This window comes from Engystomops pustulosus, chromosome 5, assembly GCF_040894005.1.
Source record: "Engystomops pustulosus chromosome 5, aEngPut4.maternal, whole genome shotgun sequence".
Lineage (NCBI taxonomy): Eukaryota > Metazoa > Chordata > Amphibia > Anura > Leptodactylidae > Engystomops > Engystomops pustulosus.
Window position 1 is genome coordinate 200,950,713 of NC_092415.1, and position 144,179 is coordinate 201,094,891.

The 144,179-nt window shown below is 43.7% G+C and overlaps 3 protein-coding genes across 8 annotated transcripts in view; 2 read left to right on the plus strand and 1 right to left on the minus strand.

The window, feature by feature from the left end:
• Positions 1-22,805: 22,805 nt before the first annotated feature.
• Positions 22,806-108,629, plus strand: SLC25A13 (solute carrier family 25 member 13). Of its 3 annotated transcripts, none has more exons than XM_072154358.1 (18): positions 22,806-22,935; positions 48,304-48,357; positions 48,452-48,594; positions 57,085-57,200; positions 64,762-64,901; positions 67,404-67,550; positions 69,583-69,721; positions 71,485-71,578; positions 71,832-71,916; positions 80,210-80,297; positions 80,700-80,858; positions 85,141-85,193; positions 86,500-86,580; positions 93,997-94,137; positions 96,719-96,857; positions 105,958-106,116; positions 106,555-106,645; positions 106,956-108,629. In XM_072154358.1, exons 1-18 carry the CDS (start codon positions 22,924-22,926, stop codon positions 107,128-107,130), a joined length of 2,016 nt encoding a protein of 671 aa, XP_072010459.1. In that variant the 5' UTR covers positions 22,806-22,923; the 3' UTR covers positions 107,131-108,629. The 3 variants fall into 3 exon arrangements, with proteins under 3 accessions (XP_072010459.1, XP_072010457.1, XP_072010458.1); XM_072154356.1 differs by lacking the exon at positions 22,806-22,935 and adding an exon at positions 44,185-44,298; XM_072154357.1 differs by lacking the exon at positions 22,806-22,935 and adding an exon at positions 44,185-44,298 and having other exon boundaries at positions 80,216-80,297.
• LOC140133776 (uncharacterized) lies at positions 34,577-37,702 on the plus strand. Of its 2 annotated transcripts, XM_072154355.1 has the most exons (3): positions 34,577-36,626; positions 36,893-37,008; positions 37,087-37,702. In XM_072154355.1, exons 1-2 carry the CDS (start codon positions 34,603-34,605, stop codon positions 36,978-36,980), a joined length of 2,112 nt encoding a protein of 703 aa, XP_072010456.1. In that variant the 5' UTR covers positions 34,577-34,602; the 3' UTR covers positions 36,981-37,008; positions 37,087-37,702. The 2 variants fall into 2 exon arrangements, with proteins under 2 accessions (XP_072010456.1, XP_072010455.1); XM_072154354.1 differs by having other exon boundaries at positions 36,893-37,702.
• Positions 108,630-115,788: 7,159 nt separating the features above from the next.
• The window catches only part of DYNC1I1 (dynein cytoplasmic 1 intermediate chain 1), a 221,096-nt gene continuing 192,705 nt past the window's right edge, over positions 115,789-144,179 (minus strand). For all 3 annotated transcript variants that reach the window (XM_072154362.1, XM_072154360.1, XM_072154361.1), the window contains one exon: positions 115,789-116,142. In XM_072154362.1, the coding sequence (XP_072010463.1) occupies positions 116,035-116,142 (108 nt within the window). In that variant the 3' untranslated portion in view covers positions 115,789-116,034. The remainder of the gene's footprint in view (positions 116,143-144,179) is intronic.

Genomic DNA, 144,179 nt, shown 5'->3' on the forward strand with positions numbered 1-144,179 from the left:
AAAAACAGTCAAATCAGGTATTTTGGGGAAGTTTCGCAACTTGTTATGTCGATTCTACACTGAGAAATGGTCACATGACACTCAGGTTTCACACAATTAGTAAAAAGTCACTAATTTAGCTACAGGCGGGTGGATCGGGAGAGTGACAACAGAGAGTAATGACGGGTCATGACCGTATGTCCTGTCCCTACAACTGGAAATGTCAGCGGGTGTACACTGTGCACTGTACTGACAAAATATGACAAAAATGTCCTAAAGGTGATGTCTGCAGGAGGTGATAATCATATAATATTCTATATACTTTATGGTTCTGGGCTAAAACACTGAAACTGTAGATTCTGTACTTGTGCCCCCGTGTACAATACCAGGTACAGTAAGTTATACCCTCAGCCTGAGAGAATCCCATATAACATGACATAGTGTCTGATATACAGTGCCTCCGTATACAGTGTCCCAATCAGAACCTGACCATATATCATATACTGTGTGATCCCCGTCCTTGTATCTAGTCCTGGAGTGTGTGCATGTCCTGATAACACTGTATATTAGGCAACAGAATATTCCCGTTATATATAGATTCAACCATAGAGTGTCCTTATATACAGTGTCCCAATCAGTAATTGATCATGTATATAGCTGAATATTAACTGCCTCCATATATTCTGTTGAACCAAACCGCTGTATATAGTCCCCAAGTGTGTGCATGTCCCCATAATACTGAATATTAGGTACCCGGGCCTCAAATGTCCATAGATATAATAATACCCAGGCCAGATTGCTCCCTCTACACAGATTACACCAGAGTGCCCACATATACACTGTCCTTATAGACGATGTCCTTATATACAGTGTCTTTCTATACAGTGCCCTTATATATAGTGCCAACATATTTATTGTCCTTATACACAGTGTTATCATATACAGTGTCCTTATACACAGTGTCCTCATATACAGTGTCCTTTTATATGATGTCCTTATATACAGTGCCCTTCTATACAGTGCCCTCATATTTATTGTCCTTATACACAGTGTTCTCATATAGTGTCCTTATATATGTTGTCCTTATATACAGTGCCCTTATATATAGTGCCAACATATTTATTGCCCTTATACACAGTGTTATCATATACAGTGTCCTTATATACAGTGTCCTCATATACAGTGTCCTTCTATACAGTGCCCTTATATATAGTGCCCTCATATTTATCGTCCTTATACACAGTGTTCTCATATACAATGTCCTTTTATATGATGTCCTTATATACAGTGCCCTTCTATACAGTTCCCTCATATTTATTGTCCTTATACACAGTGTTCTCATATAATGTCCTTATATACAGTGTCCTTTTATAGAGTGCCTTATATATAGTGTCCTCATATACAGTGTCTTTATAGACAATGTCCTTATATACAGTGTCCTTCTATACAGTGCCCTTATATATAGTGCCAACATATTTATTGCCCTTATACACAGTGTTCATATACAGTGTCCTTCTATACAGTGCCCTTCTATATAGTGTCCTTATATTTAGTGCCCTTATACACAGTGTTCTAATATACAATGCCCCTTATATACAGTGTCCTTATACAATATCCTAATATACAGTGCTGAAATAGTACAGAAGCTTCTACTAGGCCCAAGCTCTAGCCCAAGAATAGGTACCAGAGGACACCAAACCTTGGAGCATATCTGGGTCCTTTTCCTAAGTCAATTAAGAGCAGAGCCCCAAATATACAGTATTTCAACTATTTAAATCCCCATATATAGTGTCCCAGAGTATGGTGCGTTATACAGTGTCCATGCAAAGGTATATGGTACAAGATTCTGCTTCCTGTACAATGTCCTGCTTCCTGTACGTACCCCTATAGACTGTGCCGCTGCCCCGTATACAAGGTTTCCTAGTCACATATAAAGTGGCCTCATTCATTATCCTCTAATAGACAGAAAACCAAATGAAACGGGTCCTCATAAAGATCAACATAGAGCACAAACCTCTGAGAGCCCCAATGCTACGGAGCCCCCCAATACTCAGCGGCCCCCCCTTGTACCCATGCGTCCAGTAGGTAGTGACTCAGGAGCCGCTCCCTGCTCATTCCCTTCCCAGTTACTATTGATACTTTGATACAACTTTCTTACTGGTGAAGACCCCCGCCCCCCATTGTACGGGCCCATCAGACCTGATTAGTCGAACACTTTTCCCCTCCAATAAACAAGTGTCTCAGATACATAACAAAGCTTATTCTCTATGTGTCAGCCCAAGGGAGCGAAATAATGAAAAATATATAGAAAACACTCGCTGCGGAGCTTTTTATTATGATTGATTCTTACAAAATATCAGACAGTAATGGTGCTCTAAAAGGGAATCTGCGCTCCCCCGGGGCTCATTGTGTTACATGCCTTCAGTGTACACAAATAATTATGCACTCAGGGAACAGGTAAGAAATACGAGCAGGTCTCTAATTAGGCCGCGACCGATACTCGTTATTGCCGCAGACTTCATCAGGGGATCGGAGTAATTTATTAACTTCTGCTCGGATCTCACTGTCTGTAAATACAGACTGTTCTTCGTTAACTACAATTACCGGCCTCAATTAATATTCCTATAATAGATTATGTTTGTGAGGTTTCTAGCCACTGGACAGAAGATAAAATAGTAACACTACTTGACTCCGATTCTATCCCCTGATCGATGATAAGCACTTCCAACAAATGGAAGACCTCGGAGAGAGTTTAATACAGAATGGACCTGCAATTGAAGGCTTAAAGGGTTTGTCCATCGAAACCAACCATTACGGATCTACCTAACAAGATAGATCCGATGGTAGGTTCCCACTATCGAGTTCATCCCCGTAATGTATGGAGGAGTTTAGCCAAAACTAAGATAAACGTATCTTATATTTATGCAAATTATTGGCCGCGGCAAATCCATGCAGAAGACGCCGCATCCGATCCCGCCTATCAGCTCGTCCCCGACGCACTTCTATCTTCTTTGCTTCACAAGAATTTCATCCTGCCTACCAGCCTACCGCCGCTCATGCTGATCGTGCAGAACTGTGGCTTCTCAACAGGAATGCCAAAAAGAAGATAGAAGCACGACGGGGACGAGCTCATGGGCGGGTCCAGACACGGCTAGAGGGGCGTGGAGTAGCCTTTACTCAACAGCACGGCTACTCCATGTCCTGGTAGCCGCAGTCAAACATTTGCATAAATATAAAATAACATTTTTCTTAGGATTGACTAAACTCTTACATTAGCCACGTACAGTATAGGGATGAGCTCAACAGTAGGAAACTTACCATCGGATCTACCTTGTTAGGTAGATCCCTGATGGTAGGTTTCCTTTAAATAAAGCAAGAGAGGTGTTTAAAAAGAACAAATTTTCTTTACTCACCCCTCTTCGGGACTCTGGTACAGAATGGCGCCATTTGACACCCACTGGTATCTGTATAAAACTGCGCACCCGTTACAGCAACAGTTGGGTAAGTGTTCTAAATTGCCCTGACAGGATCCCTTTAAAGGGAGATTGTCAGATGATTTATGCCTAAAACATTACTTCCAAAAAATCTGGCAATTTCAGTGGTGTGGGTTGAACATCTAATGTGTCCATGACCACTTGATTCTACCCCATCCTTCGAAGGAGCCAATAATGCATGTATGAGGGAGATGGGAGAGATGTCTGTCCAATGTGTATGGGAGACTTCAGACTCCAGACACAAACTTTACATTACAGAGAACATCAACTTTGAGGTGGTGAAGGCTCCAAGGGAAACCCAATGGTCTGAGTCTTGCCTAACACCTCCGCCATTGGCTTTAATAGATGACGTAAGTGTTTGTGGACTTCACAGGTATCAGCATTGAAATCTCCGGACAAGGGAACTAACGTTGGCTGCCTGGTTCCCTCTCTGTCTTATCCATTATCAGTGCACTTCAGAGCAGTTTGCTAGGTATACAGACTATAGATGATGTATATCCCCTGCCCAAATCAGATTTCAGTGACAAGGGCTGGAGACACCAATCAAGACCAAGGTCAGGGTCCATGTGAAAGACCATGGACCATGGAGACCATGAGGTGACCATTAAGGCACTTACCACCTAATTTACCTACTTTCTTGAATTCCTTGAGACAGAACTATTCTTATTTTATAACATTGTTATAGAATTTTTTAAGACTAACATTGTAAACACCAGAGGTTCCGGCCTCTTAGTAGATCCGAACACAATCTTCGCCATGTTAGACAAGGGCGGACATGGCTGAGATTTCATCTATAGTGTCGCCCAGTTTTCTTCACCAATGAGTTCTGCTGATCCTTTGTTATTCCCTCTCTAGATATGAGTATTAGCCAAGCGGTTGGTACCAGTTGGGGGTGTGTCACAAGACAGTTTAACACTAATTGGACAGAATCAGACTGTGTAAGAACACACCCTCAACTGGTAACACCCACTTGGCAATTTAATGAAATAATAATATGGTTGTAAAGGTAAAACAAAATTGTTATTTATAGGTAGTTTCAGACTGGGAATCCTTGGGACAATCAAAATTAACAAAATTAATTTGGGGTCCACATTTCATCATCAATGGTGACCAGTAATAAGCTAGAGTATGGGTCCACTGGAGGATCCTCTAGGGGGGGACAGTCCAACACTGTTAAAAGGGGTTCTTTGTCCCTTTTAACTACTTATGACCTATGTGTTGAATAGATCAGTGCTAGTCGATTAATGGGGGGGTGTGTCGAAATTAGTAGGGAAATGGCCTCTTAAAAATGGCCTCTGAAAAACCCAATGTAAAGGGGAAATACAAATAATTGGTGATGAGCGAACCCCAACCACATTGCCAAACTTTGCGAGTCTTAGTAACCGAACTCTTACTTTAGCCAAAAGTTTGGGTTTGGTGTTTTTCTCACCGCACCCGCCAGAAACACCAGGTAGTGGAACCGTCTGCAGGAGTTATCTCCTGGCAGGGCGTGACGTCATCAGGGAGTGGCAGCATTTAAATGTAAAAGGGTAACAGCCGCCATTGTTGCCAGCACCGATCACGGGTGTTACCAGTAGGGGTGAGCGTTCAGGTTTGGCCAAACTCAAACCTTTATGGATCTGCTCATCCCTACAAATAACGACTAGTATAGACATTCCAGAAAAGGTGACATGTTCTCTTTTATAAATAAAAAGTTAATTGTTGAGATTGGATTTTTGGAAAAATATAATTGCAACAAACTGAATAATAAAACAAAAATTAAACTGAATATGTGTAAAAAAATTATATAATTGTGATATTATAGTGTAACTATGGATGTACCGGTAGGTTGGATTGACTTGGGGATTACCCTCTATAATTACTTCAGGGGAATAATATGTTCTGTTTTGATGCCACAGGCCTCTGGTTTTGTACAATAAAACTTTTTTTCCTCTGTTTTTTAATTTAATGTACAGGTTCCTCCCATCACCAGTCAGCAGGGCAATGACATTGTGTAAAACGGCTCTAATAAACTTCTCACCCACTTCATTACAATTAATTAAAGATGTATAAGTCTGTTAACCAGCAATAAAAATGTCATACAGTTCATTAATTGTTATCCCTTAAAAGTCGACCCGAGGACTCGCACGGCGAGATTTACTGTTTACACGTTCACTCTCCAATCACTCTGTGCAACACAGCAAAGAGAGGATTCTAGCTTCATTTTACAAAAATTATTTAAATTTGAATGCATTAATCATCATGCAATTGTAAAAAAATAACAATTTTTTGGTTGATATAATCAAAATTAGGATTTTATGCTTTGCCTTTATAATAAAACAATGTTTATAAGGAAAATAAGTCTTAAGAGGAAATCTTGTTGAACATTGTAACATAAAAAAGTCAATAAGCATTAACTACTATATAACTACTATAATACTGCCCCCTATGTACAAGAATATAACTACTATAATACTGCCCCCTATGTACAGGAATATAACTACTATAATACTGCCCCCTATGTACAAGAATATAACTACTATAATACTGCCCCCTATGTACAAGAATATAACTACTATAATACTGCCCCCTATGTACAAGAATATAACTACTATAATACTGCCCTCTATGTACAAGAATATAACTACTATAATACTGCCCCCTATGTACAAGAATATAACTACTATAATACTGCCCCTATGTACAGGAATATAACTACTATAATTCTGCCCCCTATGTACAAGAATATAACTACTATAATACTGCCCCTATGTACAGGAATATAACTACTATAATACTGCCCCCTATGTACAGGAATATAACTACTATAATACTGCCCCCTATGTACAGGAATATAACTACTATAATACTGCCCCTATGTACAAGAATATAACTACTATAATACTGCCCCCTATGTACAGGAATATAACTACTATAATACTGCCCCCTATGTACAAGAATATAACTACTATAATACTGCCCCCTATGTACAAGAATATAACTACTATAATACTGCCCCCTATGTACAAGAATATAACTACTATAATACTGCCCTCTATGTACAAGAATATAACTACTATAATACTGCCCCCTATGTACAAGAATATAACTACTATAATACTGCCCCTATGTACAGGAATATAACTACTATAATACTGCCCCCTATGTACAAGAATATAACTACTATAATACTGCCCCTATGTACAGGAATATAACTACTATAATACTGCCCCCTATGTACAGGAATATAACTACTATAATACTGCCCCCTATGTACAGGAATATAACTACTATAATACTGCCCCTATGTACAAGAATATAACTACTATAATACTGCCCCTATGTACAGGAATATAACTACTATAATACTGCCCCCTATGTACAAGAATATAACTACTATAATACTGCCCCCTATGTACAAGAATATAACTACTATAATACTGCCCCCTATATACAGGAATATAACTACTATAATACTGCCCCCGATCTACAAGAATATAACTACTATAATACTGCCCCCTATGTACAAGAATATGACTACTATAATACTGCCCCCTATGTACAAGAATATAACTACTATAATACTGCCCCTTATGTACAAGAATATAACTACTATAATACTGCCCCCGATCTACAAGAATATAACTACTATAATACTGCCCCTATGTACAGGAATATAACTACTATAATACTGCCCCCTATGTACAGGAATATAACTACTATAATACTGCCCCCTATGTACAAGAATATAACTACTATAATACTGCCCCCTATGTACAAGAATATAACTACTATAATACTGCCCCCTGTGTACAAGAATATAACTACTATAATACTGCCCCCTGTGTACAAGAATATAACTACTATAATACTGCCCCCGATCTACAAGAATATAACTACTATAATACTGCCCCCTATGTACAAGAATATGACTACTATAATACTGCCCCCTATGTACAAGAATATAACTACTATAATACTGCCCCCTATGTACAAGAATATAACTACTATAATACTGCCCCCTATGTACAGGAATATAACTACTATAATACTGCCCCCTATGTACAAGAATATAACTACTATAATACTGCCCCCTATGTACAAGAATATAACTACTATAATACTGCCCCCTATGTACAAGAATATAACTACTATAATACTGCCCCCTATGTACAAGAATATAGGTACTATAATACTGCCCCCTATGTACAAGAATATAACTACTACAATACTGCCCCCTATGTACAGGAATATAACTACTATAATACTGCCCCCTATGTACAAGAATATAACTACTATAATACTGCCCCCTATGTACAAGAATATAACTACTATAATACTGCCCCCTATGTACAAGAATATAACTACTATAATACTGCCCCCTATGTACAGGAATATAACTACTATAATACTGCCCCCTATGTACAAGAATATAACTACTATAATACTGCCCCCTATGTACAAGAATATAACTACTATAATACTGCCCCCTATGTACAAGAATATAACTACTATAATACTGCTCCCTATGTACAAGAATATAACTACTATAATACTGCCCCCTATGTACAGGAATATAACTACTATAATACTGCCCCCTATGTACAAGAATATAACTACTATAATACTGCCCCCTATGTATAGGAATATAACTACTATAATACTACTCCCTATGTACAAGAATATAACTACTATAATACTGCCCCCTATGTATAAGAATATAACTACTATAATACTGCCCCCTATGTTCAAGAATATACCTACTATAATACTGCCCCCTATGTACAAGAATATAACTACTATAATACTGCCCCCTATGTACAAGAATATAACTACTATAATACTGCCCCCTATGTACAAGAATATAACTACTATAATACTGCCCCCTATGTACAAGAATATAACTACTATAATACTGTCCCCTATGTACAAGAATATAACTACTATAATACTGCCCCCTATGTACAAGAATATAACTACTATAATACTGCCCCCTATGTACAGGAATATAACTACTATAATACTGCTCCCTATGTACAGGAATATAACTACTATAATACTGCCCCCTATGTACAAGAATATAACTACTATAATACTGCCCCCTATGTACAGGAATATAACTACTATAATACTGCCCCCTATGTACAAGAATATAACTACTATAATACTTCCCCCTATGTACAAGAATATAACTACTATAATACTGCCCCCTATGTACAGGAATATAACTACTATAATACAGCCCCCTATGTACAAGAATATAACTACTATAATACTGCCTCCTATGTACAAGAATATAACTACTATAATACTGCCCCCTATGTACAAGAATATAACTACTTTAATACTGCCCCCTATGTACAAGAATATAACTATTATAATACTGCCCCCTATGTACAGGAATATAACTATGTAGAACATATGAAGACATAACTAATAAAGTTAAACACAGAATACTCTTCAGACGACATCTTCTCCTATATAGAATAAATGTACTTCAGTGCCGGTATAGACACAGGTGACAATTATCTCTGCTGTTTACAAACCCTATCATTAAGACGCCTTCAAATACACCAAGAGCCACAGTGCCACCTACAGGCACCGAGATGTAACAACACTACAAGAAATAAAACGTTTACAAGTTTGTGTCTCCTACTAATAGAGATATTCCGATGTCACATCTATGGATGAGGGTCCTCTAGTCTTGGGGGGTAAACAGTGACCACCAATACTGTGATGTTGTACAGTTCAATAGGGATTGCGTACCATATAATGTATCTACAGGTGATTGCACTGAGCTCAATGCCTCCTCTACTGATGTATATGGAGTAGATGGGAGTACAGCACCTGCAGGACACCATTGGACTCCTTAAGCCTATGAGATAAAGATGAATTTTTTCCTTCTCTCTCCGCTCGGCAGACACTGTGACCTGTGAGCTGATTGGGTCTTCTCATGTTAGACATGTTTACCTGGTTCTAAAGCCTCGGGGAGTTTAATATTTGAAAGAACCTCTTAGCAATAGATTTATCCTTTAATTCCTTCGGAAAATCTATAAAAGGTATGTCTGAAATCTTTTAAGCCCATGATAACCTAAAGCCACGGCACTTAATCTTCAAAAAAAAATAAAAAATATGTCGGAGCTGAAGACAAGGCTCTTGAGATCTCAGTAAATCAGCGTTGGGTACATCCAGTGTGATGTCAGATCAATGGCCGCCTCTCTACGAGTGCATGCCTCGGCAGCGAATACCACAATGTCTTGATTGCATTCTTCCCTCAACCCCCGGCTGCTCGGCTTGTCCGGTTCTGTTTTCTAAACAGATGGGTGCAAAAAAACCCCATAGATTGTTACCAGGCGACACCGGAAAAACACAGCGAGGTGTCTCCATGGCCGCTCTACGAGAGCAAGACTTCAATCAGAGACATTTTTTCTACTTCACTTCATTTAACTAGTGTTCAGCTGCCCTTGAGCGCATACCGACGCTCGGAAACGTGATCGCAACGCTGTGTGCCCAGACCTGGATGTGGAGAGGTCTTCTCTACAATGTAACCGAGACATTAACTCATGCACATTATTATTATTACCTATTTATAGAGTAACATTCACTCCATGGAGCTGTAGGATCATCTACATTACATTCAGATGAGAACAAATGCAAGTACAAAATACAAAAACCTACAGAGACCTGGAAGAAATGGCGGGAAGACCCTGCCCACGAGGGCCCACCACCGATATGGGAGGGTAGATGGAGACACTAGGTGAGGGAGATGAGCAGTGGGGTTATTGTGTGTTGTGGATTCTGAACAGGTGGGTTTTCAGGTTACATTTGGAGGTTTGAAAGGTGGGAGACAGTCTGACATATTTTTGGTAGAGAATTCCAGAGTATGGGGGAAGCACGAGAGAAGTCCTGGAGATGGTTGTGAGAAGAGCAGATAGTAATAGAGTCATGCCGAAAGTCTTGTGAGGATTAGGATTAGAGATTGCGCGTGGGAAGTACCTATATACGGCCCAGGGTCGCAGTAAGAAAAGAAAAAGATGCCATACTTACCTCTCTAATACTACAGCACTTACTCAGAGCAAAGAGAAGGGGCTTGGAGATGTTCAATATCAAGACCTGAGAGCTAAGCAATTAGTTCTCAAATGAACTATATTCTGGAATATAATTCCATTTTTCACAGTCCTGCTGCTACTAATAACATACACAAAGTTATGATTACACATCTCTCCAGGGACAACACCTAACACTTTCTGCAGTCTGTATGATATATTACGTTATATACATGATTCTAGCCTGTCATTGTAAATTCTCCTGTCCTAACCTCTCTGACTATCTGCTGACTATTATGTTAGGACCATAAATCAATGTCTTCCGACTATCCATGACTAAGCTATTACTGACACAGAATACTTGGTGGCAGTCCTTAACCCATTGTTTTGTTCTAGAGCAAACAACTCAACATCCCTTATCCTCCAATCCTTAGTTTACACCAATTCTCAAATCTGCAGAAACCTAGTGGCTCCACATTGTAAACAGTAAACCCAAGAAGAACATCATCTTCAAGAAGTTTCCACTGATATGGAAATCCCCTAAAGTGTCGGAACGGGACTAAGGAAAACAAAAACCCACATACTTACCCTGCTTTAGCTCCTTGCATAGCTCAGATACTTCCAGTTATGGGCCCGATGCTTGACTGGAAGTTCCAGGGTCAGGGGACCCACTATATCCAATGAGGGGACATCACTTCCGTTTTCCAGGGGACTTCACTACCTGTTTTGTCCAATAGGAGCTGTATGGAGGTAAGTATGGGATCTTTTTTTCTTTCTCCGACCCTGGGCCATTTGGAAAATCCCTTTAAAGTGATTTTCCACCTCAAAGCAATATTTGACTATACAATAGGCATGAATAGTCAACCTACCAGGTGCTCTCCATTCTTGTCTGGATGTATATGTTGTTCAGATCCTACATAGTAGGTTTGGTAAAGTTGCCTGAAAGTCACAGCCACACCCTCTCCATTGATTGGAAGGGGGCGTGTCTCAGACCTACTTCCTTGAAGAACTTAGCAGCCATAATTGTAGAGTCACAATAATAATAAATAAAAAAATAATAGAGGGACCTGAATTAGCGAGTGGAAGAGAGGCTCTTGTAACGGGTGTCCCCACGATACTCTCTGTGGCGGTGTGTCTGCCCCATCCCTGGACATACCTCTCCTGGCTCTACTCCGGTTTCAGTTTTCAGTCCCGGCCAGCGTCCTCCCCATTGGCGCTGGTCACTTCTGCGTTTTCTATATAACCCGGCGGCTCCCTTCTCTCCCTGCCGGATCTTCAAGTCTTCCCATTGGAGTGAAAGCCTCCTGTGTCTATCCCGAGGTCCCGTTCCTGCGTGTATCCCGAGGACCGTGTCTGGAGGTTCGTAGTATCCTGTGGTCCATGTCCGGTGGTCCGTATCCTGTGGACGGTGTCCTGTGGTCCTTATCCGGAGGTCCGTGTCCGGAGGTCCTTTTCCGTACTACTGTGTTCCTGCGGTGCCGTCCAGGGTTCCAGCCCACCGGTGTCTTCAGTCCGTTCCAGCGTTACCAGTGTTCCTCTACGTTCCTGCTGTCATCTCAGGCTGTGACTGTTTCCAGCATTTATTACCTTGGCTGCCAGCGCAGGTCTCATACCAACCCCTGCGGTGGTCCATAGGGTCCACAGACTCATCCCAAAGAGACTCTGACAGTTCTACCCTCACGAACTGTGACAGCACTTAATGTATAGTCAAATTTTCTTTTCTGGGTAGAAGGTCACTTTAAATAAAAACCTTTGAAAATAAGGCAGATACATCAAGTAAATGACATACTATGGAGCTGCAGTCAGTGGCTATACACCCCCATCCCACAATTAGACTTTAATAGGATTGTGATCACCCCCACATACATTGTTTGCAACAAAAAAAGTACCAGGCAGACACAATGTATGTATTTCTAAGAAAGAACACAATAAAACCTAAAAAAAATCAAATAAATAGTATAGCACAGGGGGTGGGATACTTTCAATAGGTAGGTATGTGTTTGTAAATTCTACATAATGCTTAGTAATTGACATTTCACTGTGAGCCGTTTATGGCTGCATCTATAAAGCACGTCTATTATTCCATCCAGCAATAAGCGTGTGTTATGATGCTGTCAGAGTGATTGACAGCCGAAAAAAAAATGTACACAGCCGCCTATGGGTCGCTGGCCAATTTATCAGCTTCCATTTTTCCCCCGGATAACAAATCTTGTAGAAATGATTTGCTTGTTGGCTGTGAAAAAGACAAATGCAACAAACAGGTGATACCGCTACTTATGTAAGAATAATATTCCCGCGTATTATTAAATACTCGGCTCGGATACACCAGGCGTGAACACCACTCTAATTATTACACACGATTATTAGAAATATAACCGTATATTTGGCTCCGGTGGAAGAAATTTTCCTAGTTTCTTGAGCTTCCTACTGAGACCTTAAATACAATATAAAGAAGGGAAACTCGGGATGTATACAGAGAAAACTATGTTGCAAAATATTAAGTAAACCGTGAAATTTCTAGTTCCTGGCTTCACATTTGCGCCTTATACTTCCTTCCCTCAAACACATAGGGCCACAGTAAAAAAAAAAGTGCTCACAACGAATAGTGGCACAAATTCTGTGCTTTATGGCTGGCCTTAAAGTGGACCTGTAATAGGGACACTGGACAGCCCTGCCTGCTTGTCTCTGCGTATCCTAGGCGGTACAGGACAACCGCAAAGAAGCTCCCTCCCTGAGCCAAAGTGTGGACACGTAAGAAGACAGACAAACAAATATCACAAAGTAGAGGTCGAAAAATCCAGATCACAACTGAGTACAGAATCGTATATACAGATTTATATACACTTTCATCTGACACATAGAAAGAGAGATGAGGAAGATCAGAGATGATGAGATCCATGAGATGCCTATTGCACACAATGACACAGTTAGCTCTCCTACATCTCTGCTACTCCACAACACACTAGATCTGCTGTGCCTCCAGAGATAAAGAACTTATCTGTCTGTAGTTTGTAGTTCTCCTCAGGCTGCTGCTGCCAGCTGAAAATTCCTGCTGACCGTCCTGGTCTGCAGGGGGCAGGGCTAGAGAGCAGAAATCCACACAGAAATCCAAGAGGGTGTCCCCGACCCCAAGTCAGAAGTCACAGGGTCGTGTCTAGGGGAAACTGAAATTGTGTACACCAGGACTGATAGAGACAGGTTGGACTTGTATATCTGTGAAATGCTGTATTTTTGTTAATAACCGTAAATAAGAGAATGTGTTATTTTGTAATCCTGAGTATATTTAAGAAACTTGTCTTCGCGGAAATACCCCTTTATTTACTGTAATAGGTTCTAGCACGTATATGTGATGCCATATTTGCTCAGATTAACGCTCTCTGTGACATCGTCAGGGGTCGATTGGTTGCCGTGACGTATGGAATTCTCTACAGTAAACACAGTCCTTGATATAGGTTTCAAATTATGCTGCCTGGATAGGACCTCAGGACCCCTACACTTATTACATGAAAATTGGCCATCCAATGAGTACCGATTCTTCGACTCTTCTCAGACGGCTGATCTCGGCTCTCTCCACAGATTACAGATGCACAGATATGGAGCAAATTGTGAATGTGTATCAAAGAGTTGCTAGAGGAGTCCGAATGCAAAGTGGACCTTTGGTCAATGAAAAAGGATGTGATTTGAGTGATTCCCGTGGGTAGTAAACAGAAGCCCGAATAAGCCACAATGATTAAAATTAATTTCAGAATTTGATAAGGGGTCCACCAACTGTCACATAGGCCACACCTCCAATGCACTAGAAGGCTAATTTACATAAATATACATCTTTAAAAAAAAAATTTCAGATCCCTGCAGAATAGTTGTGATCCGATTAGCTTATCTAATGCTTGATATACATGTAGGAAGATGGGAGACACCTTTAAAGTTCTAACCTCCAAGAATATTATATTTACTTGTATTATATTCTCTTAATAAATATTTGAAAACGGGTGTACAAACCGACAAACAGGCCACAGGATAATTTACATAAATATATAATTTCTAAAAAAAATGGGCATACCAACTGACACAAAGGCCACGCCTCTAATGCAATAGAAGGATAATTTACATAAATATATAATTTCTAAAAAAAAATGGGCATACCAACTGACACAAAGGCCACGCCTCTAATGCACTAGAAGGATAATTTACATAAATATATAATTTCTAAAACAAAACGGGTGTACCAACTGACACACAGGCCGCGCCTCTAATGCACTAGAAGGATAATTTACATAAATATATAATTTCTAAAAAAAAATGGGTATACCAACTGACACACAGGCCACACCTCTAATGCACTAAAAGGATAATTTACATAAATATATAATTTAAAAAAAAATGGGTATACCAACTGACACACAGGCCACACCTCTAATGCCCTAGAAGGATAATTTACATAAATATATAATTTCTAAAAAAATGGCTATACCAACTGACACACAGGCAACGCCTCTAATGCACTAGAAGGATAATTTACATAAATATATAATTTCTAAAAAAAATGGGTATACCAACTGACACACAGGCCACACCTCTAATGCACTAAAAGGATAATTTACATAAATATATAATTTAAAAAAAAAATGAGTATACCAACTGACACACAGGCCACACCTCTAATGCACTAAAAGGATCATTTACATAAATATATAATTTCTAAAAAAAATGGGTATACCAACTGACACACAGGCCACACCTCTAATGCACTAGAAGGATAATTTACATAAATATACAATTTAAAAAAAAATGGGTATACCAACTGACACACAGGCCACGCCTCTAATGCATTAAAAGGATAATTTACATAAATATATAATTTCTAAAAAAAAAATGGGTATACCAACTGACACACAGGCCACGCCTCTAATGCACTAGAAGGCTAATTTACATAAATATACAATTTCTAAAACAAAATGGGTGTACCAACTGACACACAGGCCACGCCTCTAATGCTCTACAAGGATAATTTACATAAATATATAATTAAAAAAAAAATGGGTATACCAACTGACACACAGGCCACGCCTCTAATGCATTAAAAGGATAATTTACATAAATATATAATTTCTAAAAAAAAATGGGTATACCAACTGACACACAGGCCACGCCTCTAATGCACTAGAAGGCTAATTTACATAAATATACAATTTCTAAAACAAAATGGGTGTACCAACTGACACACAGGCCACGCCTCTAATGCTCTACAAGGATAATTTACATAATTCTACTGTAAAAAAAATGAACAGATCCCGGTAGAATGGTTGTGGTATGTCTGGAAAACCTATCCAATGTTTGATACACACGAAGGGTAATTTGAGGGTTGGGAGACTCCTTTACAGTCTCTCAACTTGAAGATTTTTTTTTAAATTATTTATTTTTTTCCGATTTTATGTCTTTTATACCTTAGGCCCTGTCCATATGCAGACCACAAATTGACAGCTGCAGAGAAGTGAACAAAAAAAATAAAAAATAGCTATCACTCCCTTTAACACCCCGGTGATTAATCATCTGCAACGACTTTTTTTTTTAACAGAATAAACAATTCTGTTACACATGGACAGTGATTATATTTCTGTCAGGGTATAAAAAGGTAGCGAGCGGCTTACTCATGCATGTGGTACACAGGAATCATTTCCACCCATGAAGAAACATAATACCCTTCATAGGAAACTCAGCTTCTCTATAATCCGTATCCACAGGGGTCCGTAGAGGGAGGTATACTCATGTCTTCCACCCTCAGAAATTACTATGCAGCTGTCATGACCACATGCATCGCTTTCTGTCACCGGATTTAAATGTGACACACAAAAAAAAAAGCTTCTTCTCAACTCTTCCTTTTCAGTATTTTTTCCTTCTTTTTTTTTTTTGGGGTGCCAAGCTGCCTCACAGCGAGACAAGTAAAGATGAGGGGGGGGCAATGTCATCCCGCTGTTTAATATCAAGTTGAGACTTGATTTAAAAAAATATCTCTATGAAATTTTTATTGTATTGCCGTGTAGGAGATATCTTCTTGGTATATTACCCATGCACGATAGATTTGGGTCCAATCGATGTGAACGACACCATGAGCTGGCACCGTTACTAGAGATTGGATATCACTTGTTTAAGGGGTTCTGCATGGTTGGATTTGCTGGCAGTAACACTCGTGATTGGTGCCAAAATTGTGTTCGTTACTAGCGGGAGTCAAATTGGAACTTGAACAGGTCCACACATCACTCAGATGGAAGATAATGGCGGAACACAGGTGTGAACTGGGCTTTTTATTAGCCGATTGTAATTACGAAGGTGTTACTTGCGGGGGCAGAGCAATTCAGGTTCCAAACCCTGAACATGAACAAATCTTTGAGGTTCAAGTTTGGCCAAATCTGAATGAGTCCGCTTGCCCCTAGACAGGAGACAATAGCAGAGGTGAGAACACAGGAGTGAACTGCGCCTTATAATAGCCGAGTGCCATTAGCACAAGCCAAAGGACTGCAGGAATTATAATGGTTGGGTCCCAGTAAACTGGACTGTGAAAAGAATTTATGATTCTGAAAAGAAGAAGCATTCTTACCACTAGAGACGAGCGAATTTACTCCTTGGTTTGTAGATTCTGAACAAATCTCTTATTTTACAGACATTGGGGCTTATTTACAAAGGGTCCCGCGGCCGCATTTTCGTCGGGTTTCCCGACTTTTCCGGGATTTTGTCGCACGTGATCAGATTGTGTCGCAATCACGCCGGCTTTCACACGACACAAATCAGGGGGTGGGCCGACAGATTCGGACTAAGCGCGGGATTTAACATTTAAATTTGTGTTGCAAGCCAAGTACTTACATGCACCGGGAAGAAGAAGGTGAACTCCGGCGGACCTGATCGTTGAAGAGACACATTCAGGAAATCGGGCGCACGATCTTCATGAATCGTGGCAGATGTGCATTCCGGTGGACATTCCGGATCGAGGATCGCGCAGGACCAGGTAAATAAATGTGCCCCAATGAATCAGAATGTTTTCTGCTTGAATTCAGACAAATCTTCCAAGATGTCGGGTTATCCAAGAGCGTTGGGATGGTGGAAGAAGCGATGGAAAATGATAGAAATCAGAAAAAATTAACAAAATTTTCGTGAAAAATCTGTGTTTAAAAGGACCAAGTGGATACACCAATTTCAAGGACAACTGAAGCAACATTGGTTCAACCTGAATAGAATCGGAACTGAACTTAATCTTTTAAAAAATTGGTGAAGCTTCCGTGAAGTTTGGATGATTCACTCATCTCCACCACTCAGATAAGGGGTGGTTTGTCTGTCGGACTGAAAGTGATACGATTGTGCACATAAACGTTTGGGTTCTGTACGCAAACATGAACAAGTTCAGCCAAACCTCAGCCAAGAGGTGCGAACACGGTGAACTGCGCCTTATAATAGCCAAGTATAATTGGCACAAGCCAAAGGACTTTATCCTACGGTACTGGCGATTTCTGTCTAGTTCATGCAGGAATCATAGCAGTTGGGTCCCCGTAGATTGAACTTTGAAGAAGAGTTTTGATTCTCAGAACCATTCTTACCGGTAGAGATGAGCGAGTCTATTCTTTGGTTCGTAGATCCGGAATAAGTCTGTCATTTTTCAGACACCGAAAAGAATCCGGATATTTTGTTTTCCTTTGGAGGAAATATCGGTAAGTCACTGCTGCCAGAGAGTGGCTGGAGATAGAGCTAGACCGGTGCTGCCTGCAGGCCAAGCGAGCTGGTAAGCACCAGCAGCAGAGGCGATTGCACCCCAAACAACCAGGCCGGCAGCGGCCCCATGGACCGAGGCAGCAATGGAGAGAAGTGCAGAAACTAGAGCCTCATTCGTGTAACCCTGCCTAATAGATGACTAACTTGGGGGGGGGGGACCCTGCCTATTTCATGGATTACAAACTAAAGTGGGATCCTCCCTATTACATGGATCACTGACTGAGGGGGACACTGCCTGTTAAATGGATGACTAAGAAGGAAACCCTGCCTATTACATGGATTACAGGCCCATGTGGCTTATGGGTGATATTTCAGGATGAACCTAAAATGCACTTTCCCCTTTACAGGCAGTTGAATATTACCTAACCCTATAGTGGAAAAACAGCATCTGGGAATTTTTAGGCACTTGCGGGGAAAGCAGTGAAATAAAAAATAAAGTAATACATTTTTCCTTACCTCTCTTCCAGTTTATCATTGGCTGATAAGTTGCCATAGCAAAGATGTTGCCAGAATCAATCTTACTAAATAGCACTGTTAGGATCAGTGGATCCTCTGGACCACTGCGGGAGATGTAACTAGCCAACACCCGGAACCGGAGCCTAGCGGCACCTGGTTTTCACCAGTGCCCGCCGCAAAGCGGGTTGGACTTGCTGCGGCAGGATAGCACTAGGTCGTTCCCAGGTGTGACTAGCCCACGGTGGCAGCCGAGGTCGAGGTACCTTAGCGGATGACAAACTCGTAGTCGGGTCCAGGCACAGGGTCAGGGCAGGCGGCAGAGATGCAACGTCAGGTTCAAGTCCGGGGTCAGCAACAGGAGATCCAGGCAGGTGGGAATGGGAATACAGGCACACAGCAACATGGAGGAACACAGGTAACACTGCAACACAGGACTCAGGAACGGGAACACACAGGAATACACTGGAACGCAGGAATACGCAGGAATACAGGAATACGCAGGAACACAGGAATACTCGCTAGGAAGCTTTCTCTAAGGCTAAGAGGCACAAAGATCCGGCAGGGAATGATGGGAAACAAAGGGTTATATACAAGACAGGAAATGACCAATACTAATCACCTGTGCGCTGGCCCTTTAAATGTTGAGACAGTGCCACGCGCGCGCCCTAGGGAGCGGGGCCGCGCGCGAGACCTAGTCCGGACGGGAGCGGGAGCCAGGAGAGGTGAGTGCACAGGAGCGGGACCGGGGCAGCGGAGAGAGGCAAGGGTGCACCCGCGATCCGTGGTAAGGATCGCGGGGGTGCCCGTGACAGTACCCCACCCCTTCGGCCTCCCCCTCTTCTTCTTGGTCCCAAGAAACCTCTGGAGGAGAGTCCGATCAAAAATATTCTCTTCAGGCTCCCAGGATCTCTCCTCAGGCCCGAACCCCTTCCAATCTACAAGGAAGAACCGCTTACCCCTTACGAACTTCATGTCCAGAACCTCCTTGACTTCATATACATCTGGAGAATCAGCCTCAGGAGCCGGAGGAGGGGATTGCTGGGTGAAGCGGTTCAAGACGACTGGCTTCAGGAGGGATACATGAAAGGAGTTCGGGATGCGCATAGATGGAGGAAGGCGGAGCTTGTATGCCACTTGATTAATGCGCTTGATTACCTCAAAGGGGCCAAGGAACCGGGGCCCAAGTTTATAGCTGGGTATCTTAAGCCGGACGTATCTGGAGGATAGCCATACTTTGTCACCAGGAGAGAAGACAGGAGGAGCTCGACGTCTTTTATCAGCCTGGGTCTTGGTACGGTCTGTAGCTCGTAGAAGGGACTGGCGAGTCTGGTCCCAAACAGCCTTGAGATCCTGCACCAGATCCTCCACCGCAGGGACAACAGAGGGAGTAGACAGCGGGAGAGGTGGGCGAGGAATACGTCCATAGACCACAAAGAACAGAGCCGAACCAGTAGATCCCGAGTCCAGTGAATTGTAAGAGAACTCAGCCCAAGGTAGAAGGTCAGTCCAATTGTCTTGACGGGCTGAGACGAAGTGGCGCAAGTAGCAGCCCAAAGTCTGGTTCACCCTCTCTACTTGACCATTCGACTGAGGGTGGTAAGCAGAAGAAAAGTCAAGGATGACCTGCAGTTGGTTACATAAAGAACGCCAGAATTTTGACACAAACTGGACTCCTCGATCGGAAACAATGTGAAGCGGAAGGCCATGCAGACGGAAGATATGTTTGAAGAACAAACTGCCGAGCTGTGGTGAAGACGGAAGACCTGGAAGGGGAACAAAATGGGACATTTTGGAAAACCGGTCCGTCACCACCCAGATGACAGTATTGGCCGAGGAGACAGGCAGATCAGTAACAAAGTCCATTGCCACGTGAGACCACGGGCGACTGGGTATCGGCAACGGGAGTAACAGTCCAGCCAGTTTGAGACGAGAGGCTTTATTGCGGGCACAGGAGGAGCAGGATCCCACAAACTCCCGAACATCTTTGACCAGGTCTGGCCACCAGTAATAGCGGGAGATGAGGGCCAAGGAGCGTTGCACCCCAGGGTGCCCAGCCAGATGAGAAGAATGTCCCCAAGACAGAATCCTCTTCCTGAGAGCAGGTCTGACATACGTCTTGCCAGGAGGCAGCTGCCGAAGGTCCACCGGAGCTGCAACAACAAGCTGATCAGGAGAAATTATGTGCCGAGGAACTGGTTCATCTCCAACAACATCTGAAGAACGGGACAAAGCATCAGCCTTGACATTCTTGTCTGCCGGACGAAAATGAATCAGCAAGTCAAAGCGGGAGAAGAACAAAGACCACCTAGCTTGCCTGGGATTCAGGCGCTGGGCTGTCTGGAGGTACAGAAGATTCTTGTGGTCAGTGTACACACAAACAGGATGGAGAGCTCCCTCCAGAAGATACCACCATTCTTCAAGAGCAAGTTTGATGGCTAATAGTTCTCTGTCTCCAATGGAATAATTTCTCTCAGCTGGGGAAAAAGTCTTGGAAAAGAAACCGCAAGTCAAAGTTCGGCCCTTGGGCCCTTTCTGAGTGAGCACCGCTCCAGCTCCTATGAAGGATGCGTCCACCTCCAGAAGAAAGGGTTTGTCCGTATCTGGCCTAGAGAGTACGGGAGCCGAGGAAAAGGCAGACTTTAACTTGGAGAAGGCCATTTCAGCAGCTGGAGACCAGGCACGTGGATTGGCACCCTTCTTGCTGAGCGCCACGATGGGGGACACCAGAGTGGAGAAATGGGGAATAAACTGACGGTAATAGTTCGCAAACCCCAGGAACCTCTGTATGGCTCGGAGACCCTCTGGACGTGGCCACTGAAGAACTGCAGACAGCTTCGCGGGGTCCATCTGGAGGCCTCTGTCGGAAATTATGTAACCGAGGAAAGGAAGGCAGTGCTGGTGAAACAGGCATTTTTCTAACTTGGCATAGAGGTGATTGGCACGAAGTCGACCTAGAACTTGTCGTACGTGTGCCTGGTGGGACTCAAGGTCTGGAGAGTACACCAAGATGTCATCGAGGTAGACCACGACACATGTATAAAGAAGGTCCCGAAAAATGTCGTTCACAAACTCCTGAAAGACAGCAGGGGCATTACACAGTCCAAAGGGCATTACTAGATACTCAAAGTGCCCGTCACGGGTGTTAAACGCCGTCTTCCACTCATCACCTTTGCGGATCCGGATGAGATTGTAAGCACCACGGAGGTCCAGCTTGGAGAACATCACACTCTGCCCCGGACCCTGTATACATCACACACACAGCCCCGGACCCTGTATATATATATATATATATATATATATATATATATATATATCACACACACACACACCGCCCCAGACCCTGTATATATCACACACGCACCGCCCCGGACCCTGTATATATCACACGCACCGCCCCAGACCCTGTATATATCACACACGCACCGCCCCGGACCCTGGATATATCACACACACCGCCCAGGACCCTGTATATATCACACGCACCTCCCCCGGACCCTGTATATATCACACACACTCCGCCCCGGACCCTGTATATATCACACGCACCTCCCCGGACCCTGTATATATCACACACACTCCGCCCCGGACCCTGTATATATCACACGCACCTCCCCGGACCCTGTATATATCACACGCACCGCCCCAGACCCTGTATCTATCACACGCACCGCCCCGGACCCTGTATATATCACACGCACCGCCCCGGACCCTGTATATATCACACGCACCGCCCCAGACCCTGTATCTATCACACGCACCGCCCCGGACCCTGTATATATCACACGCATCGCCCCCGGACCCTGTATATATCACACGCACCGCCCCGGACCCTGTATATATCACACTCCACCCCGGACCCTGTATATATCACACACAAAGCCCCGGACCCTGTATATATCGCACTCCACCCCGGACCCTGTATATATCACACTCCGCTCCGGTTCCTGTATACATCACACTCCGCCCCGGACCCTGTATATATCACACTCCGCCCCGGACCCTGTATACATCATTCCCTCAGGTCACTACACTTTCTCCTCACACGCGTCTCCTCTAAACACCGCTGCGAAGGACGCCAGGCCACGTGACAGCACACAGCGGGCGGGAAGCTCAGGAGAGCCAATCAGCTGGCGCGATTGGGCCTGTGTGGGCGGGGTCGCGGTGACGTGACGGGGAAGCGTCTGATGGGAAGTGTGTGAGTGTTGCACAGCATGGCCGCCAAGGTATGTGCCCGGCGCCGGGAGCGGGGACACACACACCGGGGGAGGCTGAGGGAGGGGAGGACGGGCAGGAGGAGCAGGGGCAGCGGCCGCCAGGAAGACGCACCGTGTGACCTGTGACAGGGCCTGTGCGGCTGCGTTATACTGGTGACCTAGGGCCTGTCCTTGTGTGTGAGATTACAGCTGGAGCCAGGCCGGGGGTACTCCCATCAGGAGGAGCTGATGGTGGTGGTAGTAATTCCCTGCTATAATGCACTACATGGGTGACTGCTGTCCAGCATGGGGGTACTCCCATCAGGAGGGGCTGAGGATGGTGGTGGTAGTAGTCCTGAAGTAATACCCTGCTATAATGCACTACATGGGTGACTGCTGTCCAGCATGGGGGTACTCCCTTTACATGCAGGTGACAGGGGGTACTCCCATCAGGAGGAGCTGAGTGACGATGGTGGTAGTAGTAGTCTTGGAGTAATACCCTGCTATAATGCACTACATGGATGAGGGGGCCCCCCCTCTACATGCAGGAGGCAGGCGGTACTCCTATCATTGGCAGCTGAGGATAATGGTGGTAGTAGTCATGGGAATCATATCCTGTAATATGGCCATTGTGCTGTATATCTAGATGAATACTGTCCTGCAGGTGACTGATGGTCCTCCCATCAGGAGGAGCAGGTGATGGTGGTGCTGGTAGTCCTGGAGTAATGTCCTATTAGCTACTGTGCAGTATGTACACGATGAGCAGTTGTGCAGTACAACATAGGTGCTTTGGGTGGCAGCCCAGGGCCCAAGTCTTCTAGGGCGGGGGGGGGGGGGGGGGCATGGACACCCAAACCACCCACCCTGTACACAAGGTCCTCCAAAGGTCCTGAAACAGCAGGAAGCAGACAGAAGGGACTCATCCTCCATTCACCAAGAAGCTGCTTCTAGTACCAGATGTAGGAAGTGATTCCAGACTTGTAGGGGCCATAATAGTCATACAGTCCAGGGCCCAGGGTGGTCTTGCTCCGCCCTGTGAGTGACTACTACCTTTCACACAAGACGAAACTCCCATTATCTGCAGGAAACAAGGCGATACTACTCCCTGCTCCTGGGACAGGTGTCACTCCCATCAGAGCAATACGAGGAGAGAGTAGTCCTTTACTAATACTGTCCTGTACACAGGGGGGACTCTTCCTTTTGTAGAGACAGTTTACTCCTATCAGTCTACTCCTATTAGACTTGTCCTCTCGTCTTCTTTCAGTACTGGTAAAACTTCCATCAAGAGCAACTGAAGAGGATAGTGGTAGTAGTCCTGGAAAAATATCCTGCTGAGAGTTTTATTGTATGTAGGGAAGTAATTGGGACAAGTAGGGGAATGAAGGGGCAGTAGTTCTTTCACGTGCCCAAATTGTGTTTAGTAGTCATTCTTACACCTTAGAGCTTCCAGTTATTTCTCCCAATATAAGCTGGTCAGGATGCTGGAGGTTGTAGTCCATTTAGTTTCCACTATCATGCACTTTATAGCAATCGTGATGATGGTGTATGTTAATCCACAGGCTGCCGTTCTCTGTATTTCAAATACTCGGGGCGCCCTGCGTCTCATCCATGGGCCGATGGTGCTCCTATTGGTAGCAGCTAAGGATTTCGATGATGGTAGCCTCTAACAACCTGCTGGAAGCTTGTATACTATGGCCCTGCTGTACAGGCGGTGCTGCAATTGTCACTACTATTAAAAAGTTACAAAAAGTTGATATAGAAGTCTACTCAGCTCATCCAATCCAATGCGGAGAAGAGGGATGTCACCGCATCCGTACGGATGAACTGAATGAGTATCCTACCGCACTTTAATATGTAACAAGAAGTTCCTTTATTAGGTCATATTAAAAACGATGTACATCCAGTGCAGTGTGGACCTCTAATTGTCAGCAGCTCAGGAGGAGGATGATGGTGATGGTGCTCATGGCAGTTATGATGATCAGTAAACATTTCTGAGCTATTCTTCCTCTTTAGCAGTCTCTTAGAAGGTGTGTGAGTACACCCCCCCCCCCTTTCCCATTTAAAGGAAATCTACCACCAGGATGAAGGGTTGTAAACCCAGATCACTGCAGGTTCAGCTCTTCTTTAAGTTTACTATGCCTGTATTTTTAAGAAGAAAAGGCTTTAAATGTTATGCAAATGACACCGAGGGGCTCCGGGCTCCATTAACACTTATGTAGCCTAAAGCCCCTCGGGCACATTTGCATAATTTTAAAAGCCTTTTTTTTTTAAACTATGACATAAGAAGCTAAAAGTAGTTCTGATCCTGCCAGGGGGAGCACACACCAGTATGTCAGTGTGCTTGGTTTAAAACCCTTCATCCTGGTGGTATGTGTCATTTAAACCCAGTCGGACCCTACCAATCACATTACTATCCCCTATCATGTGATATCGGTGGCCTGTCGGCAGAAGAGACAGTCGCTGTCTGATCACTCTCCTATTTTTTCAATGGCGGCCAAGTCTGCAGTTACGTCTCTGTTTTGTACACTATGTCATGAGAATAGGCTCCCAACTAGAACAGTGAAAAATGTGCTACATTTCCATATAACGGAGGGGAGACCTATAGAGACGCTACATATGGCAGTGCACGGAGTATAGATGGTGTTCATAGTCCCATGGATACAGATCTGATTGTCAGGTGTGTATATAGTAGTATATTGTCCTCCAGAGGAGCGACTGCTACTTATCTATAGGTCAAGTGTCTCGTGACCCCCGGCCGGGGTGTAACTGGTGTCTTGTGACTTTGACGTTGAGCAGATCCTCTGCCGCTTCCCTCGGTCTATGGGACGATTATGTGATATCAGAATATGTCTATGGAGCTGGGGGCTCTGCTCTATGTCCAGGGCACAATTACCCCGGAGCGGTAATTGATTGTGGGGTAATGTCATTTGCCCGTCTGGGTTTTTGCTTGGTTGTTTGTTGTTTCTAGCAGGTTACCTGAGCGTTTAGCGGCTGATGCTGATTGGATGTGACCCGGCGCGGTGTAGACGGGTCTATTCATTTACCGCCTGTAATCAGATGAGGTCTCCTGGACGCAGAGGTCACATGTATTTCCTGTACGGCGGGGGAAATGCTTAAATGGGTTTAATCGGAAGCTAAAGAGTAACAAGTGGAAATCAAGTTACTCCAGTTCTGGGAATGTGAGAGTTACCGTCGTAAGTTACCAACGAGGGAATATGTGATACATTGTAACAGACAGACGTGTAACATGATTTACATACAAAGTCTCAGCTGTTTTGATGGAAAGTTGTAACTTAAAGGGCACCTACCACCACAAATCTACCTATAAAGGTAGATTGGGTGGTAGGTGGATTAATGGGACGTGAGGATAGCCCTTTTAAGGGCTAATCCTCACGTCCCTGCACTTTTTTAATAACTTTAATTTGGTATTTATTCAAATTTACTTATGCGGCTACCGGGGCGTGGAGTAGCCGCATATGAGATTACACGAGGCGGCTACTCCACGCCCCGGTAGCCATTTTACCACTCCTACTCACCCATCTTCGGCGCGCAGCTCCGTGTAGCTGCGCGCCCTCGTCCGGCGATTCTGCCGTCTGCGCATGCGCAGAAGAGCAGGCCCGCGCCTGTTTCGGAGTTGTGACCGCGCAGGCGCGGGCCTGCTCTTCTGCGCATGCGCAGACGGCAGGATCACCGGACGAGGGCGCGCAGCTACGCGGAGCTGCGCGCCGAAGATGGGTGAGTAGGAGGGGTAAAATGGCTACCGGGGCGTGGAGTAGCCGCCTCGTGTAATCTCATATGCGGCTACTCCACGCCCCGGTAGCCGCATAAGTAAATTTGAATAAATACCAAATTAAAGTTATTAAAAAAGTGCAGGGACGTGAGGATTAGCCCTTAAAAGGGCTATCCTCACGTCCCATTAATCCACCTACCACCCAATCTACCTTTATAGGTAGATTTGTGGTGGTAGGTGCCCTTTAAAGGGAACCTGTCATCAGATTTTTACTCCACTAAACTCCCGGCCCCTTGAGTAGGGGATGTAAAGTCCTTTCTAGAATTCCATCATTTATGTGAATTCTAACTCGTTTTAACATATATATATATATATATATATATATATATATATATCTCCCTTAAAGCTATATGCAAACGAGCTGAGAAGAGTCTTGAGATTTGGCTTTGAGGGAGGTCACCTTAGATGCCCCTAATCTTGGTTATATAGCACCATGCTGCTGGTGTCATATTAAAGATAAAAATCTCATCTTCCAGATGCCATCAGGCTTGTGGCTCTGCTAGAACTAGAGACGCAGGCTGTTAAAGCCATAGATTGGATGTGATGCAGATCCATCTCCAAAACCTGTTTCTTGAACTGCCTGGTTAACTGTAGCTCACAGAACCAGAAATCGGATGTGATCTGAAAGAGGAGATTCTTTCATATGACACCAGCAACATGTTTCTAGGCGGTATAGAAAGATAATGGCATATGAAGTGATACTCACTCTATAGCCTCTAAAAGTGGTTCATCTCAGGTAAAATATGACTCTTCTCCGCTCATTGTCACATGACTTTGGAGATTTTTTAAAAAAAAAAAAAATAAAAAAAACACTTCTTTTATTGTGATGCAGAACGTCACAGCTGGCTTAGGGGTAGCCTCTATCCTTTTAATACTCCTCTAACAGTTACCCCTTACGTATAGGTGATGTGTCTGACATCCGGGAGATCCTAAGGAAGGTGTTTCCTCTGTAAATTTGCATGGGTGCCTACTGCATCATTCATCATTCTGGGAGTACAGCAGCCCCTTAGTCCTATAAGAGTCATGGACATGTATGTGCACTAGGCTCCTATGACGTGGGAAACTAGGGGTCCAATTTGGTGTGACCCCTTGCAGTCAGAGAATTAACCACTATCAACCTTATTCTTACTGACGCTTCTGTATTTTATTCTTGTGCCAAATTCGCCTACATAAATATGAATTGGTCCGTATTATGGCCTTAAATAATGTCCCAATGTGATTTCGGTGGCTGGGGGTACAGCTGGTCATACGCTGCATGTGTGATAGAGGCTTGGAGGGGGTCATTGAAGTAAATGCTATATATGTATGCGCTTGGTCTGTCCTTGTTAGTGGATAGAGCATTGATATTATATATAATATCCTGCACTTCCCCCGGTAGTCCGCTCACTGCTGATTGTCCTCATTTCATACTGCATTATATCTATAAAGCTTTTGTTGTTGCTTTCCCACATGATGCATCTATCGATATCTTTCCTAAACTGTGTTCCTATTATATACCCTCGGTCACGCATTATCCAGTCATTCAGCAGGGGTAAGGAGCGTATCAGCCCTGACATTGGGATGAAGGTATAGATCTATGTCACACACTTGTAGAAGTCACTATGGGGCCCATGTAGCATAAGTCCGGCTTTGTCAGTCTCTTTTTTTGAGACTTTTCTTGGCTTTTCTGTTGCTCAGATGTATTTTAGCAGTTTTTTTTTTTTTTTTTAAATTGATACATGTGGCGTTTGGTCTTTTTAGGTAATTTGTGACTATTTCAAACAAAAGTCACAAAAAAGTCTCCAAAACTCACACGTTCCTCAGCTAATTTCTACGCCTGCTCAGGGGCAGCCAAAGATCTGCGCCAAAATTTGTGACTTTTTAAACTTATAAACTCTGGCAGGGTCTGATACAACTGGAAGTGTTGGTAAAGGTCAGAGGTCGGCTCACAGTATACACAGAGTTGTCTTGGGGGCAATCGCCTGACTATGCGGTAGGAATTGCCGTCCAGCAATTTTACATGGCAGCCCCTTAGTTGAATCAGCAACCAATACAATAACTTTTTGAAGGTTGTGGTTGAAGCTTCTCTGCTAAAAGAGCTCAATGTTTAGGGCAAGAAGTTTCTTTTTGAGCTCTATGTTCTTATGGAAGGTTATTCTTCACGTGACCCAAGTATTTGTTATCCCGCATACACAGGATTGGGGGTGGTGATTGAAATTGAGTAAGTGATTTGGCCTAAGATTTAATCCTGTGGGTTGATAAGGGATAACATGGTTCTGTTCCCCCCAAATCCCGGTCTGTGAGTAGAGTATGTACCCAAATGCTCCGTTCAGTGTCCATGGGAGAGTGTGGGCTTAGTCTGTCCTCCATTTGTTTAGGGGAATAGGACCCTTGTTCTCTAGATTTGTGGGGGTCTCAGCAGTCAGACACCTATTGATCGGGGTGTTATACCCATGGTGCGCATGAACAGGACCTCTTTCATGCCAGTCCCCTTTCTGGCTAATAGATAAAAGTCCTCTAACGGAACGCCCTCAACTCTTAAAGGGGTTATCCCAAGATTTACACAGTATATGAGATGACCTACTAGTCACTGGGGGGGTCAGAGTTTCAGTTCAAAAAGGGGTCACATTCCCCCCTGATATGAGCGTGTGCTACCTCTTCATTCTTCTCCCAGTACTGTAGATCATGAATGAAGAAGCCGGGTGCGTAATCAATTCATAAGGGGAGCAGGACTCCAGGACCCCCAAGTGTGTTTGGCGTGCAGTCGCACCCCATCTATCACCGTGCCTTCTAAATGTGGGGACAACATTGGCTCTTGAGAAAAGGAAGAGGTACCATCGGCATCAGGCAAAATACTAAAAAAAATTGAAATTTATTATAGAAAAAACATGTTTAAAAGTGATCACACGGGGAAGTAACATGGGTAACGCGTTTCACACCTAACCTATTCATACCTTATTCATACCTTATTCATTGGATCTTTAGACCATCCCTTTAACTCACAATCTATTTGAAGTCTACTTGTAGTAGAAGTTTTGATTGGGCGGTGGGGGATCCAGATGCTGAGACCCCCCCCCCCCAATTTGCAGTAAGGAAGGGTCATTGGTGCTGTTCTGAGTGCCGTGCCCTTCTGGCAGCGATGGTCTTTGCTGGATTACTTCTTGCCCCTTATCAAAACTTCTCAACTTTTTGAAAGCTCCTGCGCCGTATTGTTGTGTCTGTTTGGTGTTTTTGTGCTGCTATTAGTCTCTGTGAGGTGCAGCTGTTTGATGTCCTGTCTGTACGGTCCTGTTATCTCTACTCGTGTTTGATTGTGTAACGTTGCACGTGGCCGCTGACCGGCCGTGTACACGATCACACGCCACCGGCATGCTAGGGCTTTTATTTTTGTTACCTGCTCGTAATCGTGTTTGCTCAGGAACACAGGCACGTGGCCAAGATTAGGAAATGATTTCAAGGTGCAGAGAGCAGCAGAGCCGAGGTTATGTAGGGTCTAATGAGGGCTCGTTTCTGTGCCGAACGTCAAATATGTATTTTGTGCATTTTTTTTTTTTTTCTTCTTTATAACCATCGTTAATACAAAATCCATAAAACGAAAGGGCGGGGAGCAAACGGAGAGGCGCCAGCTATAGGGCAGTGTTTATAATGGCAGCGGGGTTTCTGCATTTCTGAGTCTTTAAATCCCTTTTTTTTGTTAAAGTCCAACCACCCGCCCCCAATCCCTGGGCAAATAAGATGACTATGAGGGATCCTGCTGTAATAAGTGTTCAATATCGTTGTAGCGCCACCTGTGGAGACACATATAATTGCACAACGCCCCATTGAACTTCATGGACTCTGTAGGACCCAACATTTCTATATCCTCTGGGTTTAAGGGGCTATCTTGGAAGGAAAGATACTTATACCGGACCTGCTGCCTCCCAGCCATCATTTTGTCCACCTCTTTATCCGCGTTATTGCAGGCCAGTGGTTTGGTTGCTTCCATACAATATGTAAGCCACTATATCTCTGCTTATGCATGGGTGTACCAGGGGACGCGGCTGATTTTGGCTGTCCAAAGGCCATCCCCCTGCTGTCATCTGGAGGAGTGTGTGGTACCCAGCTCAGAAGTATCAATTCGGATTACTGCAAATCTCATCCAGAATAAAGGCGCATCCTCCTTCCTGAAAATCCCTTATTTTAATTATTTGGCCATATTGTAAATAATAATAATTCTTATATAGCGCACACAGATTCTGCAGCGCTGCACAGATCTTGTCACATCAGTCCCTGTCCCCATGGGGCTCACAATCTAATCCACCTACCAGTATGTTTTGGAGTGTGGGAGGAAACTGGAGGACCCGGAGGAAGCCCATGTAAACACGGAGAGAACATACAAACGCTTTGCAGTTGTTAAACTGTGCAATAAAGTTCCTAAAACAAAGTATTTTAGTGAAGTAGACCTAAGGTAAGTCAATAGTATAAGAATGGTAGGCATTCTACCTGACACTCCAGCTGATCACCTGAAAGGAGGCGGCTCTATTCATTAAAGGGGCCGTCCCACCAAACTTAGAAACCAGCGGTCAGACAAAGATGAGCTGAAACCTTGCCTTGTACAACAACATAGAAGTGAGTGGATTGGCCATCGTGCACGTCCGTCAGTGCTCCAGTACCTGTCGCTTCTTTCTCCCAATCTTTTAGTGGTCTCGGTCGTCCTTCAATCTCGAAACGTATCCCCCCCTAAACCTATTAGTTGTCCATGGTTTAAAATTTGAACCCTTATCCATAGGCCTTACAGGCATTTCTGGAAATTTGGGCCAAAGCAATTTTTGACAACTTCTTGACGTTTACAAATAAAACCGAAATTACAGCATAAAGAATTTTACCAAACCGTATATTTTCTGTAAACAGACACTTGCCCCATTTTCAAAATTGCATTAAAGTTTTATAGACCTAGGCACCTTCATACAATTTTGATTCGAAGTGTAAAATATTTAAAAAAATGTATAAAATTTGACCTTATGGCTAAAAATGGTGCTCCAAACAGAAAATATTTAGTTTCACATCTCCTTAATGTAATAGATGAACTTGTGTAGAGTTCACAGATAGCTCATAGACATATGTTCACATGAATATCATCATATCCCTTAAACTGATATACCGTATATACTCGAGTATAAGCCAACCCAAGGCCCCTAATTTTACCACCAAAAACTGGGAAAACCTATTGACTCGAGTATAAGCAGAGGGTGGGAAATGCATTGGTCACAGACCCCCCCCCCCCCCAGTATATAGCCAACCAGCCCCCTATAGTATACAGCACTGCCCCCAGTAGTATACAGCGAGCCCAGCATTAAAAAAAAAAAAACTTATATACTCACCCTCCGGTGGCCCCGATGCGTAGCGCTTCTCCCCCGATGTCCGCACGGCTAGTCTTCTTGCTTCCGCGCCCGTCTTCTGCAGGGCGCCGCCATTGTTCTCTCCCGGCTGCTGACGTCATGTTAGGCGCCGCCCGGGAGAAAAACAATGGCGGCGCCCGACAGAAGACGAGCCACGCGGGCATCGGGGGAGAAGCGCTACGCATCGGGGCCACCGGAAGGGTGAGTATATAAGTTTTTTTTTTAAGTCATTTTTACTTTCGTATTGACTAGTGTATAAGCCAAGGGGACGTTTTTCAGCACATTTTTTGTGCTGAAAAACTCGGCTTATACACGAGTATATACGGTAACTAAATATCTGCTTTTCAACTAGACATTTTAAAGAGAACCCGTCATGCAAAATAACCCCCCTAAACTAAATATATTTTCCAATACGTCCCCCATGACGGCCCACTTGGAGGATGCCCCTTGACCTCTGTAGGGACAGGAAGCAGAGAGGTTAAAAGCCTCCCACCCGCATCCTCCCGCCAGTGTCTTCCTGTCCCTACAGGGGATAGGTCAGAGAGGCTCCTCTCCTCCTAAGGGGGGGGGGGGACGCATGTTCTCTTTTTAGAGAAAAAACTTACCGGGGTTACGCCGGCCTATTGCAGGTCGTAGTTCCCCTCCGGATCGGGTCCGCGGCCGGGTCTTCCCTCCCTGGTCCCTCGATGATCCGGACAGCGGCCTCTCCAGCAGCCGAATGGGGCCTACGCGAGGCCGCGCGGAAAGCTCCGTTCCCAAGAGTTCTTTGCGGCCGATGACGACTTCCGGCCGCGACCGGAAGTGACGTCAGACGCGCCTCGGAGCGAACGAGCGCAGCAGAGCCACCAGCTAGGGGGATGGGCTCCCCGTTAAGGTATAAAAATGGAGCTCTATCAGAGAAATGGTGTCTGTTTGGAGCATATAGCGTTTGGTGGCCTGGCCGTCCCAGACATCTTTTTGACATGGCTGATGAGGCAGACTTGGGCCTACTCCACCCTCCTGGTTACGTAAGTGGTGCTGTATGGCATGTTCTAGTAGTGTATCATATTAGAACTCCAAGTTAGTTACTCCTTACCTTTCTCCCTTAGGATAAGGATCAAGGGACTAAGGGGAAAGGAAAAGAGGACAGATCTGAAAAATCTGAAAAAGCTAGCAAACCTGCTAAGAGCAGAAGTACTGCTAAGAAATGCAATATGTGTTTTCGCACTATGCCCGAGGCTTACCAGAAGCCCATTTGTAAAACCTGTATAGAAGAGTTTATGCGAGAGGAAAAAACTTCATTTATGGATGAACTAAAATCGTTTATTGAGGAGAAAGTAGTGGCTTCAGTGGCTTCGGCAACACAGAAGGAACCCCCTCCAAAAAAACCAAGATTAGCGGACATCTCCTCCTCTGAGGAGGAAAATTATGATTCTGAAGTCCCTTCCTACTCCTTGGGGGACACAGAAGAAATCGATTCCCAGGATGTAGGTCAAAAGACTGACCCACGTCATCTCTTTCAGTTGGATGAGTTAGATAATCTACTGAAGGCCATTCGCGAAACTCTAGACATCGAAGAGGAAGTCCCCTGCACATCTAGAGAGGACGAATTGTTTGGAGGACTGAGAGCCAAAAAACAACGCGTTTTCCCAGTTAACGATACCCTTTTGGGGTTAATTACAGAAGAATGGAAGGACCCAGAGAAGAAGATCACAACTTCCAAGGGGTTTAGACGACGTCTAGTCTTTGATCAGGAAGTCTCCAAAGTTTGGGACTCTGTTCCTAAAATGGATGTGCAGGTGACAAAGGTTGTCAAGAAAACAGACTTGCCGTTTGAAGACTCGGCGCAACTCAAAGACCCTATGGACCGAAAGGCAGATGCCCTTCTTAAAAAGGCCTGGGAAACATCCATGACAAGCCTAAAGTCAAATCTATCGGCTACCTCAGTTGCCAGAACCCTCTTCTTCTGGTTAAACCAATTGGAATCCCACATCAAAGAAGGCACCCCTAGAGCTTCTCTGTTAGGAAGTATTCCTCTTCTTAAATCTGCCACTGCCTTTCTAGCTGATGCTTCAGCTGAAGGCGTCCGTTTTGCGGCCAAAGAAGGGGCTCTAACAAATGCCACAAGGAGAGCCTTGTGGTTAAAACAATGGGGCGGTGACATTCGTTCTAAAACGAAGCTATGCAGCATCCCGTTTACTGGAGATTTCGTCTTCGGTCCAGAGTTGGACGCCATATTAGAAAGAGCCTCTGATAAGAAGAAGGGGTTTCCGGAGAACAAAGCACCTTCCAAGAAACCTTCATTTCGTCCCTTCAGGAACACCAAGGAGACCTTTCGGGGCAAAGGTAAACAGGGTCGCTGGAGTTACCCTAAAGGCGGCAGAGGTCGGGGGTTTCTATTCTCAAATTCCCCTGACAACTCCGGAGGGAAGAGACAATGACGCCAGAGTGGGGGGGCGTCTTCTAGGGTTTGTCAACCAATGGTCTTGTATTACCTCAAACCCTTGGGTCCTGAATATTATCAACTCGGGATACAGGATAGAATTCACTACCCCCCCACCATCAAGATTTATGCCTCCCTTATTATCTACCTCTTCCTCTACCCATTCTCTCATCTGGCAGGAAGTCTCATCTCTCATTCTCGCAGGAGTGATCTCCCGGGTCCCTCAAGATCAAGAAAAGACGGGCTTCTATTCTCCCCTCTTCCTGGTCAAAAAACCAAACGGGTCAAACCGGATGATAATAAACTTAAAGGCCTTGAACAAGTTCATCACTTACAGACGTTTCCACATGGAATCGGTAAGATCTGCGACCCAAATCATTTACACAGGTTACTGCATGTGCACAATAGATCTGCAAGACGCCTATTATCACGTCCCAATTCACCCATCATCTCAAAAATTCTTAAGATTTTCTGTCCTCTCTCCAGAGGGTTCTGTCCTACACTTTCAGTTTCGGGCTCTCCCCTTTTGGGATTTCATCAGCTCCAAGAGTGTTTACAAAGATCATGGTGGAGGTGGTTGCTTTTCTGAGACTTCAGCGAGTATCTATCGTCCCTTATTTAGACGACCTGCTGATTGTGGGAAAAGACAGTCCAGATCTCATTATAGCAAGAGATCTTACGATACACAAGCTTTCAGAGTTGGGATGGTTAATAAACACCCCAAAGTCAGATCTTTCTCCCTCCACCCTCAAGAAATTCCTTGGTGTAATGTTAGATTCCACTCATCTGATGTCCTTTCTTCCTCAGGGAAAAGCGGAAGATCTGAGACAACACGTTCGCTCCTTCAGAATGAAGATTTCTATATCAATCCGAGGAGCCATGAAGATCTTGGGACTCCTTACAGCCTGTCTCCCATCAGTGGCCTGGAGTCAAAATCATTCTCGCATCCTACAGAATTGGATTCTGAGCAGTTGGGATCGAAGACCCTCAGGTTTGGACAAGAAGGTCATCATCCCATCCTCAGTAAAAAGAAGTTTACAGTGGTGGTTACAGAGGAAGAACCTGGAGAACGGGGTCCACTGGCATTGTCTTCTGCGTCTCACAATTGCAACCGACGCAAGCAGTGTGGGCTGGGGAGCGGTCTTCCCTTCCCATTACGCCCAAGGTCTATGGACGCCTTCCCAATCCCGGAAGCCATCAAACTATCGAGAGCTACGGGCCATCTGGGAAGCCCTAAGGCAAAATACACCTCTCCTGAAAAACAACCATGTACACATTTTATCAGACAACACCACAGCGGTGTCTTACTTAAGAAGACAGGGGGGGACAAGATCGACGACTCTTTCCACCTTAACACATACGATCTTCTCCTGGGCAGAGGAGAACGTGCTCTCCCTCTCCGCAACTCACCTGAGAGGAGTTCTAAACAAAGAGGCAGACTACCTCAGCAGGGAACAGATTTCTCCCAACGAATGGAGCATCAATCCAGAGGTCTTCATCCATTTGACAAGTCTGTGGGGAATTCCTCAAATCGATCTCTTCGCCACAAAGAAGAATACGGTATGCCATCGATACTACACTCTGGAGGCAGGAGCACCGAAGGATCGACTGGATGCTTTCAGCCACCGATGGGTCGAACCTCTTTCCTATGCCTTTCCCCCTATTCCCTTAGTGGCAAGGGTCCTCAGAAAAATCCTTACGGACCAGGCAAGGGTGATACTGATCTGTCCAAATTGGCCAAAGAAGAACTGGTATCCTCTGTTGACATCCCTGACCCAGCAGCAACCAGTGATACTACCCTCACGGAGAGACCTGTTACACCAGGGACCGATTCTACATCCCGACCCGGGACGGCTTCAGCTAACAGCTTGGATCCTGAGTCCGAATTCCTGACATCGCGGGGACTTTCAATGGCTGTAGTAACAACTCTTAAGGCAAGTAGGAAGAAGGTTACGTTCGCAATTTATCATAAAATTTGGAAAAAATTTGTAACATTTTGTGGAGATAATCCTCCATCTCAATCTAACCCCAATATCTTACAGATTTTGGACTTTCTACAGAAAGGCCTGGAACAGGGCCTTTCTACTAGCACCTTAAAGGTCCAGGTCTCGGCCCTTGGCGCCTTCTGCGATCGTCCACTGGCGGAGCACAGGTGGGTCAAAAGGTTTATCCTAGCCTCCTCCAGAATCAGACCCCAGATTCTCAGGAGAGTTCCTACATGGGACCTAAAACTGGTTCTAGACGCACTTTCCAGACCACCATTTGAACCTCTGGATAGCGCCAACATAAAGAACTTAACGTTAAAAACTACCCTTCTTGTTGCTGTCACTACAGCTAGAAGATTGGGTGAAATTCAGGCTATTTCAATCAAAGAGCCTTATATGCGAGTTCTGTCTGATCGTATAATTCTTACTTTAGATCCAGGCTTCATTCCCAAGGTGACATCCAGATTTCACAGAGCTCAAGAAATCACACTACCATCTTTTTGCGAAAATCCCTCCACTAGTAGGGAAGCTTCGTGGCACCTTCTAGACGTAAGAAGAATTGTACTAGCTTATATAAAAGCTACGGAGTCCTGGCGTTTAGACAATAACTTGTTTATTCAATTCCAGGGAAAAAACAAAGGGAGAAAGGCCTCAAAGACATCAATAGCAAGATGGCTAAAGTTAGCTATCTCCACCTGTTATACGCAACAAGGGAAGGAGACCCCAACGGACCTAAAAGCCCATTCCACCAGGGCTATGTCCACTTCCTGGGCTGAAAAAAGAGGTGCATCATTAGAGCAGATTTGCAAGGCCGCTACCTGGGCCTCATCATCCACCTTCATAAAACACTACAGACTGGATTTGCCTTGTTCTCAAGATCTTTCCTTTGGCAGGAAAGTTCTACAAGCTGTCATCCCACCCTAAAAATTTCTACTTATCTGGTAGATCTCCAAGTGGGCCGTCATGGGGGACGTATTGGAAATATAGAATTAGACTCACCGGTAATTCACTTTCCATCTAGTCCTCCATGACGGCCTATATATATTCCCTCCCTGACTTATTCTGTATGTATGTGAATGTTTAACATACAAAATAAAATTTTGTTGTACCTTCCACCGGTGTAGTTATTTGGTAGACACTGGCGGGAGGATGCGGGTGGGAGGCTTTTAACCTCTCTGCTTCCTGTCCCTACAGAGGTCAAGGGGCATCCTCCAAGTGGGCCGTCATGGAGGACTAGATGGAAAGTGAATTACCGGTGAGTCTAATTCTATATTTCATAAACTACCATTAGAGAGCATTGCCTCTATCCCTTCATTGTCCCTCTACAGGCCTGTAAACCTAAGCAATGAGGTCCTAAAGCTGTATGCAAATGACCTGTGAAATGTCCAATGAAGCATTAGCATATTCAAGCTGTCCACTCTATTCATGAGTGGGAGGCACAGCCACACCCCCAGTGCTTGACTGACAGCCTGTATAATGATGTGAGGCTGTATAATGATGTGCTTCCTGGTGCTGGTGGCCACGCCCCCTGCAGCCTGTGTGTGTATAGGAGAGATACATCAGCTCCATGCAGCCATGTTACAGCAGAACATGTCAGATTCATGTGTAGCTGATGTCTGTGTCTCTCACCTGTATATTAGGAGGATGCAGCATGTCAGCAGATGCAGCACACACACTAACCATGCTTTACTATACATTACACACAGACATGAGCAGGGGGAGGAGAGGGGAGGGGTAACAGGGGTGACATCACTGCCTCTGACCATGTGACCAGCCTCATTTACATGATAAAGAATAGATGATTTTACAATGAATAATGTATGAAATAACTAGATAAAGGCTGGGATGGATCCTTGTGAGCTGCTCCAACAGGTAGTGGTGACAGGACTAGTGGCAGAGACCTGATGACAGGTGTCCTTTAAGACCGTCACAGCCTGCAAAATATAGCAATAAAACAGATTTAAGTAAAGGCACCCCTAAACTGATATATTTTTTGAAAGTAGACAACCCGGCTAATGCATTTTGTCTTAACGGTTGACAGTTCGTACCACCATCATGCAACTTTGTGAAAACATCAAAGCAGAGATTTACACACAAATAGGGATTTAAAAAGTGAGCAGAGTTATATATATATACCACAACATCAACAAGAATGCTAAAACAAAAAGCATGCAATATTTGGTTGCAATACACAAAATATAGAATGCACAAAGGTTCCTGTTCTGTCAAAATCATTTTTTTTCCAGAAATCACCGCCTACCATGTATACAAAAATAACTTTAATCCATACACACTACCACCTTCATGCAACTTTGCAGCAAACATTAATAAAAATGCAAAAAATTACATAAATTCTAAATTTCCACTAAAATCAGTACAAATCCAGAATACTTGTATAAAGAAAATATACTTTCATAAAGAAAGTAAGATGTGAGGAGTTCATACATTCCCCACGTGTGTATACAGTATCCCCCAAAATATGCAACAAAAGCAACGTTTAATCTGCATTGGGCACCAAACAATGTTTGCTGAAAATTGCACGGAGCTTCGCACAGATATATTATTGTGTGCCCCCAGATACAAAAGAAAAAAATATAACTACCGTATATACTCGAGTATAAGCCGACCCAAGTATAAGCCGAGGCCCCTAATTTTACCACAAAAACCTGGTAAAACCTATATTTTTTTTACTCGAGTATAAGCCAAGTTTGGGTTTTCAGCACATTTTTTTTTTTGTGCTGAAAAACTAGGCTTATACTCGAGTATATATGGTATAAACAAGCTAATGATATAACAAAAGTCACTTTTAGATGTGCGCCATTTTATTTGTGCAATAGCGAAATCCATCGTGGCTAATAAGAATTAGTGTAAGAACTATGGAGGAGGATGTGGAATAAAAAAAAAAATAGAAAAATTCTGGAACTTGTTTTTTTTCATGTTGCTTCTAATTTTTTGGACATGTTCGGGGTCACAGTATTAATATGTAGCCTCATTAGGTGAAGGGGATCAAATGTTCATCATTTTGCTCAATTTACGTTAAATATGAGCAAAATGCTTGATATGAGAATCGGAGAGCAAGTGCGTTCTTAGATTGTTCTGGGTAGAACAGAGAGATAACACCCTGAACATTAGGAGATTTTGTCCCTTATCAAAATTTAGCAACATATAAAATCAATATTTACATTATCTCTCCGTGCTTGTGTGGGTTTCCTCCCACACTCCAAAACATACTGGGAGGATGATTAGATAGTGAGCCCCATGGGGACAGGGACTGATCTGGCAAACTCTGTGCAGCGCTGCAGAATCTGTAGGCGCTATATAAATGGAATAATTATTATCATCTTTGGGGTGCAAGCTGCTCCTGTATGCAGCATCTCCAAATTCTCCCTGCTAGCTAGAAATCTGGAAATGGGGGGGGGGGGGGTACACTTCAGAGGGCTATTACTTCGGATCCCTGGCACTTTATTCATAAAAATCGCACCCAAAATTCTCATTTTACATGTGAATATCTCTGGTTCCCTGACACCTAGAAACACAATTTTACATTGTATTACTTCTTCTTTTTTTTTTTTTTTTTTTTCCCTGAAAGAGGACGTTTCTAGGTGCCACAGATCCAAAGTTATAGCCCCTCTGAAGTGAGGCCGTATGAGATAAACCCTTTTCCCTGCCAAGGACGTAACAGTGTATTCTCGTCTAAATCGACACAGCAGGATATGCCATGAATACATGATTGACGGATATTCCACCTTGAAAATGAAGGCCTGATAACCCCCCCCTTTACCACAACCGGGCCTAATGGGGGAGTTAGCTACTCATGTGCCCCCTACTGTTCATTCAAGTCTATGGGATTGCCAACAATAGCTGAGTATATATCGTAGGCACCTATGTATTAAAGTTTCGATTCTAGCTTTGAAAAGACATTCAGTAGAGTCTTGTTTTGCGTCTACCCTGCAGGAGAGGATTTCTGGGGGCTCTAGGCACCCCAGTTTTTGTCAGTTGAATGAGACCTATCCTATGGATTGACCATTGATGTATTAGGACTGTAGGGTTAACGTTTCCATTCTGTTGTATCTTGGCGTATGGCTCCTACATAAGCTGTGACTTTGATACGTCCCGCTCCTGTAGCTTGGCACTTCATCTTCTTCACATTCTCATCATCTTGAGCTTTTTCCATACTCAATGTCTCAGTAGGGAGATTATCTCTCCTACTTCAGCAGGGGGAAAAAAAACCCCACCGTCTTAAGACAGATTGTCGCATCTTTCTTGTAAACTGCTTCTTAAAATACATTCTGCATCTTGATCCTTTTCCCCCGATTTGCTGCTGAAAAGCAATTTTACTCCCAGTTTTCTGTGCATTAGCTTTATGAAGAATCAACCACTTAGGCCCCCACCTGCCGGCCCACCGGCGCCTCTGGATATTGCATTGATCCAGATTTAAGGCTTCTTTCGAGCTTTCCAATTCCCTTGAATTTCGAGTGTTTAGTGTCAAGCTCCGTCTCCCGTACCCCCAAGGAGTCTCTCAATGGCTTGGTAATTGAAACCCTTTATGTCCGGGGGTAAGTGGCTTCCGAAAACGGATTACGGTGCCAACTTTTCCAATATTTCATCACCCGGTGGTTTCTCTCTTACAGATTATTCCGTCGTTGCCCTGGCCGCCTCATTGACTTCCTATTTTAAGTATTTAAGTCGTGAAGAGGCATCGGGCCGGATCACATACACATAATTTTTTGTTTGTTTTTCCTGCCCGTAAAATGACTGCAATTTTAGAATAACATTTTGAGGTCATTCTCTAAAAAACAAACTTTTCTGTCATTTCTTCAGCTAACATTTTGAATATAGTTTGTCTAAGCCGGGCTGAAATCTGCACAGAAACTAAGGAATTATATTGGGAATTTTTTGCATTCCTGGATAGTTCTAGGTGGTGGAGGGCTCGATGCAAGTATAAAAGAAGGCACCGGGTCGGAGTGGTGAATGGCATCTTCCCTGGGAGTTTTGGGTAGTGGAGAATTTAAAGGAGTTGTATATTTGTTGGATGAGCTGCCCAGCCCGGTCCAGGATCATCAATCTTGGAAGGCTCCGTGCTCTGTCTAGTGGTCACACACTGCAAAATGTAGACTTGGAACACTAAAGAGAAGCCATGAGTAGACCATCATGGAAAATCCCTTTAACCCTGATGGTTTGAGCATATGAGAGGGTTACATGCCTAGTTTCTTGGGTGACCTATGACTCGAAAGCTGAATGCTCACCCCTATATTGGTCTTTGGTAGTAGAGGTTTGCTCATAGGGCACCATTTATTCCATGTTTATGTACATTGAATATAAGGGGTTCACATAGATTACAATAAAGGTAACCTACTATTACGGATCTACCTATTAAAGGGAACCTACCACCACGATTCTACCTATAAAGGTAGAACTGGTGGTAGGTGGATGTAAGGGATGTGAGGATAGCCCTTTTTAGAGCTAATCCTCACGTCCCCGCTAACTTTTGGTAAACTTTATTCCCCTAATATGTAAATTTTGTTATGCGGCTACTGTGGTGTGGAGTAGCCGGGCACGAGGCTACACGGCGCGGCTACTCCACGCCCCAGTAGCCACGTTACTCCTCCTACCCTGTTGTGTGCGGCAAGCCGGAGCTGTGCGACCTCGGAGCTGTGGCTGCTCAGCCGTGGGCCTGCGTTCTGCGCATGTGCAGAACGCCAACATGTCGGACGAGGGACGGAGCTGCGAGCCGCACTCAACAGGGTAGGAGGAGTAACGTGGCTACTGGGGCGTGGAGTAGATGCACCGTGTAGCCTTGTGCCCGGCTACTCCACGCCCCAGTAGCCGCATAACAAAATTTACATATTAGGGGAATAAAGTTTACCAAAAGTTAGTGGGGACGTGAGGATTAGCTCTAAAAAGGGCTCTCCTCACATCCCTTACATCCACCTACCACCCGTTCTACCTTTATAGGTAGAATCATGGTGGTAGGTTCCTTTTAAGGTAGATCCGATGAAAAGTTCCTATGATGTATTGTAGTATAGCCGTTTTTAGGGCTCATTCTTTCGTGGTCCAGAACTTTTATAAATTTTAATTCCATATGCAAATTTCCTTAAGAGGCTACTGGGACGTGGAGTCGCTGGAGCTGAGGCTACTCTGCGGCCCAGTAGCCTCTTTCGTTCTGCCTACCAATGCATCTTCAGCGCGCAGCTACGAGGAGATTCTGTGCATGCGCAGAACCCAGCTAAGCAGACGAGTGTTACGAGGAGCTGCGCGCTGAAGATGCATTGGTAGGCGGAACACAAGAGGCTACTGGGGCGTGGAGTAGCCGTGCCGTGTAGCCTCAGCTCCGCCTACTCCACGCCCCAGTAGCCTCCTTAGGAAATTTGCATATTGGGGGAATTCAGTTTTATAAAAGTTCTGGACCACGAAAGAATGAGCCCTAAAAAGGGCAATACTACTCTACATTAGAGGAACCTGCCACCGGATCTATCTCAATAGGTAGATCCATGGTGACTTGGTTTTTATACTTGCATCTTAAAGGAAACCTGAGGCTGGAGGGAAGACCTTTTGGCTTGAGGGATCACAACATATATGTGAAGGTAGATGCAGAAACCTGGTGAAGGAGCGGTACATGAAAGTTATTACTTATTGTAGACTATCCTAAACAGATGGGTTTTCAGGTTAAGTTCGGAAGGTGGAGGGACAATCCTGACTCATTTTGGTAGAGCATTCCAGAGTACGTGGGAAGCACGGGAGAAGTATTTGGCTCGAGTTGAATATGTACTTTCATTCTAAACAGAAGTGTTGAGTGGTCGCCTTAAAGTCCACTTGGATTGAAACCTTCTCTTCTAGGGTTCACTTACTTTATACAGCTACTATTCTGTGTTGCTGCCTCACTGCAGATATGAGCCCATAAAATGTTCTTTTATGTACAATTCTTAGACGTTGCTGTACAGTTAGGTTTTATTTTAGGTTTTACTGAGCTTATTGTTTGTTCAGTTAATGTAAAAGTGTGACGGGCAGTGAGTGTGATGTGGTTGTCATCTGTAATGTGATAAGGTTGTTTGCCCAGATTTCACTGTAACGCTCTGTTCACACTAGGTGTTTGTATCTGTAGTAGTATTTTAGGTTAAAGTTACCTTTTAAAAGGAACCTGTTATAACAGTTTATAGTTCTCTATGGGAGCCTAAGTGACCCCTTACTTCTAGCTAAAAAATTGTTTCCCCCCCCCACCCCCATAAAATCAACTTTATTACCTGTCATACAGCCAAATATAGAGCGAGTCATATGGGGTGTGTCTCGCTCAGCCGTGTCCTATTCTCACCATTTAGCGCTTCATGTCATGTGACCAGGGTGATGTAATCTAAGGTCCTTTACCCTCCTTACATTTGCAAAACCTACCCCATGTATGTATCTGATCACATGAAATCACAGCAGCCTCCATGGGCTTCTAATACTCCCCATCCACCATGGAGGCTGCTGTGATTTCATGTGAACAGATACATACATTAAAGGGGTTCTCCCATGAACTAAAGCTAGGCCCTATCCACGGACCCCCCTTGTCGCTCCTCAGACTAATGGAGCAGAACAGTCATGCGCGTCTGTCTGCTCCATTAGTCTGACAGAGCGACAAAGGGTCCCCTCATGTTTGCGATCTGTGAGGGGGTCTCTGCACTGATCAGTAACTTTACCCTCTAATTTACAGGGCTTGAGTGACATCACCCTGGTCACATGATATAAAGTCCTGAATGTTGCATGGGAGGAGCCGCTGGACTTGGCTGTCCAGGACACGCCTCCTCCAGGACACGCCTCCTCCAGGACACGCCTCCTCCGTTGGATCTGGCTCTTTGCCAAGTAAGATAACAAAGTTGTTTTTATGTGGATGTGAAGGATGCAATTTTTAGCTAAAAGAAGAAGGTCATTTAGTTAATGGGAACCTGTCACTAGCTGTATTTCTGAAAAATCTGATGAAAGGTTCCCTTAAATGGTAACTTTTACCCAAAATACTACTGCAGATACAAAAACCTTGTGTGAACAGAGCCTAATTTTGTTGCCGAATTTAGGGCACAGTTTCCCTTTTGATACCATGTGCAAGAAGACGCAAATAGGATACAGATCCTATTCGCAAATCGCTCCCAAAAAATCAACCTTAAAGGGAACCCGGCACCAGCTTTTAGACAACTAAAGTAGCAGCCCCTCAGGTAGGGGATGGAATGTTCCTCTTTATGTCAAATCTCATCCATTTACCTAGAAATTTTTTTTATCCAAAGTCCTCAAGGACAGTCGTTACCTTTTTACTATGCTGCTACTATGCCCCCCCCCAACTTTATGACCTTTTGGCGTCACGGTCATGTGAAAGGGAAGTGAACTCATTGACTTACCTGTTATAGAGGTCAAGTTTACAATCCTCCTCCGCTATCTATAGGGTTCACAGCAGGTTTCAGTGTCATTCTTCTTTGAAAGCCCATAAACTGCTGATCTATATCCAGTGTCTTGGAGGACTTTAAACCTATTTTGACATACAAGATTATTTGTAGGGGTTACATAGTCAAAAATGTGGTCATGTATATTTGGTAAATTTTGGCAAGACCCTTTTTTTCTTCTCCTTCACCAACAGATCAGTGTTATCTATATAGAGGTCATTGTACAGGGAGGAGGAGGAGATAAGCTGTGACATCATCTATTGTCAGTAGTGATGTAATGATGGGTCAGTGTTATCTATATAGAGGTCATTGTACAGGGAGGGGGAGGAGATAAGCTGTGACATCATCTATTGTCAGTAGTGATGTAATGATGGGTCAGTGTTATCTATATAGAGGTCATTGTACAGGGAGGAGGAGGAGATAAGCTGTGACATCATCTATTGTCAGTAGTGATGTAATGATGGGTCAGTGTTATCTATATAGAGGTCATTGTACAGGGAGGAGGAGGAGATAAGCTGTGACATCATCTATTGTCAGTAGTGATGTAATGATGGGTCAGTGTTATCTATATAGAGGTCATTGTACAGGGAGGGGGGATAAGCTGTGACATCATCTATTGTCAGTAGTGATGTAATGATGGGTCAGTGTTATCTATATAGAGGTCATTGTACAGGGAGGAGATAAGCTGTGACATCATCTATTGTCAGTAGTGATGTAATGATGGGTCAGTGTTATCTATATAGAGGTCATTGTACAGGGAGGAGGAGGAGATAAGCTGTGACATCATCTATTGTCAGTAGTGATGTAATGATGGGTCAGTGTTATCTATATAGAGGTCATTGTACAGGGAAGGGGAGGAGATAAGCTGTGACATCATCTATTGTCAGTAGTGATGTAATGATGGGTCAGTGTTATCTATATAGAGGTCATTGTACAGGGAGGAGGAGGAGATAAGCTGTGACATCATCTATTGTCAGTAGTGATGTAATGATGGGTCAGTGTTATCTATATAGAGGACATTGTACGGGAGGGGGAGGAGATAAGCTGTGACATCATCTATTGTCAGTAGTGATGTAATGATGGGTCAGTGTTATCTATATAGAGGTCATTGTACAGGGAGAGGGAGGAGATAAGCTGTGACATCATCTATTGTCAGTAGTGATGTAATGATGGGACAGTGTTATCTATATAGAGGTCATTGTACAGGGAGAGGGAGGAGATAAGCTGTGACACCATCTATTGTCAGTAGTGATGTAATGACGGGTCAGTGTTATCTAGTGATCTCTGTTTAGCCTCCTGCATTCCATCCTGTTTTTCTTATATCGGATATTTATCGGAATATTTTGTTATGCGCCTTTTCCTTCCTCGGCGGCTCGTTGCGGCGGCGTTTTACACGTACACTTAAAGTAATTTCTGAAAAGTATGTCAAAAAATAAATGTTTTTGCATAGGAATGCAGGATAATATCACTTTGAGTGATTTTGATTTTCAAGGCTGCTTGAAACTATTTTCCGGCGGGGCTGTGAGGCTCGGGCGCACGTCGGCTCCTCAGGATGGATTTTCTGCACGTTTTTTTTTTTCCCTTCGCCAGCGCCGCTGCCGCTCTCGTCAATTGTTAACATCTCAAACTGAATGATTGCAGTCGAAGGGAATTTGTGTAAGATATCTCTAATCATAGAGGAGAGCATTAAAACTCTTGTTTCCACTCAATAGTTGTAAATATAATTGACATGTTACCGCGCCGGCTCCTTAAGAGCTCATTAACCGGTCATTTGCTTCACGTCTTCGCCTGTTCTTTTCTTGCCGCTAACATTTCAGATAGACTTTGCAAAAGAGCAAATAAAATTATTTCTGCTCCGAACTGTCTGACATTCTCCGGGAGTTTTTGTTATTTTTACAAGTTGCATTTTTTTTTTTTTTTGTTGTTGTTTTACTTTAAGGTTGTAAAATTGTTGTTGCATTTGTTTGTTTCGTTATAGGGTATCGCCTCCGCTGTGTATTAGGTGGTCACTTATACATTTCAATAAATTAATTTTGTTATACTCCAGAGCTGCACTCACTATTCTGCTAGGGGGAGGATTACTGGAAAAATAACATACTGCAGAGCTGTACTTAATATTCTGCTGTAATAATACAGGATGTAACTATGTACGTACATGACATTTCTTATCCTGTACTGATATTCAGTGACTCCCCCAGAATAGTGAGTGAAGCTCTGGGGTATAATACAGGATGTAACTCAGGATCAGTACAGGATAAGAAATGTCATGTATGTACACAGTGACTGCACCAGCAGCAGAATAGTGAGTGCAGCTCTGGAGTATAATACAGGATGTAACTCAGGATCAGTACAGGATAAGTAATGTCATGTATGTACACAGTGACTGCACCAGCAGCAGAATAGTGAGTGCAGCTCTGGGGTATAATACAGGATGTAACTCAGGATCAGTACAGGATAAGTAATGTCATGTATGTACACAGTGACTGCACCAGCAGCAGAATAGTGAGTGCAGCTCTGGGGTATAATACAGGATGTAACTCAGGATCAGTACAGGATAAGTAATGTCATGTATGTACACAGTGACTGCACCAGCAGCAGAATAGTGAGTGCAGCTCTGGGGTATAATACAGGATGTAACTCAGGATCAGTACAGGATAAGTAATGTCATGTATGTACACAGTGACTGCACCAGCAGAATAGTGAGTGCAGCTCTGGGGTATAATACAGGATGTAACTCAGGATCAGTACAGGATAAGTAATGCCATGTATGTACACAGTGACTCCACCAGCAGCAGAATAGTGAGTGCAGCTCTGGAGTATAATACAGGATGTAACTCAGGATCAGTACAGGATAAGTAATGTCATGTATGTACACAGTGACTGCACCAGCAGCAGAATAGTGAGTGCAGCTCTGGGGTATAATACAGGATGTAACTCAGGATCAGTACAGGATAAGTAATGTCATGTATGTACACAGTGACTGCACCAGCAGCAGAATAGTGAGTGCAGCTCTGGAGTATAATAGAGGATGTAACTCAGGATCAGTACAGGATAAGTAATGTCATGTATGTACACAGTGACTGCACCAGCAGCAGAATAGTGAGTGCAGCTCTGGGGTATAATACAGGATGTAACTCAGGATCAGTACAGGATAAGTAATGTCATGTATGTACACAGTGACTGCACCAGCAGCAGAATAGTGAGTGCAGCTCTGGGGTATAATACAGGATGTAACTCAGGATCAGTACAGGATAAGTAATGTCATGTATGTACACAGTGACTGCACCAGCAGAATAGTGAGTGCGCCTTACAAAACTAAAAGGGGTGACCTATCCCAGTCTTATACAATCCCTTTAATGGTCTGTATATAGCCTGCAGCTCATGGACTACTTTCCATAAATCCTCATAGATAACAATGAACTCTTCCTGTTCCCAGGTAGCATTGACCAAGAGAGCCGATCCAGCGGAGCTCAAATCTATTTTTGTCAAGGTAAGGAATATTTCCCATACTCCAACACCTAGACAATAGAAACCCGACTAAATAAGTGTCTTGTGTATAATAATCTCATTTGTGTCTCTCGCAGTATGCCAGCGTGGAGAAGGATGGAGAGCACTTTATGTCCCCCGTTGACTTTGTCAGACGTTACCTGAACTTCACAGGTGATGGAGAACCAAACCCCAAAACTGTGCAGCTCCTGGCGGGCGTGGTGGATCAGACCAAAGATGGGTGAGTCCTTGAATTTCTCAGTTTTAAATCCATTGTTTCCTATTTTTTGTGTATGACTTTTAAACAAATGTGTGTCCATGGTAACGGACAACAAACAAATCCTTTGTAGTCTGATCTCCTCTGATCCTGGTCCCCAGAATGTTTACATATTGTGTCCTGTTCCGGAGCAGCACCTATGCATTGGGCAGCACAGTGACTGATACCACATCTGGGTTTTGGACCTTCCCTTGGTGCATTAGTGCTTCCTTCTGCATGCACAGAGTCTCTCATCCTCCTTCCTAATCTGGTTAACAAACTCAAATCTCTTGTTCAACAGAGGCCCAGTAAGGAGAAGTCTTCTAGTACTTAGAGGGGTTTTCCTGCAAAGCAAAGTTAAGCCCTATCCACAGGATGGGGCCTAACTTGCTGATCAGTGGGTGTCTCATTGCTGAGACTCCCGCAGATCTCGAAAACGACGGTCTGATCGACCCCTCGTCGCTCTGTCAGACTTTATGGTGCAAACCGCCGTGCATAACCGTTCTACTCAATTAATCTCTCTGGAGCTGAAGGAGGTCGGTGAGCGCTGCGCTCGGCAATTTCAGTCAGCTCCATAGAGATTAATGGAGCAGCACCGTAATGCTCCACCTTCTACTCCATTAGTCTGAGGTGCAGCGAGGTGTCCGACGAACCCCTCGTTTAAAGTCTATAAGTAAGGAGGGGGAACTGTGCGTAATGTGTAGTTCTCCACCCAACTGTAGATACAGGCGTTTTTTCTTCTTCGAGTCCAATGCGATCCCTCATCACCTTGTACTGGCGCTGTACTGGTATATTGTTTTATTCAGACAAGCTTTTTTTCACGCGATGCACCAACGGTAGAGCTTGTCCTACCTTGATGCGAGTCATAGAAAAATAATGCCCATTGAAGTGCAGAATTTTATCAATTCCCTTCCGTACCAGACCCGGATGCACTACAGACCCCATTGGAAATCGTGTCTCTGACTGATGCATGGATCCGACCTCCCGTACTGCAGTCGCCAGGAAAGGTTTCTCCCGCGTGACCCTTTTCGTCCAATTTTTACATTTCATATTCACAGAAATTGTCTCGGAACGCGTGACTCTCGACAGTATACATTATTTCTTTCGCCTCCCCTCCTGGTGTAAAGAAGAAAAAAAAATTGCAGGAAGGGGGTCGGCGATGATGGAAGGAGTAGGAGGCAGCACGTGAAGATTTCCTGATGTAGACGCGCCTCAGAATATGGTTCCCGGGCTCCGGGTGTCAGCGCCGTTAATTGTTCGCTGACACATAATTCCCTTGTTGCCGGGCAACCCTGCACTTTGAACCCTCGGCGGATGCACTAAAAGACGACATGATACAATACAGAGACGCGTAGAACCTTCTCTGAGAGGCATCACGAGTCGCCGTGTCGCATCTTCCTGGCCCCACGTATCGACTATTGTGCAACTTACAATTATTTGTCATTCGGGCAAAATATTGCGTTTTTCCGGACAATATTTCTGAAAATAATAATATAGCGAGAGGAAATGACATTCTCCGTCACATTGGCTGCAAGACCTGAAGACGTAACACTACCATTTACAAGCGCGAACGGCGTCTACGGTTTTTTTATTTTGGTTACCCCGCAGTTAATGTAAGAGATTCTCTAAGAATCGCAACAATGTCTTTGGACAAGCGCTTTCCTTATCCACGTGGGCGTGTACGCTCCCTGAAATACGGACCGAGTGCAGGCCGGATTCTCGGAGCGACCTAAGACGTGGGACTCCCAGCTTTATAGTTATCTATGATGCTACAAGTCCCTGCGACCGCATGAGATAACTGCATCATCGCATATTGATGTTTCCAGTATAATGCAGGTATCTCATGGGGTTGCAGGGACTTGTATCATCATAAATAATAGGGCTGAGCCCTCTTTATACATGTTGGGGGCCATTATGCAGAAAGCCCCCAACACCGATTACGGGTGTTAACCATTTAACTGCCGCTGGCAAAGGCGTGACCCCCACCATCTTTGATGGACGCTATCGGGGAGAAATAATCTGTTCCCATGAAAGCCTGGAGGCTTTATAAGCTTCCAGGTTTGTCATTCGGCAAGACCGAATAGATAGATCCTAAGCATATTCTCCATATACTGCAATACAGTAGTATTGCAGTGTATGATGGGAGCAATCAGACCCCCTAGGGCAGTGATGGTGAACCTTTTAGTAGCCGAGTGCCCAAACTGCAACCCCAAACCCCCCCTTATTTATCGTGAGGTGTCAACCAAAAGTTAAAGCAGTAACTTACTGCTCCCTGTTCTTCAACAACTTTCGATCATATTGGCCTCCTGAGGACAAGATGGAACATTTGCATCCTTGTAGCTTCTTTCCAGTTTCCCTCTGTACTCAGAGAATTGTGCGGCCAGCAGGAGGTCCTCCAAAAGTAATTTGTTCCTGTCTACTTATTCTCCCTCTTCCTACATTGCCAAATAGCAAAGTAAGTATCACTTTAATATATCACTGAAATCAGCATCTCTTAAGTTGCTTGGAACTGCAGGAAGCTTCTATGAGTCCTGTCTGGTGTGCTGGGGCTATGGCCCGGGTGCCCACAGAAAGGGCTCTGAGTGTCGGCTCTGGCACCCGTGCCATAGGTTCGCCACCACTGCCCTAGGGTTCAAGTACCACGGGGGGCCTTTTAAAATTGTTTAAAAAAACCCCTAAAAATTAAAATTCCTTCTTTCCCTAGAACTGATATAAAAATACACAAAATCATGAACATGTTCGGTATCGGCACTTCCCAAAAGTCCTAATCTTTCAAAATATGAAAACTGTCATCCCCTCCATTAAAGAAAATGGTGCCCAAATGTCCAAAACGCAATGTCACTTTGCAACTCGCAGAAAATTTTTCTAAAAAGTGGTGTACAGTTCCCAAAATGGTAGCAGTCTAGATATCCTGCCCCCTCCCTCCCCCCATAAAAAATTTTTTTCACCCCACACAGTACAATTAAGTGGGAAAAAAAAAGTTATTTGTGTCAAAGCGATTTTTTTTTTTTTTTTTTTTTTTTTTTTTTTTCCCAAATTTAGTTTTAAATTTTTAAACATGTATTAAAACATTATAAAACCTTCTTTTGTAAATTTGGTAAATCGGTGATCGTACTGGGCAAAAAAAAAAAATAAGGGGGACGTGTCTTTTGGTGCGCGCGAGGAAATGTGTGTCCACAAGAAAATTACACAAGTGCCTTTTTTTTTTTTTTTTTTTTTTTTCACCCTACATTTTCCTCGAATTTTGGAATATTTTTCCAGCTTCCAGTACACGTCAGGGAAAATTGATTCCTCACTAAGAAGTACAATTTATTATATAAAAAAAACAAGCCCTCGTATAGCTCCTTACATGAAAAATTAAAGTTTAAAGATGGGGAATGAAGAAATGGAAACACAAAAAACGAGAAGTTAAGTTTTAGAGCCTGCCGGCGGCGTGTCAATTCAGATGCCCATATCTTCAGTTCTGTTGCACCTAGAAACAGGCTTCTGGTGTCATATGAAAGATAATAAATCTTGTGGTATTGTGGTTACAAAGCTACAGAACCGAGGTAGATGGTTAAAGACAAAGGTGGGATTTGCATGTGAAGCTGACATTCCAAACTGTGAATTTACCAGCCCATAAATCTGGCTCTGTAGATCACAGAACCACAAGCCTGATGCCGTTTGAAAGAAAAATATTTAATCTAATACCAATACTAATCTACTCTAGATTTTGCATTAAAAAAAAAAAAAAAAGAAATTCCGGAAATGACATTTCATACCCTACCTGAGGGCTGTGCTGGTTTAGTATTGGGTAAATGTAGGTGATAGATTCTCTTTATCAAAATCTTTGAAAACCCTTTTATTTTCATCCAATTGTGGAAGTGAGAACGAAGTGTTAGAAGCTGAATGGTTACAGCGCCATTCACTGTAGTGGTCAGGGCTGGTTACTGCCGCTCTGCGTCCATACGTTTGAATAGGATCTGAGCTGCATTTGCGTGACTCGGCCACTGCACAGTGTATGGCGCTGGCTAATATATTCAGTTTTGCTGGTTCTGTGGATGCTGGTAACCAGCTGATGCCGGGGGTCTGACCCACATTGACCCAGTATGGATGACCTTTGCTAAGAGCCTCTTCAGCTCCCTTCCTTTTAGAAACTTGAGATAATCAAGATATAAGGTTTAATTCAGATTTGCTTTAGTTATTTTCTTCAGTTATTTTGAGCCAAAACGAGGAGAGACTGAAAACACAGAATAGGGTGAAGTCTTTCCGGTGGCTACACAGAGATGAGGCATTATGGGAAGGCGTGCTCTGGGTCCTGTCCCTCTGGGTCCTGTCCCGCTATAATTGAAGGAAATAACTGAAGACCTAACACAGATGTGAACTGGCCCCTACGCAAGCTTTTCATTATTCTTCTATGTCCCCCTCTCCCCACTGCTCTGTCTGCAATAGGACGAAGAGCTGTTGGGTCTCGGTCATTGACTAAAAAAGCCCCTAAAAATGGAGACAGAGGAGATCAGAGGGTGAGATGGGGAAACAGATGATAGCGAGTGTCTACTTCCCTTTCCATCCATCCTCCAGATCTGTACAGGGGGGGTTTCTGGACGCCACCAACCAAACACCAAGAACCTATTCTATGGATACACTGGCAATATTTTTGGCCCTGTTCAATTTGTTTCAGACAATCAAGTTGGGGGTCGAGAAACTTTGTCCAAGAACTGGCAACCTTCACCTGCAATCAGCCTGAACTCAGCCATGTAAATCCAAAATCTGCTACCCTATCGTGCACACTGAGGCGGCTATAACATTGTACTGGCATAAATAGACTGATACATCCTAGATCTAAGGGGCCGGCCCCCATCTGAGTTCAGGTTCCCGGGTTTTACAGTTTCAGTTCAAAAACGGACAACGAACTGATTTTATTATTTTTTTTTTCCCATGTTGTTTTCAATAGACTTGCAATTGTATCCGTTTTTTTTCCCTCTTCGTTACACCGTCGCTGTCCGTTGTTGGAACGTATAGTTGGAATAACAAAACAAAAAACAGATGGCTATAAAATAATGAAAAACGAAAAGTGACGCTAAGGCCTCATGCACACAAACGTATGGAAATGGTTGTATATATGTGTATAGTATACGGGCCCATTCATTACAATGTGCAATAGGGCCATCAATTTTAAGCTAAGTACCGTTCCGTGAGCGAGACATGAAAAATTTTAGAGCATTTCCTATTTTCTCATGGATTTCCATTCCGTATGCAGCATAGAATTCTATGGGAACGTATATATCAACATCTGCAAAGAGTTTGTATGTTCTCTCCGTGTTTGCTTGGGTTTCCTCTGGGTCCTCCGGTTTCCTCCCACACTCCAAAACATAGTGTTGGGTTGTTTGGATTGTGAGCCCCATGGGGACAGGGACTGATTTGTCATGCTTTGTGCAGCGCTGCGTAATCTGTGTGCGCTATATAAATAACAGAATTATTATTAATGTTACATATGTGCTGCAAATGCTTGTGTACCATATGCTGCTGTATATACGGACAGTGTCCAGGGAGGCCAGAACCAGTGCATACTGTCAGCTTGCTAATAGTCGCCCATCATTTGCCAGCCCAGTGTAATTTATATGGATACGTTGCCATACGTGCTCATACGGGTGAAAACCGTGCTGTATATACAGAACTGGAAAACCATACAGTGGTGTGAATGAGGCCTTACTGAAAGCAAAGTATCCTTTTTTTTTTTTTTTTTTTGACACTGACACTATTAATGACATTATTGCTATTAATGTATCCATTCAAACCGGAAACTGAAAAACGGAACCCAAAATGCAGATGGAACGCATTGACGTTTTGGTTTCGGGCCAGTTCCCGAGTCTTATTGACTCCAATAGCCGATATTAACTTGAGCTTTTAATCCGATCACTAAAGAAGGGACAAGGAAGATCCGCCGCAGCAGCTGCATTTAAATTAACCCAATTTCTTGGAGTTAATTAAACCGGCTATTTTCACCTTATTGTATTTCAGGCTCTCTTAAACGGGCCTTGCCTCGCCGATAAAATCGCGGGAGATTTACTCCCTAATAACGGTGACGTCTTCACTTACCCAAAATGATGACCCCCGTGCGACAAAGTAACCCGCCATCAATTTTACACAGTCAATTACACGCAGTCCTTTATGTCTATAGGAGCCTGAGTAATGCCAGGCACACAGGCCGCGTTCCCAGCCCCCGATGGCGGCGCCGAGGGCTGTTTCCCTGGCAACGTCTTCTCTTTTCAGGATTAGCCCCCCCCCCCCATCCCTCCCAATGATTGCACATCATTAGGTGTCATTAAATAAAATTTAAATATGAACTTCAACATACGACCTACAATGGATTCTTTTCATGTGCTGGGGGGGCGAAAAAACAGGTGTCCCAGCGGGCGCCGGGCCCGAATACATCAGAACTTTCTCCAGATAATGGGCCAACCTACGTGGAACACCTTATCCAACACCGTCCATCCCGAGTTTAAACTAGGACTCAAATTGAAAATATTTTCACCAAATTTTTGAATTTTTTTTTTGGGTATTTGTAGTTTTCAGTATTTTTTTTTTGCTGTTCTTTTGTCCTTTTGTTTTGCCACGTGGGGGGGATTAGGATGGATTTATTCATTGGGTTTAATCCTCCGGCTCTTCACGAGTCAATGAAATTGCTCCTTTTTGTATCGGTGGCCCCTTATTTCTTTTTGTAATCTCCTCGTTAACCTTTTGAGACGTCTCCAAGTGCGCGAGAGGTTTTCAGACAAAAGACCCGGCTGCGGCTTTCATTGCATTAACTTGTATAGAGCCGATGCATTAACCTGCAGCTGCCAATCAGAGCAGCGCAATTATACATCGCTATTTTACTTTTATTTATGAAAAGTGAAGAAATTTCTTAGTTTTTTTTTTTTTTAAATTTACTTTTTTTTACTTTTTGTTGTCCCCTAAATCCCTTCCTCATAGAATCCCTTCCCTTCCTTGGTTGAACATGATAGATAAATGTATCTTTTTTTCAACCGTATAAACTATGTAACAAGTTTGAAATGACACTATGTAAATTTCTAGGTTTTCACTAACTGTTTCATCGACCTGATGCAAAATCTGTAGTCGCTGCCAGAAATTAGGACATTCATTTTCAAAATGTCTTGAGTACAATATTGAGTTTGAGCAGTGTATACTTTGTAAGGTCATAATGCCAGATCTCCAAAAGTAGAGCTAATGGGGAAAATTGGGTGTAGATTCCAGAATCGGGACCCTCAAACTACTTAACTGTTTTAACATTGAATGCACCAAAATGAGTGTTCCCCAGTTTAATGAATGGAGCAACATTATGTGTAGTGGCCAGTGCAAGGAACTGCAGCCAAATATTACGCAAAGATCTACTATACCTTCCTTCTGTGTAATGGATGAACTGAGTCACCGCAGCAACTTTGTCTTGACAAAGGAAATTAGACCAGCAGCAGAATAGTGAGTGCAGCTCTGGGGTATAATACAGGATGTAACTCAGGGTCAGTACAGGATAAGTAATGTCATGTATGTACACAGTGACTGCACCAGCAGCAGAATAGTGAGTGCAGCTCTGGTGTATAATACAGGATGTAACTCAGGATCAGTACAGGATAAGTAATGTCATGTATGTACACAGTGACTGCACCAGCAGCAGAATAGTGAGTGCAGCTCTGGAGTATAATACAGGATGTAACTCAGGATCAGTACAGGATAAGTAATGTCATGTATGTACACAGTGACTGCACCAGCAGCAGAATAGTGAGTGCAGCTGTGGGGTATAATACAGGATGTAACTCAGGATCAGTACAGGATAAGTAATGTCATGTATGTACACAGTGACTGCACCAGCAGCAGAATAGTGAGTGCAGCTCTGGGGTATAATACAGGATGTAACTTAGGATCAGTACAGGATAAGTAATGTCATGTATGTACACAGTGACTGCACCTGCAGCAGAATAGTGAGTGCAGCTCTGGGAGTATAATACAGGATGTAACTCAGGATCAGTACAGGATAAGTAATGTCATGTATGTACACAGTGACTGCACCAGCAGCAGAATAGTGAGTACAGCTCTGGAGTATAATACAGGATGTAACTCAGGATCAGTACAGGATAAGTAATGTCATGTATGTACACAGTGACTGCACCAGTAGCAGAATAGTGAGTGCAGCTCTGGGGTATAATAGAGGATGTAACTCAGGATCAGTACAGGATAAGTAATGTCATGTATGTACACAGTGACTGCACCAGTAGCAGAATAGTGAGTGCAGCTCTGGGGTATAATAGAGGATGTAACTCAGGATCAGTACAGGATAAGTAATGTCATGTATGTACACAGTGACTGCACCAGCAGCAGAATAGTGAGTGGCTTGGGTTGTGTATATAGATTACCTTTTTAGGCTTAAGAGGCCGACACTAATTTATTTTGCTGACGTCTGCTCTATTTTAACTTTTTTTTTTTTTTTTTTTTTTACAGGTTAATTTCATTCCAAGAGTTTGTGGCATTTGAGTCCGTCCTCTGTGCTCCAGACGCTTTGTTCATGGTGGCCTTTCAGCTCTTTGATAAAACGGGGAAAGGAGAAGTGACTTTTGGTAAATTCTTTTTTTTTTTTACATTAAATTTCTACTTTCATTACATATATTTGTTAAATTTTTCAGTGTTGCTGATTTGAAAGCAAAAATTAGCTAAACCCCCTTTTCTCCACTCCTTAATTGTTCTTGAGTCTTGGTTTCTAATATGCTAATTAGGTTCATGGTCAGGTGGGCAGTCAGGGATCACTGATCCAGCCCACCTGACTGAGAGCCAAAATAGGAAATATTGGATAGTAACAATCAGCACTGATTGCATGAGAATGGTAGGGGCTAGTGAAAGAATAGTGCTGACAAATAGCTGGACAATGGTGACTATGCTTAATTTTAGCGCTACCTCAGATTTCTGAAATATCCATAAACGCATTCATATAACCTATTTTATGGGGGATTAACAAACGCACCCCAGATTAAGTCATCTGCTGCAACTGTTTGCTCACTTGCTCTTGCCCATAAAGCTCTTCTGCATCCGTTTTCTCGCTCGCTCTCACCCATAAAGCTCTGCTGCATCCTTTTTTTCTCTCTCGCTCTCGCCCATAAAGCTCTTCTATATCCATTCGCTTGCTCGCTCTCGCCCATAAAGCTCTGCTGCATCCTTTTTCTTGCTCGCTCTTGCCCATAAAGCTCTTCTGCATCCGTTTTCTCGCTCGCTCTCGCCCATAAAGCTCTGCTGCATCCTTTTTTCGCTCTCGCCCATAAAGCTCTTCTGTATCCATTCGCTAACTCGCTCTCGCCCATAAAGCTCTGCTGCATCCTTTTTCTCTCTCGCTCTCGCCCATAAAGCTCTTCTGTATCCATTCGATAACTCGCTCTCGCCCATAAAGCTCTTCTGTATCCATTTGCTAACTCGCTCTCGCCCATAAAGCTCTGCTGCATCCGTTTTCTCTCTCGCTCTCGCCCATAAAGCTCTGCTGCATCCGTTTTCTCTCTCGCTCTCGCCCATATAGCTCTGCTGCATCCGTTTTCTCGCTCGCTCTCGCCCATAAAGCTCTTCTGTATCCATTCGCTAACTCGCTCTCGCCCATAAAGCTCTGCTGCATCCGTTCGCTCACTCTCACACATTCAGCTCTGCTTCATACCCAGTCCCAGTTGCAACTCAGGCCCCATCTCCTGGCAGTATAAAAGGCTCCCTGCTTCAATGCAAGGTCCATGTGGTCCGTGACCTCACTCTAGGTCCTGTAGTAACGCTCTTGTCAGAATGGTGAGGAGAGCAGTGCAGAGGCCTCACCTGATCTGTAGGAAGGTCGGACAACGGCGGATCCTCTAGACCAGTGATGGCAAACCTTTTAGAGGCCGAGTGCCCAAACTACAACAAAGACCCGCTTATTTATCGCAAAGTGCCAACACAGAAATTTAATTTGTGATTTATACTCCCTTCTCTGTCACAGTTTTCATTGATACCAGCACCCTGAGGCACCAATAAAGCCGAAAATAGCCCCAGGTAGAACTGTCACTTAAAATACCTCTGTGCACAGCAAGTCCTGGGCTGTCTGGGACTGCAGGAAGATACCGGGAGTCATCTCTGGTGATGGCCTGAGTGCCCACAGAAAGGGCTCTGAGTGCCACCTCTGGCACCAGTGCCATAGGTTAGCCATCACTGCTCTAGACCGTCAGAATATCAGATCCAGCCTTCACCATTGTGATCGCCTTTATTTACATCCACCTATGAAATGTGTCTTGTGCTCCTTTCCAAACTTTAGCCGAGGCAGTAAACTTATTCGGTGGATTTGATCGAAGACGTAGGAATTTTTTATTATTTTTTTTCCCTCCGTGTGAAACATTTACCTGACACGTCCGCCTACAAAACTGAAACAAGTTAAAAAGTTAAATCAAATAAAAGACTGAAGGAAATCTGCATGTGAAAGACCCGAGCGCTCACCGTGTCAGCGTTACACCAGCAGCAGCCGCATAAAAGGAGCCTTCATGTCACAATCTTCTGCTACGTTAATAGGACGCAGACGGCAAACTGCCTGACAAGCCGCCATTTATACCGCGCACTATTTGTTATGCCTTTATTGTACACGTTACTATGGGAACCGTCATTTTAATCTGCATTTTAAGGAGAATTCCTGCTCACATGGTAAAGCTCCTCATATCTGCTCTGCTGCGGGGCCACAATGTTTTGTTAGTCATTTCGAAATAGAATTGAAAATGTACATTTTGTGTTGTCTGAATGGTGTCTGAGTAGCGTCCCCAGGCTGTAATCACATTATATAGTGATAACGTGAGTCCTCCAGCGATCACCTGTGATCTACACTCACTGGCCACTTTATTAGGTCCACCATGCTAGTAACGGGTTGGACCCCCTTTTGCCTTCAGAACTGCCTCAATTCTTCGTGGCATAGATACAACAAGGTGCTGGAAGCTCCTCAGAGATTTTGCTCCATATTGACATGATGGCATCACACAGTTGCCGCAGATTTGTCGGCTGCACATCCATGATGCGAATCTCCCGTTCCACCAAATCCCAAAGATGCTCTATTGGATTGAGATCTGGTGACTGTGGAGGCCATTTGTGTCCAGTGACCTCATTGTCATGTTCAAGAAACCAGTCTGAGATGATTCCAGCTTTATGACATGGCGCATTATCCTGCTGAAAGTAGCCATCAGATGTTACAGGGTACATTGTGCTCATAAAGGGATGGACATGGTCAGCAACAATACTCAGGTAGGCTGTGGCGTTGTACCAAGGGGCCCAAAGACACCATGACACCACCACCACCAGGCTGAGCCGCTGATACAAGGCAGGATGGATCCATGACACCACCACCACCAGCCTGAGCCGCTGATACAAGGCAGGATGGATCCATGCTTTCATGTTGTTGACGCCAAATTCTGACCCTACCATCCGAATGTCGCAGCAGAAATCGAGACTCATCAGACCAGGCAACGTTTTTCCAATCTTCTACTGTCCAATTTCGATGAGCTTGTGCAAATTGTAGCCTCAGTTTCCTGTTCTTAGCTGAAAGGAGTGGCACCGGGTGTGGTCTTCTGCTGCTGTAGCCCATCTGCCTCAAAGTTGGACGTACTGTGCGTTCAGAGATGCTCTTCTGCCTACCTTGGTTGTAACGGGTGGCGATTTGAGTCACTGTTGCCTTTCTATCAGCTTGAACCAGTCTGCCCATTCTCCTCTGACCTCTGGCATCAACAAGGCATTTCCGCCCACAGAACTGCCGCTCACTGGATGTTTTTTCTTTTTCGGACCATTCTCTGTAAACCCTAGAGATGGTTGTGCGTGAAAATCCCAGTAGATTAGCAGTTTCTGAAATACTCAGACCAGCCCTTCTGGCACCAACAACCATGCCACGTTCAAAGGCCACAAATCACCTTTCTTCCCCATACTGATGCTCGGGAGAACTGCAGGAGATTGTCTTGACCACGTCTACATGCCTAAATGCACTGAGTTGCCGCCATGTGATTGGCTGATTAGAAATTAAGTGTTAACGAGCAGTTGGACAGGTGGACCTAATAAAGTGGCCGGTGAGTGTATATTGGCGTTTTCATTTCCCTGCAGTGCCACCCCTGGGGAAATGAGGCATTACACGTTGTTCATTCACATTTGTGGACATTCCCTTAATTGTTATACACCATCTATTGTCAGTAGACAAATATAACAAGACTATAAATTACTTGAAGAAAGCTGCTGTTTTGGGACATGCAATAAAGAGGAACTCACGTTTTTTCACTTTACAATTGGAGTGCTGCCTTTTTTCTATTTGGAAGACTATAAATTAGTGATGTCACAGCTTATCTCCTCCTCCTCCCTGTACAATGACCTCTATATAGATAACACTGACCCATCATTACATCACTACTGACAATAGATGATGTCACAGCTTATCTCCTCCCCCTCCCTGTACAATGACCTCTATATAGATAACACTGACCCATCATTACATCACTACTGACAATAGATGATGTCACAGCTTATCTACTCCCCCTCCCTGTACAATGACCTCTATATAGATAACACTGACCCATCATTACATCACTACTGACAATAGATGATGTCACAGCTTATCTCCTCCTCCTCCCTGTACAATGACCTCTATATAGATAACACTGACCCATCATTACATCACTACTGACAATAGATGATGTCACAGCTTATCTCCTCCCCCTCCCTGTACAATGACCTCTATATAGATAACACTGACCCATCATTACATCACTACTGATAATAGATGATGTCACAGCTTATCTCCTCCCCCTCCCTGTACAATGACCTCTATATAGATAACACTGACCCATCATTACATCACTACTGATAATAGATGATGTCACAGCTTATCTCCTCCTCCCTGTACTATGACCTCTATATAGATAACACTGACCCATCATTACTGACAAATGATGTCTGTGCTGCTGATGTTTCCCCTTAAAGGGGACCTACCACCACGATTCTACCTATCTCCGCCTACCAGGTAATCTGCGCACCCTCGTCCGAGTACCCGGCGTTCTGCGCATGCGCAGGGTATTCGCACGAGGAGCTGCGCGCCGAAGATTACATCTCCGCCTACCATGTAATCTTCGGCGCGCAGCTCCTCGTGCGAATACCCTGCGCATGCGCAGAACGCCGGGTACTCGGACGAGGGCGCGCAGATTACCTGGTAGGCGGAGGAACGAGGCTACTGGGGCGTGGAGTAGCCGCTTAATAAAATTAACATATAAAGACATTAAAGTTTACAAAAGGATAGTGGGGACGTGAGGATTATCCCAAAAAGAGCTATCCTTACGTCCCATTTATCCACCTACCACCTCATCTACCTTTATAGGTAGAATCGTGGTGGTAGGTTCCCTTTAAACTGTGAACAGCACATCAGGTTTACATATATTAAAAAAAAAATTTGAATTTTTTTTTTAATATATTTTTTTATAAGTTTGGAAGTACTTGCCTGGGGAGGGGTTAGACATGAGTAATTTTTCTCTTTTATGGCTCCGGCTGTACTTTCGCTGAGAACAGCTTCTGCGTATAATTCCCTCCAGTCAGTGTCAGCGCCGGGAGAACGACGCTAGGGCAATTTCCTTTGCAGTATACAAAAGTGATCTTCCCACACAAAATTCAATAAAAAAAAAACCCCTCTGCAATTGTGCCTTAAGTACAGCGCTCATGTAAATAAGATCCGCTAATTGTCCTCCGCGCCTTCCCAATAGGATTTTATGTTACTAAAAAGGAACAATCTGGCGGTGCGCTCGTGTACGGGGATGACATGCCAGGTACATTAGTGTATGCACAGTGTATATACCGTGATGTATACATCAGTATATAGGCACAATCTCCACTACAAATCTGCTGCATCTGAACATGGACTAGATAACTAGCCTTAGATCTGTGCAAAATCTGTGATCAAACCAGTGGTCCCCAACATTTTTTGTATCCGGGGACCATCTGAACCCAATTTTTTTTTTTTTTTTTTTTTTTTCAGGGTCTGGTAACCCCCTTACCATGATACATAAATGGTAAATACATTGGTCATCCCGCAAATACCTCCTATCTAACCCCAACCCATATAATGTGCCGTTTCCAGCAGCCCCCCGGTCTCTAAAATGCCCCCTTTCTTGCATCTGCCCCCTTTTCTGTAGCCCCTCCTGATAGCGCTGCATGTTCTGTTGTCTGTCTTTATAAGAAGAGGCTGCAGAAAAGGGAACACTATAACTCCCCTTTTTCTATAGACACAAACACACACACACACACACACACACACACACACACCTATGATGTCCCCTTGTCTTTGGCCTTTTCACTATGAGGAACAAATTATAAATGCTGTACATGAGTGTAAGCCAAGGCACAAAATTTTGCTACGAAAAAAATCTGGGAAAACTTATTATCTCGAGTCTAGTAGTGGGAAATGCAGCTGCTACCCTTTTTAATAAAATGTCCAGCAGCAGCTTCCCCTCACTAATGAAATATCCAGCAGCAGCAGGACCACTACTTATTAATATCCAGCAGCAGCTTCCCCTCACTAATGAAATATCCAGCAGCAGCAGGACCACTCCTTATTAATATCCAGCAGCAGCTTCCCCTCACTAATGAAATATCCAGCAGCAGCAGCAGGACCACTCCTTATTAATATCCAGCAGCAGCTTCCCCTCACTAATGAAATGTCCAGCACCAGTAGCAACCTCCCCTCATTAATGAAATATCCAGCAGAAGCTTCCCCTCACTAATGAAATGTCCAGCAGCAGCCGCAGCCTCCCCTCGCTAGTAACGAAAAGTCCAGCGGCAGAAGCAGCCTCCCCTCGCTAGTAACGAAGTGTCCAGCGGCAGAAGCAGCCTCCCCCCGCTAGTAACGAAGTGTCCAGCCGCGGCCTCCCCTCGCTAGTAACGAAGTGTCCAGCCGCGGCCTCCCCTCGCTAGTAACGAAGTGTCCAGCCGCGGCCTCCCCTCGCTAGTAACGAAGTGTCCAGCCGCGGCCTCCCCTCGCTAGTAACGTAGTGTCCAGCCGCGGCCTCCCCTCGCTAGTAACGTAGTGTCCAGCCGCGGCCTCCCCTCGCTAGTAACGAAGTGTCCAGCCGCGGCCTCCCCTCGCTAGTAACGAAGTGTCCAGCCGCGGCCTCCCCTCGCTAGTAACGAAGTGTCCAGCCGCGGCCTCCCCTCGCTAGTAACGAAGTGTCCAGCCGCGGCCTCCCCTCGCTAGTAACGAAGTGTCCAGCCGCGGCCTCCCCTCGCTAGTAACGAAGTGTCCAGCCGCGGCCTCCCCTCGCTAGTAACGAAGTGTCCAGCCGCGGCCTCCCCTCGCTAGTAACGAAGTGTCCAGCCGCGGCCTCCCCTCGCTAGTAACGAAGTGTCCAGCCGCGGCCTCCCCTCGCTAGTAACGAAGTGTCCAGCCGCGGCCTCCCCTCGCTCTCAGAAGTCAGACTCCCTCATCATAAACTTATTCTCTACCCTTTGGATAGGGGATAAATGCAAAGCGCAGACAAAAATCAAACTGATTCTGACCATATTTTGGCGAGTGTAGCTCTTCATTCAGGAGCTTCCTCTTATGGCAAATATCGGGGGATATAAGGACCAGTCACCTTGTTCTTAAAGGAAATCTACCACCAAAATCCATCATGATACACCAGGGACACTTGCTCATACATCCAAGCCGTAACTTCTTATATTTGTTATCCATGTCCTCTTACTTTCTAAAATTAACTGTGAAAATTGTCTGAGGCATAAGGGCTCTAGGTCGCATTACCAGAGCCTCTCCATGTGGTAGCTTCACATGCTGTTACATCGTCTCCCACTGCAATCTCAGCTCTTACTCTCTCCCTCTGCCTGCTGCTATCTCTCATGGTGGGAGGGCGGAAGTGCTGCTGCTTCACAGTGTAACAGCCCGTGAAGCTACAGCACAGAGGGACCCTGGTAACACCCCAAGAGCCATACTTGCTCATTAACATAACTATAAAAGTTGATTTTAGAAGGGAGGAGGCCATGGATAATAAATATAAGACTGCCACAGTGGTTGGGGGACCATTGCTCTATAGCATGCCATGGCATAATCCACCTACTTTTGTCCATCCCTCACCCCTCAGCTCCAGCATTTTTATTTTTCGTCCTTCCCTTCTCTCTCCATAGAGGATGTAAAGCAGGTATTCGGCCAGACCACCATCCACCAGCGGATACCCTTCAACTGGAACTGTGAATTCATTCAGCTGCACTTTGGAAAGGACCGGAAGAGGCTTCTGCCCTATGCTGAATTCACCCAGTTTTTGCTGGTGAGTACTGGAGATGGACTCATTTCTATTTTATTCTATTCTATGGGAAATTATGGACGTAGCCGAGCGCTGTGCTCAGCAATCTCTGGAACTCTTAGTCAGTGAATGGATTGTTTGTGAGGACAGGATCCCCTCTAGATCGGTGGGGATCCCAGAAGTCTGACCCTCAATGTTCAGCCCTGTCCTGTAAATAGGGGTTAAGTTCCAAATGAGTTATTCCATGGCAGGAAACATCTGGGAACTGCTGCCACTCGCTGTGCTCAGCTGCTCGGTGCCGCATGCTTTAATTTTGCACTTTTTGGATAAGTATAAGTTGGATCTGTCCTCGAGCAGCCTGGCACATAATCAGTCAGAAACTGGCATCAAAGTGGTGTATTCCCATCTCCGCTATTTATGACCTATCCGCATATCCGTATACTATATCCGTATACTATATCCGTATAGTGTATCCGTATAGTGTATCCGTATAGTGTATCCGTATACTATTCCATAGGTCATTTGTAGCTACGCAGCTGGGAAAACCCCTTTAATAAATTGGGCGCATCTCGCTCCACTGCAAGCCCTGAAGAATTCTCTCCATAGAATTGTTACAAAATTACAAAATAATTGTTACAAAATCACTTTGTTTGTCATTTTAGATCAGAGATCTCTGTACTTTGTATATTATATGTATCACTTCTTAAAGGGGCGGTAACCAGGTCCTTAGTTATAATTTATTGCTCGTACTAGAGAGTTGTCTTATCTTTTTTGGCTCCCCTCCGTTTTACAACTTCCTTGTAGAAGGCTGAATGGATACAAAGTGACAGAACCCTGCGGTATCGCCTCCCGGAGCAGGAATCTTTAGCGCTGTGGATGAGTTATGCTCTCGTTACAATGTCTAGACCTTGGGCAGTAGGCAGCGGGAGCCCTGAGTGTACACGGAGACGCTTGTTTAACTTTCTTTTCATGTCGCTCTTAACCGGGACCAGATGGGGACCCGAGCGCGTTTTTATGTTCTCCTTCCGTCTACAAGTTCCATCAGCTGGAAAGCTTAAAAGCCACCGGCGACGAGCGAGAGGCCGGCGCGTTGCATCAGCAGCTCTAACGTTTCCTCCTCGCCGCGTGCTGTGGTCAGGACTCCCGAGGAGGAAGCTGAAACATCCCATATCCCATTTCCTGAAAGATGTGCAGCCACATGAAAGCCGGAGCGCTGAGCGAGCCTATAAATCTGCAGGCTGCATTGGCCGACTCCATCCTAACCCCAAGACTTTGTAAAAGTGATCAAAGATAATTTACTTCCATGTAACCTTTTTACAGAGAGGGGCCTAGATTTTACTATGCAACCGAATGTATAGTTGCAATTTTTGGTTTACAAGTACAACTTGATAATCGGTGGGGGTCACTGTGATGAGACGCCCACAGATCATGAGAACGGGGGTGTCCTAGGTACCACCGCTGGACCCCTCGTCGCTCCTCGATCTGAATGGAGCAGATGGCCGTTATGCTCCATTCATCTCAGTGGAGCTTGCAGAGATTGCTGAGCGCAGCGCTTGGCCATCTCTGCCAGCTCCATGGAGATGAATGGAGCAGAATGCGGACCCCATCGGACCCCATGTTCTTGTGATCTGTGGGGGTCTCATTACGGAGAGACCCCCCACTGATCAGCAAGGTGGATCCTATCCTGCAGATATGGCCTAACCTGTTTGGTGGGAAACCCTCTTTAAGGACACCGGACTTAGAGACGACCCCTGTGACCTCTGGTGAAGTCTCTGGGAAGCTTTACTGTAGTCTCGGGCTGCAATGATCAGCTGTGATTGGTCTGTAATGAAGCTTTATTGATAAGCGTGGATTTGCATACTTTTCCCATACAGCATTGCTCACATTGACTGGATCTCTGTAACCCACATCACCAAAGCTAGTAACTGCCTAGATCTGTAATGAATGTCCAGTGTAGCCTATAGAGACTGTATATTATTATCCTAGCAGGATCAAGACAGATTGGAGCTAATCTGCCATCAAAATCCATCATGATAAACCAGGGACATTACTCGTAGATCCAGGCACCAAGACGCTGGTAATCTCTCTTTTTTATATTTGTTATCCATGGTCTCCTTCCTTCTAAAATCAACTTTTAAAATTATGCTCTGGGGGGGGGGGGGGGGCATTACCAGAGCCCCTCTGTGCTGTAGCTTCACATACTGTTCTCTCTGTCTGCTGTGATCTGAGTGGATGGGGAAGTGCTCCTGCACCGTGTAATAGCTGCAGCACGGAGGGGCTCTGGTAACTCCCCCAAGAAGCCCTTTTAGGCTAATTAGCATTTTAATAGTTGATTTTAGAAGGAAGGAGGCCATGGATAGCACATATAAGAAGATACCACAGTCCCGGTGCCTGGATCTATGAGTAATGTCCCTGGTTTATCAGGATGGATTCTCATGGTAGATTTCCTTCACCAGTAGACGACAAGTCCTGGATGTGATCACTAATCTATTGTTGTGCTGACACTTTTGACCTCTGTCGTTGCAGGAGATACAACTGGAACATGCAAGACAAGCCTTTGTACAACGTGATACGGACCACACCGGAACCATCAATGCCATGGACTTCAGGGACATCATGGTGACCATCCGTCCACACGTCCTGACGCCATTTGTGGAGCAGTGCCTGGTGGCGGTAAGTAAATCTTTGTGATTTTGTTCTCATTTAAGGGAAACAAGGTTTAAAGTAGTGGTCAGAGCAGGTTACTGCAGCCCGTCTCCAATTCAAGGAAATCTCCCATCCTAAATCCATCCTGATAAACCAGGGACATTGCTCATAGATCCAGGCACCGGGACTGTGGTGTCTTCTTATATTTTTCTATAACCCCCTTTGTTCTAAAATCAACTTTTGTAATTATGCTAATGAGCTAATAAAGCCCCTGCTTTATCATGATAGATTTTGATGGTGGATTTTCTTTAAATGGGAAGTAAGCTGCAGTGATTTAGTTTTGCCACTGTACAGAGAGCGGCGCTGTCTGCACCTGCACATATAAAAATAGTACAGGAAGCAGAGTGTAATTTTTATTATCCTGGGAAAACATTTTTAATTCCCTAAATTTCTTATCAACTATTAATGACCTTTCCTATGGACTTGCTTGGTAACTTGGGTTAACCATGAAATCTCCTTTTAACTATTTTTCTATGGCCCTCGTCTTCATATTTGTTGCTCCCTATCATTGTGAAATGAAACAAACACCTTCTGGAGGCCATCATTGATATTCCCAGACCTCCTGAAGGTCAATGGCCACCTAACTCCAATATTGGCCAATTACATTAGCTGTCCCTTAGTGGGTGGAGCTAACCTCAATTTTGCGATTCTTAATAGAATTAGCCCTACCATGGATAGGTCTTTACTAGTATTGACACCAAATTTTACTCCATTAAACTCCCAGCCCCTCAGGTAGGGTTTAAAATGTCCTCTCAGGAATTTCCTCTTTTTTATGAAATCATCTGTTTACAGAAATACAGAAATACAGAAATCAAGATCCATACAGCTAAATGCATAGGTGGAAATGCAGCTGCTGAAAAAAAAAAAGAATTGCACTTTTTATTTACCATACTTTTTAACTATTTTAACTGCCTGTATCTCTGATTCCATAGCTCCCTGTACCTCAAGCCTGGTGCAGTCTTAAAGGACATCTACCACCATGATGAAGGATTGTAAATCAAGCACACTGACATACTGGTTAGTGCCCCCTCTGGAAGGATCTGCTCTTCTTTGAGCATATAATGCCCTTGTTTTTAGGAAGAAAAAAAAAGGGTTTAAAATTATGCAAATGATACGCTATACTGATTGATATGGAGCCAGGAGCCCCTTGGGCTCATTTGCATAATTTTAAAACCTTTTTTTCCCCCATAAAAACAGGGGCTTAAGCTAAAAGAGGAGCAGATCCCGATATAGGGGGCACACACCAGTATGTCAGTGTGCTTGGTTTACAATCCTTCATCCTGGTGCTAGATTTCCTTTTGAAGATGATCATGATCCTATCTGTAATATGACACCAGCAGAATATTTCTAGGTGCTATACAACACAAGAAGTGTTTTGAAGTGACCTCCCCCCTGAAGCCTCTAAATTTGAATCATCTCGGGCAAAATATGACTCTTCTCAGGTCATTATCACATGAAAAATTGGTGATTTCACAGAAGAGTGAATACTAGAAAGGATTTTCTTGATGGGACTAGTAGTTTCATGGGGTAAACACTAGTGACATAAAGGTTATCGCCCTATAAAAGGTAGTAACGCAGGTACAACCCCTTTAATTAAAGGAATTTTCCTATCCACCTACTCGGAGCTAATAGAGGAGTATCTTACCCCATTAGGACACGGTCTCTCCTCGCCGTCTGTATCCTCTGCTACATTTGGCTCTGTTTTTGCCTTCACCCCGGGGCACATTATATTGTGATGTTTCTACATTCATTACCCTAAATAAATAGACTTGTAAAACATTTCTGACCCCGGCAATATTGAAGGTTTAGCCTTGTAAATCAGCGCGGGCCGAGGCCGTGTAATCCGCCGCCATATGTATCTGTTTAGGTTCTCGGCTTGTACTTTCATGGAGTTTATTAGCAGCAGAAAAGTATTTTCATTGACAGCCCATGTTGTCGTCTGCATAAATCTTCCTTTTTTTTTCTCCCCCCCCCCCCCCCCCCCTATGTTTCGCTGAAGGCCGCTGGAGGGACCATATCTCATCAGGTCAGCTTCTCCTACTTTAATGGCTTTAATTCCTTGCTGAACAACATGGAGCTGATTAGGAAGATCTACAGTACCTTGGCCGGCAATAAGAAAGATGTAGAGGTCACCAAAGGTCAGTCCTGGGGTCATGTGATGAGAAGGGGGTTAACTATTCCAACTTTAAAAAAAAAAAAAAAAAAAAATCTTGTGTTTCGATCTGGATGTAATAAGTAATAAAATGTATAGTAATCTGACAGGTAACAATACAATAATTAGTCCTCTTCTTCAAGATATAGACAATGTTTAGATTATAAAGTATTACAGTAAATTGGTCCATCAAGTCCAGAATATGTTCCTACAGTGTTGGTCCTGAAGAAGGTAACCCCACATCTTGAAGGGGTGTAATGAAAAGTTATACAATTTTGCAATTTACTTTCTCTATCAACTGCTCACAGTTTCGTAGATCTCTGCTTGCTGTCAATCTATAGGAAGCTTTATTGATTACTTCCATTGGATAGGAATGTATCCCTGGTCATGTGATGTCACACAGGTGCACGGATCATTATATCCCTGGTCATGTGATGTCACGCAGGTGCTCGGCTCATGACATATATAACGAGTCGTGCACCTGTGTGGCATCACATGACCAGGGATATAATTATCTGTGCACCTGTGTGATATATGACATTACAAGGGATATTAGGAGGCATTCACCTGTGTGACATCACATGACCAGGCATGTAAGGAGCCGTGCACCTGTGTGACATCACATGACCAGGCATATAAGCAGCCGTGCACCTGTGTGACATCACATGACCAGGGGCATAACGAGCCGTGCACCTGTGTGACAACAAATGACCAGGGATATAACGAGCCGTGCACCTGTGTGACATCACATGACCAGGGATATAACGAGCCGTGCACCTGTGTGACATCACATGACCAGGGACATAACGAGCCGTGCACCTGTGACATCACATGACCAGGGACATATAATGAGCCATGCACCTGTGTGACATCACATGACCAGGGATATAACTAGCCGTGCACCTGTGACATCACATGAGCAGGGATCTAACAAGCCGTGCACCTGTGTGACATCACATGACCAGGGATACATAATGAGCCATGCACCTGTGACATCACATGAGCAGGGATCTAACAAGCCGTGCACCTGTGTGACATCACATGACCAGGGATAGATTTCTGTCCTCTGGAAGTATAGATAGAAACTGCCTTATGAAGGACAGCAAGCATAGATCTAGAAAACCGTGAGGAATTGATGCAGAAAGTTCATTACACAAGCAATAAGATTTATCAGCTGAAACGGAAACACCTCTTTAAAGGGGTTTTCCCCCCAAAACAAGTTTGGCCCTCTCCATAGGATGGGGCCTAACTTGGTGATCGGTGGGGGTCTCAATGATGAAACCTTTACAGATCACAAAAATGGGAAGTCCAATGTACCTGTTGGATCCCTTGTTGCTCCCCAAGATGAGTGGAGCAACCGGTCGCACATGGCCGGGCTGCCGCATTCATCTATGTGGGGCTGACAGTCACCATACTCGGCAATCGTATACCATATACCATATACAGCAAACTCAGAGATCGTATCCTGTGGATAGGGCCTAACCTTTTAAGGCTACTGACAATTACTCGGTGTACAGGACATCCCCTTATTACATGTGTTAAAAGATTATAAATGGCGCCATACCTGAATATGGTTTGTCCCTGTGTTGCTGCAGTACCAGGCATCACCTGCTCTCACGTGTTGCGCTGTTTATTAATGAACACAGCCGTGTTTTTTCCAAATACATGAAAACCCTTTTAAATGTCACCATTTGCTCCCTCCCTGTCAGTCTAATGTTGACTCTTTCTGTCCTGTCTCCCTTTGTACAGAGGAGTTTGTGTTGGCTGCGCAGAGATTTGGGCAGGTTACTCCCATGGAAGTTGACATCTTGTTCCAGTTAGCGGATTTATACGAGCCGAGGGGGTGAGTAAGACGCTGCCGCATTATAATGCAGAGAAAAACAATAACCTTCTAAGTGAGTGTAGATGTATTTACATGTTGTGTATGTGTTACACCACGTACACTGGGTATACGGTATATCCGGTGCACGCCGTGCCGTACCTTGTGCCCGGTGCACGAGGTGCCGTGTGCCCGCGGTGCCGTGCCGTGTGCCCGCGGTGCCGTGCCGTGTGCCCGGTGCACGCTACTATTCATTGTGCCTGATTTCCTTTTGCAGGCGCATGACGATGGCAGATATTGATCGGATCGCTCCCCTGGAGGAGGGGGCATTGCCTTACAACCTGGCAGAAGCTCAGAGACAGGTATGCATATAACCAGGACATATCAGAAACCAGACCAGCGTTTATATCTCATCCTCCCTTTTTACTCGTGCAATTTGGGGTACCCCACTACTGGAGAAATGGATATTGCTTGATGAAATCCAGGTACCCAGAGAAATGTCAGAAGAAACCAATAGTTGCTTTATTCCAGAAACGGCGCCGCCCTGCAGACTGTAGGGGGTACTGCAGCAAAGCCCAATTCAAGTGAATGGGAGAAATTGGAGTATCAACTGCATCAAAGTTTCTTATATGGAACTGAGATCCCTATGCTAAGCCTATGGCTATATGTTTTTTTTTTTGGACAGCTCCATCCATGATATCTGGGGACTTTTACCGTCTCACTGCAAACGCTGCATTTCTTTCAGTGCGCTGCATCTCCTGCGGTTCCACTACATGTACTGTCGGGATCAGCAGGGGTGCAACCCACCGATCACCCAGTAGTGACCTATCAAATAGATGGTCATCAATATGTATAACCTCTTCATAGGAAATAGCGCTGCATGGACTTGGCGCATGCTCCAGCTTTCCCCATGTGTATCTTTTCCCTGTGGACCCTACCACCACCGCCGGGCACCTATTGCTGTCTATGGGGCTGTATAAAGTTTGCTTTCGGATATATAACAACCACTGGGCAGGTGCGAAAGGGGCCTAACTCCACTTTTGTAGTTCATAGAAACACATCGGAATTGCATAAAAAGATTTGATGTTGCAGCAATTTGGGTGTCCCATAATCCTGTAGGAGGATCCTGTATTTTTCCTCCTAGTGCCCTGAGTGCTGAGCTGCAGTACCAAGTACAACCACTATACAGTGGGTGGGGCTGTTCTTGCATTCTATTCTTAAATATGACATTATATGTAAGTTTCTAAATACTACATAACCAAAGCTGCAGCTTCAAATCTTGACTCGTCTCGTGCAAAAATGACTCCTTTCTGCTCGTTTGCATATGTATAAGTTGGAGATTATGTGTAAGGAAAAGGACGAGCGTTCATAACATGAAGGGGATTCTAGAAGGGACATTTTTCAGCTGTAATGTGCAAGGGCTCTTGCTATAATGCACTTGCTGGGACTTGTTGTTCTATAGCAATAAATAGGAAATGTTCCTATCTGTATAGTGGGAGAGGATGTGTCTATCACTACCTACCCCTTCCATAATGCCTGATACATGATTACACACGACTCCCTATAGATCTCCACATAAAAGCGCTCTCCAGTAATTCCGCATTTGAAAGGCTGTGGCCCCTTTTATTCCTGCCCTCCCCGTTAGTGGCCCTGGTGGGGAGGGGGGGAGATAATCACTGAGCGGCTCGGCTCCTGCTTTACATCCAGGTTTAGGTGGCCTATTTCTGTACATCGCCGGCCGCTTTTGATCTCCCTGGCTGTTCTTAACTCCGTACGCGCTGGGGCCTCGTCCATGTTTCATTCATGTCATTAGGCCCATTCTCTAGCCTGGCTGGGCCCAGTGTTGAGGCTCTTTGCTCCGTAGGAAGCCATTTCTCACCGCGCGCAATTATCTTCAAGGGCCACGTCTTTTCATTTTGAAAGCAGCGCAATTATACATACATCACTTTAATTATAGCCATTAAAGGGCCACAGGCCGTATTTTTAACATTTTCATAAGTGGCGCATATAGCGGCTACCAAGAAGCTCTTTTTACCATAAAAGCAGGATTTTTTTTTCTATTTTTTTCTTCTTTCGATGGATAAAACACTCATCGGGAGACGCTCCTTTGGAGGATTTGTAATCTGTGTTGATTTCGTTATAGTATGTTGCAATTATTTGCTGGAGACTTTGCTTGGAATGTTTGATGTTGCAGCAACAACTTGAATGTTCCCTGTTCCATCATGAACTTGGACACCAATGAATAGAAGGGGGAGCTGAGCTGCAGTACCAAGTACAACCACTATACAGTGTATGGGGCTGTTCTCTGTGTGCAATGCAGTATGAAAACAACTGCTGGTAGGGGGCGCTGGAAGCCAGTGGTATTGGTCAATACCCCGGGATTGGTGATTATAGATTATCCATAGTATATAGCAATCCACTGATTGAAGTGGATGTAGAACCAATTCTGGGAGCAACACCTGCTAGGAAAAGGCGGATCAATCTCCTTACCCCCCTTCTGATTTTATTTTCCTGCTTTTCCCTATATTTTTTTACCCCTCCCCTTTTCTCTCTAGCGTTAGACGACCCCTCCCCTTTTCTCTCTAGCGTTAGACGACCCCTCCCCTTTTCTCTCTAGCGCTAGACGACCCCTCCCCTTTTCTCTCTAGCGCTAGACGACCCCTCCCCTTTTCTCTTTAGCGCTAGACGACCCCTCCCCTTTTCTCTTTAGCGCTAGACGACCCCTCCCCTTTTCTCTCTAGCGCTAGACGACCCCTCCCCTTTTCTCTTTAGCGCTAGACGACCCCTCCCCTTTTCTCTTTAGCGCTAGACGACCCCTCCCCTTTTCTCTCTAGCGCTAGACGACCCATCCCCTCTTCTCACTAGCGCTAGACGACCCCTCCCCTCATTTCTCCAATTTTTTTCTCTTCCCTCCCCCTCTATGCTAGTGCCCTGCCCTGTGCTTGACTATATAAGTACCGTATATACTAGAGTATAAGCTGACCCGAGAATAAGCCGAGACCCCTAATTTTACCACCAAAAACTGGGAAAAACTATTGACTCGAGTATAAGCTGAGGGTGGGAAATGCACTGGTCACAGCCCCCCCACCCCCCCATATACAGCCAGCCTGCCTGCCCCCTTGTAGCATACAGCCAGCCTGCCCCCCCCCCCTCCCCAGCACTACTAAAATAAACTTATATACTCAACCTCCGATTTCGGCGCGTCCCGTCTTCTTTCTTCCCCGCGGCTCCTCTTCTGTCATGGACGCGGCCATGTTTTCTTCCAGCAGGCGCATCTATAACGGGGCCACTGCTGACGTCATAGTATGCGCCGGCCTGGAAGATAACATGGTAGCATCCATGACGGAAGAAAGAAGACGGGACGTGCCGCAATCGGGAGGGTGAGTATATAAGTCGTGTATAAGCCGACGGGACGTTTTTCAGCACTTTTTTTTTTTGTGCTGAAAAACTCTGCTTATACACGAGTATATACGGTAACCAATATGTCAGGCCTCTTGGGATGTACAGAGCTTGGGTTTGCATTGACTGACATTGAGAATGATGCACTTTATATACATATATAAAGTATAAATAATTTTTTTTTTTTAATCTGCTTTTTATGATCTGACCACGATGGTGGAGGCCAAGTCTGCGCTGAGACGCCGTCTGGAGACCACAGAGGGTTGGTGTAGGATACGTTTTGGCAGACAGGCCCCCATCCAGACCTCTGTCCCAGGGATTTGCTGTGCGGTTTGGAGGAGCTTTATTGTCTTCTTATGATTTTTATATACTCTGATCGCTGACCTGTTGTCTCTGTACAGCAGGCGGCGGCCGCTGCTGCTATTTGGAGAGGAGCGGAGAAGCTCGGGAGCCATTCCAGGTGTGTCGGCTACCACAAGAGCTTGCGCTCACAATGACGTGATGCTCACAATTGCTTTGCAGTTTTATGGCTGCTTTTGTTGCCATGCATGATCAGCTTTTTGCACAATCTGCTGTAAAGTTGAATTGTCTGAATCTGTTGGCTTGGCAGCTGCCATTTTTCAATCCTTTTTTTATGAGGAACAACAAGGATTTCTGTGTGATAGTGTATGTCCATCCTTGAACATGAATTTACGCCTGCCATGTATGTGCACAGTGACACCAGCAGCAGAATAGCGAGTGCAGCTCTGGAGTATAATACAGGAGGTAACTCAGGATCAGTACAGGATAAGTAATGTCATGTATGTACACAGTGACTGCACTAGCAGCAGAATAGTGAGTGCAGCTCTGGAGTATAATACAGGATGTAACTCAGTATCAGTACAGGATAAGTAATGTCATGTATGTACACAGTGACTGCACCAGCAGCAGAATAGTGAGTGCAGCTCTGGGGTATAATACAGGATGTAACTCAGGATCAGTACAGGATAAGTAATATCATGTATGTACACAGTGACTGCACCAGCAGCAGCAGAATAGTGAGTGCAGCTCTGGAGTATAATACAGGATGTAACTAAGGATCAGTACAGGATAAGTAATGTCATGTATGTACACAGTGACTGCACCAGCAGCAGAATAGTGAGTGCAGCTCTGGAGTATAATACAGGATGTAACTCAGGATCAGTACAGGATAAGTAATGTCATGTATGTACACAGTGACTGCACCAGCAGCAGAATAGTGAGTGCAGCTCTGGGGTATAATACAGGATGTAACTCAGGATCAGTACAGGATAAGTAATGTCATGTATGTACACAGTGACTGCACCAGCAGCAGAATAGTGAGTGCAGCTCTGGGGTATAATACAGTATGTAACTCAGGATCAGTACAGGATAAGTAATGTCATGTATGTACACAGTGACTGCAGCAGAATAGTGAGTGCAGCTCTGGGGTATAATACAGGATGTAACTCAGGATCAGTACAGGATAAGTAATGTCATGTATGTACACAGTGACTGCACCAGCAGCAGAATAGTGAGTGCAGCTCTGGGGTATAATACAGTATGTAACTCAGGATCAGTACAGGATAAGTAATGTCATGTATGTACACAGTGACTGCACCAGCAGCAGAATAGTGAGTGCAGCTCTGGAGTATAATACAGGATGTAACTCAGGATCAGTACAGGATAAGTAATGTCATGTATGTACACAGTGACTGCACCAGCAGCAGAATAGTGAGTGCAGCTCTGGGGTATAATACAGGATGTAACTCAGGATCAGTACAGGATAAGTAATGTCATGTATGTACACAGTGACTGCACCAGCAGCAGAATAGTGAGTGCAGCTCTGGAGTATAATACAGGATGTAACTCAGGATCAGTACAGGATAAGTAATGTCATGTATGGACACAGTGACTGCACCAGCAGCAGATTAGTGAGTGCAGCTCTGAGACAGAGCTAAGACATGTATTTTATAAGTTAAACTCCATACTTGTATAGCGGTTTTAAAAAGTGAATGATGCTCAGTGATGTGAATACCCTGCACTTGCTTGTGAGGATTTGCATGTGTACATGTAATTAAGTGCAGTGGATTGTGGGTGAGGGCTGAGGCCTGTGTTGTGCTTGGTGATGTAACATGGGTCTGTTTTCTGTAGTGTGACCAGTGTCCTGACAATTCTGGTTACTGACATGATGTTTATATGGAAATGGCTTATTGGTTTGTGTCTACAGCTCCTATGCAGACTGTGTTTTCATGTGAAGAGCCGCTATTCATAGTCTATCAGTAGTGATACTTAGATAGGGAAACTTAGTTGAAGAAAGTCTGAGACTGGAGTATTTGCTAGTTGCCTCGTCTGCTGCAGAGACCGTGGTAGGAAATAGACCCAGTGTAAAGTTGCTTCATTTTCAATTGCAAAACTTTATGGTGTGAGCAAAACTTTGTATTACAAGTTGCTATTTGACTTGGTCAAGGGTTTGTGTCAAAAACAGAAATTAAGTGCAAAAACAGTCCTCTTAAGATGAGATGAGATAATCCTTTATTAATGTAAATGCAAAACTCTGTGGTGAGCGTCAACATAAGCTCAACTTTTTACAATAAGTGCTTTAAAAGGACAGTGACTTCTCAACAAACTACAAGTAATTTATGTCTCCGCATAGGGAAGTTCTTTCTTCTCCACTCACTTAGGATCTTATCTATCTTCCTTTCCCCTCGCTTGGCCCCGGCCCCGCCTCGCTTGGCCCCGGCCCCCGCCTCGCTTGGCCCCGGCCCCCGCCTCGCTTGGCCCCGGCCCCCGCCTCGCTTGGCCCCGGCCCCCGCCTCGCTTGGCCCCGGCCCCCGCCTCGCTTGGCCCCGGCCCCCGCCTCGCTTGGCCCCGGCCCCCGCCTCGCTTGGCCCCGGCCCCCGCCTCGCTTGGCCCCGGCCCCCGCCTCGCTTGGCCCCGGCCCCCGCCTCGCTTGGCCCCGGCCCCCGCCTCGCTTGGCCCCGGCCCCCGCCTCGCTTGGCCCCGGCCCCCGCCTCGCTTGGCCCCGGCCCCCGCCTCGCTTGGCCCCGGCCCCCGCCTCGCTTGGCCCCGGCCCCCGCCTCGCTTGGCCCCGGCCCCCGCCTCGCTTGGCCCCGGCCCCCGCCTCGCTTGGCCCCGGCCCCCGCCTCGCTTGGCCCCGGCCCCCGCCTCGCTTGGCCCCGGCCCCCGCCTCGCTTGGCCCCGGCCCCCGCCTCGCTTGGCCCCGGCCCCCGCCTCGCTTGGCCCCGGCCCCCGCCTCGCTTGGCCCCGGCCCCCGCCTCGCTTGGCCCCGGCCCCCGCCTCGCTTGGCCCCGGCCCCCGCCTCGCTTGGCCCCGGCCCCCGCCTCGCTTGGCCCCGGCCCCCGCCTCGCTTGGCCCCGGCCCCCGCCTCGCTTGGCCCCGGCCCCCGCCTCGCTTGGCCCCGGCCCCCGCCTCGCTTGGCCCCGGCCCCCGCCTCGCTTGGCCCCGGCCCCCGCCTCGCTTGGCCCCGGCCCCCGCCTCGCTTGGCCCCGGCCCCCGCCTCGCTTGGCCCCGGCCCCCGCCTCGCTTGGCCCCGGCCCCCGCCTCGCTTGGCCCCGGCCCCCGCCTCGCTTGGCCCCGGCCCCCGCCTCGCTTGGCCCCGGCCCCCGCCTCGCTTGGCCCCGGCCCCCGCCTCGCTTGGCCCCGGCCCCCGCCTCGCTTGGCCCCGGCCCCCGCCTCGCTTGGCCCCGGCCCCCGCCTCGCTTGGCCCCGGCCCCCGCCTCGCTTGGCCCCGGCCCCCGCCTCGCTTGGCCCCGGCCCCCGCCTCGCTTGGCCCCGGCCCCCGCCTCGCTTGGCCCCGGCCCCCGCCTCGCTTGGCCCCGGCCCCCGCCTCGCTTGGCCCCGGCCCCCGCCTCGCTTGGCCCCGGCCCCCGCCTCGCTTGGCCCCGGCCCCCGCCTCGCTTGGCCCCGGCCCCCGCCTCGCTTGGCCCCGGCCCCCGCCTCGCTTGGCCCCGGCCCCCGCCTCGCTTGGCCCCGGCCCCCGCCTCGCTTGGCCCCGGCCCCCGCCTCGCTTGGCCCCGGCCCCCGCCTCGCTTGGCCCCGGCCCCCGCCTCGCTTGGCCCCGGCCCCGCCTCAGTTTTGAGTCACAGTAGTTAGGTCATGATGCACAAGTAAACCTGTAAATACAAAAAGAATAGTGGGTCCCGCACAACTATGTCAACAGTGGGTATATGAGCACTATACGAACATGTAATTTCACAAGAAAAGATGTGCCATAACAACCCAGAAATAAAAATCTAAATTTCTTTATTTCATACAAAACCACACCAAAGACCAGACAATACATCTCAAAACATTTAAAAAGTGTAGAGAACTACACTAGAAACTCTCTGTGGTGAGTGAAATGTGCTCACCGACAACTATCCCTGGTTACACAAGTCTAGGGGGTTATTGCTCACAAATAAACACAGTGTGGGGGGGCAAAGGTAAAACATCCCAAACCTGCACAATACAATCAAAAGATGCATGCACTAATATTGAAATCAGTCTAAAAAATGCAAGTAGATGCAAGATATACTTAACATAGCCACGGCATGATAACCATCCTGTATAAGGAACCTGAACATCAGCATGGCTATGCAGAAGAGAGCAAAGCACCCAAATAACCAGGGAACATGTGTGTCCACCCCACGCGTTCCGTCACTCACGGTGACTTCATCACGTAAACCTGTAAACTGAGCAGATGAAAAACCTTTATCATTGTGGAAAAGACATGTCTGGTACCCGGCAGTGGCGCTGATCCTGGTGACTTGTAATAGAAAAGCAAAGTTCTTCCTGAGCCTCATTACTCCAATAGCTGCTTGGACTTGCGTCCTCTACTGTCAGCGTCCTGTACTGCTTCATGTGTGGACTGCGATTGTGTGGTCATTTTTATAAATGTCGACTGAATACATATTTTTATTATATCAAATTACATATTTGCAGATTGTATTGTACATTGGTTACATATTTGATAACATCCATAAAATAGATTTGTTAGTTTTTAATATGTAAATATATATTATGACATTTTTATAGATTTTGATGATTATTATGTTTTACTTTATATATATTTTTAGGTTTATGTGAATATGCAGATAGATATTTTTTAGTTGTATTATTATTGTATAATTTGTTTGTTAGCTGTCCATACATATATACTGTATCCCGCGGCTGCAGTCCCTGGTAGTAGTCGGCTGCGCCTGTGACTTTGTCCCAGCACAATAAGCAGGTGTCTTACGGTGTCCTTTTTCTTTCAAGCATCAGGGATCTCCAGAAGTGTCTCGTACTGTCCTTGTCCAAGTGGCCGAGTCAGCGTACAGATTTGCTCTGGGCTCAATCGCTGGAGGTTAGTCATGGTTGACTGTAGCCGTCTTATCTTCATGATCGTCCCCCCTTCCATCCCGGTCCTGACTGGGTGCACAAAGCTCTCCCTGTCTATTCCCACAGAAACTTTTCTTCATGGGTCACTGACCCCGTCAGTACTTTATGCACAAGGCATTGTACTTCATGGCTATCGGAGGGTTGCGAGTTGTACCGATGACTCGTCTCCTTCAAAACAAGTTGATAAAGTTGATTAAAACCGATGAGTAAAGTTGTTGTACATTTTATTAACTCTCGGAGAGGAGCCTTTAATGTAACCTCATTAAGTTTTATGAAACGCGTGCACTTAAGATGATTTGTGTCTTGTAACCGTTCAATAACGTTTTTTATTTTCTCATTCTCCCCCCCCCCCCCCCCCCCCAATAAGCTGTCGGCGCCACGGCCGTCTACCCCATCGACTTGGTCAAGACGAGAATGCAGAACCAGAGATCTACTGGATCCTTTGTAGGGGAGCTCATGTACAAGAACAGCTTCGACTGTTTTAAGAAAGTATTGCGGTACGAAGGCTTTTTCGGACTTTACAGAGGTCAGTCCTACCCCCGGTGTCGCTCACTATTTATTTCCTCCTGGTAGACCGATGGTGACCCAACCATTGCCCTCAGGAGGCCATGGCTTTGTTTAGACACTGCTTAGGCTGGCCATATGCAATTGGTATATGTGGTCCTATTATTGGTGGTCCTATTATGGGCACTGCCCGATGAGACATTGCTAGCCCACCTTAACTGTCCTGTGATGCCAACTTTTGGCATCATCTTTCCCTGCTGGACATACTAGAGGTCTCATTGCGGTCTATGGAGCAATGGGTGAAAATTTCATGGATGTCGGTGGGACTTTTGTCACCTCTCACAGAACAGATGGTGAGGGCACAGCTTTCAAAACCCGGATAGGGAATAAATGCTGTTACGGGGTAACCTTTTGTATAATAGACTGATCCTATTGGCTAAACAGGTCTTAGTATGGGTCTTGCCCAGCACTAAAATTTTACACTTGGTACCCTACCCTACATCATTGATGTCCTACAAGTTAAGTACTGAATGAAATGTTGACTTCTAAAAGGGAACAATTCAGTTAAACTAATTAAACATATCTTTGAAAATTGCTATTTTACAGCATTTCAACTATCCCTATACTGTTCTTCCTCATACCTGTAAAGTTCCACATTCCGTTCATAAAGTTCACTCATCATCTATGCATATCCATGTTCATCCGGCCCAGCCACTCTCTTGCGTCAACCCTCCCTTCCTCCATCTGGAACAGGAGAGAAGCTAGCTCTGTGTGTGACTGACTCGCTGAAGAGAAATAAACGCCCTCATTCCTCCTCCCTCGGGAATTCTCTTCGGGGAGTCGCACACAGCCTCCGGGTCTCGGGTGAAGAATGTCCTTTGTGCTAGAAGAACATGAACATTCAGGACTCGGAGGATAGATGATAATTGGACTCGCATGCGGTCATTTGCATAGATGGCGAGTCAAATTAATGAACGGACTGTGGATCATTACAGGCATCGGGAGGAACAATATAGGGATAGCTTTCAAAATATGTGTAGGGTCAGAAAGTAAAAGTTCTCCTTATGGAGAGTTTGCCAATAAAGGTCGTGTGGAGGCTAAAAGCCATTGATGCCCCACTAGGGGATTCTGGGAAATATGCAAATAAGTTTTCCATTTCCCACCTTGAAAAATGTATTTGCTAGTTTCCCAAAGATAGGTATAGTTGGTAAAACTGTCAGGTTCTCTTTAATGGTCCTGCCGGTTGCTCTTACTTATGGGAACAGTGGTGGGTGTCAGCCACACAGAGGCACCGCCCACTGGACTCCTAAGCATAAAGACTGCATGGGTTTCATTCAATACTTCTCTCTAGCCTTAAGGTGGTTGTCCACTTTAAGCACATTCCAACAAATTATATTGTTTGTGTAATGAAAAGTTGTAACCTCTTCAATCTACTTTTTGTCCTGCTACAGGAAGCTTCATCGTTTACTTCCTGTAGGTAAACACCGGTCCCTGATCATGTCATGTCACACAGGTGCACGGCTCATCAGTATCATACAGCTTTGATTACACTGTGTGTTATAACGAGCTGTGCAAATGTGTGACATGACATGACCAGGGACCGGTGTTTGTCTACAGGAAGTAAATGATGAAGCTTCCTGTAGCAGGACAGCAAGCAGAGATCTAGAAAACCTTGAGGAATTGATACAGAAAGTAGATTGAAGATGTTGTAACTTTTCATTACACAAACAATATTATTTGTTGGAATGTGCTTAAAGTGGACAACCCCTTTAATATCAGTGTGAACTGCTCTATGACATGCCCTTCTGAGAATTGCGCTTTTGATTATTTATGGTATTTAGACCACAGAGGACGAATATGCATTTACAGCACAGGATGTGTTTTTGGGGATGTCTTGCACAGTTTTTGACCAACCCATATTAGCATAAATTTTATGTCCAATCTCATCTGTGAGATAAGGGGGCGGAGCTTGACAATCTATTGTCCTGCTGCTGCTGCCAGTTGTCTTACAGCCAGAAATGGAATGGCAAGTAGGTGGATGGACATGGCTCATCTCCTGGGACAGATAGAGAAGATTTCTGAACCAAATTCCTTCCTTTGCATCGTAATAGAAAACAAATTTGTACCGAGTAAATTTTTTTTTTTTTTGGTGGGTGCATATTTCAAAATTTTATTTTTTTCTTTTAATTCTTAAATTAAATCTGATATCATATGAGGTTTCCTCCCTTATATACATCCCCTGTTTGCTTTTATAAACGTGACGCGATGACGCCGAGCCCTGTAATTGGTGTGATCTAATCTAAATACAAACACCCGCCCCTGCCAATTAGTGAGCAGCCTCGTAATCCGCCCACAATTGAGTAAACTTTACGAGATGTTACGTAACACAACTGCCTCAATTTATTTTGAAACCCTCCACCTAGTAACAAAAAAATTACGACCCAAAGGCCGTAAATATTCACCTTAAATCGACCTTGGAAAAAAAAAATTATGTAAAAAAAAAAAAATCATAAAAAAATTCAACGAGCAAAACGATGAAAAATGTCATAAAGTAATCTTTAATGAAAACTAAACAGAAACGCTAAATCCTGCGAAAATACAGACGTAAGGAGGAAATGACATCAGACCGGGGGGGTAGGGGGGGGTTGTGGTCTCCTGATTTATGTCCCTTAAATCTTGAGCCCCCCCCTCCTCCGCCATCTCAATTATTCATAATCTAAATTTCTTGCCAAAAGTGTCTGGATTATGAAGATGATGGGATTTCCTTTGCTAAATATTTCGGTTTCGTAGGACGACGCTGTTCTCTCTCCATAGCTGCTCGTACTCAAGTTCGGACTGAAGCAGAACTCATGCAAGGCAGGGGGAGGGGGTTCTGTTTGTATGGACCCGAATTGTAGCAGCTATTTAGAGTAGCGGCCTAGTCTCAGGAAATACCGGCAAGTTCAGGAGGTGGAAGCTTTGGGAATATTCATCCCCCTCCTCACCAGGGAGGTGGTAGTGACTGAGGGGGGTGTGCGGCTCCCCTTCCCCAGCACAGAGGGGATTAGCACCCCCTGGATAGAGGGTCCCTGGTCAGGGCTATGCTACCACCTCACAGCCGGCGGTGGGATCCCCTCTTGACCCTCCACCTAAAGGAGAACTTTTCTGAAATGTTTGAAGACTACGAATTACAGTAGAATCTTCGTATTTTTAAACACTTTGTTACAAATCTTTAGAGATTCTAGGGGAATATTTAAATTTTTTCGTTTTCTTTTGTTTAAAAAAACATTTTTTAGAATTTTCTTAAATGGACGGGCGTAGTTTTAAATATTTTCAAAACAATATATAACATTTTCTTTTTTTTTTTTTTTTTTTTCTTTTGAAAAATTTTTTTTTTAATTTAAAAAGAAAAAAAAAATCATTAAGTTCTAATGATAAAACCCGTTGTGTAGAAGACACACATGTAACTTGCCACAGATGGTGCAAAGCAATTTAAAATTTAAAAAGAAAAAAAAATTGGGTGAGGAAACTTCCATCCATCTCGCCCTTCCCGCCCCCGCACCTTTCCGAAGATGCTGACACTACTGGGTATTACACAGTAAACTCCAGCAGGACGACCTAAAAAGGGAGTGTGTGCCCAGAACTTGGGCTCTGCTCCCAGTGTGTGGGTTACAAAGTCATACATGGAAATATTCGATTTTCTCACCTCCTTTAGTATGGTCCAGTGATTTTGTGAGGTCAGTTTGAATAATATGTATAAAAAATTATTATTTTTTTTCAAGCTCGACCCTTGTGAATGGTTAAGTGTTAAAGGGACGTTATTCCTTTGCCGTTGGCTGCTCGACTTTCAATGAAGAGCGGAAAATTGAGGATCACTCACCCCTTCTTTCTCCTGCACTTGGCTGCATGCTTGCCTGGGCTGTGGCATCGGGCCTTAAATCAGCGTTTTAAATTATGTTAATGTACCCTGGGGGCTATGACATTGTTTCCAGAGCCCCTCCATGCTGCAGCTTCAGAGGCTGTCACACTGTGCAGGAGCACTTCGCCCCTTCCCTCTCACGGTGTGAGATTACAACCAGCATAAAGAGGGGTAAGTGCAGAAGAAGCAGTGGGGCACTAGAGACGCACAGAGGGGCTCTGGTAACACCCCTCCTGAGCCATTCTGCCTTATTAGCATAATTCTAAAAGTTGATTTTAGAAGAATGGAGGCCTTAGATATATAAATATAAGAATGTATGAGAAAGTGTCCTTGGCTAATCATGATGGGTTCTTTTTTTAAGATATCATTCTGTAATAATGTTTACTTTTTAAAACAATCTTTTTAGGTCTTCTGCCTCAACTGCTTGGAGTTGCACCAGAGAAAGCCATTAAACTAACGGTAAGTAATCCCCCCACCACCCCAAAAAAAAAAAATTCAGTTGTCCTGATGTACTGTCAGTGATCTATGGTAATTGAATACATTTGATTATGGGAAATTGGGCAGTTTTATTGTCTTTGGTTTACGCCTCCTTTGCTGACTCGTGTGTCTCTGTGGTTACAGTCTACAAACCCTGTGTGCAGCACTGATCTTCTCTTACACTTTGTAGTATCATAGTTTATACGGTTGAAAAAAGACACTTGTCCGTCAAGTTCAACCAAGGAAGGGAAGGGATTGGATGAGGAAGGGATTTAGGGGAAACAATTCTATATAACATAACCATCAATGTTATTTAGGTGTAAAAAGGCATCTAGACCCTTCTTGAAGCTCTCTGCTGTCCCTGCTGTGACCAGCGCCTGAGCTCGGCTATTCTGAAGATTGACAGTTCTCTTAGTAAAAAAGCCCTGTCGCATCCGGTGATTAAACCTTGTTTTCTCCAGACGAAGACAGTGCCCCCTCGTCTTTTGATTTGATTTAATCTGAAACAAATTTCCACCATATTTTTTATGGACCATTCATATGTTTATATACATTAATCATGTCCCCTCGTAGTCGTCTCTTTTGCAGACTAAATAAATCTAGTTGTTTTAATCTTTCCTCATAACTGAGACCCTCCATAACCCTCCATCATTTTTGTGGCTCTATGTTGAACCCTCTCCAGCTCCAGGGCATCCTTTTTATGGACGGGAACTGGACAGCATATTCCAGGTGTGGCCGAACCAATGTCTTGTACAGTGGTAATATTACATCCAACGTTGGGAGGGAAAGTTGGAGAGTAAACATGGAGTTAACCTTGAGTACAGGGTCAGACTACACCAGTCTTGTCTGTAGTCTGTAACCATAGAGACAGAATCTGGCAACTTTCTAATTTTTAATAATAATAATAAAAAAAAAATAATAATCATCTGTTCCTTTTAATAATTCTAGGAGAATTGAATTGTATATGGTCTGGTTGCCTGTAAGTGATGAAATCAGCCATATGTTCCCGCCTGCCTAAATACAGAACAGTTTTTAACCTAAAAAAAATTTCGCCCACACACTTTGTATAATTTGATTTTGTAGTAATATTACTCAGACACACTAGTCGATTTTTCACGCCTGAGCTGCTCTTTCGAAACCGTTCATCGTGACAAATACGCCATAATAGGACATCTGGAAGGAGATGGATATGGCTTAAGCTCATTGACTGTTCTGTTCCCCGGTTCTGTAGAAATTTAAGCCATTTGCACAAATTACATAGAAACTCCCTATTGTGTTTGTGTTTCAGGTAAACGACTTTGTACGAGATAAATTCACGATAAAAGATGGGTCCATCCCCTTGGCTGCTGAGATCCTGGCTGGTGGATGTGTAAGTTGTGTATAAATACGGTGTTCAATTTACCTGAAGGCGGAGCGTCTCTTTTAGAAATGGCTTCTCTGGCTTCTGATGTCATTTTAAAGATGAAAATCTCTTCTTTCAAATGGCAACAATATTGTTATAGTGTGCTATGGAACCGGAAATAAAGACCTCAATACATGTAAATGAGCACAAATTATATGCAAAGTCATTGCTTCAGGTCCGGCAGGATTCGTAGGCACAGAGACTGTAGTAGAGCCTTTGTTGGAAGAACCAGGAACGGATGGTAAATGTAGGTATACAGGCAGTGCTCGGGTTACGTTCAAGAAAGGTTCCATAGGTTTGTTCTTGAGTTGATGTTGTATGTAAGTCGAAACTGTATATTTTATAATTTTATTTTTGTCTCGGTGACAATTGGATTTGAACTATTTTTTGCTGTAATGGGACCAAGGATAATCAATAAAGCTTCATTACAGACACATTACAGCTGACCATTGCAAGTCGCGTTCCTTAAGTAGGGGACCGCCTGTACTTTTTTTCTGAGAAGAGACTGTGGGGGGTGGGGTCTCATTAGAAATCACTATTTTGGGCTTCTGGTGTTATTTTAAAGATGAAAATCTCTTCTTGAAAATGGCAATCACACTGTTATGTGCTTTAGAACTAAAAACAAAGCCAGAAAGATCAAAATAAATGTAAATATTTATTGTAGGTGATATTATTGCTTCTGGTCCAGCAGGACTTGTAGGCCCGGACACTGTAGAACCGGGAATGAGTGAAATCTTTTTTTTTTTTTTTTTGTTTTAATTATTATTATTTTTGGAAAACCGCTTTAAATATTGTATTTACATTTAGGTAATATTTAAAAAAAAAACTAAATTTTTGTGTCTATCTTGGATGTTGAAGGAAGGAGTCGGGAGGTGTTCAGCTTAAGCTGTGCGGTTACTAATAAAGTATGTTTGTGAGGTCGTGTTGCCTCTTGTTGAATGATCAGTGCACTTAGTACTACAAGAGGCTCCTGTTCAGCGGCTCGGCTGTGATCACTCAGCTCTGACCATCTCCCGGCCTCCCCCCTGCTGGGTCTCGGCTTCCCTCTTGTAGAGACATAGTGACCTCTACCTTCCAGCGATGGCCTCTGCTAGTGACCCATCTGATAGGCACAAGTCCTAGAGCTCTACCCCCTACATGCTTGTTATCCGGAGATATCACCGCTCACTATATGGTTTATTTGATCGCTCACTTTTGTCTCTTCTCCTGTGACTATTCCTGGAAATGGTATATAAAATTTAAAAAAGCTGCTTTTGAATTTTCTTCCTTTTTTTTTTTAAAAGTGTTTTATATACATTGGTGTCCCTTCACCTTAATTGTGCACATTGTTTGTAGTAATTCATCTGGACGATAATGCGCATACCCCAAGCAGGTGACACCTGTATAGACTTCATGACAGTGGCTCAAATGGCCATATCTTCTAACCCGTAACACCTAGAAACCCAGTTCTGGTGTAATATTAAAGGGAATAATGGCTCTCCATTCTCAACTGTAACTTTAGCACAATCGCGACACACAGCGGATATATCTACGGATGTCTGAAGAGGGCTCAGAAAATGCCCATTGGTAACGCTGGTTGTTAATTCATGAAATACCGGAGTTTGGTCACCACCATATTAACTTAGATCACCTCGTCCCATGACTTAATCAGGGAGCGATGATCTGTTCCTGTGGCAGCCTGGAGTGTATAGAAGACTCCCAGACCTGTTATTTGGCAGGATCTATAACAGAGTGCTGGAGGCACACAGTTACAGATCCATAGCAAATTATCCATAAAGGATAGGGCCTTACTTGCTGATCGATTGGGGGGGGGGGGGGGTCTCTGTCAGCTCCATAGAGATCTATGCAGCAGAATGGACATCCGCATCCGACTGCTCTGGGAGCGCAGAGGGGTCCAACGGAGGTACCTCGCACCCCCTGTTCTCATAATCTTCGGGGGGGGGGGGGGCTCCTCACTGAAACCCCCGCTGATCAGCAAGTTTGGTGGGAAAACTCCCTTAAGCAAAAGATCTTGCCTTATATGTCCTAGTGTACCGCCTGGTCTATAATGTGGTATAACTTCTAGTATTCCGTCTCTTAAAGGGCACTGAGACCCCCATTGATCAGCAAGTTAGGCTCTATCCCGTGGATAGGGCCTAATTTGTCTACATGGGAAAATCCCTTTAATCAATAGTTACTCCTTCCCAGAGTCTCTGTTTTTTCTTTTCCCTCCTGGAAGAGCTCCACTTCTGTCCACTGGTTGTGTCTGGTATTGCAGCTAAGTCTCAGTCTCGGGGTCTGAACTGCAAACCCATGGCAATCAAGTCCATAATTTGCAGTGAAAGTCACTGAATGAATATGCACCTACAAGAGGAATCACGTTTGACTTGCTAGAAGGTGTCGCCTCTGGGCGTCCCTTACTCCGGATCACTGCCAATTCTTAAATTAGAGTGACTCTAGGGCTTGGCAAACCCCTTTTGGGAGGTTTATCCCTGGAAATATCTGATGCCAGTTCTTGTGCCATCCTATTGCATCATTATACCTGGAAAGCTGTGCTCTGCCTCCCTTCCTCCTGGCTCTACACGTATGATCTCTCCCAACGCCGCGTCCTCTATTCGGTGCGTTCCATACGTGACTGCTGTGCTATTATCCTACCTGCGGTGCCAGGGTGAGTAGCTGTATTGAGGACCTAGTTGCCATGCACCCTCTTCCTGTAATTACTATGATCCATGCCAACCTCACGATCTGTAACCTTTGTTGCCCGTTGATAACATTCCAAAGCCTCTCGTTAGGGTCCGTGTCACATGATCCTCTCTAGTCGAGCGTCGCCGGGCGCTGGCTCCCGAGACCCTGCTAAGTTCACCTTGCATGGTAATTACTGGGAATTAGTACGCATGGCTAATTTTGGCCACTTCTCCATTGTGCAATTTTCTGTTTGTAAATCTGATCCCCCCCCCTTTTTTTTAAAATACCCGTAAGCCTCGTGACCCCCGGTTACAGCTAACAGCTTTTTAGCCGCTTTTATTGCATTAAATAGACGCAGTAAATGTGTCGGGTCCTTGTGGTGAGAATAAACAAACACGAGCCCGGCCCGGGGAGGTCAGCGCTAAGGAGGGAGACCAGAGGTTTGATGGCGGCGGAGAGAGATATCATCATTAGCCAAACAAATTGTATTTCATTTTGCAGCAAAAGTGTAACTTAGAAGACCCGAAAAGAGACTTTATGCCCCGTTGTTTTGACCCACAAAGCAAAACCTCTTATTCCGACCATTGATAATGAATCCAGAGGCTCCGACTTGTCCTAAGCCAAACGCTAAACAGAGGCGAGATCTGAATAAGGATTTACATATATGTGCTGTATATGTAGCCCCTGCATCTTATAGTCTAGCATACAGGAGAATCCAGCAGGACCATCCCGACTACTGTCCTGGAGATTGGGTGAAACAATATATCAGCGCTTCGCCCAATCTCGCAGAGAGCAGTGTCTGCTCTGCTCTCACCATGCTCGTCCTTACTTGTATTACTGCAGAACCTAGAAGTGTGTGTGTGTGTATATAAGGCTGGAGCTGTGTGTGTGTGTGTGTGTGTGTGTGTGTGTGTGTGTGTGTGTGTAAGGCTGGAGCTGAGCTGTGTGTGTGTGTGTGTGTGTAAGGCTGGAGCTGTGGTTGTATGTGTATAAGGCTGGAGCTGAACTGTGTGTGTGTGTGTGTATAAGGCTGGAGCTGAGCTGTGTGTGTGTGTGTGTGTGTATAAGGCTGGAGCTGAACTGTGTGTGTGTATAAGGCTGGAGCTGAACTGTGTGTGTGTATAAGGCTGGAACTGAGTGTGTGTGTGTGTGTTTGTATAAGGCTGGAACTGAGTGTGTGTGTGTTTGTATAAGGCTGGAACTGAGTGTGTGTGTGTTTGTATAAGGCTGAGCTGTGTGTGTGTATAAGGCTGGAGCTGAGCTGTGTGTGTGTGTATAAGGCTGGAGCTGAGCTGTGTGTGTGTAAGGCTGGAGCTGTGTGTGTATGTGTATAAGACTGGAGCTGTGTGTGTATGTGTATAAGACTGGAGCTGAACTGTGTGTGTGTGTATAAGGCTGGAACTGAGTGTGTGTGTGTATAAGGCTGGAGCTGAGCTGTGTGTGTGTATAAGGCTGGAGCTGAGCTGTGTGTGTGTGTAAGGCTGGAGCTGAGCTGTGTGTGACACTGCAGTCAAGTTTAGAGGTAGAGTCAATTCAGACTCCCCTATGTTTGGTTCCATGGCACCTAAAACATTCTCGTCCTGGGATATTAAAGAGAAGAATCCCTTGTTTTAAGGTCACTTTAAAAAAAAAAAAAAATAAATTGAGGGAATTGGATTTTTTTCTTAATGCTAATTTTGTAGCTCACACAAATCACAAACCTGAAACAGTCTGAAAGACGAGAGTCTTATCTTTAATGTGACACAAGAACCGTATGTCTGAAGTGACACATTGACTCATCTCAGGCAAAATGTGACTCTTCTGCTCATTTGCATGTGACCTTGGGGGAAATTTTTTTTTCATAACTAAACAGATGAGATTTCACTTGAAAGGAGATTGTAGAAAGAACGTTTCGTACCCAGCACGGTGGCTCATTAGTTATCATTACAGCCTTGCAGCGCTGGGGTCCTGGGTTCAATGCCCAGGGTCAACATCTGCAAAGAGTTTGTATGTTCTCTCCGTGTTTGCGTGGCTTTCCTCCGGGACCTCTGGTTTCCTCCCACACTCCAAAACTGGTAGGATGATTAGATTGTGAGCTCCATTGGGCACAGGGATTGATTTGGTAAGTTCTGTGCAGCGCTGCGGAATCTGTGTGCGCTATATAAAAACAGGAATTATTATTATTAATACCCTACCTGAGGGTGCTGGAAGTTTAATGGGATGAAACTTGATGTGTTCCCTTTAAACCCCAAACGTTTTTTTAGTTTTTCAAAGCTGCGAAAGAAAACGACCCCCCCCCCCCCTCTGTTTTAATTCTGGGTTTTTTACGCCTGTCAATGTTTTTTTTGCTTTCGTTCTTTGATGCAAAATTTTGAGAGGGAGATGAAGCGAGATTCTCCTGAAAGAGCCTCTTTCATCAGGTTCTCATACACGGACTTGTGGTGACGGCCGATCTAACGGAACACAACAACGCGCCGCGCACAGAGGAAGCAGCCGCACCGCACACGGGTCCGGGGTGTCATTGCCTTTGTAATGTCAGTCAAGTGGGTTGTTCTGCAACTTGGCCAAACTTCTAAGCACTCCGCCGCACACATGAAGGTGAAACGCTCTGCACTCACCCTCCTGAACGCGGAAATGCTGGTCACAACGTGAAATTTCACTGCTAATCTGTTTTTACCAGTCAGAATTTCTCTTTACTTAAAATTCCTTTCCATCCATTTATATATACTCCACACCTCCACAGATCCATCATACCAATACTATGTTGTAGTATTATAGTAGTTATATTCTTGTACATAGGGAGCAGTATTATAGTAGTTATATTCCTGTACATAGGGGGCAGTATTACAGTAGTTATATTCTTGTACATAGGGGGCAGTATTATAGTAGTTATATTCTTGTACATAGGGGGCAGTATTATAGTAGTTATATTCTTGTACATAGAGGGCAGTATTATAGTAGTTATATTCCTGTACATAGGGGGCAGTATTATAGTAGTTATATTCTTGTACATAGGGGCTGTATTATAGTAGTTATATTCCTGTACATAGGGGGCAGTATTACAGTAGTTATATTCTTGTACATAGGGGGCAGTATTATAGTAGTTATATTCTTGTACATAGGGGGCAGTATTATAGTAGTTATATTCTTGTACATAGGGGGCAGTATTATAGTAGTTATATTCTTGTACATAGGGGGCAGTATTATAGTAGTTATATTCCTGTACATAGGGGGCAGTATTATAGTAGTTATATTCTTGTACATAGGGGGCAGTATTATCGTATTTATATTCTTGTACATAGGGGGCAGTATTATAGTAGTTATATTCTTGTACATAGGGGGCAGTATTATCGTATTTATATTCTTGTACATAGGGGGCAGTATTATCGTATTTATATTCTTGTACATAGGGGGCAGTATTATAGTAGTTATATTCTTGTACATATGGGGCAGTATTATAGTAGTTATATTCCTGTACATAGGGGGCAGTATTATAGTAGTTATATTCTTGTACATAGGAGGCAGTATTATAGTAGTTATATTCTTGTACATAGGGGCAGTATTATAGTAGTTATATTCCTGTACATAGGGGGCAGTATTATAGTAGTTATATTCCTGTACATAGGGGGCAGTATTATAGTAGTTATATTCTTGTACATAGGGGGCAGTATTATAGTAGTTATATTCCTGTACATAGGGGGCAGTATTATAGTAGTTATATTCTTGTACATAGGGGGCAGTATTATAGTAGTTATATTCTTGTACATAGGGGGCAGTATTATAGTAGTTATATTCTTGTACATAGGGGGCAGTATTATAGTAGTTATATTCCTGTACATAGGGGGCAGTATTATAGTAGTTATATTCTTGTACATAGGGGGCAGTATTATAGTAGTTATATTCTTGTACATAGGGGGCAGTATTATAGTAGTTATATTCTTGTACATAGGGGGCAGTATTATAGTAGTTATATTCTTGTACATAGGGGGCAGTATTATAGTAGTTATATTCCTGTACATAGGGGGCAGTATTATAGTAGTTATATTCCTGTACATAGGGGGCAGTATTATAGTAGTTATATTCTTGTACATAGGGGGCAGTATTATAGTAGTTATATTCCTGTACATAGGGGGCAGTATTATAGTAGTTATATTCTTGTACATAGGGGGCAGTATTATAGTAGTTATATTCTTGTACATAGGGGGCAGTATTATAGTAGTTATATTCTTGTACATAGGGGGCAGTATTATAGTAGTTATATTCCTGTACATAGGGGGCAGTATTATAGTAGTTATATTCTTGTACATAGGGGGCAGTATTATAGTAGTTATATTCTTGTACATAGGGGGCAGTATTATAGTAGTTATATTCTTGTACATAGGGGGCAGTATTATAGTAGTTATATTCTTGTACATAGGGGGCAGTATTATAGTAGTTATATTCCTGTACATAGGGGGCAGTATTATAGTAGTTATATTCTTGTACATAGGGGTCAGTATTATAGTAGTTATATTCTTGTACATAGGGGGCAGTATTATAGTAGTTATATTCTTGTACATAGGGGGCAGTATTATAGTAGTTATATTCCTGTACATAGGGGGCAGTATTATAGTAGTTATATTCTTGTACATAGGAGCAGTATTATCGTATTTATATTCCTGTACATAGCGGGCAGTATGATGGTAGTTATATTCTTGGACCGGTATTTTGTATAACTGATAATTGTGTCTTGTATTTTAGGCTGGCGGCTCTCAGGTCATATTCACTAACCCTTTGGAGATTGTGAAAATTCGCTTGCAAGTGGCAGGAGAAATCACCACTGGCCCCCGTGTCAGCGCTCTGTCCGTCCTCCGAGATCTGGGCTTCTTTGGACTTTACAAGGTATTATGTGCATCTTGATCCTCCTGCTTTTTGCTTTTTTTTCTAATTTGTTTTTATTCACTTTAACCTTTGCTTGAAATTGCTGAAATGATGTTACTAACTCTTTGCTGCAAAGTAATTTGTTAGCTGGAGACTTCTGATCTGAATACATAGGGGACGCTCAGGTGAGGCGCAATAAAGCCCCCTAGTGTCCTCTCTGTGTAACTGAAGGCTCAGGTGATGCACAGGTACCGGTCATAGCTCCGTATAACATTCACAGAGCAGGACTGTGCAGAAATTTTCACTGTTTGGGTCATGAACAAAGCGTTTGCCGCCTTCTTGTGATTATGATGTGTTCACATGTGGAACAGCTGCCAATTTCTGGTAAAAGAAAAGGAAGGTGCAATGTTATATGCAAATCCAAATCCCCATCCACATAACACATAAGTAAGATGTAGGTGAGGATTACATTTAAAGAGCTATTCACACCCCAACAACTCCGAGGGGAGAGGATGTCGCTGGGATAAGCTTTCCCCTTATAATTGTTTTAATTAATTTTGGGACCCTTTCTAATCCTCAGAGGGGCCTCCAAGTTTATTTCACCTTGTAATCCTGGTCTATAGTTATATTTTACAGTTTAGTTTCCTACATGTGGGTTGGAAAGGGGGGATGCTATATATGGGCTCATACTGTGAATCGGGATGGAGAGGTAAGTAATGGTTCGTCCTAAGTTTGATTGTTATTCTTGATAGGATATAACAATCTAATCCAATGCTTTTTGGGTACCTGCCAACCTATTTGCACTTACTGATGGAGTAGCCAGTCGAGCGTGCGTCCGGCCGCTCCATTCATCACCAAGGCAAAGTCAGAAATTGCAGAGCACAGCGCTCTGATATCTCTTGCACTGCCTGAGCCAATTTCCGGCTTTCCCGTGGTATTGAATGAAGCAGCTTTTTGCTTTCTGCTCCATTTAATTTGTGAGAATTGTATCCATCTTCTCATGATCAGTCCCTGTGCGTGGGGGGGATTTGGGCCACCCCTTTAAGAGCAGAACAGAGTTTGTTCCTAGTTAAGTGGATGGCACCCAGATACAATGCTGGGTGACTCCAGCACCCTGACCCAGTGTGGTGACCCCTTTATTCATAGAATTGGGACCGTCCCATTGATGGTCCCATTATGAATACCCCAGCGACATATCATAATCTCTTACCATAAACTTTTTTGTTCTTTGGTAATAAACCAATGTCCCTGGGTCGGTGCACGGTTCTAATGTTAGTGTCCTTACAGGTTTACCAAGTCCATGAAGTAGCAGCAGAGGAGGAGGGGGGGCTCATTTTTGGGGAATCAAGAAGCTGAGTCGCTGCCTATTGTTTCCAGCCACTGACTCCACATAACAATTGCACATGCCAAATCATTGCTAGACCTGTAAGGTATAAGGGAAGGGTGGGGGGTACTTAAGAGGGGGGTGGGAGCATATACAGGTGCCAGAAGCATTAAATAACCCCGGCAGACAAGGTGCACCTCTGTCTTCTATAGATGAAGGTTTCTCTCCCCCCGTCTGGCGTTTCCCCCCCCCTACACGAGACAATGTGCATTCACTGCAGGAGACTGGGCTAAGCCTGCGTCTCCCAGACGCGCTGGCTCCTTCTGCCCAACCCGACACAGAGGTGCCTTTGTGAGTGTAATTACTCTCCCCTTGTTGTAGGAATGGCTGTTTTTAGAGCCTTCCCTTGCAGGTACTCTTTGGACTGTGCAAGAATTAGCATGCTAAAAGAAAGTCCCCCAGCCTCTGGGGCATGCTCGCCGCCTCGTGTATAGGACTGGCAGGAGGCTGGGAACCTAGCTGGAATCTCAGCTGGTGCAGCAGGGGTTAAAGCAGACGTTATATCCTCAATCTGCGAGTCCAGAGCTCGGGGCTGTAAATCGGGTAGATGACACTGTACACAGCGCCTCAGCGTGACGGGTGACCATGTGCACTTGTTTACAGATAGCAAAATGTATCATTTAATAGAATGCAATTGATACAAATGTGTCCACGTGGGGATAAAACGGTTTTACTTTTATCAGGGGGGGGGGGTCAGAGGTCGAGAAGTTTGAGAATAAATGAGCGGGCATTCTTTATGTTCACTCGGGTGCAAAGCGGGCGGATAAATCGGTACACGGTGGTTAACTGGGACGGCAACTCATTATTAAAGGGAAATTAATGTTCTGGGAGTTAAAAATAGAGCAGTGACTTGTGTAACTGGAGGGATCCATGGGAAAACCCCATGTGTTATGGAGAACTTTGGCGCAATGTAGGTTAGTTACGTTTACCAGGGTTAAAATATCGGGGGGGGGGGGTAAAATAATCACAATGTTTAATGCACCATCCACTGTTTATCAGGTGGGCGGCCCCGGGCTGGCACCGCCCCGTTGACAGAGGGCTGAATTGGCAAATTGCCTTCCAAAACAAGGGGCGCTGATTGCTCGGGATCGATAAGGATCCCAGTTTGGTGGATGCACCAGGAAGGGGATGTCTTTCCAGTTGCACCGGCTTTGGCTATGGCGTAATATGATGCCGTTTTTCTAGTACTTATCCCTCCTTAATTTGTTCTGTGGACAGGGGGCTAAGGCGTGCTTCCTCCGGGATATCCCCTTCTCCGCCATCTACTTCCCCTGCTATGCACATATGAAGAGCAGCTTTGCTGGAGAAGACGGCAGAGTCAGTCCCGGGTATCTCCTGTTGGCCGGAGCCATCGCTGGTAAGTGAGCAAGATTGTTCCTATTTCTCGTTAATATAAATACTTTTTCTTTTTTTTTTTCACAGTTCAAAAGCCATAACATCCATCTGAGGGCTTGTTTTTTGCAGGTTGAAATTTAAATTTTGTATGCATAGAATTTATTGATGAATTTTTAAATGAATTTTTTTTTTTTTTTTACCATGCGGTATAAGTAACATGAAAACTTTATTCTCCAGGTCAATTAAATTTTGGAGAACCCATATTTGTTAATGTTTTTTTTTTTATTTATGACTTGTTTTACTTTCCACGATTAAAACAATTTACAAAAAGCGAGTTTTTTTTTCTTTTAACTTGCTGTTCTGTGTTCGGACAAGACTTTTGCCTGACAAGTTGTAGTTTACATTGTGATCGTTTTTTGGGTTCATTCTATTTAAAAATGGACAACTGGGTGTGTCCCTACATATTGACTTTGTTCAATCAGTGCTATGATGGGTAGAATGGTAACAGGCCTGACACCAGTCACATGGTTTGCATGTCTCCTCCCTAATCTCCGTTCACTCAAAGCTGGCCCCTTTGTCCATCACTGTCGCTGCACGGAGATTGGGGCTGGCCTCGATATAATCACGAGCCATTCTACCAACACCACAGCGTTAGTCATACAAGTCAGCATGTTACCATGACCCAGGGCTAGAACAAGCCCAGAAACATGAGGTTCAGCATATGCAGAGCCCAGACTTGGGATTGTCTAGTATTCTGTATATATAGGCCACTAATATCCATAATGGGGGGGCCTAAAGCCCCAGCCACCCCCCTACATACACAGTATAATACAATACAGACAGTCCCTGGGTTACGTACAAGATGGGTTCTGTAGGTTTGTTCTTAAGTTGAATTTGTATGTAAGTCGGAACTGTATATTTTATCATTGTAACCCCAGACAGAATTTTTTTGGTCTCTCTGTGACAGTTGGATTTTAAAAATGTTGGATTGTCATAAGAACCAGGAATAACACTAAATCTTCATTACAGACCCCTGTGATAACTGTTACAGCTGATTATTGTAGCCTAGGACTAAAGTACAATAAATTACCAATATCCAGAGGTCTGTCTGTAACTAGGGGCTGTATGTAAGTCAGGTGTTCTTAAGGGACCACCTGAACATGGGACGGGTAGTAGACGGCGCCATGTTCTGTGTAGTGGCCAGGCGCTGTAACCCCAAGGCCAGCTCACAGATTTTTTGTACATGTATATACCGATCTATAGACGTGTTCACTCTGCCACCCCTGAATCTATTTAGTTTTTAAGTCAAGACTTTTCCCACAACAAGCAGATATCGCTGCCGGTCCAGGCTCCAGGAAGTCGTAGTGAACCCCCCCCCCCCTGGTCCCTCCAGTTCTGTCATTTTTATCACACTACATACCATGTCCCTGCGGCTGCTGTAGGCGACGGCTGATCTGTACAGATACTCCGCTCTGCCGGGTGGTCTCCAACATTCTTCACATATTTTGATACATTTTTATTGGAGCGACACAAAATATGCTTTGGAGTTGACATGGTTCTGTTATCCAGATCCTCGGGATGATAAACGTAGTGATGGGGGCGTTTATCGGGAGGCAGGACGGAGGAGTGGAAGGACCTCGTGCTGAGGGTTGTTGGGTAGAAGAGATACTATGTAACGTGTAACTCATGAACTTTAACCCCCTCGTTGATCAGGATTTTGAACTTATTCAAAACTTACAGATAATAGGAAATCAGATGTGAATATGGCACCTGTGACTACAGTCATGGGCACCTTCATGCAGCTTTGTACCAAACCCCGCCCCCCGCATACAGTGGAACCTTGGATTACAAGTAACTTTGTCGGCGTTTTGTAAGACCAGCTTGTATTTTACAAACATTGTAACTTGGTTTATAAGTAAAATTTCAGAATACAATTGAGGCTTTCCTCCCTCTACTGTACCACACATAACCAGGGGCGGAACTATAGCGATACCAGCCACTATGGGGCCCACATTGTGAGGGGGCCCAGCACCCGGAGTATTGGGGGGGGGGGGTTGTATATGTCTGTATAAGGTATTGTATGTATGTGTGTATATGCTGCATGTGTATATATACTGTATGTATTTTTATGCTGTATGTCTAAATGTGATATATATGTATATTATGGTTTTATATGTGTATATACAGGCAGTCCCCGGGTTACATACAAGATAGGTTCCATAGGTTTGTTCTAAAGTTGAATTTGTATGTAAGTCGAAACTGTATAGTTGTAGATCCAGACAATTTTTTTTGCCCCAGTGACAAACTGAGTTTCAAATTTTTAGCTATAATGGGGCCAAGGATTATCAATAAAGCTTCATTACAGACACCTTACAGCTGATCATTGCAGTCTGGGACTACAGTAACATCCAGAGAGCTTCACCAGATGTCACATGGGGCAGGGGGGTCCGTCTTTAACTAGGGGTCGTCTGTAAGACGGGTGTCCTTAAGTAGGGGACCACCTGTGTATGTATATTTTTAAATGGGGCCCCAATTCAGAAAATTGTCATGGGGCACAAGTTCCGCCCGTGCACATAACTAAATATTTTTGGGGTATACTGTGAATTTCAATGAATTCCTATGGGAACACTTGCTTTGATATACATGAATGATTTGGATTACGAGCACAAATTGTGATTGTAATCCAAGGCATTAGGTCATTGGTTCCACATTCATTTGGGTTCCAATAATTTCCTATGAGAGAACTTTCTTTGACATAGGAGTTATTTGGATTACAATCATGTTCCCGGAATGAATTTATGCTTGTAATCCAAGGTTCCTCTGTATGTTCCTGGTTCTGGTACTGCAGGTTTTTGGTCTTGGCCAAAAGTCCCTGGGGTCCACAGAGCCTGTTTTATCCTGGAGACTTCACTCTCTATGTTGTTCCCTGATCCCTGAAGACCACTCATTGGATGTCTTTTTATACCACCACGGCCCTCTCTTGGGTTTCTATTAATGTGAACATGGATCAGGGCCTTATTTATATGTTCATTTCGGCTCCTCCTCACGCTCGGTCATTGTACAGTATTACACCAGGAGGAGAAGCGGTGAAGCTGGCCATACACCAGGTGATAAAACTAACCCCAAGTGTATATAGGGATGTCCCAGCATTCCTTTAACTCCACTTATAACAGGAGGAAGACATTTTGGATTTGGCCATAGCCATGGAAAAATAAGTGACTGCCAAAAATGAGTGGCAGCAGCTTCTCTTTCCTACTGGCTGAGCATGCGTGTGTGTTGGGGTACACTAAGGAGTAGTTATCTGGCAGGAGTGGGGTCACATCAGAGGTTGTCCAGTCATCGCAAAATGGGGCCCATCCACATGATGACCGGTAGGGGTTGCCAAGCATCTCGGTCCACCCAATAGAGTTGTAAGGAGAAGCTGACACATGCACAACTGGCTGCTCCGGTCACCTCAGGTCCAATGGGATTACAACAGACCCCCATTCTCATGGTTCGTGGGGGTCCCATCACTGAGACCCCCTATCCTGTTGATACCTGTAGCCGATGGATGTGTTGCTTTGTCCCTCAGGTCTCAAGTCAAGTCTCATACGTAGACTGCTGAGGTCATGTGCTTATCGAAGAGTTACCAACTTTGGTCAAGGTGAAGGTGGCCAAGAACAAAAAATTTAGCAAAAATTATGCAAACCAAAGGTTTTCTGCTTTTACTCAAAAAAAATACATTTCTATATAATTGTTGCAAATGCATTGAAACCAAAAATTTTAAGAACAATGAAAAAAAAAACTCCCATAGATTGGCATACAACTTTTTTTTTTTTTTTTTAAAGCTTCCATTTCAAAGTCGTCGTCCTGAAGCCCGGGCTAGACCATAAACACTTCATTTTCCCAACTCCTCGATCAGATACAAATGTCTTTTTAGACTCGTCTACTTTCCAACCTGTTTCGTCGGAAACAAAACAAGCCTTTAACATGGGAGCCCGCGCGCCGACGTGAAATGCAAGCATACATCGACAAGCCAAACAATTTCTGAGATTCAGCCGTCCCCCTTTGAAAGCTGCTGATGTGATCGCAGACCAAGATAATTCCCCCTTTTGAAGTTCAGTCACACAGGCGGCTTTTATGCTTTCGTTTATGTCAGGGCTCGCGATCTACGACGCGGCAAAAATCTACGTTACGGGAGCAGCGAGCACACATCTATAGATATGATGCAATACATTCAGATTCTGGGGGAGGGCGGCTTTTATTTTCCTCTTTTTGGCTTTTTACTGTAATGTAATAGTCCTCCCCCCCTTCCATGTCAGACGTGATTGTCATCTGCTCGCCAAGGCTTGCGCCCATTATGGAGATCCTGTTCGGAACGGAGAAATATAAAACCCAAGGTTTATATAAGCCAACTACATAGGGGAGATAAAATTCCTGTAATCTGGAGTCCAGATTATGCTCTGGATTAGACCAATATGGCTGATTTCTTTCAAATGGGGAACGGCTCTTACAGCCAGATCAGCTTTAAAGAATTTTTGGCCTGAAGAAGACGCTGTTTTGGGGTCGAAACGCGTCGGCTAAATAAAGAATTTTCTCTGATCGTAACATTGGCTTTTTCATATCCATTTGCTGGAGACCCCTCTTAATGTTTTATACAACCTTCCAATCTAAATTCTTTGATACAAGTTATGCTCGGGCCTTGTTTTCTGAAACGCAACGGTGATGCTGAACAAATGGACTTGTGTGGTGCGCTTAAAATTAAAAAAAAGAAAAAAACAAATTCTATTTTGTGCCTATAACTTCAATGCGGACTGCACGGTAACAGACTTCAACCAGAACCCTGTGTAGTCTCATCCTGGTCCTAATTTTGTAGGTGTGATATTAAATAGAGGAAGTGACACACTGGAGCACATCAGACTACACTTGGCTTGTAGTCTGTTGTTATGGAGATGCGTGCATCCAAATAAAAGAAAAAATTTTTTTTTTTAGTAGGAATTTTTTTTTTTTTTGGATTTGTATTGCTTTCGGCAGTACCCGTGTTATGTACAAGGTTGGGTTCCTTAGATATGTTTTTAAGTTTAATTTGTATGCAATAAGATTTTTTAAAAAATTTTTGATTTGTCTCCTTAACTAGAATTAACACTAAAGCTTCACGGAGGTAAAGTAGAGTAAATATGGTGGTCTGTCTATAACTAGGAGTTGGGTGCCCTTAAGTTGCAGACTACCTGTACATAGTTGCAATAGTGTACCTACCCCATAACCTGTCAGATAAGGCAGTTTCCTAAAAACGCACCATTAAGTGCACTTTAAGTAGATTCATTGGGTCCTCTAGGTCAGAGGTCCCCAACCTTTTTTGCACCAGGGACCGGCTTTAAGCTAGACCAGTTTTCCATGGCCCGGTGGGGGCGGGGCTTTGGTCATATGGGGTGGGGTTATGGAGGGGTGGAGCTTAGTGCATACTTATCATATAATTATGACATTTATAATGAGAATGTGATTCAACTTACCATAGGTTCAGAATGAGTGGGAGCACCAGGCTAGTTTCTCTGAATCAGTGGGAGCACTTGGCTTGTTTGCCTGCACCCACCCGCCCCACCCCGTCCTGCATAATGTTCTCTGCCGGGAGCTGCGAGCTGTCACGGCTATGACAGAAAACATTATAAATCCACACAGAGCGAGCTCTGACCAGGCGCAGGGCCGCGGAGCTAGCTGTCAGCAAGCTCTGTGAGCAAGCAGCGTCAGGACGGAGATTGTATACACCGAAGGAGGCGAGGAGCGATCTGAAGTAGTAACTGGAAGGGCATCTGTAACGTGTGGTCACAGGTCAACATTACACACTACAAATTATACCATCCAACTGCGTCCAGGAGTAAGGTACGTCCTTGTGAGCCGATGCCACCCGATATCACTATGTAGATAGGATTGAGACAAAACTGGCAGATAAAATTACCATTGTGATCAGTGACCTAGAGCAGAGGTCCCCAACCGCCGGTCCGCGGACCAGCTGATAAACTCCAACGGCCCGGTCCTGGTCCGCGGACCGGCGGTTGGGGACCTCTGCTCTAGGTCACTGATCACAATGGTAATTTTATCTGCCAGTTTTGTCTCAATCCTATCTACATAGTGATATCGGGTGGCATCGGCTCACAAGGATGTACCTTACTCCTGGACGCAGTTGGATGGGATAATTTGTAGTGTGTAATGTTGACCTGTGACCACACGTTACAGATGCCCTTCCAGTTACTACTTCAGATCGCTCCTCGCCTCCTTCGGTGTATACAATCTCCGTCCTGACGCTGCTTGCTCACAGAGATGGGTCGAGCGGAGGAGCCAGACCATGCTGGTTTGGCTACGATTCTCGGGGACTTAATAAACTACAAAAAGAAAAGTTTTCGTGTTTCACGTCGAGACTTGTTTGTTTTGGAGCTCGAAGAAGAATTTAGAAGAAGTAGAACCGATAGGATTGACTTTTCCGCGTGACGACTTACTCCCAGAACGAAGGATGAATGCCGAAGGGTAATCCTGGCACAAGCAACCGTGACCTATCTATGTGTAGCACCATCACTGACCTATAGATCTAGTGCCTACCATCGGTGGAGTGGACTAAATGCAACCCCAATCACCAAACATGGAGAGACTGCACTTCTTGGTGTTTTGTCTTTGATAGATAAGTCACCTCTACGTTGACTGATGTGGTGATGGTCTGGACAGTAATGGTGGGACCTGTGCCAGGTATCAAGTATTTAAAGCATGGCTTCTGAACCAGTCATACATGGAGCACCTCCTATTAATCTTAGGACAACCTCTTTGTGTCCAAAACGTATGTTATCCTCTATCCAGAGGAAAGGCAGGAGCTCTGCACCATTCACCCATGTGCTCCACCGGAGGTATCTAAGCACTGTCTGATGCTCCACTTGTTCAGGGTAAAGGCCTCCCCGTCCCGGCAGTCGGTTATAACCTTTTAATTTTTAAGACTACCCCTTTTTAAAGGGGTTTTCTGACTTGCGAAGAATAGAAGCAACTGCAAATGTTACAAATAAACCAAAACTCTAATCCTCTGCCAATTCATCGCCCTTATTTTACTAGGGTCCAGCATGTGGTTGCAGAAGTTGATTTTGGTTCTATTACATCTAGTGTAGGGAGTCTTTAAGGAACACTCCAGTCACAGCAAAGCCTGAAGGGAGAAGCAAAACTCATTGTCCTTGCATTCCTAGAACCTGGAGTCCTGCTACTTTCTTCAGGCCCTGCACAAGGTATAGTTCAATGACTTGGGAAAAATAAACTCCTCTCTAGCGCCATCAGCAGTTAGCTTTTAGGTAGACCTTAAAGGAGACATACAACCACTATTAAGGTAGGTGGCAGGTTCCTCTAATGTATAGATGTGTAGGCCTTTTTGGGGCTAATTCATTTGTGGCCCATAATTTTTATTAACTTTAATTCCCCTAATATTCAAATTTCCTTAAGAGGCTACAGGGGCGTGGAGTAGGCGGAGCTGAGGCTACACGGCGCAGCTACTCCACGCCCCAGTGGCCTCTTGCGTTCCGCCTACCAATGCATCTTCAATGCGCAGTTCCTGGTAACTGCGCACACTCGTCTGGGTTCTGCACAAAACGTAGGACGCAGTCTCGGCTCTGAAGCCGGAGCTACTGCACATGCGCAAAACCCAGCTTTGCAGACGAGTGTGTGCAGCTACCAGGAGCTGCGCGCTGAAGATGCAATGGTAGGCCGAACGCAAGAGGCTAAGTTATGGGCCACGAAAAGAATTGTCCCTAAATAGGGCTATACTACTACATTAGAGGAACCTGCCAGCGGATCTACCATAATAGATAGATCCATAGCAGTAGGCTTCCTTTAATCAGCTGTTGCAAAATTTGGTTCATTGGGAGTTGACCCATTGAAATAAAACCCTGTCCACTTGTCAGTCAATCGTTGCCTATTTGTTGGCAGTTTCCAAGTGTCCTAATCGCAATACGATCCTAATTTTTTCAATGAAGGGAATGGAGATCAACTTTATCTTTTAGCAGATCCCTATAATAACCAGAGTAGCTCCGATCAGTATAAAAGGGCCGTAATCTGTAGCCCATGCCGGGTCTGCACGCTGCTCTCCACACTCTCGGGCACGTGTTCTTCATTTCCATCCTAATAGACTGAATATGACCCACCTACGTGGATATAGTATGCCATGGACGTGTGAGCGGGGAGCCTGTAACACTGCAGAGCGAATGCATTGGAAATGATAGTTGTTCTGTTCCCCTCCCTCCGTGAAATCCTAGCTGTATTGGGGTTTGCTGATTTTGCACAGAGATGTTTCTCTGCAGGGATGTAGAGTTTACATAGGGTTATGTGAGGTGGTGGCAAACAGTCACGCTTGCGCGCGCCTGTGGGTAAGTGGTGGCGGCAGCGGTGGTGAGTTTGAAGACTTTTTTTGCTTTTCGACTCTCTGTGTGTTCCTTGCCAGTAGCCACAAAGAGGCGTGAAAAACAAAAAAGCAATAGGCCAAAGGAGGTTTTACCTCCCAAAAAAATCTGAATTCAATCATCAAGCATGTTGGAGATTGTTCGGAGTTGGATTTTTATTTTTTATTTGTGTAGCTTCCAACATTGTGAAGGCCATGTGCCTCAGAGAAGGTCACTTACTCAATCCTAGGCAACTTTTTGGTATCGCTGATCATCGTTTGGGTCTGAATTGCTCCTTGGTCACTGATATTTTGTTTCTTTCTGTCCTTTATTTCCCTTGGGGTGGATATGGAAAATCTCTCTGTATCCTTTCATAGCCTCTAATTTAGGGGTTTTTCAGAGAAAACCTCAAGGGATGATGGCACACTTTTTTCATCGTGATATAATTTCCTGCTGGGGAAACATGAGGTCAATCATTATTCTCTGCCGCCCTTTAGGTTATGACATTGCCAAAAACTCTAAATGTGGAACCCTTCTGTAAATCGCAAATGTATATCTTTTAAAAAAAAAAAAAAAAAATCTCTGCACCATTCACTCGTGTGCTCTAAGCACTGTTTGTATTATGCTGATCCCTTTAAAACATGGTCGCCCTTCTTGGCAAAATTTGGGGAAAGGAGACAAAAGGATCTGTTTGCAAGTCTACGCAATTAAATGTGATTATGTTAACTGTGATATATTCCACAGGTATGCCAGCGGCTTCCCTCGTCACCCCTGCTGATGTCATTAAGACTCGGCTGCAGGTCGCAGCGCGAGCTGGTCAAACCACTTATACTGGTGTCATAGACTGCTTCAGGAAAATCCTAAGAGAGGAAGGTCATCGGGCGCTTTGGAAAGGCGCAGGAGGTGAGATGTCCACGTTTTATTTGGATGGGCCTATCCACTTAATGGTTCTACCACTTTAAAATTGTGAAACCAAACTTTTAGCCTATTTAGCAGTTCCATAGCCATGTAATCCTCTTCATCCCCTGCTTCTTATCTACTGCTCTTCCTTGACCTCTCGATCTCCAATTCCTCTCCCTGTTCTCGATTGCCCCGCCTCCTCTCCCTGTTCTCGATTGCCCCGCCTCTTCTCTCCTTGATTGGCCCCGCCTCCTCTCCCTGTTCTCGATTGCCCCGCCTCTTCTCTCTTCTTGATTGCCCCGCCTCCTCTCTCTCTCCTCGATCGCCCCCCCCGCCTCTGCCTCTCCTCGATCGCCCCCCCCCTCCCCGCCTCTATCCCCTTTATGATACCCTTTTAGATATGTCTAAATAAACCAATTCTTATGTTCTGTCTCCTTACAGCCCGTGTCTTTAGATCCTCTCCACAGTTCGGTGTGACTCTGGTGACCTACGAGTTATTGCAGCGGTGGTTCTACGTGGATTTCGGTGGAGTGTAAGTTCCTGCTTAGATGCAATTCTTGAAATACAGAATTTAAGATAAACTGTCTTTGTGATCTTTTACTCTGACATATTGAGTCTCCTACACGGCTCTACATTGATCCTAGTGAAAATCCACCGAGGTCTTTAATTTACTTAAAATGATTTGGGACAATTAAAACCTTGGTTGATAAGATAGACATGACTTTTAAATGAAATTTTGTTCCACTTTTTAAACCATATTAACTTTTAAAAGAAGATCTCCAAGCTGTCAGTGCTCTTCTTAGATGTTGATGTTGACACAAAGCTGTTTCTTTCCATTCCAGAAAACCCGCCGGTTCGGAGCCAGTCCCCAAGTCCAGAATCACCCTGCCTGCACCGAATCCTGACCACGTTGGCGGATACAAACTAGCAGTGGCAACTTTTGCAGGAATTGAGAGCAAATTTGGACTATACCTGCCTAGATTTCAGCCATCATCAGCTACCTCTAAAGCCACCTAAGCCTGAGGACACCGGCGGGGAGGAGAGAGGTGACCAGATACATTGATGTCTTCTGTTACAATGTATCGGCGCCTCTTTCACCTTTTATTCCTTCACCTGTTTCCTGAGAGTTTTTAGATCTTTAGTCTCCTTTTATGTGCAATTATCTCTGTCGTTCCCTTCCTTACAGAATACATCCTGTGGCCCTAAGGTTGTTGTGGTGGAGCCGTCCGGACACCCCCATCACCCTCAATACCAGCATCAGCAACAGTTAGGGAGACTCAGGTTTACTTAAGGTTGTGAACGTTTAGAGGATTCTGCATGATCCATGAATGTAGGTTGAATTATCGAGAGGTAAATATTCATTTCATAGGTCAATTATTGAAGTAACCCAAATTAATTACAAATTTAATTCTCTTTGCTAAAAAAAAAAAAAAAAATTGGTGCTTCCGAAATAGAATATAACACGAAAGGCCGTTCTGTAACCAGGCTGAGCTACGTTACGCATAGGGTCTTCCATGTGTTCTGACCTTTTATGATAGGTGACATTATGCCTCATCGACATTAGATGTGTTGTAGGGTGTTGCCCGTTGTCGAGATTGGTCCATCTCGATATGATACACATGTTTTCCAGATTAAGCAAACCCACCCAGCTGAACTGAGCTTGGACATAGGGGGTTTTCAAACGTTAATCTCATGATCAAGGGAGATTGGGCGTTTGGGACCCCTTTCGATCATGAGAAAGAGACCCTTGTACCGATGAATGGAGAGGCAGGTCGAGCGGAGTTGCTGACACTATATTGTATGGAACAGAGCAGCATGAATCCTACTGTACATGCTGCTTCACCAGTAAGAGAACAATTTCGTGATTGGTTGGGATTCCCACCAATCGGATTTGCATCCAATTTATAATAAATTTGCATAAACCCATTTAAGATTATCTGTAACGGGTAAATGGACCAGAGTATGTTGGACCAAATGCGGCCTAGTACAACGGCCCTATTGTGAGACAGATAATGAATGAGATATTTCTCAGCTCCTCCAAGCTCTGCTGCCTGTGACGACTACAACCAGGGCCAGATTAAAGGAGGGGCTCCTGGGGCTCGAGCCCCGGGGCCCCCACCACTTTCACTTTTAAAGGGGCCCCCACCAGTTTCCAAATGAGGCTGGCAGGTTATATACTACAGGAGCTAAAAGGCTATGTACGGAGGTTGGCAGGCTATATACTACAGGGGCTGGCTATATACTTCCAAAAACATTGTTGGAAGGGCCCACACCAGTTTGCGCCCAGGGGCCCCCACCACCCTTGATCCGGCCCAGACTACAACTCATACAAACTGTTGTAGTCCTCCAACACCTGGAGTCTTTGCAAAGTCTTCAAAGACTCTCTGATCACACACTAGTATTAATGTTAATTTTTTTTTTATCCCTCTTTAGCAATAATCATCTTCTGGAGGCAGGTAGGATATCATAGCTATTAAAAAATTTGTAAATGTTAAATGTAGATTTAAATTAAAAATGGCGGAAAAAAAAATAGAAAAAAATCCCTCTGCAGCAGTAGATTTTATATCGCGCACAACGATTGTAATCATGGAGATTTTATGCCCTCAATGTTTGTAATTGAATCCAGTCCAACGTTGCGGCTAGAGCAGGATTAGTCCTCACGTTTCAGGTCGGGCTTTGCCAAGTCCTAGGCTTTATAAGGGCTCGATCCGGCTCCAGCAACACGTGACGACTCGTATCTTGGACCATAAATCCCAGGATGCTCTGACAAACATGCTATAGAAGATTGTAGCTTCACGATAGGGGTCACCGAGGATTGTGATGTAATCAGGTAAATGTAATGGAACAAAATGTTACAAAGTTTCAGGGTTCCACATAAAGAAAATGCTTTAAAATTGTATAATTTCAGCTGTTACACTTTTTTTTTGTCAAATTTTAAAAATTAATTTGCCAAATAAATTATTTAGATGTAAATTCCTTTGGCTTTTGAAGCTAGCATGGGTCCATCAAGAGGCACAAAGCTTAGGTCCAAGTCCGGTCCTTCATGTGGCTGATGGCTCACTGATCAAAAGCCATCCCTACCGACCTCCCACTCACTCCGATCGATTCGGCCGAGCATGCATGTGGTGTCAGTGTGAAGAGCTGCTGTCAGACACCAAAAGGATCAGCCATGTTGAGTGTTGGGTGATCGATAAGTCATCGGAGGAGAATCTGGAGGTCACTCGGCATTAGATGTGTTGGCCGAATGCACCAAAATTTGTAGGCACTTACTAAATCACAATATGTATCCAACTTGAGAATTCTCACAAACTAAAGCTTTCAACCAAAAGTGAGCAGTTCCTATATTACTTGTAATTTTTTTTTTAACAAAAATGGAAGCCATTGGGTATGAAAAATGTGAGTTCCATTTTTTTTACTAGAACCTACAAATCGTTACTTTAGGGAGTGATCTCCTTGGTCAAAGTCCATTCCTAGTCAACTCCTCATGAGAAAGTTTGTGTGGCGTTTAAACCCTACACAGATTTGGTGACCACTTAGTTCTTATGCCGGGTCCCAAAAACAAGGAAAGTGCAATCTCAAGGACATTTTTGCTGGAGATTAATCTGGCGCTCCCCTTCCACAACTCCAGGTACAATGCATCGAGTTATTGTAACCCAAAACGGTTTACGTCTCGCCAATGTGCCGTTGGAGTTTTTGTGGCAAGTTTCCTTAAACTTGCGTTAAAAGTTTATCCTCCAACGAAGGACCTGCCCAACGAGGCTTCCAACATTCCTACAATAGGGTAACCATGCCTCTCATTCCCGATTTAGAAAAAGTGATACGCCTGAAGTCACTTAATATAGTGACTATGCTGTTTTTAATTAAAACTAGTTAAAGGAAACCTACCATGTGATTTGATGCAGTATGAAACAAACATACCTTGAGAATTCTGTAGCTACACTGATGTAGGATCATATCTTGGTTAATCCCTGAGTTGTTTTGCTGATAAAACCGATATAACATTGATAATGAAGCTCTGTCCCTTCTATGGCTGCTCCAGCACTTTGCTTTCCCGCTTCTCCTAGCTGGTGATGCAATCAGTTTTCTCCCTGCCAGACAGAATAATCAATTGCTGCACCATCCCCCAGCTGCTGTGTATGAGTGATCCAGCTCAGGTTGATTAGTGCTTGACAAGTAATGCTTAGTCATGCTTTACTTAGCTCCCGTGTGTAATTTGTTACATGCTGACCCAGCTTTCCCAAAGTCCCGAATGTTATTGTTTTATCAGCAAAACCACTCGGCTCAGGGACTAACTAAGATATGACCCTGCATCAGTGTAGCCACAGCATTCTCAAGGTATGCTTGCTTCATAATGCATCAAACCAAAGGGTAAGTTTCCTTTAACCCGACTATAATATTTACTGCATGAGTGCCTAATTATTTACCAGAAGCAGAACCTTGTACCCAAGAAAATTGTGGTCCAATGAGGTGAATAGCCAAAAATAAATAGAGCAGGCAAAAGTAATCCAAAAAGTTGTCCAATGAGATTTGAGTGCCATGGAAATCGTTATCGTTAATGTCAGCCCTTTTTGGACGAAATCTTAGATTTTTTTTTTTTCTTTTTGACAGAACCAGTAATGCATTTGAGAATGCACAAAACCTGTAGTACCCCATTTGGTAGGTGACCTTATGGCCTCGTTACATGAAGTGGTGAGGACCCAGTATTGAGTAAGCAGAGCGTCTTCACCTCGTAGTCGATCCATTTGCTGTCTGTTGATGAACACCACTGTTTTGCTAATAACTACTATGTGTATGTGACCCTCCAATAAGTACTTTTTTAAAAAAATTTTTGTGAAAATCGAAGTAATGTCCGAATTCTGCACTTATGTTAAAATGCTGCTCAAATGATCCGTAGAGAATCCATGTACTGTAACGTCTGCCTTATCACGTAGAGACTTGATGATTTATCAGGGAAAGTGCTGGACAGGACATGTAGTAATTGACCATCATTGATGATGATGATGATGGCCGTCTCTTGTGCTCTCCTTTTTATCTACCGGAGATGGTGTTAACCCTTCCACATTCTGTGATTATGTTAATTTAATTTTTCACTACTACATTTCCGTGTATACCAGATGTTTATAATTTGAGTCTAATAAACTAGAACAGAGGACGATCTCCGTATTATTTTCTCTTTTTGCTCTGCAAATGCAGGACCTGTTTTTGCTAAAAATTTAAGGCTTTACTTCTCTTCCCAATTTTTTTTATTTTTTTTAAATGCAAGTAAAAAGTTGCAACAGGGGTCTTCAAACTTCCTAAAACTTTTGGATTTAATTTGCTATTGTTTCGTATTGCTGCCCTATATTTCTGAGCATCCTCTAGAGCTCTGATATAAAGTTTGTTCATATGTTCTCAAAGCCCAAATGTATTAAGATCATGCAAACATTAAAGGGGTATTCTTCCCACAAAGACAAGTTTCTTATATGTACTCAGGATAACAAAATAACACATTCTCTAATTTACTGTTATCAACAAAAATGCAGCATTTCACAGATATAATTCCAACCTTTCTCTATCAGTCCTGCTTTACACAATTTCAATTGCCCCTAGACACGACCATGTAATTTTTGACTTGGGGGTGGGGGGGGGGGTCTAGGAAGCCATCTTGGATTTCTGTGTGAGATTGTGCAGATGAGATTTGTCTCTGCTGTGAGCATGTAGCCACGCCCCCTGCACGGAGCTCAGAGACACTCACTTCCTGCCAGGACATCGTGAGAAGAGAGAGAGGCTGCAAACTACAAGGAGATAAGTGATCCGAGGGAAAGGGGGAGGCAGGCACATATCTGTGAGATGTAACAGAGCTCACAGTGTAAAAGTCTGTCAGCCTCTGTGTAATCTTGTGCACCTCTGATCTTTCTCTTCTCTCTTTCTGTGTGTCAGTATGTAAGTACAATGTCAGACACCAGATGAAAATGCATATGCACCTGTACCCTGATAATCTAATCACAGTGACCCCACAAAACTATATGGGTCATAATGTGTCTGCTTAGAGAGTCCCCACCCACACCCTTGGATTTTGCACTGAGCAGCCTAGAGAGTCATAGCGGAGCCTTTTGAAACATGTCAGACATTGCTATGTACTGTGAAGCTTTCTGTTGCTTATGTGATATCACTCCTGGCATGTCCTTGCACTGAGTATATTGGAGTCGGTGTTCCTCCTCTCTACACGCATCGTCGTCTACCTCAGACGTTGGATTTCAGCTAAAATTTGTTGGCACAGGTGTTATTTTAAACACAACCCCATCTACACCAAACCCTGAAACTAATATATTGGGATCCAGTGTAGCCCTGAATGGATCTGAATGAAGTAAATCCTAAGAATTAATTCACCAGGGCACAGTCTCTTGAAATCTACTTTCAGGGAAAGCGGACTGTTGGGTCGAGAGATGCCAGTGTGCTACATCAGTGAGACAGGCAGAGATGTGGGTAGGGACAGGTCAAGTATGTGCAATACAGTAGGGCAGACAAAACAGAATTTAAGTCTGGTGAGTCAAGGTCAAATGCAAGCAAAGATGTCCAAAGGTCAACATCTGCATGAGTTTGTATGTTCTCTCTGTGTTTGCATGGATTTCCTCCGGGTCCTCCGGTTTCCTCCCATACTCCAAAAAACATACTGGTAGGTTGATTAGATTGTGAGTCCCATTGGGGACAGGTACCGATTTTGCAAACTCTGTGCAGCGCTGCGTAATCTATGTGCGCTATATAAATAATTATATTTAAAGATACTCCAGCAGAGAGACACTGACCACATTTCTCTAGCTAGAAATATATAGCCTCGCCATATTCCTATTGAGGAAGTCTTTAATAGCTGACAAGATCAAGTCCTTGGCTAGATTTTAAATTTTTCATCTGTGTCCCTTTCTCCAATTCTCGCTAAGAGACTATAGCAATGTAGGTCGATAAGGTAAGTGACATTGTTCATATAAAGGACTTTTCTATGTACATTTTACCTCAAGTGTCGACTATACGACACTCTGCAACAGTACAATGCTGATGAGTTTGGGCTTCACTTATGATCCAATATGTGCTGGTGCAGAAGGTGTAATTGTATTTCTTCAGCCTAACTGGGCCAAATGCATCCTAAGAGACTATTAATTGTCAGCACAAGGCTCTGTTGAAGATGTGGTTTCCAGAGCTTCAAGTTACGACCCTCTTCCCTGCTGTTTTGTTGTGTCTGAGCAACTGAAGTTAATATTTTTTCCCTCTTCCTAAAAGCAGCATGTTCTACCTATGAAATAAACCTAAAAATGCTAGCAAACCATAAAAAATAACTCCGTGTCTATCTCCTGCTGCAAACGAGGAGCCACCGGTCGTTGGGACATAAATCTTCACAATTGGTGACATCTAGAATCGGGTTTGGTCGTTGTAAGTATTTCCTTTGTACAAGCTGAAGTCTGGAGTTTTCTCTCTCTCTCATCGACGTGTTATATGAACTGTGCTTTTGTGCGTTGGGCTGAAAAACCATCCAGGCCTCATATATTATCCTACAAAGGAAACGTCAGATCTGTAAGGCATTTCTTAACTATGTTTTATGGGTCTCTCCGGTGTCGTTCTTGGACCACAATCTGTTAATATAACCTTCCATGAAATCAACTGCGCCCAAACGGTTCAAGAAATATAGCTGCTATGCTCTCGAGTAATAGCTACGCGAAGCCTACTCCTTTCGACTTCCTAGTCCTTGTACAAACAGACTATTGTAATTCCCTTTTTTGGGGGAATTATACTGTCTTTGCAGCAGATTACAGATAAGGCCGCTCTCGTTATGTTCATGGTAAAGAATCGTTTATTATAATTATTTCAAATAAATAAGTTCCATAAAGCCGACCGCAATAAATACGAGGCAGCGATATTCCTGTAGATCATAGAGCATGACTATAGAATTCAAGAAACCCAAGTGAGAGACCACATCTGAGGTCCTCAGCCTGGTCCAATTTCGGGGAAACCACATCTGTATACAATCATATCTCGCTCCGAGTAGATTTAATATAACTCTGCTAGGCATGAGTCCATGGACCAGATCTAGACTTGCTAACGCTCTAGGGCGGTTTTAAGTGCCAGACAATGATGGATCTTTTGGATCTTGAGCTTCTTATTATGGCTGAGTCATGTTGAGTACATGAAACCAGGGAAGGCCGTTGGTCTCGTTCTAGAACGTTGGCGGTCTTTCTTTGGAACAGTCTCAAATTTAAAATCCATATGCATGTGTCAAGGCCTTACGAAGGGGCAGATGTTGACTTAAAAGATGGCTACCTAGAACTGGCTTCAGAGGCACGCTTTTTTCCTTCTGGAGTATTGCCTATTTACAAACGTTGCCATTTCTTTTGGATACTGCTTACCGGCAATGCTCCAAGGGACATTCTCTGAAAATCTTACTCTTCTAATGGGACCCACTGTCACAGGAACTTAAGGGCCAGGACCTGTCTAAATCACAGAAGAAGAAAACGGACATTCTTTGACCCATCTTAACCTCACCTTTTATGGACCCTCTTATAATAGTACTTAGAGTGGGCACCAAGTTTTACTTGGAGCAGTAGAATCGTCATAGGGTGGTTTGTGCCATCTAACTTGGCCCACTAGCGTTTTGGTCATCAGGTAACATCACAACCTCTTATCACTTGTCTGGTTTTTTTGGGGGGTGCTTACTATAAGAATATGCTAAATTAACTTGAATTTATCTTGGTCATGTCCACTGCATCAGTTGAATGTTTAAGTGATTGGACCTCCACTGTCAATATATCAGTGGTGTGCATTATCTTCTAGTATAAAGGACCCCTTTAATACCAATAATTCAAAGTCTATAGTAGGGGAGTGTTTTGGTATTGCAGATGATCTTATTCACTTGAGCAAGGAGACTGGGCTCTACTTTATCGTGCTAGTCATTGGGGGATCCTTTAAGTTCAGCGCTCACCAATTACACATTGAAGATAAGTGGTTCTTAAATAATTCTTAATTGCTTCAGCATTCTTCTCCTATGGTCTTTAAAAACTTGAGGAACTTTGTTGAGTTTTCGAGTTTGATGTTATTTGGAGCTTCTGAGGCCCACCAATGCACAGAGACCAGAGACTTCTGCCTCTACCCTCTGTAGTAAGAGATGCAGATGGAATCTATTTTTAATGCCTGACCCCTCCTACTCTGAAATTGGAAGACCCTTTTAGAGAGCACCTGTCAGTAGTTTTGGTGCCTGTATCACCTCACGTAATTTAGTTTTGTGGTCCTAAACTTTCCATCCAACAGCTATTGGTCAACATCATCCCGAATTTTTAGAGTGGAAAAGATCAAGTCGTCTTGATCCTCCGTGGCATGTGTACTCTGCAGTGAAGTTAAGTTCACCAACATTGACTTGAAACAAAGGCCAAAGTTGACTTCACTCCCTGGAACTCCGCCACCTTAAACCCTTCTGAAACTCGCGAACATGGCGCCTGACAGCTGTAAGCTTAACAGGTTTGGGAACCTGAACCCAGTTTCATGACGGCCTCATTTTTTAGAAGTAACTTCACTGTTGCTTTCTATGTCGTCTTGTGCTTTCAGATACATCACCAACATCGCCATGTAAGGTGCCAGCGCATGATTTATTCCCATTTATGGGACAATTCCTTGTGAACTTCTGATATGTTTAGGAATAACTGGAGCACTGGCTCTGATATACTTCATTTAATTAAAATACTAGCACACAGTGAGATACTTGTAGACCAGGGAAAGATAGGAGACAAGAGGGTAGATTGTCTGCACAATATGGAGACAGCAGGATGTCTCGGCTGGGTACTAGTTGAACAAGAAGCTGACGGTAGATGATGACCGGCGGTGCTTTGCAAGATCACAGCAAAATAATGGAAATATTAGTACATTCAGTTACAGATGTATATTGTGCTGGTTGTTGGCCAATCAGGTTGACAGTTCTACAGCTTCTTCTTCCCCGTCGCCTCGGTTGGCACGGATCTCGACCAAAGTACGAGCAAGCCGCCCCCATTCGTCACTGTGTGGAACGGCAAACTGTAGAGAAGAATAAACCAAGAAATGGTTTGTTAGATTTAAAAAGCAACATCTGTCAGATAAGAACTTTCAGGATGATGAAATTTGTTTACAAATGTATAATTAACAAAATTTCATTTAAAAATAGGTATAAATTGATCAAGGTAGATAAAGCTGCTTGTCTCCACCTGTGGGTGGATGAGCTTGTTTGTCTACCTGGTTCTAACCCTGTACAAGTTATATACCGTATATACTCGAGTATAAGCCGAGACCCCTAATTTTACCACCAAAAACTGGGAAAGCCTATTGACTCGAGTATAAGCCAAGGGTGGGAAATGCATTGATCACAGACCCCCCCCCCCACCAGTATACAGCCAGCAAGTCCCCAGTAGTATAAGGCCTGCCCCCAGTAGTATACAGCCAGCCCAGCCCGCCCCCTGTAGTATACAGCCAGCCCTGCCCGCCCCCCTGTAGTATACAGCCAGCCCAGCCCGCCCCCCTGTAGTATACAGCCAGCCCAGCCCGCCCCCCTGTAGTATACAGCCAGCCCAGCCCGCCCCCCTGTAGTATACAGCCAGCCCAGCCCGCCCCCCTGTAGTATACAGCCAGCCCGCCCCCCTGTAGTATACAGCCAGCCCAGCCCCCCTGTAGTATACAGCCAGCCAAGCCCGCCCCCCTGTAGTATACAGCCAGCGCGGCCACGCTCTTCCTGGCCGGCAGGCGCATAGTATGACACGGCCGCTGCTGACGTCATACTATGCGCCGGCCGAGAGAAAAACATGGCGGCGCCCTGCAGGATGTTACTGAAGACAGAAGAGGAGCCACGCTGACATCGGGGGAGCAGCACTGCGCATCGGGGCCGTCAGAGATAACTGGAGTGTATGTCAAACGCAAACAATCCAACCATTGCTTAACGGTTTCATCTTAAGGAGAGGCCAACGATGAAAATACTTCCAATGGGTCCAAGTGTCCATTTTCTGAAAATGGTTAAAAGATTATAATTCAGTTTCACAAATCTGAAATCGTGGGGCTTGTAGAATGGCCAAGGAAAGCGGAGATGCCGTAAGTAACTTATTTGAAACTGAACACCAATCGGTTTACCTGCAAAGAAACTTTAGCACATGGAGAGATGTGCACATCTTATTCTTCCAAAATGTATCTAAATTCTCCTCTCGGTAAGTTTAGGTTGTGGTGTGATATGAAGTTCCTCAGACCTCAGTTCTTCCAGTAGCAGAATCGGACGCAAGTACAAAAGTTAAATTCTGAATTATTGGTCCCATAAATGTCAGATGATCAGTATTTTATTGCCTGTGGTTACTGCTAATACAAACCAAGAAATTCGGCAGCAGATTCTCATAATGTTCACTGTTCCACAGACGAAAACCAAATGTCAGCACTTCCGGATCCTTAACCCTTCATTAACCTCTATATCCTCCATTGTTGATTCCAAACTGAGCAACGTCTATGTGCCATGGACTTAACCCAATGGGTTGATGGCACCCATCTATGATGATGCACTGTTTTTGAGAATTCGCACTTCTCAGGGCATATTTTTTGTAAAGGAATTGGACCCCTCCCCCCCATGTCCTACAAATATTTTTACCAGTTCTTACCATGACCATGTTGTCTGGTGTCAAGACATATGATTTGGAACAAACCAATTGATGCTCAAGACCGGGCTTTACATAAATATATAATATAATATGAGAAGATGCAACACGCTTGGGAATACTTAAAAATAGGCGGAGAGTGGATGACCTGTAAGGTGATGGACTAGAGCAGTGGTGGCGCACCTATGGCGTGGGTGCCAGAGGTGGCACTCAGAGCTCTTTCTGTGGGCACCCGGCCATTGCCCCAGCACAGCAGGCAGGGTTCAAAGAATCTTCCTGCAGTTCCATGCAACTTAAAAGATGCTGATTTCAGTCATACTTTGATACTTCACTACTTGGGACTGTAGGAAGAGGGAGAATTAGACAGAGTTGAATTATTTTTGGAGGACCTCCTGCTGGCCCCACGATTCTCTGTGTACAAAGGGAAACTGGAAAGAAGCTAAAATGATGAAACTTTTACATCTTTCTACTGTGTTGCTGTCCTCAGGAGGCACCCTTAGTTGGCACCTCGCGATAAATAAGCAGGGTTTTGGGTTGCAGTTTGGGCACTCGGCTGCTAAAAGGTTCGTTATCACTGCCATAGAGGATCCCTGGACTGAGCTCCTTTAGACCATATAGGACAGTGGTGGCGAACCTATTGCACGGGTGCCAGAGGTGGCACTCAGAGCCCTTTCTGTGGGCACCCAAGCCACCACCAGAGAGGACTCCAGGTATCTTCCTGCAGTCCCAAACAGCCCAGGACTTGCTATTTTAAAATGACAACGCTACCTGGGACTACTGGAAAAGTGGGAAGGTGTGGACAAATCTGGATTATCATTGTAGCTCCGGCCCTGACAATTCTTCCTGTTTATGGGACCTTGGAGGGAAACTACAATGATCATCCAAATTTTCTGCTTTATTGGTGTCCTCAGGGTGCTGATATGAATGAAAGCTGTGACACAGCACAAATTAAATTTCTGTGTTGGCACTTTTATGATAAATAAGTGGGTCTTGTTTGTAGTTTGGGCACTCGGTCTCTAAAAGGTTAGCCATCGCTGGACTAGAGTATCATTTACATGGCCAACAAGGTCATGACATGGGGCCTACCCATTAGTTATGTTATGTCAAAAGCAAACATGGCTGCCTTCACTCAACATGGTTTTCTGTCTGTGGACAACAATCCTGTAGGGACTTGTCACTAGGACTGACCCCTTTAAATAAAGCATCTTTAGGCACCCTCAGACCAAAAATAACATTTAGTGTATAGGAAACGTGCACAAAGATTTGGGGATTCTTTCACCCGCAGTGGATGAGACTTTCCTTTTGAACCGTGATCTTGAACAAGTAGCCCTCCACCTGTTGTTAATATACAACTCTGGACAACTGCTAAAAACCCTTAAATTTTGAAGTGAAATTTTCTATGGAAGCTAAAAACTGAGAATTTTGTGTTTTTTTTAACCTCACTCCATATTTTAATAAGTTGCGAAAGAGGTGATCTGCCAATCAGTCCATTTGCACATGTCTTAGTCCCTTAACCTTTGTACTTATACTTGAAGGATCTGTCAGGTTTCACCCTGGAAATTCATTTTCAGCATAAACCTCCAGAAGATTTTCCCACAAAAATGATATATATTTCCAAATTGGGTGTAAAATTCATGTCCTATATCTCCCAAAGAATAGTTTTATTAGGTGCCACGATCATAACAAAACAAGGCTGCTCATGTCTGTCTGTACTTCTGGGTCTCAACGCCACAGGAAATAATGAAGAAGGCTGTTGAGGTGGGCAATGTGTGATTGTCTACACCATCCCTTGATCCTTCCTTTGGTCGGAGACTTCAAGGAAGTGCAATGTTACAAGGAGCTTGTACTGGAGTAGCAGGAGAACGGTAAGATTATGATACTGTCCCACAGTCCCTTAAAATAGAATTTTACTTTTGGAAAACCCCTTTAAGGCTATCCATAGCAGCAATAAGATTGGAGAGAAGTGAGGAATGTGTATCCGGACTACCGGTGACCCTTATCCCTTCACACTCTTATACACAGGCGTGGCTGTCCGAGCATCCGGACCCCAACCAGTAACGCCTGCGATCGGTACAGATTGTGGGTGTTAATTGTTAAAATTTCGCTGGTGACTTTACCAGAGGCACTTAAATTACAGCGCCCACATCGGCACTTTGGGGAGGGTCGTTGCTCCCGACTTTGCCAGCAGCATTCAAAGTGTCATCGCCAATGCTAGGTATTTGGTGGTGAGGGCTATGAGGTGATCCTGACCCAGTTTTGAACATCTAATGAAGTTTGTGAACGACTTTGGGATTCCAGAGCCTGCAAAATATGGAACGAACCCGAAAATTCCGGTTTGGGTCCGCTGAACACTACAGTAGATAGTAGTGTTGCAACTACAACTACAATATTGCCTTCTGTGAGCTGCATCCATGACTAAATACGACCATTTCTACACTCTCTTTTTTTTCACGGACAATGGATCAGTCGAAAACAAGTGAAACTCCCATAGAAAACAAAGGCTCGGTAAGGAATCCAGGAAAAAGCACGGAATTCTGGACATGAAACACAACACCGGTGTAAAAGAACCCTCCCAATGTGCCATTAGTTGAGAGTTGGAAGCCAACAGATACATATTAGATGGTCGTTTGGTTCCGTTGACGCCACCAGTTTTCTTGACATTGTATGGCAGAGGTGTAGGGTTTAAGTCTCTGAAACCCCTAAACTAGTACGATAGGGGGCGATTTAACAGAAGATCCTACAAATTTCCTACAACCCCCCCCCCCCTGCCAGAAATTTCCCTTTTTAAAAGAACTTTCCGTTGCAAGACGACTTTTAAGATTCTTGACGCATACGATCCTAATGAGTGTAATGCACATTGAGTCCGTCACCGGTGCCCCCCGACCCCCTCCCAACGCTGGTATATAATAGGATCATCATTTGTAGTAAGCGCATCGTTAATTCTATACGTGTTACACTTGGCCTGCCAGGCACACTTCAGCAGGCGGCCAGAATATATTAACCCCGCTCCACATGCCAGCATTGACTCAAGAAATTTACTGTGATGATGTCATGACAACGACGTATACATTTCGGTCAGGGGCCCGGTGATGGCCAGAGTGTCGCAGAATTTTTACAGGTCCCGAGTTGTCAGGTGGGAGGACCCGTCCCTGATTATGGGTCCCTGGGGTCAGATTAATTACAGAGCAAGACCGGACCTAATAGGAGGATGGCGGATTCATGGATGAGGAAAGGAGAGGTTATTTATAGAACAGGGAGTGGCAGCTCGCACCCCTTCAGTCATTTCAAAAATCACCATGTGTCATCATGAAACATTTTTGGCAATGCTTGTCCACTATGGGCTCACATTCCCAGCCCCTATGGGATCATATTATTATGTTGTCACTGACTCTATGGATCCAGTGATTGATGGGCTCTAATCACAAGTCATTCATGTGTGGAATATTACTGTTCTAAATACACTGTTACATTTTGACTGCAACTTTTTTGTACTTATTATCTTATAATACAAGATGTAACTCAGGATCAGTACAGGATAAGTAATGTCATGTATGTACATAGTGACTGCACCAGCAGCAGAATAGTGAGTGCAGCTCTGGGGTACAATACAGGATGTAACTCAGGATCAGTACAGGATAAGTAATGTCATGTATGTACACAGTGACTACACCAGCAGCAGAATAGTGAGTGCAGCTCTGGGGTATAATACAGGATATAACTCAGGATCAGTACAGGATAAGTAATGTCATGTATGTACACAGTGACTGCACCAGCAGCAGAATAGTGAGTGCAGCTCTGGGGTATAATACAGGATGTAACTCAGGATCAGTACAGGATAAGTAATGTCATGTATGTACACAGTGACTGCACCAGCAGCAGAATAGTGAGTGCAGCTCTGGAGTATAATACAGGATGTAACTCAGGATCAGTACAGGATAAGAAATGTCATGTATGTACACAGTGACTGCACCAGCAGCAGAATAGTGAGTGCAGCTCTGGAGTATAATACAGGATGTAACTCAGGATCAGTACAGGATAAGTAATGTCATGTATGTACACAGTGACTGCACCAGCAGCAGAATAGGGAGTGCAGCTCTGGGGTATAATACAGGATGTAACTCAGGATCAGTACAGGATAAGTAATGTCATGTATGTACACAGTGACTGCACCAGCAGCAGAATAGTGAGTGCAGCTCTGGAGTATAATACAGGATGTAACTCAGGATCAGTACAGGATAAGTAATGTCATGTATGTACACAGTGACTGCACCACCAGCAGAATAGTGAGTGCAGCTCTGAGGTATAATACAGGATGTAACTCAGGATCAGTACAGGATAAGTAATGTCATGTATGTACACAGTGACTGCACCAGTAGCAGAATAGTGAGTGCAGCTCTGGAGTATAATACTGGATGTAACTCAGGATCAGTACAGGATAAGTAATGTCATGTATGTACACAGTGACTGCACCAGCAGCAGAATAGTGACTGCAGCTCTGGGGTATAATACAGGATGTAACTCAGGATCAGTACAGGATAAGTAATGTCATGTATGTACACAGTGACTGCACCACCAGCAGAATAGTGAGTGCAGCTCTGGGGTATAATACAGGATGTAACTCAGGATCAGTACAGGATAAGTAATGTCATGTATGTACACAGTGACTGCACCAGCAGCAGAATAGTGAGTGCAGCTCTGGAGTATAATACAGGATGTAACTCAGGATCAGTACAGGATAAGTAATGTCATGTATGTACACAGTGACTGCACCAGGAGCAGAATAGTGAGTGCAGCTCTGGGGTATAATACAGGATAAATTAAGAACAGAACATCTTAACCCCATTTACACTAAAACTGGGTTAATGAAAGTTGTATGTGATGTTCCTGGTGGACTTTTCTTTAGTAATCTCCCCTCTCTTAGGCTTCACCTCTGTAATTTGTGCGCCTGTATATGTGATGTATATGGTGACAGCCGCTGGCCTTCCCCTGTGACACGCCAGTATCTGGCTGCCGGCTCCGGGTCACACACTAATAGTTGTTTATTGTCAGGCGCCTCACACGCGCAGGTATGACATAAATCAGGTGAATTAGGGCAATATTCCTCCATTCACTTATTTCATGTTCCTGATCCGTCTATGGAAACGCAGCTGTGAAATCATAAGATTCAGAACAGAAAGGAATTACCCTCCATAAAAACAAACATTTAGCAGTAATAAAGGATCTCACCGCTATGTACAAGACTATTGGAAACGACGTATGAACAGCGGTAAAACTACCGGAACGGCTGCCAGTGGAGAATCGGCTTCCCGGCCCAGAGACTGCGTATTGGGGGCCACTACATGCTACATTACAGGGGGTCACTGAGGACACAACAGGGAGAGGAAAACCGCAGATTTTTTTTTTTTTAAACTGAATATACATTAGGTCTAATATTCCCAGATTCTGGTGACATTAGATAAGACATTCTTCTACATAGGGGCAGTATTATAGTAGTTATATACTTGTACATAGGGGGCAGTATTATAGTAGTTATATTCTTCTACATAGGGGCAGTATTATAGTAGTTATATTCTTGTACATAGGGGGCAGTATTATAGTAGTTATATTCTTGTACATAGGGGGCAGTATTATAGTAGTTATATTCTTCTACATAGGGGGCAGTATTATAGTAGTTATATTCTTGTACATAGGGGGCAGTATTATAGTAGTTATATTCTTGTACATAGGGGGCAGTATTATAGTAGTTATATTCTTCTACATAGGGGGCAGTATGATAGTAGTTATATTCTTCTACATAGGGGGCAGTATTATAGTAGTTATATTCTTGTACATAGGGGGCAGTATTATAGTAGTTATATTCTTGTACATAGGGGGCAGTATTATAGTAGTTATATTCTTGTACATAGGGGGCAGTATTATAGTAGTTATATTCTTCTACATAGGGGGCAGTATTATAGTAGTTATATTCTTGTACATAGGGGGCAGTATTATTGTAGTTATATTCTTGTACATAGGGGCAGTATTGTAGTAGTTATATTCTTGTACATAGGGGGCAGTATTATAGTAGTTATATTCTTGTACATAGGGGCCAGTATTATAGTAGTTATATTCTTGTACATAGGGGCCAGTATTATAGTAGTTATATTCTTGTACATAGGGGGCAGTATTATTGTAGTTATATTCTTGTACATAGGGGGCAGTATTATAGTAGTTATATTCTTGTACATAGGGGGCAGTATTATAGTAGTTACATTCTTGTACATAGGGGGCAGTATTATAGTAGTTACATTCTTGTACATAGGGGGCAGTATTATAGTAGTTACATTCTTGTACATTGGGGGCAGTATTATAGTAGTTACATTCTTGTACATTGGGGGCAGTATTATAGTAGTTATATTCCTGTACATAGGGGGCAGTATTATAGTAGTTATATTCTTGTACATAGGGGGCAGTATTATTGTAGTTATATTCTTGTACATAGGGGGCAGTATTATAGTAGTTATATTCCTGTACATAGGGGCAGTATTATAATAGTTATATTCTTGTACATAGGGGGCAGTATTATAGTAGTTATATTCCTGTACATAGGGGCAGTATTATAATAGTTATATTCTTGTACATAGGGGGCAGTATTATAGTAGTTATATTCCTGTACATAGGGGGCAGTATTATAGTAGTTATATTCTTGTACATAGGGGGCAGTATTATAGTAGTTATATTCTTGTACATTGGGGGCAGTATTATAGTAGTTATATTCCTGTACATAGGGGCAGTATTATAATAGTTATATTCTTGTACATAGGGGACAGTATTATAGTAGTTATATTCCTGTACATTGGGGGCAGCATTATAGCAGTTATATTCTTGTACATAGGGGGCAGCATTATAGTAGTTATAGTCTTGTACATAGGGGGCAGTATTATAGTAGTTATATTCCTGTACATAGGGGGCAGTATTATAGTAGTTATAGTCTTGTACATAGGGGGCAGTATTATAGTAGTTATATTCCTGTACATAGGGGCAGTATTATAATAGTTATATTCTTGTACATAGGGGGCAGTATTATAGTAGTTATATTCCTGTACATAGGGGGCAGTATTATAGTAGTTATATTCTTGTACATAGGGGGCAGTATTATAGTAGTTATATTCTTGTACATTGGGGGCAGTATTATAGTAGTTATATTCCTGTACATAGGGGCAGTATTATAATAGTTATATTCTTGTACATAGGGGACAGTATTATAGTAGTTATATTCCTGTACATAGGGGGCAGCATTATAGCAGTTATATTCTTGTACATAGGGGGCAGCATTATAGTAGTTATAGTCTTGTACATAGGGGGCAGTATTATAGTAGTTATATTCCTGTACATAGGGGGCAGTATTATAGTAGTTATAGTCTTGTACATAGGGGGCAGTATTATAGTAGTTATATTCCTGTACATAGGGGGCAGTATTATAGTAGTTATATTCTTGTACATAGGGGGCAGTATTATAGTAGTTATATTCCTGTACATAGGGGGCAGTATTATAGTAGTTATATTCTTGTACATAGGGGGCAGTATTATAGTAGTTATATTCTTGTACATAGGGGGCAGTATTATAGTAGTTATATTCTTGTACATTGGGGGCAGTATTATAGTAGTTATATTCCTGTACATAGGGGCAGTATTATAATAGTTATATTCTTGTACATAGGGGACAGTATTATAGTAGTTATATTCCTGTACATAGGGGGCAGCATTATAGCAGTTATATTCTTGTACATAGGGGGCAGCATTATAGTAGTTATAGTCTTGTGCATAGGGGGCAGTATTATAGTAGTTATATTCTTGTACATAGGGGGCAGTGTTATAGTAGTTATATTCTTGTACATAGGGGGCAGTGTTATAGTAGTTATATTCTTGTACATAGGGGGCAGTGTTATAGTAGTTATATTCTTGTACATAGGGGGCAGTGTTATAGTAGTTATATTCTTGTACATAGGGGGCAGTGTTATAGTAGTTATATTCTTGTACATAGGAGGCAGTATTATAGTAGTTATATTCTTGTACATTGGGGGCAGTATTATAGTAGTTATATTCTTGTACATTGGGGGCAGTATTATAGTAGTTATATTCTTGTACATTGGGGGCAGTATTATAGTAGTTATATTCTTGTACATAGGGGGCAGTATTATAGTAGTTATATTCTTGTACATAGGGGGCAGTATTATAGTAGTTATATTCTTGTACATAGGGGACAGTATTATAGTAGTTATATTCTTGTACATAGGGGGCAGTATTATAGTAGTTATATTCTTGTACATAGGGGGCAGTATTATAGTAGGTATATTCTTGTACATTGGGGGCAGTATTATAGTAGTTATATTCTTGTACATAGGGGGCAGTATTATAGTAGTTATATTCCTGTACATAGGGAGCAGTATTATAGTAGTTATATTCCTGTACATAGGGGGCAGTATTATAGTAGTTATATTCTTGTACATTGGGGGCAGTATTATAGAAGTTATATTCTTGTACATTGGGGGCAGTATTATAGAAGTTATATTCTTGTACATTGGGGGCAGTATTATAGTAGTTATATTCCAGTACATAGGGGCTATTATTCCAAAAATACTTATTCTTGTGGGTTCAGTAAACATTAAAGGGCGGGATTATATTTATATACTTACACAATGCTTTCCTTTGAAATGTGATGTGTAGAAGAGACAGAATGTACATGTTATAAATGTGTCTATAATATATTTTAATAAGAACATAAATAATGAGATCAGATGAGATTGAACCTTCTTGATCTCCAGCTCTAATGTGTTAAATCCATTAATTATCGCGCTCAGCCTAATACCTACCTATAGTGGCTAATGCTTATCATACTGTACTTAAATAATTAGGACAATGTAAGCAGTCCCTCCAATTAAGCTAAGCCTTCATTTTCAGGATTATTACCAGGACAATTATCGCTGATTCATTCAGCGAATAAAACTTCAAGTGCAAGTAAAAAATTATCCCCGACTTTGGCGCAGCATTGTGTATGAGGACGCTGCAGCGGGGGTGACGTTGGCGCTCTGACACACGCGGATGTAGGAAATTACTATTACAAGAGGGTCTCGGCTACATATAAACACATAAGTGGTCATCAAGAGCGCAGATACGAGTCCAACAAAAAAGCCACCAATGCTAAGAATAGGTTCTTAGAAAATTACTTCGGTAACACAATGTTCCGCAACTTTGTATCTCTCCAGCTGTTGTAAAGTTATAACCCCCATGCTGGGAGCTGTAGTGCAACAGCTGGGGAAGTATAGGTTAGAAAACACTGCTGTGACCCTCCTTGACCTTCTCAAGTCCATCTGAGTGAACCTCCACTTTTAGACCCTTATATTATGACATACTATAATAAATCTATAAAGCGATGGAACATGGATGTAATTATTTCTATCTCTAGGCACCAAAAGGGGGAGCTACAGAACATACTGCATACTGATCAGCCATAGAGATCTATAGCAAAATTGTATGCAGTAAACTCACAAGCTCCCTCTAGAGGAAGAAGACAGAATTGTATTTTTAGTTAATTTTAGATTTGCAACTCTGCATCAGCAAATGGGGATCATTAAAGTTATTTATGAACACACCTACTTGGATTTATAAACCAAAAGATGATGGTGAAATGGGCTTCATGGTGACGTCCTCCATGACATATGTTCCAAAATTCTCAATTAACTTGTACCATAGGCTTGCACATGCTATAGGACAGTGGTGGCGAACCTATGGCACTGGTGCCAGAGGCGGCACTCGGAGCCCTCTGTGTGGGCACCCAGGCCATCACCCCAACATGAAGTTCACCAGACAGGACTCAAAGAATCTTCCTGTAGAATCTTCCTACAATGATAGACGAATTTGCCCTCCTCTTTTCAACTGTGTTGGTGTCCTTAGGAGGCTGAACGATTGAAAATTGTCAAAGAAAAAGGAGAAAAAAATTACTTCTTAAATTGCTGTGCTGGCACTTTGCAATAAATAAGTGGCTTTTACTTGAAGTTTGGGCACTCCAGCTCTAAAAGGTTAGCCATCACTGCTATAGGATGTTTCATAAATACATGGTAGATGCAAGCTCCCCATTAGAGGACATCTAGCAGGATGAAGGATTGTAAACCCAGCACACTGACATACTGGCGTGCGTGCCCCCTTTGGGCTCATTTGCATATTTCCAACCCCTTTTTTTTTTAACATAAAAGCAAGTGCATAAAATGCTGAGAGAAGAGCAGATCCTGCCGGAGAGGGTGCACACCAGTATGTCAGTGTGCTGGGTTTACAGTCCTTGATTCTGATGGTAGATTTCCTTTCATGTGTTCTCCAGAGTGTAGATTTTTATCTTTGTTATCTTTTTGTTATGCAATTTTATGCATTTTCTTTTGTTATTTTGTCATGCCCCTCCCCTAAAATACCTTAGATGAGAAATTCTCTTTAATGGGAATCTGTCATGTCATTTTACCCTTCTAAACTACCACCCTCCTTGGGAAGAATATGAAATGACCGTTCCAAATATCACCCGTTTACTTATAAAAAATAAAAAAAAAAAATCATGCCCAAAGTCAGGCAAACATGACTCTTCTCATCTACATTTAATATGAGATGAGTCAAGTTTAGTGGTTGCAGAGGGCATGTCACTTCGGAAGCCCCCACTTCTATTCTATAGCGCCTAGAAACATGTTTTTTGTGTCTTTTTACAGAAAAAAAAATCTCATATTTCAGATCCTTCCTGTGATCAACAGAACTGGACACACAGGCAGTTACAAAATTACACAGGAAGTGGATCTTTATTTGCAGCTCATATTTACAACTATGTCTTTAGCTGCCTCTATCTGTGGTCATAGAGCCTTGATGTGTCACATAGTTTATACGGTTAAAAACAAGACACCTGTCCATCAAGATCTGAAAGAGGAGACCCTTATCTTTAATATGACACCTGCAGTATGATTTTAGATCCTATATAACAAAAGATAGGGGCTTCTGGAATTACACTCCTCCTGCAACCATGTGACTCATCTCATGTGAAAATGAGGTGAGAAGAGTCATATTTCCCCGACTTTGAGATTTTACATAAGAGGGAATTCTAAAAAAGGACATTTCATACCCGATTTTAAAGGAACTGGTAGTCTAGATGGGGTAAAACCTGGTGACGGGTTCCCTTTAATGTTTTCCCCAGACCATGCAATGCCACTACTAGTCCTTGCGGCTGTGATTTGGGCTTTGGACAAAATCAGTTTTCTTCCCCTACTGGCATCTATTAATTTTTTATTACTACGTAAGGAGTCTGATTTATCTATACTGCCTTGGACTACAAAGGCTCTGCTCCTGTCCTGGCCTTGGGCAGTGTAGCAGAAAACTGGTTAAGAGGAGAGTGACTGAGCATGTGTGTCCACCTCCATGTGTGGCCATGCACCTCAATACACACCCTGAACACCAGATGGCGCCATACATTTATAAATCTCATTTATAATGGCGTGTAAATGTCAAAAATTGTTTATGGTTTTTCTGATCTATACAAATTATAGCACTTTCTGTCCTGCGTTTGCTCTGCTGTGAAGTATAATTTAGGATATCGACTTCTTCTCCACTCCCGTTAATGCCAACTATGACTGATCTTTACTCATTCACGGTTTTACTAGCATCGGATTATTATAGGATTCTATATGTCATGTCCTTTACTGAAAACTAAGCTATAAAAATAGAGCAAAGCATTTGGTAAAAGCTGCAGAAGGGCGAATAGTGGCCAATAAATCAAAGTCGCACAAGGGTGGAAATCCAAATAAATTAATGCATTTGGTTGCAGCTGTAACTCAATGGCCGATACTCCAGATGTGAGCTCCGCCACATACAATGTTTATATATGACATCTACGTACGGTTCCTCGTCACTTACATCAGTGCATCTGACTTCCCCATCCCGCTCCGTTCTACTGTCTGGACAACGTCGGCTTCACTCCGGCCATGATGACAGATTTATAATCTCTTGTATTTTTCTATTCTCGAATGTTGTGCTATGTCATTTTCCAGGGAAAAGTCTTTCGCACACAACCTTTCACCACCAAGGAGTCGCTGCTCTGACTCATCAGGCCACGAAATATATCAAAGCTGCTTGGACCTGACATTTACATCACACTACACCATAACGAAGCCACGGAGAGGGCCAGATTTCTCATTATAGACACATGAAATTTGATGTTATCGGGTTTATTTTGATTCTTTCATGATTAAAATTACTTGGAATAATAAAAATATATTTTTTAAAAATTTTTGTGAAATTTTTTTTCATAAAAATTTTTGTAATTTCCCCCAAAAATTTCAAATGGTCACAAATCAAAGAAAAAAACACTTTAAGGCTGCGTTCACACGAACATGCGATTTCTCCAGTCCCGTATTTCCATGTCGTAAGAGACAGTATATAGGTGACGGTTTTCATCTGTATACAGCACGTATGTAACACGCATTTGTACGTCCCTATAGACTTCTAAGGGCATAGGGAACAGAAATACGGGAGAAAATAGGACATTTTTATACTGCTAGTATAAGGTACAGTGTAAACAACGGCAATGTAAGGCTGCATTCACACACACATATGGGGGATGTATATACGGTATATATACGTCCACCATAGTCAGCAATCGGTGCACGGTGCCCTACTGGAGCGGTACCCTTCCGTACCCCGTGAAAAGATAGGACGCCACCTCCTCCTCTCCCGGGCACCAACGTGTGCCCGACGTGCTACGGTACGGCGGGCACACGCCATTGTGAATGTAGCCTTAATAGTTAGACGTATTGTCCATTGAAATGAATGTTCCCCCATGTAACCCCTATAACCGGTGCGGTACAGGTAGCATACGGCCATTTTCATACATTCGTGGTACTGCAGCCTAACACTAAGAAATTCTCATTATAGAGACATGAAATTTGAAGTTACCAGGGTTATTGGGTTATTTTTATTTTCTTCCTTGATTAAAATTCTTTTGAATGATACAAATAATTTGTATGAAGAAAAAAATTTAAATTAAAGAAAGTCACAAATCCAAAAAAAAAAAAAAAACACTAAATCAATATAAAAAATTTTCATTATATAGACATGAAATTTGATGTTACAAGGGTTATTTTTTTTCCTTCCTTGAATGAAATCCCTTTTGGTAATAAGTATTTTATTTTAGAATTTTGTGAATTTTTTTTTTTTAATTGGTGCCAAATATATTTTTCTTTTTTTTTTTTTTTTGGATGATAAAATCTGTCGGCGCTTCTCATAGTACAAAAAATCTGATTACCGTAAGCATAAAAGAATCGCAATTTAAAAACCTAGAATACCGTATATTCCGGCGTATAAGACGACTTTTGAAGACAGAAAAATCTTCTGTCTTGTCTGGGGTTGTCTTATACGCCGGTAATTGGCGGCCCGCCGGTTGGGTCGCGCTGCATGGAGAGGGCTCACGGGCTGAGCCCTCTCCATAGCCGGTAAGTCTTTGCTGCATATTGCGATGGCTGCCGGCAAAGCCGCCATCTTACCTGGGATCGCCGCTCCCCGTGACGTCATCGGGGGCGGCGATCCGTCTCCATGGTAGCCTCGGGTCTTCGTTTTAACCCCTTCATTACAATGTGCTGATGTAATGAATGAGGAGTAAAATCCCCATATACTGCCATACTGTAGTATGGCAGTATATGATAGGATCGATCAGACAACCTAGGGTTAAAGTACCCTAGGGAGTCTGAAAAATAGTATGAATAAAAATAAAAAAAAGTTTAAAAAAAAAAAAATTATAATAAAAAAACCTAAAATTTCAAATCACCCCCCTTTCCCTAGAACTGACATAAATATAAATAAACAGTAAAAATCATAAACACATCAGGTATCGACGCGTCCAACATTGCCTGATCTATCAAAATATGATAACGGTTTTTCAATGCGTTTAACCCCGTAACGGAAAATAGCGCCCAAAGTCGAAAATGGCACTTTTTTGCCATTTTTAAAAATATAAAAAAATCTATAAAAAGTGATCAAAAGGTCATACAGTCCTAAAAATGATATCATTGAAAATATTATCAAATTTCGCAAAAAATGACACCACCCACAGCTCCGTACACCAAAGTATAAAAAAGTTATTAGCGCCAGAAGTTGGCAAAATCAAAAAAATAATTTTTGAACAGGAGGTTTTCATTTTTGTAAATGTATGAAAACATTATAAAACCTATACAAATTTGGTATCCCCTTAATCGTATCGACCCAAAGAATAAAGTAGACATGTCATTTGGGCCGCGCGGTGAAAGACGTAATATCCAAGCCCACAAGAAAATGGCGCAAATGCGTTTTTTCACCATTTTCATTGCATTTGGAATTTTCTTCCCGCTTCTGAGTACATGGCATGGAATATTTAATAAAATAAAAATTTAAGGTACAGTATGGTAACATTTACAGTAAAATGGACGATGGTAATGTTGTTGTTGTATGCCTTATGTTTATGAGCGACAGTTTTCCTGCTATATACCTGCATGTCATAAGAATTTAAATTAAAAAAAGGACCATGTTAAATTCAAATCTGTTTTTTTTTAAATTTTTACCGGTGTTTTGTATGCGTTGGAAAAGGGGTAGTCTTATACGGTGAATATATCTTAAACTCTATATTTTAACAGGAAAGTAGGGGGGTCGTCTTATACACCAGGTCGTCTTATACGCCGGAATATACGGTAATTCAGAAATTACTCCACATTTTCATCATTCCACATTTTGATATAATATATACATATATATAATATAATATCATCTATAATAATAATAATTCTGTTATTTATATAGATTACGCAGCGCTGCACAGAGTTTGCCAGATCAGTCCCTGTCCCCAATGGGGCTCACAATCTAATCAACCTACCTGTATGTTTTGGAGTGTGGGAGGAAACCGGAGGACCCAGAGGAAACCCACACAAACACAGGGAGAACATACAAACTATTTGCAGATGTTGACCCTGGGACTTGAACCCGGGACCCCAGCGCTGCAAGGCTGTAATGCTAACCACTAAGTCACCGTGTCGCCCATAATGACCACCTAGTCCACTGACTGGCCGCAAAACAGTGAACATGTGACCATTTGGTGGCACTGTACTGGACCCAGAGCAAAGTGATCCATAGATTTACTCTGGCTGTTAGAGTCTGAAAGGAATTTTTTTCTCCTCTATGGGTGTTACTTTTGTATCTTCCTTTTTCCCCGGAAACTTGAAAGACCCTTTTACAAAAAAAAATAAAAAAATTTAAAGAATAAAAGAAAACACAAAAATAGAGACTAAAAAAACAATAAAAATATTAAACTCCTAATCTTTGTGAGAAAGATATAAAATACATTTTAAAAAAAGTAAACAAAACATCAAAAGATCTGAAAATCTACAGGAAAAAATGGTCAATAAAATGTATTTATGATAAATACTTTCAACAAAGTTTTATTTAATATTTGCAGAAAGATGTGGGGGATACATCATCATCTCCCTACACTTAAGCTGGAAAATATATATATTTTTAAAATTTTACTAATGTCAAACTTGAAATAAAAATAGTATAAAAAACATTGGATCAAAGTGTAAAGATGATTTACATAAAATGACATTTTTAAAACCAAAAAAATCCCCTTTATAATACATTAAAGGATGAAAGCTTCTGGGAAATATGCAAATACATTTTCCAGGATGAGCTGATGAAGACTGTAAGCTCTTTTGTTACCTTCTCATCCTCATAGACTGTAAGCTCTTGTGTCACCCCCTCATCCTCATAAACTGTAAGCTCTTGTGTCCCCCCTCATCCTCATAGACTGTAAGCTCTTGTGTCCCCCCTCATCCTCATAGACTGTAAGCTCTTGTGTCACCCCCTCATCTTCATAGACTGTAAGCTCTTGTGTCCCCCCTCATCCTCATAGACTGTATTCTCTTGTGTCACCCCCTTCATCCTCATAGACTGTAAGCTCTTGTGTCACCTTCTCATCCTCATAGACTGTAAGCTCTTGTGTCACCTTCTCATCCTCATAGACTGTAAGCTCTTGTGTCACCCCCTCATCCTCATAGACTGTAAGCTCTTGTGTCCCCCCTCATCCTCATAGACTGTAAGCTCTTGTGTCACCCCCTCATCTTCATAGACTGTAAGCTCTTGTGTCACCTTCTCATCCTCATAGACTGTAAGCTCTTGGGTCAGCCCCTCATCCTCATAGACTGTAAGCTCTTGTGTCCCCCCCTCATCCTCATAGACTGTAAGCTCTTGTGTCACCCCCTCCTCCTCATAGACTGTAAGCTCTTGTGTCCCCCCTCATCATCATGGACTGTAAGCTCTTGTGTCACCCACTCATCCTCATAGACTGTTAGCTCGTGTCACCCCTTATCCTCATAGACTGTAAGCTCTTGTGTCACCCCCTCATCCTCAGACTGTAAGCTGTGTCATCCCCTCATTCTCATAGACTGTAAGCTATTGTGTCCCTCTCATCCTCATAGACTGTAAGCTCTTGTGTCACCCCCTCATCCTCATAGACTGTAAGCTCTTGTGTCACCCCCTCATCCTCATCCTCGTAAGACCCTGATCCGAGTGGTTTTGCTGGAAAAACAATTATACAATTATGATAATGAGGCTCTGTTGCTCCTGTGTCTGCCCAGGATGTCATCACTGTGTTGTCCCTGACAGGCAGAAGTAATCAATCACTGCACCATTCCCCAGCTGTAGTGTATGAGTCATCCAGCTCAGATTAATTAGTTCTGTCTGGACAGTTCAGTAAACTCTGTGTAATGTGTTTATGTCCAGCATCCAGCCTGCACCCAACTTTCCCAAGGTCCCGATTTTATACCTGTTTTTTTTTTAGGAAAACCACTCGGATCAGGGATTAAACAAGATGTGTTTCTGCTTCAGTGTAGCTACAGCATTCTCAGGGTGTGTTTGGTTCCAATAAACCGGAATATTTACATCCCACTGATTCCAGATTAGAGGAAGCTCTCTTTACTGTTAATGGACGGGATCTTAAAGGTTGTGGCACTGATGTAAGTTGATCATTAGCCACAGCAGGACCCATTTTGTGAACAAGTATTGGGCCGCAATGCTCATTCCTTGCCTGGTCTGGGGGTTGTCACTCTCGTCAGGGGTAATAGCGCGTAACACATGGATCTGATGATCTGCAGCCGCTCACATTTATACAGGGACTGATATTCTAATGAAAAACATGATAATGGTCAGACGGAACCCCTTCCACCGCCCCCCCCCCCCCCCGGACCCCTGCCGAGTCCGGCTGACATAAAAGACCGGGCCGGTGCAGTAATAATCAGGGACACTTAACAACCTTCATAAAACAAAGTCATTACATTTACAGATATCAAAAGAAGGAATTTTCTGCAGACGTTAATATGCAGATATTCCGGAGCCGCGTCTCCTGACCCACGATGGAAGGAGCTAATAAACCCGGCTCGTTACATCTCGTTATTTATACGTCCTGCAGTCAGGAGCGTGCGCGCCATAAGGGGCAGCACCCGCCCAAGCTATGGGGTCCTGGTCTTCTTAAGAGATTCCAAGGAACAATAAGCCACGCCCATCTCTAGAAGACACGCCCCCAACTTACGTCTTCCAGATCACGAATGGTGCATGTAACATCAACCACAAACCCAATCGCCCAAAACACAGACCCCTAAACTAGACCCCAGGTCAGACATTCTACAGGTTTAGAACTCATACAAGAACCAATAAAGATACCTTAGATAGAAAGGACCCCAACATCAAATTTAGACAGACCCCTAAGCTACTACATAACCCTGATAAGAACCACAAAGATAATACATACCCTTTAAATATATACCCCAAATCAGACCCCTTAAATTAATACAGACCCCCCCCCCCAGATCATTACCCTTAAACTAAAATGGACCTCAGAGCCAGATATCATAAGTGGTGCAGATGCCAAATAAGAACTGTACAGACCCAAGATCAGACCAAATAGTTTGGACCCTAAATAGACCCCTAAACTGGTAGATTCTAGATCAGACCTCTTAAACTAATATAGACCCAAGTCAGACCCTAGATGAGACCCACTCAACTAAGAAAGACCCTAGATCGAAACCCTAAAACTAAAATGGACCTTTGACAGACACTTTAAGTGGTGAAGACCCCAAATCAGACCCCTTAAATTCTAAAGACTCCATAGAAGACATCTACCACCAGGATGAAAGACTGTATGCAAACGAGCCTTAGGGGCTCCAGGTTCCATTAACACCTATGAAGCCTGGAGCCTCTCAGGCTCATTTGCATACAGTCCTTCATCTTGGTGGTAGATGTCCTTTAAACTCTAGTGAATGCTGATAAGACCCCATAAACCATACAGACTCCAAATCAGACCCCTTACAAATCATATGGATCCTAGATAGACACCAAAAATGGTACAGATTCCAGATCAGACCCCTTAAACTAACGGACACCAGATGAGATCCACTCTACTAATAAAGACCCCAGACCCTTTTAACTAATACAGATCCTAGATCTTACCTCTTAATTGGTACAGACCCCAAATAGGTAACATTTAACCAACAATGACCACAGACCCAACCCCATCAACTGCAAAAGATCCCAAAAAACTAATAAAGCCCCCCAATTCTGGCTCAATGTGACACCATAACAGATGTCCCATTGGTAACCCATTGGTCCCACATGACATATCATAACAAGGGTGGAGCATGAGTTTTAGGGTCTATGATAGTTTGGGGTCTTTTGAAGGGTTTTATGACTTTCCATTGAGTTTTGTTAGTGTTATCCACAAAGGGGTCTCTATTTTGTCATGAATAAACCCGCCCCTACATTGCCCTCCGGTGCTCCGATGATTCCAATATCCTCCATATCCTCCATTTTCCGGTGGCGTTGGGTCTACTTCCCGATCCCGAGTCAATAACCTGCACTGAATTTCCATTAAGTTTATAATCTCCGGGAGATCGTTCGCCTTTGCCTCGTGTTATTATAATCGCTCTGCAAATTCCGACGGCTTTTTCACCAATTGACAGATAATCAGAAATTTTGAAGGAAAAAAAGATCCAGGATTTTTTAAAAAACGGAGGCCGGGAAATGACACCACAGTCTATTTCTATAAACCGCGGCCTCAAGTCAAGAGGGGAATTTACTGTTTCCTTCATTTAATATACGGTAATTGGGACCCTGCCTTATAAATAATACCGTATAAGTACAAAGGGAACACTAGGATTTCACGTCGCCACTTTACAGGGTTTTGCTGTTGTTCTACTTTATCCAGGTTCTTGTCTACATTAATTTATAGTAGGAACTTTTTCGGGTCATGTTACCCCGGAGGCCATTTCCTGATCCTTGGGATAAAATACTAATAAATACCTTAAAATACGCTATTAATTATTATATGAACTGATTTACAGTTCTACCATTCATTAACGTTGGCTCTACAGACTACAGAAAATGGAAAAATCTGGCTTCTCTGCTACATATCTGCATCACCTGCAATGTGTTTTATATAAAACGTATACGTTCTGCGAACTGGAAACCATCAACAAGCTGCTGCTGGTGGATTTGTTGTCGGTGTTGAGCATATTGGGCACATAAAGCTTTATTATTCAGAATTGATTGACAGCTGAATGGCATGTTAACACTATCATATTATTTAGAACCTTATCAGGGCACAGGACCTTTACAGGGCTTTGAGTCGGAACACCTTACTGTTGATGCTTTCAAGGTATTGATATATATTTGCTTCTTTACCAGCTCACTTATATGTATATAAGTCCCCGATACTCCGAAGTAGATGTTGGGTAGTTGGGATCCAACACTTTTAATGGCTTGGACCAAGCCTACATGTTTCGGGAATGGTGGATATAGACATTGGGATGTCCACTGAATTAGTGTTGGAACCCTAAAAATTATGAACAGGTCAAGGGTTCTGTCCACAAATTTATATTGATGGCCCAACCACAGGATAGGCAATCCATCGGTGATTGGTTAGGGGACCACGTCTTGCCCCTCACTGATCGACTGTTTCGGACCAACTGTTGGCTTCTGAAGGTAGGCCATCAATAAGCATTTGTGGACAACACTCTATAGGGGGCATTTTGGATCTTCGTTAAATTTGCACGGTTCTACAACTTTGACAGTTGTTACCATAGTAATATATTTTGTATGTTACTGTACAGTGGCATAAACCGGAATGTTTAAACTCCTGGTTGGGTCAGAAGAGTTGGTGGTCATGAGTAGTGATGAGTCAACCCAAACTGCAAGGTTCAGATCTGTGCTGAAGATTGCTAGCCAAACATGGACTTCAGCCAGAAGTTCTGCATTTCACGCTCACTTGTAAAAGCTGATTGGTGTTTTCTAAGCAGATCAGAAATCCCTTTTAATAGGTTTTTTTTCGATAGACATGAATGGACCCATGCAGTCACGACCTGCTGCACAGGTTTTCAGATCCAGTTAGAAAAAGTTGTGTTAAAGTTGCATGAAGGTGTTTAAGTTGCAAACACACCTACTGCAAAAGAAAAATTTAGCTCAAGTTTATCTCTAAAGAATATCCAACCTGAAGCCAATAGTTGTCCATAGAGGCAGGGCCAGTGTCAGCACTAGGCATGCCCGGGCAAGTGCTGGGGCCCAGAGCTACTGGATCCAAAAGGGGTGAGGGGGCTTTATATAAAATAACCACGACTGGGCTGTTTGGGATGATAAACTAGGGAATATTTTAGGGAACAGGAGACCATTTTAGCTTCAGAATTTTTAATGTTGCCACAGGAGTTCACTGCAAAGGGACCCACTGAGACTCTGTCGCCCAGGGGCCTACTGAAACCTGTAGCCGACCCTACATAGAGGTCTCTACATCTACAGAAAGCAGCAGGTCTGTATATATAAGCTCAGAAAGGGGGATTTCATGCTGTAAAATGCCATTGGAGAGCTGAGTGATGACGTTATTGCGCAGGGCCCACAGCCAGGGCCAGCGGCAGTATTTTATACACCTTTTCCTTCAATACAATGTGTTTCCCATAACCTCGTTCTCATAAATCTTTGCAGCAATAAAAATATTTTGGAAAAGTAAAACGTGTGCCGAGTTTTTGTCGATGTATAAAAACGGCCGTTTGGCTCCATGAGCCGCGGTTATGTCTGTAGGGTCTCCATCAGCAGCTGCTATTATGGTAATAATAATGACTTGTTCCCGGGATCTTTACATTTTGGGATGCAGAAATGAGTCGGTGAATTGTGTGTTTGCATCACAAGTGGGGTCATCAATCGGTCTTCCACTACCTAAAACTGGGTCTATGTATCGATGTTAGAATCCTACATGTCAATGGTTGATCATTGATCATAATAGGCAATTCCAAAGGCTATTAGCCTTAAAATTTTGGAGCCAGTGTAGTAGGAGATAAAGACAAAATGGATATCTTCTCAATCAGACGGGGACTGAGCTTCAAATTAGCTGTGTTACTCTACCCACTAGACCCGTTGGCCAACTAGCGTAACCCATCACTGTCAAGAATTTAGTGGCTCTGTTCGTGGATAAATTTCCATTTCCTGAACTCAATAGTCTCTTTCGTTTCTTAGTATCGACACAAACTCTTAGGTATTTTGAATCCAACCTTTGACTCTTCTGCAGGTCTTATATCACCGTGACATAGATCTCTACATTTCTACATCATGTTCTGGCAGTTTTCCCATTCCGTGTCAACATCCAAAAATCACACAGCTGATGGGATCTTGTCTCTAAAAGAAGGGGCAAAGTTCTTCTGTTGTATGGCTGTAGCTGTTAGTCAGAGGCTTTATCCAGACTCCCACAATGGGCGATATGGTGACCCCCCTTGTTGTCTGAAAATCTGTTAACAAGACGACAAGGAATTATTTACACAAAAGGGGTCATTGATGAAACGCATTGGAGGAGCCGAGGAGAACAGCTCCAGTCATTCTCTTCTGAGGAGCCTTGTTTCACATCTTCAGTCCCTGCATCATTTGCTTTGTAGATTACTGGGAAAAGAGGATGAGAAACCTCTTTAAAGACACTTTAACATAACTTTGGATCAATTATGAAACTTTTTATGTTTTTAACCCGGGAAGAGAAGTTTGTGTTTTGTGGATATCTCATATCCTGTGCCTTAGGAAACCCTTCAGAAGTGTCTTTAAAGTTGACTTGGGAATATAAATTCTTGAGTCATGCTCTTCCCTGACATCCTTTAGGATTCCACATAATTTTTTGAGTTCTCTTGGTCTCCACATGGTCAGCATATGGGTTACGAGCTCTAATGGCCACCATCATGCCTGTACCCAGAGGCATTGCTATTTTGTGTATGTATCTGGTCTCCTGGATCCCACAGCATGGCACTTCTATGGCCATGGGTTATGACTAGGGATGAGCAGACCCACAATGTGCAAGTATGGTGTTGAGGCTCAACCCTTGCTAGTGACATCTGCAATCGGTGCTGGCACTGGTTAACTGTTTAAATGCCGGTGGCACATAAATGCCAACATTTTTCCTAGTGTAGTCGTTCCCCGATGACAACATAGGAGCTTTTCTGGCGAGATTAATTTGGTAACGACCACAATCGGTGCGGTCTTATTGGAAGGGGTGAGTGTTTGATTTCAGGTACCTAGATTCCTAGACTTACAGAATTGGGTTTGGCCGATTCTAGACTCGAACTTAAGGGATTGGGTTTGGCCGAACTTGGTGAACCAGAACCTGAAAATGTTTGCTCATTTTTCAGGTAACTAGACTTGAACTTACAGGATTGGGTTTGGCGAATCCTAGACTCGAACTTGCAGGATTGGGTTTGGCCGAACACGGTAATCCAGAACCTGAAAGTGTCAGCTCCTTGTTAGTTATGAGTTTGCTTAGGTAATGTTGTCTTAAAGAGCCATTGCATGGCAAATTCCAAGCGATGGCAATTTTCTTATACTTGACTCCGATCCCTGTACCTGAGCAGTGAGGTAGTTTAGGTTCTGTAGTGGTTCTTGTTAACCATAAGTCCTCTACTTATCCTATGGAGCTATAATAGTCAATTGCTATGAATATAAATCGGTCTTCGAGACAAACCTCAGTTTATTTTAAGGCATAAAGGGGTTAATCAAGCAGCTCTTCTTGGAAGTGCTTCCAGTATAGTGGGATGTGTACAGTAGGAAAACATTAACTGCATCTAATAAGAGCTGTAACTGAAGCGCTGTGATTTCATGGCCGATGGGCAAAATTGTTGCAGTATGACTCATGTGCTGGCGTCCCGTGCGGCTGGGGACTCGCCTTCCCTCGCACATGATTGCTGAGCTCCTCAATAAGTCGTTAGCATCATTCTCTGCTCTGTCAAAAGCCATTACAATGAAGCATCCTCAGCCACAAAACTAGGCTTGCTTCATTGTAGACTCCTCTTCTTCCCCTGCCTCTTCTTAAGGTTGGCACTTATATTCATAGCCCTGTCAAGTGCCATTTCCTTTTCACTGTGTCACCCACCATTCAGACACGAGAGGGGTTCATGGGAATCCAAGACATCGAGTGTAATTGTCAGTGCAAATGTTACAAGCTCTGGCAAGGAATTAGTGGAGTCACACATATTTGGATCAAAAACTTGCATTCGAAAGTTTTTCATGAGCTGCAATGAGAAATTTCCATAGTTTCCCAATTAATGGGGTTGCCCCAACTGGATGGCAGACTCTCAAAGGCAAGATGGCTGCTTCATATTGGTGAACATGGATATGGGTTCTCCAACGTGGAAGCAGATCTTGGTCCTTTCGTTGTCCCTACACGTTAGATGTTCCAAAATCTAAAAGATACTATAGAGCTATTGTGTTCAGTTTACATTATGGAATAGGGTTTTTTTCTCATTCACAGAAAGTTATTTAGAAAGTTCTTGGGTGAAGAACTGCCCAGAACTGTAAGGAAGGATATTAAAGGATATCAACTATTAAAAAAAACAACAAAAAAAAAAAATAGAAATACTCACCTCTGCTCCTCTTGATGTTGATCCCAGCACTGTCCTCAGCTAGTCTTGACACATCAGGATCACCCATAAAAGAAACTTATAATTAGCAGCGCGAGGACAAGATGTCCGGTGTTCTGGACTGCTAATTATGCACGTCCCACACCTCCCTCTCCCAAGGTGGGAGAATGGGAGAGGGAGGTGACGTCACGTGAGGGGCGTAAATTCACACCTCTCGCGTGATGTCACCTCCCATGTTCCCAACATGGGGGAGGGAGGTGCAGGGGTACTCCAGTCTGCTAATTATAAGTTTCTTTTCTAGGTGATCCTAGGTCAAGACTAGTGGAGGACTGCGCCGGGATCAACTTTTGTCAACATGGACCTCAATGTTATTGGCAAGAGTAGATGAAGGCTGGAGGGTGCTCATCATTTTCAGAAAATATGAAGGTACAAGAGAAAATTGTAATATGTGTCAAAAAGTTGCTTGAATATTTCAAATCAGTGGTGTACCTCAATCATTCCCACCCATGGAGGGACTTTAGTTTGAAAACCTGGTTTGGGGATCAGCAGTTTAGGAGATGTTCTGCCCAGATTTCCAATCCAATGTCCACCATTTTTGAGCAAGTTGAGATTACTATAGTTTACGGTGGAATTCATTACTAACTCCCTCAGAGTAATCATGGGGAGGGATAATTATAAGATGTACTGTAGGACGCAATAGATACTTTTGATGACATGGAAACTTTGAGAGATGAAGTCACTGAGGTCACCCGTGGTTGGCAAACGGTCTAGGAGATGAGTACTTGCTCTACACGTCTACAGCTCTTCGAAATTTGTGACAAAGAGCCCATGAATAATTGAAGGGTGCCTCGCGATTACTCCTGGTTGGACGCCGGTGGTGAATGTCTTTCTGTCATCCTTTCTAAGGGTAGAACTGGGACAGATATGAAGAGTTAACCCCTGCATCCCCGCGCTAGGTGTTGCTTGGAGCTATCAGGGCTCCTGAGGTTAATCTTACTCTACATGCTATGAGCAGATGTGATATCAGGGAGATGAAAGCTATACCCGGCCCCGGACAAGCGCTCTTAATTAGCGTGCCTTCCTTTACATATGCTGCTTCTATATTTTTGGCAGTGAGTAAATAATCTTGTTAACATAACATGGTTGTAAAAATTCATACATCACCTCGTGAACTGCGAGTAAATTAATGTGTTACACTGGCAGAGAACATTCCCTTTCCTCCCCGAAGACTAATAATAGACTTGTCGTATTTTTTAGTCAATAAGAGAACCAGAGGAAGTATTGAGGGAGCATGACGTCAGCTCATATAGCAGATTATATACCCGTCACTAACGGCTCATGTTATAGGTCGGGATCACAGCGCTACATATTGGGTAATGGCCAATTAGAACATTGACTCCTATATATAACCCACTGCTCCCCAATTAAGGACTCCCATAATGCTGCAGCTACACTCCGGCCTCGAGACGTTTTTTAATTTTGCGCTCGGTGGTAACTCGGCAGGTTCCCATGTTGAGAGTAAAGCTGCTGTAGAATATCAAATAAAGTCAGGAAAATGTTTAAAGTGGCCGTATGTCGTCTAGGTTCTTTCACACACAAAGTTGGATCGAGAAAAGAGAAAACTCCGACATGATTAATGACTTATGCCGAATGAGTTATGAATAGTGGAAAACATACAGAAATAAGCAATTACCAGAGGCTCAATAGGCAGAGATCACTACAACGCCTAAAATAACCTTTGGACCTGACCATAATACAATGCTGTTATACTCTATACATAAAGCACTACACGCCTCAACATGACCTGACCATAATCGATTATACTCTAAACATTGAGCACTGCAACCTCCAATGGCCACACCACTGAATATGATCCTACAACAATTCAGTTATACTCTATACATGTAAAACTACAACCCCCAACATGACCCGACCACTGGACATAATACAATCTTGTTATACAGGTACTTGCAGTCCATTACCACCAGCATCCCACTGATGCTATCTTAGAGCCACCAGGCCACTCACTGTTTCCACCATTAGGCTCCGCTCCCCCTCCTTTGGACTTGAACATCCTCTCTTCACTAGTCCATAAGCCACACACTCACCCTAATGTAAATATTTATAGGGTCAGTTTACGTCCCTAATATTGCCCCTGTCAATCATCCCCGATTTTTGTATGAGGCACCATCTTCCACAGAAAGGTGCCTGAGCAATATACAGTAGGTTCCTAAAATATAAGTTCCTGGCAGGTTTTTCAGGTCAACCTGTTTTATGTGCTACATGCCCCGACCTGCAGTGCAGACTGTACACATCCTCTGCCAGACCTCACCTTGTCCTACGACATGCTTGTGCTTTGGCTGTAATCCAATTGTCACCTCTACTTTGACCACTTGAAGAGGTATCGACCAAGTAGTTTCCCTTCAGTCCAAATCTCTCTTCAGGACGGGGTTCGGTGTGTGCTTGAGAGTGGACTTAAGCCTCTCATAAAGTAACATTA

Excerpts from the sequence above, each read along its gene's own strand:
- SLC25A13 (XM_072154356.1), top strand. The coding sequence starts at position 44,200 with ATGGGAGGAGCCGCTGGACTTGGCTGTCCAGGACACGCCTCCTCCAGG. Across the intron at positions 80,298-80,699 it reads TCTGGGCTCAATCGCTGGAG|CTGTCGGCGCCACGGCCGTC; the intron begins GTTAGTCATGGT and ends CCCCCCAATAAG. Across the intron at positions 96,858-105,957 it reads GTTGGCCGGAGCCATCGCTG|GTATGCCAGCGGCTTCCCTC; the intron begins GTAAGTGAGCAA and ends TATATTCCACAG.
- LOC140133776 (XM_072154354.1), top strand. The coding sequence starts at position 34,603 with ATGCCTCCCTTATTATCTACCTCTTCCTCTACCCATTCTCTCATCTGG. Across the intron at positions 36,627-36,892 it reads CGTCCACTGGCGGAGCACAG|ATCCAGGCTTCATTCCCAAG; the intron begins GTGGGTCAAAAG and ends TTCTTACTTTAG.